Below are 144,179 nucleotides of genomic sequence, written 5' to 3'. Positions count from 1 at the left end.
TATCCAGTAAGTATTAGATCTTAGGTCCAAAGCAGGCTCCAAAACTGTCACTGCTGCTGACAATGTCCTGAATGACAGGTGCGGCTCAGCCTGGGCTGCACTCTGGAGTCGGTAAATAGAAGGATTGCCACCTGAAGCCAGCGTTGCTCAGAACCCTTATGAAGCAGCTTTCTGTTTATTGGGATCAGGGTTTCAACTCTTATCCATACCCTGTAGCTAACTGCCTCCAGCAATGAGCGTCTAGTTTCTCATCAACACAAACAAGCGTGTGACAGATCAAAGTCCCCACACTAGTTCCCAGGCTGTTCTGGCCTATATCCCACCTCCCACTACTCTAACTCCCAAGTTGTTCTAGCTCACATGCCTCCCTTAAAACTGACAAGGCTTTTCTAGTTTTTGCTGTCCTCTCTGCCCCTGGGAGACAGCAATGGCAGTTTGATCCCCCCCACACGCACAATAAACCTTTTTTCCACTCATAGAGTGGCCTAGTTCTGTGATTTCACTGCACCCTTGCTTACACTAGGGACTCAGAACTTCAAGCCTTTGCCACATGGGTGCAGAGAGCAAGATTACAATAAACATGTAATATAAATGTTCCAAGTTGGAGAATGGTCTACAAGGATTGGTGCAGACAAGTGAATTCCCAAGCTCCTGTCATGCATGAACACACTCTACAGGAAAGTTCCCAAATTGATACTAGGGCCCCAAGTGCACAGAGCTCCCATGGAGGAGGCAGCTGGGAAAGGGAAATCAGAAAATTCTGGAAGAGCTGATCCATGATAATAAAGAAAAATAAAATTTTTGCTGTAAGCCCTTGAGATGATGGAACAGTCTAGAAGGGATGACAATATACCCAAAGACACGAAAACTAGAAGGCAACTACAATGCATGGTAAACTAAAGGATATCACTTTAAAAAGTATCTAGCAAGTTTGAAAAACAAAATAAAGCTTTCACAAATGAAGACTTAAAGATAAGTGGGAAATGTAAAGTGTGTCAATAGATAGTTTAAACAGTAACTTAGGCACAGCTAAAAGGAGAATTGGTGAGACAAAATTTAGTTTTGGAAACATTACTCGGAAAAGGAGGCAATGAAATTTCAAGGCATAAGAAGAAGCTATGAACAGGGTCACTGACTAACAAGGTCCAATGGCAAGTAAGAGTCTCAAAGGAGGTCATAAAGGAAAGGGGCAATGGTTAATCACCTTCATAACTGACTGGATTCAAGAAGCACAGGAAAATCAGGCCTGGTGGTATAGGTCTTAATCCCATCTACCTGGACAGTTGAAGCAGGTGGTCACAAGTTCAATACCTGCCAGGGCTATGGAATAAGTTCAAGGCCGGATTGAACAACTCAATAGGACTTGGTCTCAGAATCTGCAGCAAAGCAAAGATGGCTTGGGTTATAGATAAGCAGCTGCATTTGTGAATATGTTTAAGGCCCTAAGTTCAGTCACCAGTACCACAAAAAGACAAAAGAGGAGGAGACATTGGCAGAGGAAAAGAGAGGAGGAGAAAAAGGAAGAGGATGAGGAGGAGAGATGATAATGGGTTGGAGGTGGCACTGACATAAGGCCAGACATGATAAATAAAGGTTACTCCATTTCAGACTTACACAAAAATAAATTCAAATAAATGACAATGAAACTGTAGTGTACACACACATATAAACACATGAACAACAGTGAAGAACTACTTTATCTAGAGAAAAAGACAGATTTAGGTGCAACAGATAACTATTACCCAAAAGAGACTTGAGCATTCTTGGGAATGGCTGGCTACACCAGGAAGTCTCTATCTGCTCAAGGGAAACAACTGTCCATCTAGAATTCTATTCAGAGCTAAACCCATGAAAGAGTTACCGATAGGGCATCTTTGCAGACAGCAAATCCAGCTTACATCAGAAACCTTCAGTGGAAGACACCTTTAATAAGTATCGAGCTGAGCCCAGCAGCAAGGGGGTCTGTAGGTAGGATATGGATGGGGACTTGATTGTACTAGATGAGCCAGACTAAGTCTGGGCTGACTAAAGGAGAACAGAGTTCTGTACAGTCCCACTGCATTGCTTTTACTTTACAGGTGTGGGGTATGTGTGTGCGTGCATACGTGTGTGAATGTGTGTATACACCACATGCATTAAGGTGCCTTTGAAAGTCAGAAGAAGGCATCAGATCCCCTAGCACTAGAGTCTTTTGTGGTTGTGAGCTTCCTGACAGGGATCCGGAGAACTGCTCCTGGGTCTTCTGCCAGAACAGCAAGTACACTTAAGGACTGACTGTAGCATCTCTCCAGCTCCCCCGCCCCCCAGTGATGTTTGATGAATGCATTATTTACTCTTGTTGCTGTGATAAAACCCTGACAAAGGTGACTTAGGAGAAGGGTGGCTATTTTGGCTCACAGTTTGAAGGTTCAGTTTGTCACATCAGAGAAGGTGTGATGCTAGGGACAGTCCCAGGATGTGAGGGTGTGCAGCTGATGCAACTCACATCTCAGGAAGCATCGAGGGGTAAATCCTGGTACTCAGCAGGCTTTCTCTTTTTCTCCCTTCTATTCAGCCACAGTCCCCCAGCATATTGGATGGTACCATCCATTTCAATTAGTCTTTTCTCCCCAGTTAAACTTGTCTGGAAACACCCTCACTCCTAGGCGGTTTCCCTAGAATGGTGGTTCTCAGCCTTCCTAATGCTACAACCCTTTAATACAGTTCCTCATGCTGTGGTGACCCCCAACCATAAAGATATGCAGGCTATCTGATATGAGACCCCTGGTGGCAACTCTGATCCCAAGTCCTGTATTAACAAAGATGATCAATCGCAACAAGCAATATATGTTTCAAAAGAGCCTGACTGAACTATCCAACAACAGTGATCATGAAAACTCAGAAGTGCAGTGTGAAACATCAACCCATGCTTAGCCTGTGTGGCTGAGAGAAGGCAAAGGTTCTTTACAGATTCTGTCAGTGAAGTGCAAATGTGAAAAACCAAACAGTATTAGTCAAAGTGTGTAAACAGAATGGAACTTAGAACCTCTAAACTCACAGATCTAGAAATTGCAAATAGTCCTTTAGCCATACAGTGGGAGATGAGAAAGAAGAAAAGAGAAGACATATAAAAGGGCAAAAGCTAAAGCTATTCTCACTAAAGTAGAAAGGAGAGAGAGAGAGAGAGAGAGAGAGAGAGAGAGAGAGAGAGACAGACAGAGAGACAGACAGAGTGTGTGTGTGTGTGTGTGTGTGTGTGTGTGTGTGTACATGTGTGCTGCCTGCTTATTCTTAGCCTATAGTGGTGGTGCTGAGGAGCAGCATAACATGAAAATTTGTGATAATTCTCACAGGGTTTCCACTGAATAAATATGAATTCTACTAGTGTTAATAAACAGTATGCAAGATCGCTGAGTTCAAAATCAGTACCCTAACAATAAGTTAAAAGAAACATCAATTAGAACTGAAAAGCAATGTAAAGTAAGACTAGCCAGAGCTGGCACCTGTAGAAGCTGAGTAATAGACACAGGGTATTACTAGAAGTCTACACCTATGTAGTTATTTTTTCCATACTAAAGATCTAGAGGCTAGAGAGATGGCTCAGCATATTAAGAGTGGTTGCTGCTCTTCCAGAAGATGCAGTTTGGTTTCCAACACCTGCATCAGGCAGATTACTAATCTCGGATCCAATGGCCTCTTCTGCCCTCTGTGGGTACCCTGTACTCAGGTGGCAAACACTTTCACAGACACATAAATAAAAAAACTAAAAATACAAAAATACAAAAAAAAAACAATCTCTAAAACAACCCAAACAAAAGTTAAAGATCTAAAATCATAACAACTAAAAGTACTCAGAGCATCTAGACAGAGCTCCTGCAGAGCTGTAAAAGTACTCCGGAGAGAAAGCCATCGAAAACATCCTGAATGTTGTTACACAGAACGAGTAACTAGAAATGTCTATATCAATGACAGCAGCCTTGAGATCATGAGGATGTTCATTGTCTGCCAAATTAGCTGAGGTCTCTGCATGGGACATTATGTAAACCCTCCAGGAAGATTCTAATACTCATACAAAACACTGGAACTTCATAAACAATCAAGACACTTGGAAAGGAAGAGTGGGAGAGATTGTCTTTTAAGAACTCAGTAAGGGCAGGATCCTTTACATTGTCTCATGGCATCCTCTGGACATGTGCAGAGGTAGACACTATAGAGCAGACGACCAAGGAAGAAAGAGATTATAAAATTTGTCTGAATGGGAGAAGAAACAGAATAAATGCAAGAGACAGAGAATGGGGAGGAGGCTTTGAAATTGCTGTCCTCTGGACCTGACACAGCTATTGTACTCATGGACCCACAGCAGCCGCAGTTACCTGCACAAGAACAAGTCAGGAAAGTTCCAGAGCAGATGGAGTAGAAGATCTCCAGGCCCCACCTCTGACTGAGCAGCTGCTGGCAGTTGATAGCTGTTGGAAGACTGAGGGTCAGTCTTTTTCAAGGATGTGGCCACTGGTAGGATTCCCATGCTCCAGTAAATGGTCCCACACCCATGCACAACGGGGCAGTACCAACTGGACTTAGTGGATTATCAAGAGAAAAAGGCACATCAAGTTGAAACGGCGATGAGTTGGAAGAGGAGAAAATGGAAGGGGCTATGATTGTATTTTATTGCATACCTGTATGGAACTCTCAAGAATATAGAAAAAATTATTTTTTGAGGTTTGGGGTTCCAGCCATTTCAGTACTCTGAGCCCTGAGAGGTTTCCTGTGATGTGGGATTTTCAGGGTGAGTCGAAGCTAGCTAACTTCAGCATGGGATCTCATGAAGTACTTCTGAACATTTCCTCAAATCCCTCTTTCAGCTTTGTCCCAGCAACAAGACATATTATTGCCAACCTGAGCCCTTAACACCTCCCTGGAGACCGTGGAAGGAAGATCTCAGAACTCCTGTGTTGACCAGAATAGGAAGCAGATTCAATAACTATTACTCTGCTCATGGGTTATTTAGATGTATACAAAAATACATGCCAATCTCATCTAATAAATAGAAAGTACATTTCAGTTATAAGTCAATAGAAAAAGTTAACATTTAGGAGAAATTATCTTTAAAAATCTCCTTTTCAGCTCAGAAAAGAAGGAAACATTCATAAACCAGACTTTTATTTTTTTAATCACTAAGAGGCCCAGAGAGATGGCTCAGCAGGTAAAGGCACTCCCCTGGAAGCCCGACAACCCCAGTTTGCTCCTCTGACCTCACAGTAGAAGGGGAGAACTGACTCCAAAAGTTGCACTTTGACTTCCATTTGTGTGTCCCAGGACACACAACTCTTTAATCTCTCTTTAATTCTCTCTCTCTCTCTCTCTCTCTCTCTCTCTCACACACACACACACACACAGTAATTTTAAAAATCATGTTTAAAAATAGTTGAGTGCTAGAGAAATGGCTCAGAGGATAAGAGTAATGGCTGCTCTTCGAGTGGACCTGGTTACATGCCCAGCACCGAAAGGGTGGCTCACAACCATCTATAGCTCCAGACCCAGGACATCTGATGCTCTCTTCTGATCTTCAGGCACACAAATGTGCATAGACATATATGTAGGCAAGACTCTCTCTCTCTCTCTCTCTCTCTCTCTCTCTCTCTCTCTCTCTCTCTCTCTCACACACACACACACACACACACACACACACATTTAAATTTTGTGGAAAACAACTGGAGATACCCGATATCAACCTCTGACCATCACATATACATGCACATCTATACATAGGAACACATGGGCGCACACACGTGCACACGCGCACACACACACATCCCATAGATGAATGAGTAGTTTTCCCAGCTCCCATCACAGACAGATTACTGTTACTGTCAGCCTCAACCAGTCATAAAAAGAAACTTCTTTTTGCAATGGATAGTGTTCTCAGAACCACCTGTGAAGTTCTTGAGACCAAGTGACTATTGCTGTGGCACAGTGACCCAAGGCTTAGTCATAGACAGACATCTACATCACCCCCTTTGAGGCTCACGGAACACTGGAGAGGGCATCAGAAAAAAAATGTTAGGATTCCTGATAGGTGACCGGGACATGCCCTATATCCAAGAACAGTTAGGTAACACAAATTGGACTTCCTGAGTCGAGGAGGAGTACTCAAAGTTGGGTAGGTAAGGCAGGATCTAGGAGGAATTGGGAGAGGGAGATGAATATGATCAAACATACTATGTGAAATTCTCAAAGAATTAATAACAATACTATTTTTAAAAGAGAAAGAAAGCAAAGGGTGCTAAGTGCTGGAAAAGGGGCAGATTATTGCACAGCCGCATCTTCCCAGTTGAAACATTTGCTCGAGGAGAGCCTGGGCTCCTGAGACTGAAGAAGTGAGGAAAAGGTCACAAGTCTGAGAAAGTAGAAACTTAGAAGATTCTCAGAGGCCCCTCCTTAGCTTTGAAGCCAGAGTAGACAACTGGAAGAGGTTGCCTGTGGCCAAGAGAGCTGAGCCTCGGAAAGGAGACTTAGCTCTGAGAAGAGAGTGGGGATGGTTAACCTGCAGGGCTGTAGTGCTCACTAGTAGGGTGGGTGGGCTTTTCAGGTCTGTGGCTGCTGGGTTGACTCATCCCTGCTCTCATAAGTAGCCACATACTCCTGTTAGTAAACTCAGTAATAACTCATTAGTCACCCCCTCCAAAAAGATGAGGGAAGGGAGGAAACTGCAAAATAGTATCTACAATATGACTCCAACTCTCCTGTTCTGTCATAAAAAACATAAAATGTTGGAACAGTGATTGTTTAGGGAGGAGTACAAAAATTGTACATAATTTTTGCTATATTTTTTTCAGTCCATTTCTTAGATTTTGTGTAATCTTACTTGCTATGTAATATGAATGAAGAAAAATAAACAATATGGAAAACTGAAAAAAAGATAAATAACAATAAACTAGTTGGAGAAAATGTCTAAACACAGCCAGTCTGAGAATACCTTGTAGTCATGAAAATGTCAGTTCAAAGATGAAAATATGTCACATCTAGCTTGTCAAAATGTAAAAGCTAGAAAATAGCAGATATGCCTAATTTTGTGTAATCAAAACTCTCCAAGTAGAATTTTTTTTCCTTTGTGGAGCCAATTTGAAAAGCAATTTAACAAAGTATATTAAATGAACGTACTGTACAACTCAGCAATTCACTCATAATAGGTCCCCTAGAGCTCAGGCTTACACATAAAGAGACAGGATGAGGATCTACCACCTTGATGTAAAATGCTGGGGAAAGCAGGTATTTGTCAACAGAGGCGAGCAGAATTCACAGCCTAGCCATTCAATTAAAAAGAGTGAGCCAAATACAAATGCTAGCATGAATAAAGCTTAAAAACATATTGATGCTCAAAAACACAACAAAACAAAGTCCCGAAGGTTGCAAATGTCATCTTCAGTAAGGAGCCATTAATCTAACATTTAAATACAAAACAACACCGGGGACTAATTGAAGAAATTTATCCTTAAGACCCACCAGCTACTCAGAAAGGAAGAGGGTTGGTTGGGTGGGACATGGATGTGTGGCCACACACATATCTTTAACATTTTAGACCTTTAAGGTTTAGACATTCTGAATCATGTGTGATAAAATCTAGGAAGAATCCAGATGTGTGACTTAGTCTTGGTCCTTTGTTCAACTTTAAATTCTTTCTCAATTATATTCTTCTTACTATACTAGATTATATTGAAATTGACTGAAAATTATTTTAGTTTTAAATGTTTACTTGGTGCTATGGTTTGAATGTGAAACATTCTCATCCCTGTAGGCAGAGATGGAGTTCATGTGTTGGAACACTTAGGGTCCAGCCTTTGATAAGGTTCCTATTTGGCAGACACAGGGTTGGAGGGACAGGCCTCAAAGCTCAAAGGTCAACCTGGCTCTTTCACGAAGATCTGATTTTTCATATATATATATATATATATATATATATATATATATATATATATTAGATGTATATATATGATTATATAAATAATATTTTATATTTGTCTTTCATACTTTTGAGACAGGGTTTCTCTACATAGCCTGGTTGTCCTGAAAATTGTTATGTACACCAAGATAGGCTTGAACTCCAAGATTTGCTTGACTATGCCTCCCAAGTATTGAGATTAAAGGTATGCATTACCACCACCTGTCTTAAGATCTGATATTCTTTTGGTAAGATTATCATTTTTACTATGTTAATCCTACCTATCTGAGAGTACGGGAGATCTTTCCATTTTCTGATACCTTCTTCAATTTCTTCCTTCAAAGACTTAAAGTTCTTGTCAAACAGATATTTCACTTTGTTAGAGTTACTCCAAGATATTTTATATTATTTGTGGCTATTGTAAAGAGTGATATTTCTCTTATTTCTTTTTCAGTCCATTTATCATTTGTATATAGGAGAGCTATTGATTTTTTTTTTTAGTTAATCCTGTATCTTGCCACATTCCTAAGGTGTTTATCAGATGATGGAGTTCCTTGATAGAATTTTTGGGATCACTTATGTATCCTATCCTATCATCTGCAAATAGCAAAAGTTTGACTCCTTCCTTTCCACTTTGGATCTGGTTTTCTATACCCAACGTCCTTCTATCATGCCTTTCTGCATGATGTTCCCTTTGAGTTATGAACTGAAAACCCCTCCCCCTTCAAGTTGCTTCTGTCAAGCATTTTGTCACGATGTCAAGAAAAGTAACTAGCATACTTGGTATATCTCATTTCAGGGAGTATACCTGCTCCATTAACCAGAGAACAGCCCTTTAAACCACAGACTGGCTGGAGAGATGGCTCAGTGGTTAAAAGCAGAGGACCAGAGTTTGGTTCCCAGCACCCACATTGGGCAGCTAACATTGCCTGTTACTACAGCTCCACGGGATCTGATTCCCTCTTCTGGCCTCTAAAGGCATTGGCATTCATATGTATGTGCCCTGCATGCTCCCACACAGACACACAGATTCAGTACTAAGACATTTATTTATAAAAGAACATATTATGAACAATTAAAAATTCTAATGCAAGCTCCAATAATATTACCTGGATATTAAGGATTCAAAACAAACCACACACACACACACACACACACACACACACACACACACACACACACACACACACACAGCATTAATCTCCTGACTTGAATGCCAAGCAACATAAGAAAGTTTGGGGTTCGAATACTGAATGGTGCTTTGCAAACTCTACTCTGGGAGGCGTTCACAGGGACACTAGCATATGTAGGGGCCATCTAAAAGGCTATGGAGACAAAAGCATCAGTAAGAAGCAGGCAGAAGGTCAAGGCACTGAAGGAGGCTGCCCAATTTTTAAAACAGTTGCCAGGAAGCTGGGCTCTTAATGTATAGCCCTGGGATGACATAAAAGCTTAAAGGATACAAAAAATATCAATATGAGGCTGAATTATTCAGCTTCTCCTCCTCATCTGTCAATTGAAGACAAGGTATATTGGGCATTAAATAAAGTCCAAGGAAACAGGATGAAAAATGACTTGCAGGAAGTAGGAAGGTTGAAGCAGCAGTCTGTCCAAAAGCATGAGACTGAAGCACACATTTGAATTGGAAAGCAGCGTATCTGACCTGCATTACCAAGTCTGTTGAAAATCAGATGGATTTCCAATCTCACTGCCATGAGCATTGTATTATGCCAAAGATAGAGTGCACAGATTACAGAATGTTTATCATGGCTAGGTTATGGTCTATTTTTCCTCATGAGATAGCATGGAGATGGCCTTGCATCTGTCGCCCCTAGGCACTGTCTGAAGCCCCGGTGTCCTCTGCTGTGGAAAGAGGGCAGGAACAGGACAAGCTGCAGGATTCTCTCCCCAGTGCTGCATGAGGTCTTGGCATGGTGCCTAGCTCCAGTGCCCTCAGTGTTTTTTGGTATCTTTATGCTGATATAAAAACTCTAGGTTTGGTCAAATACTAACTGTACATATAGAATCAAACAGCTACACAGAATACAAAACCTTCTATCAAGATTGTGTCTACCTCACCTCTCAGTCCTGATATCCACAGATGTTTAACTCTGCTGTGTGGGGGTACAGGCTAAGGGTTGTGAAGCCATGTGGGGTGCAGGCTGAGGGTTGTGGGTCTGTGTGGGGTATAGGCTGAGGGTTGTGAGGATACGTGACATGCAGACTGAGGGTTGTGGGGTACCTATGTGCCTCCAAACACATATTCAGAAACACTTGTCAAATCTATCTTTGGAAATCAAGGACATAGGGGGGAACAACAGGGCTTTATAAAGGCTCCTAGAATACACTCTGATTAAAAAAAAATTTTTTGCAACTGTCACAAGCTCATTACAGCACCATCTAGGGCAGGCAGAAATCTACTTAGCTTCTTTAAATGATGGCGCTTCGTCCTTGAAAATATTTTTGTGCGCAATTTCCACAGCTGCAACATTTGTCTAATTAGGTATATGTTGACTTTGAGTTTTCATAGATTTTTGAAAAGAAAGTTTTAAAACATTTTAAAATGGATTTAGTGTTTGTTTCCACAAGGAAGGAAGAGAAGGAGCCGAATGACGGTGGGGGGAAGAGAATGTCGACTGTGGTAATAAAGGCATGGCTGGCTTCTGGCTGGGCATGGCAGAGTCACAGGTGCTTCCCCACACTCCCTCTTGAAACTACAATGAAACAATGGTTATCCTAATGACAACAATAACCAGAAGAAATGAAGAATAACAAGAGTAAGAGAAGGCAGTGACACTCTGGGAGATGTGCAGCTCTGGGCAGAGCTTGGGGATAAGGGTGTGCTGTGTGGGTCCTGTCCTGTGGTGGTTTGAATGAAAACTATCCCTGTAGTCTGGGGAATTTGGCACCCAGTTGGTGGAGCTATTCTATAGGCTTAGGAAGTGTGGCCTTGCTGGTGGGTGTATGTTGCTGGGGGTGAGATTTAAGAGTTCAAGGACTCCCAGCATTTCTAATTTGCTGTCTCTGCTTTATTTTTGCAGTTCGAGACGTGAGCCATACCTCATGCCTTTGCTCCACCATCACAGACTCTAACCCTCTGGGACTATAAGTCCCAATAAATTATTTTTCTATAAATTGCTTTGGCCATGGTGTTTTATCGTAGCAATCAGAAAGTAAGCAATGCACATCACTAGTGCCACTCTAGAAGGAAAGCAAGAGGGTGCAGAGAGAAAGGGAGAGGGAGAGGGCATAGCACAACCTCCCTGGAGAATATGAAAGCCATTATGGGCAAAAAGGACATGTAAAGCCCTGGAAGGGGCCCTGTGTGCCTCTCAGGGCAAGCATGGACCTGAAAAATGAGAATTCAAAGCTCCAAGTCTCTTGAGAAGGCAGCATGGTTGCTGCCTGTCTCCCCAATGCCAGGGCACAAGAATGCATCTAGAAGACACAGCAACACAGAACTTCTGAGCCCAAGAGCACTCTCAGCCTCACCTAGAGGATGAAATCCTAGAGAGGAAAGGTTGCAAAGTACTGAATTAAAAACAGAAACAAAAAGTAGAAACAAAAGTGACATGACAGCATGGCATCCTCTTTAATCCTGTCCTGCTGCTTTCCAAGGCCTTGTAGCCAGACTAAAACCTCCAGCAGAAGATAGGGGGAGGTTATTTTTTTATTGAAAATCAAAAATACCAAAAATAAAACTGGTCAGCCCAAAAGAAAATAACACTTGTACCAGAACCAATGCTATGGGATGTCTCCCAATAAAATGTAGCCTCCTTCCCCTTCAACAAATTCATCCGAGGAAGCACATAGCTCAAAAGCCCATTATTAAATGGCAACAGTGAACCAAAACTCAAATGTTTGAAGAAAGTCAGAGATTCTTCCAAAGGGGAAGAGAAGAATCTCAAAATTCACAGTGGCCCTGAAGTTAACAAAGAGTGTCTACCAACCAATAACACATTGAAAGCTAACAGAAACCTCGTATGCATGACAAGAAGATGTAGCCATTATCATAAAGTAAAGGTAATTTATGTAACAGGAAGAACTCCTGGAGATCAGATGGCAGTAAACATCTTTTAATTGAACGGGGTGTGTGTCAGGGGGCAGAAAATACAGTTAAAGAACTACCTGCCCCCAAATAGAATATAGAGACAGAAAATGATAAGGAAGAAAACGAAACAGCTGAAGAAATAATGAAGGAAAGCAAAATAGAACTCCCTAACAAGAAATCTCAATCTGACAGTCATGCTGAGTTCCCAGCATGACTATTGAAAAGAACACCACTAAAGCACAGTGCCAAAATGTAAAAATTACAGTTAGAAAGTAAAGATAGTAAAAGAAAATATATTTGAAAGACAAGCAATGAACATGCTGTTAATTTCTCATGTTCTCAAGCAGTAGTGGGCGTAGAGACAAAAAAGAAATTCCTTGTTGAATACCAAGGGCGTATGACTATGTATGTATATGTGTGGCAGAGAGAGAGAGAGAGAGAGAGAGAGAGAGAGAGAGAGAGAGAGAGAGAGAGGAGAGAGAGCACATCTCTATGGGGAAGAAATGTGCTCAGCTTCTTTATTTAGCCTCATTTCTTTTTAAAAAATAAAATTTGTTTCCACAAGGAAGGAATAGGAGCCAAATATCAGTGGAAGGAAGAAAATGTTTGTATGTCAAGTGTGGCAATAATTTTATACACGTAAACACACATTCTCGTGTGTGTGTGTGTGTGTGTGTGTGTGTGTGTGTGTGTGTGTGTGTGTGTGTGTTTATGAATGGTACAGCAGACCCAAGCTTTCTTTCTAGTAGAACTAGGGCTTTTTAGAAGTGCCTATGTGCACAGCCACACATATCATCTCTTCCAGGGTCCCCTGCAACGGACAATGTCCTGGGTCATAAACTGCTGATGAAAACTGTGGATCTGCTAAAAGGCTTATACAAATATTACTTTCCTGAAAGAAAGAGAGGGAATTGTAGGTCTTCACCTTTTGCCTCTTTTGCTCTATTGCTGGCTAGAATGTGGGGAGGAGAACAAGACGTACAGCAGCTAGCAAGAGACTGAAAGGCAGTAAGTGTAAGCACAGAAGTCAGCATCTAAGAAGAGCAGATCCAAGGAACATGCAGTGCCTCTGATTGTAGCGCTGGCCTGTGACACCTGTAAAATCACTCCTATACTGTTCACTTCACAGTGGCCTTCCATGTAAGAAAAAGGAACAAAAAACTGCTGCAATCAGGTTTATGCTATTTGCAACTAAAAGCAGCCCTCATACATCCACAAGCTACCAAAGAACTATCTTGAGCTGGAGAGATGGATCAACAGTTAAGAGCACTGGCTATTATCCCAGTGGTATCAGGTTCAATTCCCAGCTCCTACACAGCAGACAGCAGCTCACAAACATCTGTAGAATCCAGTTCCAAGGGAGCTGGTGCCCTCTACTAGCCTCTACAGACACGACATGAAGCAAGCACATAGTGTAGACATACATGAAAGCAAAATATCCATACACACCAAATATTTTACAAAATGTGTACCACCCAAACACTCTTCCTGGAATGTGTACCTCACACTTTGTTTTTTAAAGGAAGGAAGGAAAAGTTACGTGTTCAGAGAAGAAGTGAGGCAATATGGGAAGGATGTGAGAGAACTTCGCAGGCTCTTGGCTAATGATAGCCCTGGAGCAATTGCTGGGTCATGTTCCTAAAGAACAACCAGTTCATGGGGCTGGGGAGATAGCTCAATTGGAAAATTGCTTGCTGTGCAATCATGAGGACCTGAGTTTAATTCCCAAAATTCACACAAAAGTCCGGTTTGATGGTGCATGCTTGTAATCCCCTGGCTAAGAAGCAGTGAGGGATAGATCCTAGGGCTTACTGGTCAACCAGCCACATTACTTGATGCATTCTAGCCAGTGAGAGACAGTGTTCAATAAAATGGTGGTGGTACCTGAGGACTGACACTGGAGACTGGGTTCTGTCCTCTACACATACTCACACACATAAACTCTCATACACATACATGAACATGAAAGTAATAGGAGGGTTTGAATGTTAAAATGCAAACACATGAAACACTTACTTATGTTGGCAGGAGAGAGGAATCATTACTTGTTGAGGGCTGAGCATATCCTCATTCATTCCCCTGAGTTCCAAAACAGCTCAGCCCAAACATGTCCAAAACAGAGTCCAAGGAAAGGAAACTCACATAGTCTGATTCAGGATGGACCACTGTAACAAGTCTTTCTCTGTTGCACCAGCCAGCTCCCAAATATTGACACAAAGACTTCTTTTAATTATTAAAGCTTGGCCTATAGCTTAGGCTTGTTCTTAAGTAGCTCTTATAACTTAAATTATCCCATTTGTTTTAATCCATGTTCTATCGTGTGGCATTACCTCTCTTCCATCATATACCTCCTGTTTCCTCTCTGTGTCTCCCGGCATCTCTCTCCTTGCTTCTATTCCTCCTCTCCTTTTCTCTTTGCCCGGACGTCCCGCCTAACCTCTTCCTGCCTAGCTATTGACCATTCAGGTCTTTATTAAACTAATCAGAGGCACCTTGGCAAAGATACATAATCACAGTTTACAAAAATATTATTCCACAACAGACTTACTAACATTGGCAACAGTGTTGGGGAGCACACCCCATGTGAGGACAAGAGGAACAGAAAGCCTACAACTCAAGAGCTGCTATATTGCAAATAAGCATTCTACAGAGGATGACAACAGCCTAGATGGAAAGGTATATTAAAACGGAAGGCGCTGGGGAGATAGAAATACACCCTCGTTGGTGGCTTAATGCTGTGAAAGGGAGACTCGGGCGTGACATGTCAGCATGAGGCATCAGGAGAATGCAGCAGATATCATTATTGCAGTGAGGAAGATTTCTGGTAGTGGAGGGCTTGGGGTCTGGGACTCTGTTTTGGACATGTTTAGGCTGAGCTGTGCTGGAACTCAGGGTAATGAACGAGGCTACAGCCAAACTCAGGACATGCTCAGTCCTCCCTTCTGCCAGCATGAACAAATGCTTCATGGGTTTGCATCTTAAACATCTTCGTGACATAATTTGGGGCATGGACTGAGATTTGATCCTGAGACTCCAAGTATAAACACACCATGAACTTGGAATATTAAAACATAATACTTAAGCCACTAAAAGTCTGTTGGCCTTACTGCTTTGCCGAAGTTCTCTCTATCCCAAGGCAGGGAGGGCTCTGTCTACCAAAGCTGCAGCCATGAAGTAATAAATGCCCCCCCAATAATTTCCCCACTATTAGCTTTATTTAATAAACATTTGCCTCTAAAAAATATCAGCTGTGCTCAGACTTCTGTTTATGTGTGTGAAGTATGTGCCAAGTTCAGGACCACCTCAGGCTTACTTTGAAACTTAGTTTACATGTTTCTAAAGCACATTTGCTGTAAAACCTTCAAAGGAATGAGTTTGTCCAAAACTCTTTCAAAAACACCTCTTAGGTTTTCGTCTGCAGGTCCCAGAGTTCTGTAAATAGTCTTCAGTGTTGTTGCCTAGCTCACTGATACTACCTTGATGTGTGCAATCTTTTTAATTTAATCACCAGTTTGCCAGGTTGGTCTATATTGCTGTGTAGATATTTATGGGAGCTTGGATTTAGTCACATTATGGCAGAGATGCTGGGGTGGAGGATAACAGTGACAACTGAGAAATAAAACGTTTCGTGTTGGAAACAGTGCTGAAAACTAAATGCCTGTTACACAGAATCACAGAAATCTAAGAGTCTGAGGCCAAGGGGAATTATTCATTAGTGAACAGCGCCCCTAACGGCAGAAGGAGCCAGCAGCCATGGGGACGAGGGAAGCTCCCGAATTTTAAGAAGGCACCTGCTGTGAGTTCTCATTATGCAAACAGGATCCACAGGTGCCCAGGCTTCAAGGAGATTCAACTCAGGAAAATACAGTTTTGTAAAAAGAAAAACGTCTTTAATGTATGCACTTTCGTTTAAGTCCGAAGTGGGTTCTCCGTCTACATGAGGTCTTGATGTAAGCAATTATTTATCACTAAGGATGAGTAAGAGGAGAGAAGTTGTTAAAGTTTGATCGCTACTGACAATTAGGGAGTGAAGATCGGTAAGGGGCTGCTGACATAGGCAAGGAAGTCAATTAAAACAAAACAAAACAAAGAGCGCTGCAGGTACACCTGTGTGAGTTCTGTGCGTGTGTGTGTGTGTGTGTGTGTGTGTGTGTCGGGGGGGGGGGTCATCTGAGCGGCCACCGTGCGTCCCCCAGCCGTGTCAAGGTGGTGGTGGAAAGGAAACCTCTGGGTGGGTGGGGGGGTTGACTCTGAAGCTGGGTGGAGTCGCTAACCCACCGGATCAGTAAAATGACCCCACGCACACCCTCTCAGGCGACACGTGTAACTGTCAAGACACTGAGAGAGCCTTAGGAGTAAATGTCACTCCAAGAGGGGAGGCTGTGTGTGCCTTTTCATCTAGACACTAGCTGCTTCAAGGCCCTGAGCCAAGTGTCTTCTACACACACACACACACACACACACACACACACACACACACACACACACACACACACACACACACACACACACACACACACACACACACACACACACACATCACCAAGCCCCCGAGTGGGCACCTGGCAGGGGACGGCTGTCAAGGAGTTGCGAGCGCGAGCCCGGGGGTTCCGCAGATGCGCCCCGGTGCGTCTCCTCTCTCTGTGGCTGTGGCACGCGGAGACCCCAGATTGGCTCGAGGAGGCGGGGAGGGGACGCGCGGGCAGCCGCCGGCACGGGTGACTTACCTCGGGCCGCATGGGGCGCCAGCAGGGCCCCGGCCAGGGCCAGCAGGAGGGCGCGGGCGGGGGGCGCGCGCCGCGGCGGGCGCTCTGCCATTGTCGCTGGCCTGGCTTGCAACTGCTTCGGGGCCCAGCAGCCAGCGCCGCAGCATCCCACGCGGGCGCAGAGCCGGGGGACGTCCTACTGCCCTGAGTCTGCCTCGACCCCCTCGCGCAACGCCCCGGCCGCGGAGCAGAGAGTCTAGCCTTTCATTTTTCAAAAAAAAACTTTCTCCCCTCCCCGTGTGTGTGCGTGCGCGCGCGCGCTACTCTGGCACGAGCCGCCCTTGACCGTTGCAATAAATGAGCAGCCTGTCCGAGTTGGCGCCGGGGACCAGCGATCTGAGGGCGGGCCTGTGCAATGGATCCGCGGCCAGCAGTCGCCGTTCTCATTACTACGGAACAAATTAGCGTCTCCCCCGCACCCCGCCCGCCTGCGGCGTCCCGCGGGTCCTAGAGACCGCTCAGGGGTCCCCGCCCGCCCCGGTCCCGCCCACTCCCGGGGGCCGCTGTCTGCAGGATGCACCCGGACACCGAGTGCGGGTCGCTCGCGTAGACCGGGCTCCGTGGTAGCGACGGGGCTCGGGAGACTACACTTCCCAGCCTCAGGATGATGTGGCCTCGGGGCCCGGGCGCCGGCGGCAGCCAAGAGCACACGCGGCGGCGGGGTCCAGCTTTCCAGACTGAGGCTGGAAAGGATGACTGGGCTGCTAGCTGCTGGCTAGCCGGGAACCGGCGGGATGCGAGGAACGGGTCTGGGATTATGGTGCACAGCCAGGCAGGCTCTGGCTGTCGGGTCTCAGGACCCCAAACCTGCACCTCACACCTGAGGAATAAGATTGAATTTACAGCACCAGGCACTTAGGCACAGCGCTTTCGGTGTAATGCTGTTTTTGACGCTGATAGATTGGCTAAAGTTTCCTTTCCGTCGTCCAGACCCAGGAAAAGGTCCAGATACTTTCCAACTTCACTGATCCTAAGGGGTGCCTGGTTTGGCTGGTTAGAGTTGCAGACTCCAAGCGCGCTTAGTGATTCGTGCCCTTAATCGTAAAATCTGGGAGCCTGAGGCAGGAGGGGTACTGCAAGTTTGATGCTAATGGGGAACTACACCGGGAGTTCTGGGTCAGCCTGGGCTACAAAGTGAGATAGTGCCCTCCCTGCCCCCAAAGATGTTGAGCAAGACTGGCCAGGTGAGAAAAAAAATGCCAATTGTCAGTCATCCCCTGTCTTCAGAATGAGCTGCTTGCTCCTCCAGAGCAGACAAGCGGTTGAGGGGCTCACCTCATGTCACTCAGAGCTGTAGCGGTGTCCCCTTCTTCTGCCTGACAATTTTCCTAACTGGGCTGGTCCTCCTAAGAACCATGGGGCCAAGAAGACATCTGGGGTGTGATGGCCACTGTGGTTGCTAACATGGTAACTTTCTAGAACTGTAAGGGTTCAAGGGGATGCCATCCCAATCCAGGCTAGCGACCTCAGAACCTGACAGTTTTCAAAGTTCCAGCAAGATTATATGGCAGCTGAGATTCAGACCAACCATAGAGATTGTGTTCTGATCCTACAGTCTCCCCGGTTGTGGGACAGGCCCCAGTAAGAGAGGAATGGGGTAGGAGAAGCCTGGGTTCCTTATTGCTTCCCTGGAAAAATCACTTTACTCACCAGCTGCCTCCTACCAGCCATGGTACGCAGCATTCTCTCACTTTCCATACAACACAGGACCTTAGAAAGCAAGAGCGAGAGGCTTCATACTCACATTGGAAACAAGGCCTGGAAATGCACCATTTGAAGTCAGTCTTGCTACTAGCCAGCCTTGTATGCATGCCCTTGTGTTCATTCCCTCCTTTAATCAGAATTAACAATGTTACATCAGGGACTGGGAACATAAACTGTAGAGAAATGCCTCTTGTCTTAAAAGGCTTTTCTATCTTTTTGTTCTGTTGAGGCAGTGTCTATATGGCCACATATATGGCTGTCCTGGAACTCACTATATAGAGCACACTGGCCTTGAACTCACCAAGATCTGCTACCTCTGCCTTCCAGGTGCCGGGGCTAACAGTGTGCACCACCACACCTGGCAGGATTTTCAATCTTGGAGTATATTCCAGTAAACTACCATGACTGGGCAGTGTGTACACAATAACCTGAACAATAACTAGGTTAGATTACTACATCATTATGTATGACAGAACATTAATGAACAGAACACTGAAGCACCAAGTGGCTTTCCAGCAGCCACACAGTGGCTCAGACATGTCTTAGGTGCAGCCCAGGTCTTTGACCCTGAGTTCCAACCTTCCCTCTCGGTGTAGGCTGTCACACCTCTTAGGAGGTATTGAGCACTGACGACTAATACAAAGACTTGCCACCCTCCTGCTCCCCAGGGTGCTCCATAAAGACATCTGTCCCTTGGCCTTTTATATTGGGGTTCTGCCGATAAGACCCAGAAGGACAGGTTTATGTAATTCAAGACTGCTGTTCTGTAGAAGATCAGAAACACTAAACAAAAGGCTTGGAAATTACTTCTTTTGAGGTCACCAGGACATGATGGCTTTAGGATGGACGCAGCTGTTAGCCCAAACCATTGATCACAGGAATAGTTTCTTCATGTGTGCTGGGGGCTTTATACATTTAATATCCATTTCTTTTAGCTGTTTAGTACTCTGCTGTTGCTCTTTACTGTAAGAAATAATAATAAACTTATTTTTTTTTAAGCGTAGAAGTTGCAAAGCTGTCTCCAGAAGGCCAAATGTGCCCCAAGACTATCTTTGGTGTTTGACTGAATGAAACCAAACAGCCATTGTAGAAAGAGAAATAGAAAATTCTAGCCACAAGTCCTGCCTTCCCAGCCTTCTGATTCACTGTGGCTGTGAAGCATGGGCCTGGCTGACACTCCATCCATAAAAACTACACGTACATCAACCACAGCCAGCTAGGCAGAGAGCAAAGCTGGCGTCCAGCAGATGGTCTGCCTTCGGATGGGAATTCTGCCTCCTCATTCACAGGAAATGGAAGCCGACATGGCATTCAATACTGGATTGTTAGGTAATGGTGTGGGGTCAGAGGCCAGGATCTGCTCATTAAAATTTCAGATAGATGGCGTGTTGTCCCTTCCTTTCTAGAAGAATTGACCTTTGCAATACTGTTTCCTGTGTGCTATTTTTGTCTAACAGCCTGGGCATTCACAATGAACAGGGGGCACTTATTTCTTACCCAAGCTTACATTTAGCTCAATTCCCATTGAGTACAAGGAGAGGAAACACGGAGGCAAATTTTTGTCAGCTCTGATTTTACAGGCAGCCTCTCCAGTGTGGGCAGCTTGACCTATTGATGGAACTTGAGACAGCTCACAAAACAGCTTTTCTCTCTCCCAGCACAGTTCCCAAGGTTTGCTGCAAGAGTAAACAAACACAATGGCCCCACAATTGAGATTCTTGGAAACCTTGTTAATTCCATCTCTTAGACTAAAATTCCTGTGCTTCTTGTCTTGGATTTTTCTCCTTCCTAGAACCCAGGTTTTCACCTCCATAGAGTCCTGCCCCAAGGGAGTCTCTTCCAGGCAGATGCAACCCCCAACCCCTGCAACTCCCAGAGTCCAATACCACACTAATTCGATACTTAAGTAGGACGAGAGTGGAGGGGCACTAATGGATGCTCTGAGTCAAAGAAGACAGAAGGAAAGGGGACCCCACCTGCACTTATGTGTCACCTGCCAGTTGGACTTTCTCACATAGAGTCAACTGGTGGAAGGGATATCAATTTCTGAGAAAGCTGTGAGACTCCCCCACCCTGAGTAGAAAGGCAAACGGGATATCCACAAAAGGAGGCTGAGTCACAAGAATAATCCAAATGTTTAATGATACTCATTCCTTAATTCAGGGTGAGCAGAGCAGCCCCTTTGGCCTTGGTGGCATGCTCCATTGAAGTGGGTGAGTCCTGAGTCTTTCTTGACTCAAGACACTCAGCCTAAGGGAATTCAGATCCTTCTTGAGAATGCTCAAGAAGCACCATGGAGGAAGGCTGTGGTTAGGAACCAGGATCTGGGTGTGGTATGAATAAGCCATTCCCTAAGTGGTTCTTCCAGTCTCTATCAAGCTTTCAGGGTATAGTTACTTGGGATAGTATTTGACTGCAACCTTAGGAAAGACCCAAAGTAGAGCCTCAGCTAAGCTACCTTCAAACTCCTAACACACAGAATGACCACGAGATAATGAGCTTAGTTTTGAATCATCAAATTCTTTAGGGGTTAGGTAAGCAACCTGTTATAGCACAACAAAAAGCACACATTTCCATGTATCCATGCCTGTATTTGTTTCTAGTTTCTAGGACTTCTGACTGTGACTCCTCTAAAGGCATCTCCCTTGTTCTTGGGCACTGAATATGTGTTCATATGTTGCTCAAAAGACGTGGCGGACTCCCAAAGGCCAGCAGACCTGGAGTTTGATGGGGAATGTTCTTCTGTGTATATGTTTGTCTTATTGGTTGATGAAAAAAGCACTGATTGGCCAGGCAGGATGATAGGTATGAGGATATGAGGAGAATTCTGGGAAGTGTAGGCAGAAAGGAATTGTCATGTGATCCAAGGAAGTGATGTAGCTGGGCAGAAACTGACATTAGCTAACCATAGATGTCTGGAGGTCTGTACAGACAGGTAGGAAATGACATAGCTGGGCAGAGTCAGAATATAAGCAGGGACAAACGGGAAATCACTCTCTTCTCTCTTCACTGCTGAGATGCTGAACAGCCTTGATATAGGATGCCAGTGGAGTAAGAGGTCCCTTGACCTTTTTCTGGTAAGATAAGACCACATGGAAATACAGATTAGTAGTTATGGGTTAATAATTAAGAAGCCATAGCCAGCGGCAACAGCTTTATAAGTAATATAAGTCATTGTGTGCTTATTTGGAGGCTGAAGGGGTGGCAGGACCCAGGTGGCTGGTGGGAAAGAGCACACAAGACAGGAGTTTATTGGGACTAAAGAAAAATTGAACATATTTTGGATTAAGTCAGGTTCTCCATGTCTGGTCTCCAACAGGTTTCCTCCCAGGGAAGAGGCAGGATCCCCTTTACAGTAACTGCAGGGAAGGCCAAGTCTCACAGGTGTGATGAAATTCCTTCCTTACCTGATCTATTTGGTGGCAAACTAGATGATTGCTTCCTGAAATGATGGTTTCCTGCTCTCAAAACTAGACAATAACTGGACACAGGCCTCTTATTTCATGTCTGAATTTAGTTCCTACCTCACCCTTACTGTTTTAGGCAAATCAGCCCCAATTTCTTTAACATGACTCTCCAGTCCCATTCTCATCCTGCAGTCAGGTTTGTTGCTGTCCTCTGGGTCTGCTCCAGAGTCCTGATTTCTGTCAACAAGAAGGCCAAATGCAGTCCCAGAGCTGTAAGAAGGGTCTATGCAAGGCCAGTGGAGACCCAGGGCTGCCTTGTTATGTGCTGGGATCTCCGCAGCAAAAACAGCTAACTCCTCTGTGAAGTTCTGGCCTAGTTTCCACTTTGGAAGGGGGAAGCAACTGCAAGCAGTTCTGGGGACACTGTTTCTCCAGATGGCCCTCAGACTATCCCCTGCCTGGCCTTGCTTGTGGCTCGTACACACATACAGTCTGGACTTTATGAAAGGTATTTCAGCCCATTTCCTGGATTCCACGTTTAATTTCTCTCTACTCTGCATCCCACTGGACATATGTACCTGAGGCCCCTCCTCCCATTAGCCCTTCCATAAACTCAGGCAGAAAAGACACCAGATACCCAGTGTGTGCATGTGTGTGTGGGGAATGTTACCCATAATTCTAGCATTCAGGAGGCTGAGATGGGAGACTGCTATGGGTTTGAGGCCAGTCTGGGCTACAGAGGAAGACCTTGCTCCAGACAAACAATACAGCCAGAGATTCTAGTTCTCTGGGCCAGCTGTTCTCCCTCTAACACTCCCTTCTAGGATCTTGAAATGATCATCTCCACCAACTCCAGATGCAACAGGATCCTTTACCACAGATTTCCAGTGCCAATGAAGAGCTGACAGGTTTTCCAGGTCCTCACTGACTTCAGAATTAGCTCCAAAATCCTTCATGCAGTAACAGGTTCTCTGGTATCAGCACACAGCTAGGCTGCTTTCTTCCCCACCCAGCAAAGCCTTTAATCTCACATCTTCAAAAAGTTTCCCATGTGTCCTTCCAAGGCCACCCTTACAGGTTCTTCTGTAATGTCTTTCTACACTCTGGGCAAATGAAGACTTCCTTTTCCTGTCTCCTATTCTATGTAGCACTGCTCGTCTGAGGTTGACCACTAACCATGGTCATCATGACTGTGCATGCCTGTCTGCCATACAAAACAAGGATATGTGTGTTAGCGTCTGTCTAGATCACTATCTACCAGGACCATGCCTTGCTCAGAGCTGACACAGAAGGACAGCAGTTTTGGGTTGAGTGTAAATGTGAGCCATTGCGCTGCCATGTTGCCTTGTGTCTCTTTACAGATGTTCTTATCTATAGTTTTCTGATCCAAATTCAACAGGGGTGGTTCTCTGGAAGTGTGTCTATTGCTGAGGTCCAAGAAGATAAGTGGACAATATTTCACCTCCCCCAAGTCACTGTCCCAATAGCCTTCCTAATCATTCTAGTTAAGGTCCATTACCATCGAAAATCAAGTCGGACCTGATTTCCACAGTGCGGCAATCTGTGCATGTTTTATATTCTAAACCTCCTGATTTTTTAACTAACTCTATTACTTCTGATACTTTTTTTTTAAACAAAATGAAACTCTCCTAAGGCTCCAAACAACCTCAAACCGTGTTTTGTTCTAGTAATCAGACAATGGATAAGCTTGTGGTTACTTGAGGATATTGCCAACAATGGAAAAATTAGATGAGAGCCTGAGTCAGAATAATTTGAAACCAGAAATGTGTGTTGGTAATAACTCGGAAAGTCACATGGCAGAGCCTCAGAGACAAAATCAAATTTGATGGCGTTTTTTTTGTTTTGTTTTGATTTTTTTTGTCATAGCCTCATATAAAGAGAGGCTATTCTACCTGGTAGGATGCCAAGAAACCTTACAAAACCTAGTGTTGAGAAATGAGAACCCTTCAGCATCATGAAAATCCTGTGTCTGTTAGGGATGTGATGTAGACAGTCTTGTGTGCCTTGTGGAAAAATGATCTGCAATGGGCAGGAAACTGTGGTGTCATTAAAGAAGTGTCTATTAAAGTAAGGTAACCGCCATCCCTGTATCCATCCTTGCATCTGAAGCCATCTGGGCGCTTTTCCATCACCTGGAATGAGGCTGTGGTATCACTCTAGGTGGGGGCCGGGGTGAGAGTTGGAGTCCATGTCCAGTTCCACTGCACTGATATACCAATAGCATGATCCAATAGTCTGGTTTTGCTATCTGAAACCACTCACTTACTCACCTGTCTGGGCCAGGAAAGGGGATGCTTACTCATTCCCAACAGAGATGAGTGCAAGCCTTTCTCTTTGTCATCAGCCTTATGTCAGCCACTTGGTCCTCCTACCTGGTAGATCTCCATTCCTGGGAAAGAAAGTGAATGTGACTGTAATTGGTACAATGAGCACCTGGTGTCACCTGCCCCACCAGCTGGCCCTTTGACCCCTCTCAGGACAGGCCTCTGGAGTCTAAGCAGGACGCATATGTAGCTGAACTCTGCTTCCATCTTCTCCACTTTATGGGAGTTGACCTATTTTTATGGCCTTTTTCCTGACCTACTTTTAAGTACTGTTTTTGAGAGAGACATAAAACTCTCCTGTATCTTAATAAAGGAAGGAAGGAAGGAAGGAAGGAAGGAAGGAAGGAAGGAAGGAAGGAAGGAAGGGAAAAAGAAGGGGGGGATGGAATAAGAGGAGGAGGAAACTTCCATACAATATCCCTGCATAAACATACCAGAAAAAAAAAAGCTGCACTAATATTACATGAAAAGGCATTTGTTTTTTGTCACAGAAAATATAACCAAAAACTTGTCAGGAAATACTTGAAAAATACTAATGGTCCTTTCAAAATTGTACACACATACATGTGAGCACACACACACATACAAGCACACGCGTGTTTGAGTGCACAGAGTGGGGTGTGGAAAGAGAGAGAGAGGGAGAGAGATTTATTAACTGTTTATTTTCTAAAATGTTCCTGCAGGATAATGTCAATGCCTATTGGTGGAGAGCCTCCTTTACAAACAGATGCCAGGCAACTCCTGTGTGTTTCCTAGATTCGGTTGCAAACGGCTCTCTGCTTAGGGACACTTTAGCCAGAGGCTGCCTGTCTGAACTGTTACCCATACTCAGCTGGTGGACTGAAAATTACATATCTGTTTTACAAGAGAGATTTATGTTCTGGATAGCAAATAGCCAGACATCCAGTTCCAGAGTGCTAGTTAAAGGCCTACCCAACAATAATACCATGATAATGGAAATTACCATTTAATGAGTATTTATCACAGCCCAAAACACTTCACATATGTTATTTATAAACATCTCTTTTGCCCTGTGAGTCAGGGATGTGGTTGCGATGTTACAGATGAAAAACTAAGTCTTGGTAGTACCAAGGTATTCCAGACCACAACCAGTAAATAAAAGCTGAAAGTGGGTCTCAAACCCAGATATGCCTCACTCTCTCTCCCTCTCTGTACATGTATATGAAGACCTGAGTATGTGTATATGTGTGTACATGTGTGGAGACCTGTGTGTGTGTGTGTGTGTGTGTGTGTGTGTGTGTATGTGTGAGCGTACACGTGTGTACATGTCTGTGGAGACCTGAGGACAATTTTAAGTGTTGTTCTTCCCCAGGCACCATCTACCTTGCTTGGTTTGTTGAAATAGGGTCGCCCATTGGTTCCTGGGGCTCTGTGAGCCCTAAAGATACTCCTGTCTCTGCAAGCCTCTCCCCTCCCCCCCGGGCTGAGATTACAGGCACATGCCACCATGTGCTGAGTAATTATGTAACAATGATTTGGGTGCTAGTAATTGTGTGGCAAGAACTTTACTTTCCTCCCCAGCCAGACCACCTCCAACAGAAGAATGGTCTGCTGAGAATTACACTTGATCCCTGGCTCACCCTATGAGAGTTCACTACCTGTTTTCTTTTTCTTCCTCTTACCTCTTAGAAAACAGATGTGCTTTTTAACACTAATCAACTTAGAATAGAAAAACACAGGAGGCAATGTCATATTCCTGATTAGATCCCAGAAGAGGACATTGGAGGAAAATATGAAACAGAAATAAATCTGAACTCCAGTTAATAATAATATATTAATGTTGATGTCTTGCTTTTTTTTTTAACAATGATGCCATGTTGTTTCAGGTGTAGACAACAGGAAAACCTTGGTGAAGGAACTTCCTGTGCATCTTTGTGGCTTTGCTTGCTTTGTTCTGTTTTTGAGATAGGCTATATGTCTGTGAACACACAACAATCCTCCTGTCTCAGTTTCCTAAATGCCAGGATTACAGGCATGAGCCACCTTATCCTCTCATGACTTTTCTTAATTCTAAAGTTATCCTAAGGGGTGGATGGGAGAAGAAAAGGAAAAACATTAATTCTCCTGAGTCCTGAGTGTCTAGAAAACTGATATCAAGACTCACATCCTGTATTACTTATTGTAGACTGGACAGGCAGTGAAACAACGTTTCTCAGTTACTCACAAATACTTCAGGGCAAACATATTACTTCAAAGTGCTAGGGACTGAGGACTTGGCTCAGTTTATAAAGTGCTGGTCTTGTAGGAATGAAGACCTGAATTTCATCCCCAGAACCCACAAGTTCTGCTGAAACTTGTACTGGAGTTCTGGATCATCCTGTGAGATCTGTGGATAATCCCAACACAAGGGATGCAGAGACCAAAGGGTCCCTGAGGTTCACTCACCAGCCAGCCTAAACTACTTGGCAGATTTCAGGCTCGTGAAAGACTCTGTCTCAAAATAACAAAAAAACATCAAAATGACAGATAGTTTCTGAGAAATGACACCTGAGGTTGTCCTCTGTCTTCCACACACAGGTGCACATACAAACACACATACCCATACCCACACACACACACACACACACACACACACACACACACACACACACACACACACAGTGTGTACTACTAAATGTATGGTTGAGTTTCCTTCCTTTGTATTTTCTTAGTCAAGAAAAGCCAAGATAGGAATTGCAATCCAGAAAAACAAAGCAAACAAAACAAAACAAAAAAAAAAACAAAAAATAAAAAACAAAAAAACCTTACTATTAAAAGCCTCAAAAGCTTTTAATCTCAAAAGCCAGGAAGAGAGAAGCATGTGGTATATGGTATGTGCTACTGTTTATCCAATAAATCATGTTTTGAGTACATGGGCATGAGCATAGAATTGCACTATTATATGTAGATGCACAGATTAGGATACACAGGACTTGGTTAAATATAGGTTAAATTTATTTGGGGAGAAGTCACTTACATAAGAAAGGGATGACCCGCAAGTCCCTGCTCAGAGGATCCACACCCAGGCTGCTCTCTGTGACCTGAACGGGAACCAAGAACTAGCAAGTGCGTCTCGGACCCCAGAACAAATACCACACGCTCACATACCCACATGTGACCATGTCCAAATGGGTATGGTCAATGCCAAAGGTGTGGCTGGATGGATCTCTCACTACAATCATAGTGTCGCTTTTCAAATGAAGGATTAGCTAGGCTTATTCCTCTGCCTCCCAAGTGCTGGGATTAAAGGCGTGCGCCACCACCACCCAGCATCCAAAGCTATTCTTTCAAGACTTACTTATTTTTATTATATGTGTATGAGTGTGTGTGTATGTGCATGTATGTGAGTCATGTGTGTGGAATGCCACGGAAACCAGAAGGGGGCATTGGAGCCCTGGAGTTGGAGTTACAGACAGTTGCCAGCCACCATGTGGGTGCTGGGAATCAAACTTGGGTCCTCAGAAAAGAAGAGTCAGGGTCCTAAACTGCTGAGCCATCACTTTTGCCTCAATACAAAATATTTTTATATAATTGCAAAGTAAATATAAACATTTAAAAATCAGTTCCCAGAAGTCAAAAGCAAAATGAAATAAACTTAGCTATTGATTGATTTGCTGTATAAGTTTAAAGAGAGAATAACTGGACCCTAAGACTTTGAAACACGAGTTTGATTGTGCCTCTTTAGGAAGGTCTCCAAACAACAACAACAACAAAAAAAAAAAAGAATTATGAAAGAAAAAATATGTGAGTGCATTTTAACTGACATGTTTCTAACATGTTGATAAAATCTAGAAAACACCCATTTCAGCTGTGAGCGTTCATATAGAGACTCAACACATCTTAGTGTAGAAAAATTAAACAAGTTTTCAGCTTTACGCCTTGAAGGTTCTAGAGGCACCAGATAACCCCTCAATAGTAAATGCTTCTAGAACCTGCATTGTGATCTCTTTACACCATTTCCCTACATGCAATCACAACTCTTGGAAGAGCCTGCTCATTCCAGAGCTGGCCCAAGAAGCATATAGAGAGAAATGGCTGATCTTGGTTATCAAATTGGCTATGTCTGAAATCATCTAAAGCCCAAGACATCGAGGTCACTCCTGTGGGAGTTTTCCTGATTAGATTACTTGAAGCAGGAAGCTCCACTCTAAACATGAGTGCATCTTGAGGTGACAACCCAGATAAGATGGCACAGAGAAGGGAAGCATTGCTTCTTGCCTGCTTGCTCTTCGCTCCTTCAGGCAAGTTCATCTTTCCTGTTGCGGTGGCACTCCCTCGATCACAACAGATTCGACTTCTTCTAGATTTCAGCATATACTGAAGACCAACAACTATCCAAAAAAAAAAATCATCCAGGACAATAGTGCCAGATTGGGACTGCAGAAATTTTCAGCCTTGTGACTGAAAGATTATAGGAGTCTAGGCTTCTCCAATGTGAAACAGCTATTGTTGGACTGCTCAAACTACAACCTGCAAGTCAGTCTTAACAAATCCCGTGTGTGTGTGTGTGTGTGTGTGTGTGTGTGTGTGTGTGTGTGTGTGTGTGTGTGTGTACATTCTATCATTTCTGTTTCTTTAGCAACTACCAGCTGACACAGAAACCCTATACTATTCTGGCGTGCCAGAAGGAAAAGGGGGCCACCAAAGGTCATGAAAGTAGAGTCAGAAAGATCCAGGAGTTGACATGACCAAGCTTCCATTAGGCAAGAGTGAAACAATTAGAGCAATGGATACTTTGGTTTGGAAACACACTGAGTGAATAATACACATTCATGAATCCATTAGAACCTGAACAAGCATCCCTTTGGATGGTCAGGACACCAGGGAACCAAGTCATTATTTTGAAATGGGGTTAAGAGACAGAGGAAACATGGGGTTAAAAAATGGGGTTAAAGCAACAAAGGAAACATTTATCCTGGCCCTCCTGCATACCTCAGGGTATGCAAATAGTTGCTGCTAAAATAGACTCTTTTTCCTAGAAGTAGGCCAGACAACAGAGGACAGCAGAAGGAAGAGATTGCACATTTGCAAGCTCATATGAAACCACACATCCAAGAAAAGCCAACCCAGGTTCAAACCTGGCTTAAACAGTGTGACCTAGAAGATGTCATTAACTCTCTGCTTTAGTTTCCCTACATATGGTACAGTGAGGATGATGTAGCCTCACACCTGACCAGAGGCCATGTCTCCTGATGACAGCCAGGAGAACACAAACCCAACATAGAACCATGTTCAAAGACACTTTAAGGGACATTCTGGTTAAGTGTGGTCTGTGAGGAAATAAGGGCAGTATTTCCCACAGTGGGGCTGCAAGCCAGTATCATTTGGGACCTTGTTAGAAATACAAGTTCTTGGTCATCCTAGTCCACTGATTCGGAGTCTGGGGCCAGGCCCCAGGGTGCTATTTAAGGAATCATGCCAGGAGTTTTTAAAGGGCCTGAGGTAATATATGAGCTCAAGGACATTCCAGTCCTTTTCCTTTCCCACCTCCAATACTGAGTATTATCTCTGGGTCTCTGGCATGCTAGACAATGGCTCTACCTCAAAGCTACAGCCCCAGCCCAATTTAATACTCTTGCACATAAAACTAAGTACAGTACCAACTGGCATAGTCAGAAACCTTTTATGTCTTAACGGATGACTTACAAGGGATCCTTATATTTTAAAACATAAAAACCTATTAGTATTTCATTTTTTCCAAAGATGTTCTTTTTTCACTTTTCATTATAGCATTATTCCCAAGCAAGCCAAAAAGTGGAGTGAAAATTGGGTACTTTCTTTCATCAATCCAGTGTGATAGTTGTTAAATTTTTTATCTTACTTGCTATATTATTTTTCTGAATTATTTTACCATCTTGTTATGAGATTCTTGAAACATCCAAAGAGAGAGAGAGAGAGAGATGTGATGTGCACAAGACCTAAAGAGGCAGAAAGAATTTCCTAAACTAACAATTTGCAGAGTGCAAACCTTGCTGGGTCCCTGGCATGTGTGACTTGTAAAATTCTTTCATGAGGGAAGTGGAGAAGGCTGAATGCTGACGTACTATTTGATATTAAGAAATTGTTAATTTTTAAAGGCATGTTCTTGGACCCCTGTTAGGTTTTAAGAGGCCTTTTAGCAGCATAAACACTTGTGTGTGAAAATGGTATCAAAGTCAAGACTTGTTTCTAAGCAATCCAGGGCATAGGGGTGGGCTACAACTGAAATAAGAGTGGGTGTGACTTTGTAATTATAGAGGCAGGTGGTAGGTGTAAGGGGAGTTTGTTACACCTCTCTCTTTTCTTAACATTTCAGTGTTTTCATAACATGGTGAAAAAAACCCTAATTGAGGATAATATAGCAAACAGTTAACAAGTGCTAGATTGGATTGATTGGTGCAGATATCATGTTTCCTTTACTTTTCTGTATGCTTGAAAATTATGCTATAATTACAAATGACAAAAAAATAACTTCCATAAAAAGTGAAATGGATCCTCTCATGTTTAGATTGTGTTACTGTGGAAAGCATAGAGTGTTTGCTTTGGCTGTTGCTAAATTTTTCTATGAGGAGAGTAAACAAGATGACTTCAGTTGTTATTAATGCCATTATAACCAATGTGAAGATGCAGGGATGGGGTCTAGGGAGGCAGGTCCCAGGGTCATAGTGCCGAGAGGGTCACTGCCACTTTAGTCTCTGTCTAGTTCTGTGTTTTCCCTACCCTAGCCTTGCTAGGGATTCAAGGATAAACTATAGAGGCTGGAGAAATGGCTCAGTGAGTAAGAGCATACAGTGCTCTTTCAGAAGACTCAAGTTGGCCTCACAGAACTCAAATGGAGAGGCTAACAACTAGTTATAACTCCAGATCCAGAGGATCTGGTGCCCTCTTCTGGCTTCTGAGGGCATCTGCTCCCATGTGTGTGTGCACACACCCATGCACATACACACAAGTGAAAATAAATCTTTTTGAAACAAGAATAAAATGTTTTAAAAAGTAGGCTATGGGCATTAACCAGTGGCAGAAAACTAACTTAGATATGAGGCCTTAATTCCAGCCCCTGCACCAGAATAAAGAAAACACCCTTTAAACGCCCTTTAATCTAGCATATTGTTTGTAATTTCCACAAGCTTGAATCTCTTTCGAGTGTTTTAAAGAACGAATAATAATACTCTGTTAAGTCATTGGTTGGCTTTTTTACTTTAAAACATTTTTAGTGATCTATAATATCCAAACAGTAGGTGCATTCATGTTAACTATATTGTTCCACAGGGATTACATGTGATCCAAGTACAACCACCTAGATAATTACCAAGATCACAAGATAAAAAAAAAAAACAAAAAACAAAAAAAAAAACCTCCCAGCGGCCCCATCCCTCAATCTAACTGCAAACCTTCTGCAGTGGTTTATATGAGAAATATCCTTCATAGTTTCAGGCTTTTGAACATTTGGTTCCTCGTCAGTGCTGGAGTTTTGGGAGGCTTAGCTGGTACAGTCTTGATGGAGAAATTGCAATGCTAGGACTGGGTTTTGAGATTAAAACCCAAGTGCCACTTCTAGCTTTCACTTTCTGCCTCATGTTTCAAGTGGAGGATATGAGCTCTCAGTTTCCTGCCCCTGTCACCATACCTTCCACTTGCTGCCATGTTTTCCTGCCATGATGGACTCTTAGCCTACTGGAACCATAAGCCAGAATAAACCCTTCCTTCCATAAAGTATCCTTGGTCATGGCATTTATCATGACAACAGAAAAGTAATACACCTCCAAATCAGTAGCCACTATGCTAACTTCTGTCACATAGATCCAAATGGCATCATACCAGGTGGCCTCTTATGACTCTGTGTGAGAGTGGGCATGCTATTGTATACAACATGAGCTTATGCTTTTTTATTGATATACAATGTTCCATCACATGAATCTACCCTCAATGTATTGGTCAATCCAATGATGTATGGACACTTGGGCTGCTTCTATTCTTGACCCAAATAAAGATATCTGCAATAAACAATCCACTGTCTCTTAAGCACCTGTGTCCACACTCAGCTTGAGCACAAACCTGGGAGTAGGCCTACTGGTTGTGAGGATTGGTTTTTGTTTGTCTTTATCGTTCCTCCACCAAAGCATCTCCAGTTTGGTTGTACTAGCTGTCACTCCACCCCAGGAGCTTCCTATTCACAGGGGCAACTATGATTGGCATTGCTTTAGCTCTCCTGATATTCCTGCCATGGAGACTTGAAGATGCCCGAGTTCTACTGAATTCATGTTCCCTCCCCTAGCTCCCCCGGCCTTTAATCTCTAGCCCATCTACAGTTCTTATCACCCCTGGCAGAAGTATTTTTTCCTGTTTGTTCTCTTACAGTCTAAATCTCTCCAGGACAGGGGCAGTTTCATTTGTCCTTCAATCCCTGTGTTTGCAACAGGGCCTGGCTCAAGTAGTGTTTGATAAGATACATGAATGAATGAATGAATGAATGAATGAATGATCATTTGATAATCAATGTTTTTAAGAGCTAAAACCCAACTTACCTGGTAGGACTTGTCCCCATTTTATTAGTGACAAAATTCTTGGGTTCACTTAAACCCATTTCCATAGCTGTAACACATAGGAGAAATACCTCAAACTCTGAGACTCTCCCAGCGGCTAGGAGACATATGAAGAAGCAAGCTTGCTGCTGGGAGGAGCACTGTGCATGGCACCTAAGCTCAGACAGAGCCAATGTTGGTCTGTTCTGAAGCATCCATCTCTTCCCCTCTGCCCACCATTTTGCCATGTTCACAGCAAATAGTTCTTAGTTTGCTTTTCAACATTTGCCAAGACCAACAGCATCCCCCAGGGAAGGCTTGATGGATGCCCATGCTGCGCCTGCCCAGCTTTGCCTCTGCCTTAGGATCTCCCAGCAGCGACCTCTTGGTCCAAGTGCACATGCCAAGAAGAGGATCATCCCAGAGAAGCTATTTTGGATCCTCTAATAGACATGTGTACAGAAAGATTGGCCTCTGTGTAATGGGGGATTGAGAATCCTCTGCTAGTTAACATAACCAGGGTATCTATATAGATAATTGTAACCGCAAGCAATTAAGCTGAAAAGCCCATCTTTCAGGCAAATATTTGGCTTTCATTGAACTTCTATAAAATGATTAAGCTGGTGGACAGACATCTGCAGCCTGATTTGTGGGCAATTTATAAGTGTTTCTTGATGTAGAGGCTTCTACAGAAGGCAAAAATAAATAAATAAATAAATAAATAAATAAATATAAAAAAGACAGCTAGTGCTGAAAGAGTGGTCCTGGAGGAACATATCTAGGGAAGTAAGAACAATGTAATTTCAATATTACCAGGCTCTTTTAAAAATCCCCCCCCTCTCTCTCTCTCTGTGTGTGTGTGTGTGTGTGTGTGTGTGTGTGTGAATGGGTGCACATGGATCATGGTAAATGTGTGGATGTTAGAGGATGAACTTGACTGTCAGTCCTCACTTTTTGCTTTATCTGAAACAATCTTTTCACTACTGCAACCATCAGGCTGGCTTACCTATCAGCTTCCAGGCATTACTATCTCTGCCTCCCATCTTCACATGGGGATACTAGGGTTACAGACACAAATTACTACATCTAGCTTTATGTGGGTGTTGGGGATCTGAACTTGGGTCCTCCTGCTTGTGTGGTAATTTTTTTTTAATCTACTGAGCCATCTTCCCATTCCCTCATTGGGGCATCTCCTAGTCATATCAGCCTGGGAGGGTACAGTTAGATTTTTGGTGCATTTTACTGCACTGGTCTAGCTCTTTGTTGCATTTTTGAAACTGGCTTCTAGGTCCTTTACCTTTAAGTTGTCCCTAATTTAATCATATGCATGTTACTGAACAGACATCCCTGGCTCCTGTCCCTTACCCCCAACAGCATTGCTCTCAGCTCCATCTCCTCCAAGCTGTCTGTCTCTCTCTCTCTCTCTCTCTCTCTCTCTCTCTCTCTCTCTCTCTCTTCTGTGGTGTGTGTGTGGTGGTGTGTGTGTGTGTGTGTGTGTGTATGTGTGTGTATGTGTGTGTGGCCGATTGGTCAGGGCTCTGATCATGAGCTTGAACTGACTCATGACCCCAGGCAGCCTGTCGTGTTACCAGATGGCTCTCAGGAATTTCAGTGAAGATAGTCCTTACGGGGTTGGGGCTGGAATGGCTGATTACTGTGGGAATCTGAAAGCTCATGTTCACTACCCCGACACAGCCAATGAAAGAAACTTCTGTGTGGACTGGCCTTTGTATCTTCCAGCTGCTGGAGAGTGTTCATGGCATCTGGGCAGATTCCTGGGCATTTTCTGCAGAGGAGACACAGGCTGGGAAGAGGAGTAGGCTGGCCAGCAAAAGAGCCAGGAGGTTTTACCCATAACTCCCAGGGAGTCCTTGACATCAGGCAGTGTCTACATAAAACAGAGTGGAGAGACAGCTGGGATGGAGGTGAGTGGAGTACAGGTGTCTGACTTGGGGCTAAAGGACAGTTGGGGCCAGGGAGATTGAAAATGGAGGGCTTGGAAGAGCTGGGTATAAATTCCCAAGTGCTGTAGTTTGGAAAACTAAGAGGGAGCATCAGACTTTCTATTGATTTATTTGTCCCTTCAGAGGCTCAAACCCTCCAAGCAGATCTTCAACCTAGGAGAAGATCAATGCAGGACTCTGCCTCATGCCTGTCTGGGCACACCCACAACCTACCATGAGCACAGTGTGAAGTAAGCAGTTTGGATACACCAGAAGGAAACACAGGCCTAGGCTGGGCTCCAATCAGGAACAATGTTGCTGAACAGTTCTTCCTGTCTGCTCAGCCACTTCCTGTCCTGAAGCAAAGGAAAGCTTGCATTCGCAGGAAGCCTGGGCTAGCAAAGGCAGCTTCCTGTTTCCAAGGCCAAACTGGACCACCCAAAGCTGAAGCCCATGTCAATTACTCAGCAAAGTTCGGGCAACATTAGATCGCCAATAAAAGCTCACTTGTTTGTTTTAAATCCTTGTAAACCAATGGACAGGGCCTGAATTCTTAAGTACAGACATGGAAGAAGAAGTTTGTACAGGTGACATTATTTAATAAAGTAACTATCAGGGAAATGTTTGAAAGAGGTAGCCAAGTCAAGGAAAGCCACACTCTCCTGAAATAGTGGCATGAAGCCATGCTAATCAGAGAAGGAAAGGAAGCAAGATTTAAATAAAATAGGACAAAAGTTTGTGTGAATTGCCATTCTCTCTCTCTCTCTCTCTCTCTCTCTCTCTCTCTCTCTCTCTCTCTCTCTCTCTCATTTGCTCCCTTCTTCCTTTTCTCCCTCCAGCTGTATAAATAACTAACTATAAAAATCATAGAAAATATAGCAAAACATTCACACTGGTTATTTTGGGTTGACAGAATTTTGAGCAACTTTGATTCATATTAAAATTTTCTACAGTGACAAAGTTTTCTTAAAATATATTTGGTTAGCTTTTGCTGTGTACTAAGCAACTCAGAAATTGAATGACTAAAATGAGAGACATCAGCCAAGCGTGATGTGTGGCACATGCCTTTAATCCCAGCACTTGGGAGGCAGAAGAAGTATGATCTCTATGAGTTCGAGGTCAGCCTGGTTTACAAAGCAAATTCTAGGACAGCCAGGGTTGTAATACAGAGAAACGCTGTCTCTAAAAACAAAACAAAATAAAAACCAAACAAACAAATGAAAACAAAACTACAAAAAATAACCAAACAAAACAAGGGACATTATTTTTAGGATTGAGTGGGTCTTTAGGGCTGCACTTTGGGTCTGTGGTGGCTTGGTGGCCAGGCTAGGTCAGGAGTGAGTCTACACTACCTTTCTGGTAAGTGGCAGGTCAACTGGTCTAAGGACTTGGTCTGGGATGAGTATGAGTATCTATATTTCTCATATTCTTTCTGGAGGCCTTTGGAATCCAAATAAGCAGGAAAAGAGAGTAAGCCCTGAGGTGACTGATCACATTTTCTCATGCCTACCACCCAGAGATAATTCCATGGCAAACCAGGATGGGTGGGTAGAGAGGGAGACACTGGCTCTTTATGGGAATTGCCACCACTTACCCACAGAGCACTGGCAAAAGTGGGAAGCTGTAGTTATGTAGAATAGCATGCATGGCATTTGAAATCAGAAAAAGGAAGTTCATTTTGAAGAACAAAATTAGAATTTTTTTTTTTTTTTTTTTGCCACAAGATTTGGAATTGTGGTAAAGAGCTGCAAAAAGCCAGAGTTTCTAACAAAATGAGATGTGACTAGCCAAGATTGGTTGAATAATTAACACTTAGAGACTAAAAGGTATCAGAGACTTTTTGCCCTTACTAAAACTGGTTTGCTTTTCAATGGCATTTTAAAATGTATTAAGACTTGAGGGCTTGCTACAGGAGGGAGTTGGGTCTGTGATAGAAACTCATTTTGTTGTGGCAACAATGTACATGACAAAATCGCCTTAAGGAAGGGAGGTGTCTTAGTAAGGGTTTCTATTGCTGGGAAGAGACATCATGATCACAGCAACTCTTATAACTCATTGGGGGTGGGGGTTGACTTGCTTACAGTTTCATCCATTATCATCATGGCAGAGATCATGGCAGTGTGCAGGCAGGCATGGTACCAAAGTAGCAGCTGAGTGTCCCATATCTTGCCAGCATCAGGAAGTCAACTGAGGCACTGGGTGTTACCCTGAGCATTGGAAACCTCAAAGCCGCCCTCACAGTGACACACTTCCTTTAACAAGGCCATACCCACTCCAAAAAAACCACACCTCCTGATAGTGCTACTCTCTTTGGGATTGTGGGGGCCATTCACATTCAAAATACCACAGGATGGCTTACTTTTTTACAGTTCGAGGGTGCAGTCAATAACATGAGGAAAGGCTTGGCAGCACACATGTGATACAGCTGGGCACATTGCATCTACAGTCAGGAAGCACACACACACACACACACACACACACACACACACACACAGAGAGAGAGAGAGAGAGAGAGAGAGAGAGAGAGAGAGACAGACAGACAGACAGAGACAGACAGAGACAGAGAGAGAGAGAGAGAGAGAGAGAGAGAGAGAGAGAGAGAGAGAGAGAGAGATGCTGGTGGTTAGCTTTTTTCTTTTTATTTTGTCTGAGACCCCAATACACTAGATGGGTCTTCCTTACTCATCTGACCTAATCCAGAAACTCCCCATGGATATGCCATAGACAAGCCCAGAGGTTTGCATCCATGGTGATCCCAAGTCCCATCAAATTGACAGATAAGACTAAACTTGAAATAGAAAAAGAAGGCAGAGGAGTCAGGCACATTTGGGAAACTGAGGCAGGGTAGAGTGTCAGTGTCAGAAGGACCGGGTGCCACATTGTTGACCTTCCATAGAGAGAAGGGAACCATGGGACAATGGCTGAAAATGACTAATGGAAGGTAAAAATGTCCTTCAATTGACACCGGCAAGGAGATAGAGACCAAGGGGACCACAGCCTAAATGTGGCCAGTATAGGTCCACTCCTATGCTGAAGAAGGAAATGCAGCCCTGCTTCTCCTGACACCAGAAATTCTCAGCCAGCGGGGCCAGGCCAAGCTTCTGAGCCACAGCACTACACCGTTTTCAGTCTGTGTGGTTTGAGGACACTGTGACAATCTGTAAGCTGCAACAATAGATAAGGAGACCAAGGTTTAGAATAAAACTTTTAAGAATGTTCTGAAGACATAAAGAAAACCCCACCTATATATATACCTGTTATCACATTGTAGTTCATGTTTGAAAAACAAACTCTATTTAGATACCTTAGAGGACCTGGGGTTTGAAAATTATTTGTTTACTGTTTTTATTGTTATTGTTGTTGTTGTTTAGAGACAAGGGTTGTCTCACGCTGTGAACCAGGCTGGCCTTGAACTTGAGGTAACCTTCCTCTGCTTCCCAAGAGCTGGGATCACAGGCATGAGCCACCATGCCTAGCCTTGGATTTTATTATTTTTTTAATCACTGATTTCTTCTTCCTTTTATAGAACAGACCTGGACAGCTTCCCAGGCCAATATATTTTTTTTTCCTGTCCCTGAAAGGAGAGATTTTTAATCAGGTGGTAGAAATACTTACATGAAAGTCACATGGGGTCTGTGAACTTAGTAGCAAGGGCCAGGAAGCAGTGCTAGAAGAGATGAGTGGGTGTTTAGCCTGGTGGATGCTCTCCTGGCTGTTCTTACAGGAGGAGGCGTGAGCTAAGGAACACTTGTAGCACTTCTACCTTCAGTGGCTGTTCCCCAACCAGAGCAGGAGGCCAGACAGACTCATCCTTCCAGAAGGAATGGGACAGTAGCTTTCAAAAAGTTGTCCTCTTATCTGGTTCTGACAGTTTCTTTCGGTGGATTCCATCTTGACAAATGACTGATAACTAAGGAAAATGTGGCCAATCATCACACCAGGTTAAGAGTGAGCAGCTTCCAGCACCAGAAAAACACAGGGTAAGGACAATGGTTCCTGCAGTTAGTACCTTGTTGTCTCCAAGGGGATATGGAGACCACTCTAACCTTCTACAACCACCTGCTGCATACGGACATTGGCTGACACAGAAAATGCACATTTCATTATCACCAACTCATACGCAAGCCTTCCCAGACAGGCCAAAGAAGTCTACATGCCAACTGCACACAATGGACTCCAAGCCACAGGGGGCTTTGTGCTCTGAGTTTTCTTTAAAAACTTAAGTTCTCAGCAGCTGCTTCAATGGGAAGCAGACAGTTGGACTGGGATTTTGTTTCCCTCCCCTGGGACCCAGCTAACACATATGCTCCTCTGCCAGCTCTCTGGGCAGTCGCACTGAGCCCGTCTCCTCCAGGATGACCACAGTTTGTCCCTGGAGTCTATTCTTTTTAGTTGTTTCCCACACAGCCAATAGGGACAGCATGAGCTCTCTCTGCTCACATTTATTCCAGGACTGCCATCTAGAAATAATTAGATAGTTCCTACGTTTGACTCCAGACTGGGGGATGAGCCATGTTGAACAACTGGGAGGCCGACTGTGTGCCTGACTTTCTCTGGGGCCTCAGTGTCTCCAGACCCTAGCCGGAAACTGGAGAGTTCTTTCTCTCAGCCTCTAGCCCGATCTGCACCTTCTAATCCGACCCTAATTCCACCTGGGCACTCTGTCTGCTGCCCTTTAAGACATCAAAGCACAGCTGCTCTTTCCAACATAATGGTTGTCTTTGTTATTCCCGCACGACTGGAATCTCTAAAATGTCACTTCCTGGCAGATCTCATTTGGTACAAGTGAAACGGATTTGAAAGTTAATAAGTGCTTTTGGAGGTTCATTCCTGGGGAGCTTGTCTCTTTGCCTTCTGTGGTCTCACCTCTGCAGGCTGACATCATGACTGGATATACAGGGATGGCTTACAAATCCTGGCATGGTTTGCCTTTTCTAAGTCTTTCCCATCTGAATTTAGGGAGGGAGACATCCCTGAGGCCTTTCTACTGCTATGATTCTGCACTTGGCATTGAGAATAACCCTATTTTTAATGCTTTTCTCTTCACACAGCAGCTATGGTTAGATGAACCTTTTACCCCCTAAGATTAAAAGAAAACAACTTCATAGCTTGGACTGCCCTCCTCCACCACCCCAGAACTATGTGACTGGGTTGATTCTGTACCTTATGCCCATAGGTTCCCAGGGATGAAATCTGACTGGTGTATCACCCTTTTGAGGTCATACATTGCTGTAATTGGAAACACTCTTGTATTTACAACTTATGAACCTTCCCAACACCCACCTGTGCCCCCATGCTCTTGACTCGGGGTGACCATTGTTCCCCACACCTCTACCCCAAAGGGGACTGATCTTGTATGCCATTAAGACAACCTTGAAAAGAAGCTTGAAGGCAAACATTGAAGATGACATGGTCTTCAAGCCGATGGACAGTGAAGCCATGAGTGTTCCATGGCTGAAAATGAACCTGATTTTTTCTCCTTTTTAAATTTTAAATTAGAAACAAGCTTGTTTTACATGTTAATCCCAGTTCCTTCTCCCTTCCCTCCTCTCCTGCCCCACCGACCCCCTATCTCATCCCCTTTCTGCTCCCCAGGGAGAGTGAGGCCTTCCATGGGGGATCTTCAAAGCCTGTCATATCATTTGGAGCAGGGCCTAGGCCCTCTCCCATGTGCCTAGGCTGAGAAAGTATACCTCTATGTGGAATTGGCTCCCAAAGTCCATTGGTATACTAGGGATAAATACTGATCCTCTACCAGAGGCTCCAGAGATTGCCCAGGCCTCCTAACTGACACCAACATTCAGGGGGTCTGGGTCAGTCCTATGCTGATTTCCCAGCTATCAGTCTGGGGTCCATGAGCTCCCCCTTAATGAACCTGAGTTTTAAGGACAGTGACCACTCATGCTGAAAAGTGACCTTCCTGGATGGTTCTCATTATCAGAGTACTGGTGACTCCAGCCCTTTGTCACCTGGCCCCCACTGTGACTTTTGTGCTCCAGGTATAATGACCCACAAGCCTCTCCTGGAGCTCTTAACCCCAGGCTTTGCTCAGGTGGCAGATTGGTTTGTCTCAGTACAAATGGGTCTTTGTGACAGCTTCCAGGAATATGAATCTAGGGTTCCTTCAGGACTGCACAGGGGCTTGTTAGGAGGGAAAGTGAGTCACTGGCCACAGTGGCTAGGAAAGAAGCCATGTCTCTACTCAGCTCTTAGCTTCCTTCCCGAGGCCACCTTCCTCTGTGCTCACTGTCCCTGTTAGTGGGGCTTCGGGTCTACATTGCTCAGAGTCCAAGTGTTTGGGTGGCCCCAGAACTTACCAACAGGAGAGGTGAACCTCAGGGGAAAAAAAAAGGTGGTCCTATACTCAGATTCTAACTCAAGGGCTACACTAAAACATGTTAGGATGGCTCCCTCCATATCCTCAGCCCACCCCTGACCTGACTCTGGGGAGCTCTTCAGGTGTTCGAGCAGATGTGGTTTCTCTAACGGGGGGATGACATTGCCCTAACCTTTTAACTATTCCTTAAGACATTTATTTGGCTTACTCACACTTCTCTGTCTAAAACAAGCCTGCAGGCACATTGGCACATAATGCCCTTTCAAAAGTTTAGAATAGTTTCTCAGACTACAGGTCTGGAAACATGGTTATGAGCATAAAACAGGTGTAAAAATTTTAATGTTACATATGTACTCTTAAATTGTTTTCGAAAGGGTTGTATCATCTCATCATCTAACCAGTAATTTCAATGTTGCTATAAAATGTTGAGAGATTTAGTAGTGGGGTTTACTCCTTCAACTAACATAAATCATTATTTGTATCTAATTATGAAGGTAGACAGTTTGCAAATACAAAGGTGGGGAGAAAATAAAAATATCTTTTGAAGGTCTTGAAGGCTGGGGGATGTAATTTCTGCAAATTACACCCAAATAGTTAAGAAATATAATGTATATAATTTATACAATACATAGGACATTGCATAAATATCATATTGTTCATATGATAATGTGGGGGCTGGAGAGACGGCTCATTTGTTGAGATCATGTACTACTCTTCCAGAAGTTCCATTCATAGCACCCATGTCTGGTAGCTCACAAGTATCTGTAATTCCAGCTCCAGGAGATTTGAGGGCCTCTTCTGGCCTTCCTGGGCACTTCCATTCACATTCACAAAGTCCCATGCAAACACATAATTAAAAATAATAAATGTTAGAAGATTCAAATATATGTAAATATGCATTATATTACATTGAATGAAATATGGTATGACTATTTCATGCATACATGTAATCATAATTGTTTTATATAGTCATGTAAGATGAACTATGTGTATGTAGGCAATGAATGATAAAATACATGTAGCAAAATATTAACAATTGGTGAAATTATTCTATTCTTTCCTTTCCTTTTCTTGAAAGTATTGAAAGTAGATTCTTTTCTCATATCCTGATTATAGGCTCCTCTCTCTCTACTCCTCCCAGTTCCTTCCTGCCTCCCCTCCCACCTGGATCCACTCTCTTTCTGTCTCATTAGGAAAGAACAGGCTTCTAAGAAATAACAACAAAACATGACAAAATGAAATATAATAAGGTAAGGCAAAATTATTATATTAAAATGGACATGGCAACCAAACAGGAAGAAAAGAGTCCCAAGAGCAGGCACAAGAGTCAGAGACCCACTTGTTCTCATAGTCAGGATTCCTGTAAAAATATTAAGCTACCAGCTAAAATAGCAAGGTGCAGACATGTGAAGGCCCTGTGCTTGCTGTTTAGTCTCTGTGAGTTAATATGCACCTTGCTTAGTTGACTAAGAGGGCTTTGTTCCCCTAGTGTACTCTATGCCCAGCTGTCCTACTAAAGCAGGCCCTAAAAATTCCAACATATATGAAGCACAAGAAAAAAACCTCAAAACCAACTAAATGAAGAGGATTGAGGTCTTAAAGGGAGAAATGAATAAAGACCTTAAAGAAATCCAGGAAAACACAAACAGAGAAAATGAATAAGTCTCTTAAAGATATCTAAGAAAACACAAACAGTAGAAGGAAAAGAATAAAACTGAAAATGGAAATAGACCTGAAAGACCCCTGCCCCTTAGCTCTCTCCCCCTCGCTCTCGCACACTCGGTGACACGCACGCGCTCGCGCACCCACACGCCTGGCCACCGGCGCCCTCCCAAGCTGGTCAACCCCAGCGGGCGCCCCCGGCCCACCCGCCTGAAACTGCGCCCCGGGGCTGGGCGAGCGAGAAGCCTCGAGGTGGCGAGAGGGCGAATGCCAGGCAGGTGGCCCGGGGTCCCCGCGCCCCCCCCCCCGCACCCTGCCCGATGGGGAACGCTCTGTCCCAAGGTCAGCCATCTGGACGCGGAGGGAGGAACTGCCGGGAGGATATCTATGGTCAGCCATCTGGACGCGGAGGGAGGAACTGCCGGGTCTATTGTAGCCACTGTGTACCCAAGATAAGATAGAGCCAAGGCCGCTTCGCCTGATTACCAGACCTTGAGAACATGCTGACTTGAAATAACTCTGTACCTCATTTAAATTGTCCAATAGAATCCCTGTAACTATGCTTTTCGCTTCTGTACTGTGCTTTTTGCTATATAAGGACCCCTCTCCCTTGGCTCGGCGCGCTTGGCCTCACAGAAGCTAAGTCGCCCCGGGTACCCGTGTATCCAATAAAGCCTCTTGCTGTTTGCATCCAGGTTTGTGGTCTCGCTGATTCCTGGGTACGGGTCTCCTTCTATGAAAGTACCTCTTCTGGGGTCTTTCAGACCCAACATAGAAAACACAAACTGATGGAATTCTAGATATGAAAAATTTGGGAATTTGAACAGGAACCACAGAGGCAAGCTTCACCAACAGAATACACGACATAGACGAGAAAATCTCAGGCATTGAAGATCCGATAAAAGAAATAGATACATTGGTCAAAAAAAAGTGTTAAATCTTAAAAAAAACTCCTGACACAAAACATCCAGGAAATCTGGGGCATTGTAAAAAGACCAAACCAAAGAATAATAGGAATTGTGATTATTATTATTATTGGAAGAAGAAGAATCCCAGCTCAACGGTCCAGAAAATATTTTCAACAAAATCATAGAAGAAAATTTTCCTAAACTAAAAAAGGACATGCCTATAAAGGTACAAGAAGCATACAGAACAGAAAAACAGATTATACCAGAAAAGAAAGTCCCCTCAGTACATAATAATAAAAAAATTAAAAACATACAGAACAAAGAAAGAATATTAAAAGATGCAAGAGAAAAATGCCAAATAACCATAACAGCAGACCTATTAGAATTATATCTGGCTTTGCAATGGAGACTCTAAAAGTCAGAAGGGCCTGGACAGATGTCCTGAAGACTTGAGACAGATTACTACTATTGCAAGGAAAATGTTCAATCACTATAGATGGAGAAAATAACATATTCCATGATAAAGCCAAATTTAAACAATATCAATCTACATACAGAAGGTACTAGAAGGAAAACTCCAACCAAAAGCAGTTAACTACACCCATGAACACACAGAGTAAATAATCCCAGACCAGCAAAATCAAAAGAAAGGAAACACATACACGCACACACACACACACCACCACCACCAACAACAACAAAATAACAGGAATCAACAATCATTGGTTATTGGTATCTATCAATACCTATGGTATGGTCTCAATTCCCTAATAAGACATAGACTAACAGAATGGATAGGAAAACAGAATCCATCCTTCTGCTGCATCCAAGAAATACACCTCAACATCAAGGACAGATATCACCTTAGGGTAAAGAGTTGGAAAAAGATATTCCAAGAAAATGGACCTAAAAAGCAAGCTGGTATAGCCATTTTAATATCTAACAAAATAGACTTCAAAAGAGATAAGGAAGGCTAGTACATGCTCACCAAAGGAAAAATCCACCAAGATGACATTTCAATTCTTAACATATATGCCCCAAACACAAGGGCACCTAAGTTTGTGAAAGAAATACTACTACAGTTTAAATCACATTGACGCCCATGCACTGATTGTGGGAAATTTCAATACCCCAATTTTACCAACGAACAGGTTATCCAGACAAAAACTAAACAGAGAAATACTGTACCTAACAGATATTATCAACTGAAGTTATTCTTGTAAGCCCACAAATGGGGTATTTGATTAAAATAAAAAATAATACATCCAATTTTTTAAAGGTTTTTAAAATTCTATGTGTATGAGTATTTTGTCTGCACAACATATGTGCCTGATGCACACAGAAACCAGAAGAGGGCATCAGATCCTCTAGAACTAGAGTTAAAGATGGTTGTTATTTCTGGGAATCAAACATGGGTCCTCTGGAAGAGTAATCCATGCCCTTAACCACTGAGCCATCTCTACAGCCCTTAATTCTATGGTTTTGCATTCCATTTCCTACCAACCCAGGGTCTATTTAGCATTCTCAGCAGATGGTTTTGCAACATCAGCCTAATATAAATACATTGCTGTGACCTTTGTCCACAGTCCCATGAATATAAACAATTTCCTTCCTGAGGAACTTTTAAGTTGTTTTTAATTTTTCACAGATAAAAATAACATTTCCTTGCATGTCTCTTAACACACATCTTCAGTTTTGATGGATTCCCTTCCTGGGAGTTGTGAGTTGCCATTCAGCCCAGTGCGAAAGGCCCAAAACACAGACAGCAGAACACCCTGCTTGGCTTCCATCCCTCTGCCTTCCCATGGTGCTCTTCACTGTTGCCAGAAACAGAGCCTGGCTCATAGCAGCTCTGGTGAGGCTGTAGGTCCAGTGTGGGCTTTTGGGACCTCAGGGCCTGCAGCTACAGGACCCACAGCTGATCTGGAGGGCCTCCGGACCTCAGAGTCTGCAGCTACAGGACCCACAGCTGATCTGGAGGGCCTCCGGACCTCAGAGTCTGCAGCTACAGGACCCACAGCTGATCTGGAGGGCCTCCGGACCTCAGAGTCTGCAGCTACAGGACCCACAGCTGATCTGGAGGGCCTCCGGACCTCAGGGCCTGCAGCTACAGGACACACAGCTGATCTGGAGGGCCTCCGGACCTCAGAGTCTGCAGCTACAGGACCCACAGCTGATCTGGAGGGCCTCCGGACCTCAGGGCCTGCAGCTACAGGACCCACAGCTGATCTGGAGGGCCTCCGGACCTCAGGGCCTGCAGCTACAGGACACACAGCTGATCTGGAGGGCCTCCGGACCTCAGGGCCTGCAGCTACAGGACACACAGCTGATCTGGAGGGCCTCCGGACCTCAGGGCCTGCAGCTACAGGACACACAGCTGATCTGGAGGGCCTCCGGACCTCAGGGCCTGCAGCTACAGGACACACAGCTGATCTGGAGGGCCTCCGGACCTCAGGGCCTGCAGCTACAGGACCCACAGCTGATCTGGAGGGCCTCCGGACCTCAGGGCCTGCAGCTACAGGACCCACAGCTGATCTGGAGGGCCTCCGGACCTCAGGGCCTGCAGCTACAGGACCCACAGCTGATCTGGAGGGCCTCCGGACCTCAGGGCCTGCAGCTACAGGACCCACAGCTGATCTGGAGGGCCTCCGGACCTCAGGGCCTGCAGCTACAGGACCCACAGCTGATCTGGAGGGCCTCCGGACCTCAGGGCCTGCAGCTACAGGACACACAGCTGATCTGGAGGGCCTCCGGACCTCAGGGCCTGCAGCTACAGGACCCACAGCTGATCTGGAGGGCCTCCGGACCTCAGGGCCTGCAGCTACAGGACACACAGCTGATCTGGAGGGCCTCCGGACCTCAGGGCCTGCAGCTACAGGACACACAGCTGATCTGGAGGGCCTCCGGACCTCAGAGTCTGCAGCTACAGGACCCACAGCTGATCTGGAGGGCCTCCGGACCTCAGGGCCTGCAGCTACAGGACCCACAGCTGATCTGGAGGGCCTCCGGACCTCAGAGTCTGCAGCTACAGGACCCACAGCTGATCTGGAGGGCCTCCGGACCTCAGAGTCTGCAGCTACAGGACCCACAGCTGATCTGGAGGGCCTCCGGACCTCAGGGCCTGCAGCTACAGGACCCACAGCTGATCTGGAGGGCCTCCGGACCTCAGGGCCTGCAGCTACAGGACACACAGCTGATCTGGAGGGCCTCCGGACCTCAGAGTCTGCAGCTACAGGACCACAACTGATCTTGAGGGCCTCCGGACCTCAGAGTCTGCAGCTGCAGGACCCACAGCTGATCTGGAGGGCCTCCCGACTGCCATCTGCATGTCTCCCCTGGATCTGTATGTAACCATTCCTCTACTTCCCTTCACCATCAGCTTCTTTGTCCTGATGTGAGTTCTGATTCTTTATTCAGCTTCAGGCAGCCTGGGATTAACTGTAGTGTACCCTCTGTCTAATACTCCAGGCCCGTTTCCCCCCAGGGTGAGTGTGGGCCAGAGAAGTGAGGGAGAGACAGCCAGAAGACAGATATTGTGAAACAGCATGCCTTGCAGAGTGAGGACTGGCATTTGAGCCCCAGAGCACCTAGGAGAAAGCTAGGCATGGTGGTGTTTGAGTCACCCTGTGTATAATACCAGCCCTGAAGAGGCAGAGGACAGGTCCCTGGGGCTCAATGGACAGCCAGTCTAGCTGAATCAACACACTCCAAGATGATCAAAGACTGGCTCAAACATGAGGTGGATGGCACCTGAGGAATGACATCAGAGTTTGACCTCTGACCTCCACAGGTATATACACACACACACACACACACACACACACCACAACACAAAGTAGAGAGGTCATGTCTTGGTAGGTTTATAATTTTCCTTATTTTAATTTCCAAAATAGGTGATATCTAGTATTTTTGTGTGTTTGTCATCATTTTTGCTTCTTCTGTGAGATCCTTTGGTCATTTTTCTTTCGGGATTTTTTTTTTTTTTTAACTAGAGCTATATCAAGTCTGTAAAAAAGAGAGTTAACCCTATATTATGGTTATCCTTGGTTGTCAACTTCACTACACCTGGAATTAACTAAAACCCAAGCAACTGGGTGCCCCTGTAAGGGTTTTTGTTTTTGTTTTTGTTTTTCTTAGTTAAATCTAAATCTTTTGAAGTGGGAAGATCTAGATCACACAGTGATAGGGGAAGTCCTTCTGTGTATGTTTGTCTTATGGGGTGATAAATAAAGCACTGTTGGCCAATAGGAAAGCAAGATAGGTGGGGCTAGGAGTCGGGGAGGATTCTGGGAAATGTAGTAAAGACAGCAGTCACCATGTGATCACCGTGAAGAGAGGATGCATGCCGCCAGTGTCTCAATAAGTCTTTATAAAATATATAGATTAATGGTTTTGGTTGATAATTAAGACTGAGCTAGCAAATAAATCCTAGTCATTTGGCCAGCAGCATTGTAACTAATATAAATCTCTGTGTGTTATTTGGGGGGCCCTAAGGTGGCGGTGGAAGCAGGCAGCTGGCAGAAAGAGTTATTGTTACAACACTGTCTGCGGTAGCCTATATAAAGGACATAGAAGAAGAAAGTTTCTGCTTTTTGCCTGTTTGATCTCACTGGCAAGCCTATTGCTTCATGAGTATTAGAGCCTGCTTCTTCTGGATTCCAATGTATACTGAAGACCAAGTGAGACATCAGCCTCATGCACTGAAAACCTACTGAATTCTTAGACTTACTGTTGGTATAATCATTGTTAGATTAGCTGGACCACAGCCTGTAATGACTCTAGTAAGACATGTATATATGTATGTGTGTATATACATAATGTGTGTGCATATTCATCCTTCAGTTCTGTTCCTTTAGAGAATTCTGACCACTAAATATATCCTATGTCATATATAGTTTCAAATATTTGTTCCATTTTTCCACTTACCTTTTTAATTGTTTAAATCCCCATCAAAATCCCAGCACAATTCTTCACAGACCTTGAAAAAACAATACTCAACTTTATATGGAAAAACAAAAAACCCAGGATAGTCAAAACAACCTTGTACAATAAAGGAACTTCTGGAAGCATCACCATCCCTGAAACAATGCTTTTATAAGAATGGTTTTTGCCTTCCATATTCTTCATTCTTGTTGAATATCTTTTGTTTAGCTTTTGACAATTTTGTACTTCTCCCCTTCTCCCCAAAACTACAAAATATTTTCTTCCCGTGTTCAAGTCCTACCTCTTCCCCCTTTTTTGAAGCCACTGAGTCCAATTAATACTGCCTGCTGGAATTCTGATCAACCTCATTGACTTGATCTTGTACAGGTAACCATAGATCCAATGAGTTCATGAATACATGGCTATGCTATGTCCAGAAGACACAGTTCTCCCCCTCCCTGTCTTCTGGATCTCCCATTCTTTCCACCATCTGTTTTTGGATGTTTCCTGAACCTGGGGTGGAGGTGAGGACAGTTCCTTCTATATTCTTATGGGTTAGGTGTTGTCTATGAATCACATCCTAGTTTACCCTGTGTTCCCTGCTCAGATGTGCCTAAGTGCACCTAGCACAGGGCATTGAGCATTCAACCCACAGGGCTTGCTACTGACTCTTAAGAAGGGTAATGGAAGTGCTTTGTGGTCTCAATGACTTGAAAATCATTTGCAAAGATGACAATGAGAATTCCAGAAACAATATCTTGAATAGTACTTTAGTGCCTCTTGGGGGAGCTGGCTAATTGAATTCAACTGTATGTGGGAGCTGTCCCTGCTGGAACAGTGTGTCTCCTCCCCACCCCCATCTGTGAGTAGAGATGTGTTTTCTCCAGAGCCTGGGAGTCTTATGACAAGACCACATCAAGACTGCATCAGCATCTTCCTGGAACAAATTCTGAGATTTAAACTATATTGCACCCTTCGAATGTTGACAGCTTCTGAAATCCCTGACACTGATAATACAATGCTTGTGTGCAAAGAGTTGCTCTAGCAGGAAACTGTTATCAAAGAGATAATCTTATGTGCTCTGGCATAAACTTTGGTCACAAGCACATTCTTTATGATGGGCCTCACTGCAGCCCCCAGGCTTGAGGTCATGGTGAAGAGAAAGACAAAGCAGCTCATGTATTCTTCAAAACATGTACCACACCTCTGTGCTTTCTCAACTTTCAGGAACAACCTTTGATTAGAACCTGACTTTCTGATCAGAATCATCATCCACTCTTGACTGTGTGGTTGTAAAATTTTGTGACTGCTACTGATCAACATCTGTAGAAGTATCTCTTCCCATGGACAACAAGGAAAAGGCAGCATGGGATTTTCAATAAGAGCCTGGAGAAAACCAATGTGTGCATTGCATAGATTATGGCATGAATAATTCATTTTAGGTGAAGTGAATATTTGATGGTCTGTTAATAATATATGGATTTAGGGAAAGCATGTATTTTGTGGAAGAAAGAAAAAGCTATGTTCACTGAGTCTTCACATTATAGTGTGCCCTCATGTTCTACAGTTGATAAAACCTTCTGTTGAAAACTCACTGACGTAGCCTGGATGGCCCAGAGTTTAGAAATTTTCTTCTTTTCTCTGGACTCAGTAATTGCTCATGGTTCCTCTCCTCGTTTTCCACTGTCCATTCCATTCATGACTTTTCATATAGCCAATGCCAAGACAGCTTCTCTGAGGGCTAACCTGGGACATCTGAATGGCATTGATTGATACATACATCTAGGAAGCCTCCCTTACCTCCAAATGGGATTCAAACTAGGCAATTTCTGTTCAGAATTTGAAAAGTATGTTGTTTGTTCTCCTACTTTTATTTTGGGTAGAGAACTTGAGCAATGTTGGCCTTTTCAGATAGAATTGAAGGGACCAGCTCCCCATTTCGGCAGCCATGACAGTAACACATACTTGCCATGACCTTGCCTTGGTCACTAAGAGGTCAGATGCCTGACTCGTGGCAAGGAACCAATCAGAAGTTAGCTGGTGGTGCTATGCTTTACGGCTCTGGGTGTGCTTTACGGACAAGTGCACAGCAATGACATAGCAACCACCCTGGGAGGGCCTATGGGCCATAACAACCAGTTGACCAATCAACACAGGGCAAGCCCTCCAAGCCTGGAGCCACACCATTCCTGAGCCTGTGGGTACCCCTAGACACTCCCCTTATGCTGCCCTACAAAGTCTCTATGCAGACGATTCGAACTGTCTTTCCTAGCCATCCACCATGGCGGTTGGATGAAAGGCCCGAGCTAACATGGGGTTAGCTCGTTAAACAACAATAAAGCCTCGTGCAGTTTGCATCAAGCTTTTGAATCCGCCTAGTGATTGGGGTGACCGAAGTCCTGGGCTGAGATCCCAGAGGCATGAGCTTTCCGGGGGTCTTACAGAATGAGACACAAGGAAGAAATTCTGATGGCTGGTGACATCAAAGTGGGATGCTTTGGCACCTCTAAGTACTAGTGTCTGGAGAGAAGCATGGTGTAACCCTTCGCACCTGGCTTCTTTAGTCTGGTTGAACCATTGTATTATTGCATAATTTCCATGTCATGATGAGTCTACTTCTTCGTTCTTCCATATCCTGAGGTGCCTTACACATCACTGAAAGAATGGAAGTTATGATGGCAGATGTTTTCAGAGTCCATTTACTTGAGGATATGTAGTATATTACTCCATAATTTAAGTCTTTGAGGGATTATCAGTGAAATTAAGATTTCAGGGAAATCCCCAAATACGCCTGTCCTGAGCTGTGTTTTTTTGGGGCTGCAGTTGGGACCAGCTGAGCACCCTGGGTCCACTCCTGAATGGGGGAGTGTGGATGAGGGAAAGGCTAGCTAAAAGTTAAGAATCAGAGATGCAGGATATCTATCAGGAGGGCAGATTCAGTCCATACTGAATGTGCCTTTGCTTTATTCATGAATCATCTTATGTATTCAACCAACATTGAGGACAAAAGGCAGAAGACTTCTATTATCATGTATAAGGGGCAAAGAGTCATTACTTCCCTTAATCCTTCAGGTACTCCATAGTTGCACATACTACCCACCAGCCTTCAGGTAAACTTTCGTGGGCCCACGTCTATTGTTATTTAGATAGCAGACATTTACCACCAGGAAGGATATCCTGCAGCCACTAAGCTAATATCTTAAGGGCAATAGAAGTGATTTGAGCTTTCTGAACTCATGGCAAGATGGAATGGGCTCCCATTTATGGGTCCTGTCATACACTAGTATCTTCTGTTTCTATGCGTACCTACTATCTGTCAGAGTAAAGATGGTACTGCAGAGAGCTCACAGTTCTGGAAGGAGAGTCATGGATTCAATCTCTGTCCCAGCTTTCCAACATGAGACCACCTGGGACAGTCATTCTTGTCCTCTGTATGGCTCTATCTCCTCAGGTATGATGGTGAGAACTCAGTGAATACTACACACACACACTGCATGATCCAGAGATGAGTTCATGGGAGAAAGATGAAGAAGCATCTTCCAGGCATCTGGTGACATCCATGGTTCCAGTCAGCTTCTGTCCTGGAGGAGGTCTAGATGGGAGAAGGTACCCTATTTATCTCTTGGTGTTCAAAGCAGTACCAACATGCTATAAGGTGCTAATATATGTATTTTCTCAGTGCTGGTGGTCAAATCCAGGAGCCTCATGCCTGCTAGGCAAGAGTTCTTGCAATAGGTCCTCCTGCCTCAGTCTCCCTAGAAGCTGAAATTACAGGACAATGCCACCAGACCCAGCTGGGATTCTGGTATTTTAGAGGGAAAGGTTTTGTGCATCATGCCTTTTAAACATCCCAACTACTTCATCTGATGCCCAGTCTCAGAGTTGGTGAAACTTCTGCTGAGTATGCCAGCCAGTCCTGAAGGATGGCAATCTGATTGCAAGATGGTGCCAGAGACTGCATAAGAGTGATTAGCATTCTATGCTTATCTGACTTTAGAAACCATCACCATTACCACCATCTCCTAGAGCCCCCTTTTTAACAGGCAGCAACTTCATAGACTGCCTCCCCTTGCCTCCTGGGACTCTTCTGAGGTAACAAGAAATGGGCAGGTCTTTAAATGTTCAGGGACTATGGGTTCACTATCCACAAAGACATGTTTTGCCCCCAAAAGCAAAGGACTAGGAAAATCCCAGAAGACAAAAATGGTGTCACTGAACAGTTGAGGCCTGAGATCACTCCCCTAACAGCTTTGCAATAACTGTTTGGAAAGCCAAACAAGAAAATCTCTTGAATCTATGGCTCTTCAAGAGCCATACAGGATAGTTTTATGGCAATTTGACCCAGAGTAGTCATCAGAGAGGAGGGAGCCTCAATTGAGAAAATGCCTCCATGAGATACAGCTGTATGAAAGCCCATAAGGTAGGTGTTCTTAATTAGTGATTTATGGGGGATGGCGCAGCCCATTGTGGGTGGTGCCATCCTTGTGCTGATGGTCCTGGGTTCTATAAAAAAGCAGCTAGGGCAAGGATGAGGGTCAAGCCAGTAAGAAGCATCCTTCCATGGCCTCTGCATCAGCTCCTGTCTCCAGGTTTCTGCCCTGCTTGAGTTCCTGTCCTGATTCCCTATGATGTTGAACTATGATGTGGAAATGTAAGCCAAATAAACCCTTTCCTCCCCATGTTGTTTTGGTCATGGTATTTAATCATAGCAATAGAAACCATTACTAAGAGAAGAACTGTGTTTAAAGATCTGGGCTATGGGACTTTATGCCAAGAAGAGATGGAATCCAGGATGTTAGCTAAGGTAAAATCTCTCTCTCATGGATTATACAGGAGGGTGCTTTGATTGGATACTCTAGCAGGTATCAGTGTGAACAAAGAGCTTTCTGTAGCCCGGGGCTATAGTACAGACCCCCAAAGCTCAGGATGTCTATGGGAGACAGTCCATACCTCAAAGGGACATGCACAGGGTCCCTGCAAATGTCAATGCAGGGCATCACCAACAAGAAGAACCATCAGCCTTCAGCTCTGGGGCTTTGCCTGCTGTAGATCAGGTAGCATATGCCATCAGAGTGGATGGCATGCACTGTGACTGCAGAGGACAAGTGAGGGTCCTCAACTATTTTGTTCAGGTTGCCATAATAAAATTTCATCTACTGGGCACCTAACAACAAAACTGTCTCACAGTTCTGAAAGCCAAATCCAAAACCAAGGTGCCAAGCAGTCATGTTCTAATCTGAGATCTTCTCCCCTGGCTTGCAGAATGCCATCATTTGTGTGTGCTAATGTGGCCTCTGTGCACTCTCAAAAAGAGCATGCATGCTCTCATGTCTCTTTTTATAGGTCACCAATCTTGTTGGACAAGGGCCACCCTTAGGATTTCCTCTAATCTTGCGTATTTCCTAGCAAACCCATCATCACACAGGGGACTGGGCTTCACAGTACAAACATGAACGTGAACTTTCAGTTCACAGTAGGTACACAGCTATCTAGGGACCCTGTAAGCAGACCCAGAATTCTGACTTAGTCATCTCTCACCAGTGGACCCATCCTGTAAGTAGGTACCATCTTGGCAAGGAAAGGGGGCAGAATTAGAACATAAAAACAAAACAAAACAAATGTAAGCCTTGGCAGGCTGCTCACCTCAAACAGATGGAGTCTTTGAATGAACCAGAGCTCCTTGATGCCAAAGGAATGAGATGCTGAACTCACTTGTAAGTCTCTTCACTTTGAGGTTGTATGGAAGCTTCTAAAATAGTCAAGAAAATAGCTATCATTTATTTGCATGTATTAATGGTAGCTGTGACCAAACAGGACCATGGAAAGCATGGGGCTGGAGAGTGGTGTGTGGTTAGCCTTCAACAAAACGCTTTCTCAAGCTGTTCCTGGGTAGGGGGAGGGAGGCAGGCACGTGGCAGGTGCCCTGGGGATAGTGGATTTCTGTTTAGGTTCCCTGTTTGGTTTAGTAAGTCTCACTGTCAACCAGTGGGAAGCCACTTCATACATAGCAGTGGTGGCAGGAGAGGAAATTCCTCTCAAGGGCTAATTGAAAGGCAGGTTTGGAGTGCTCAGATCCTAAGCAAATGCATCACCCAAATCTTGTCACCCCCACTATATCCACTACACCATCTTAGACATACTGACAGCTACACACCCCAGTTTAATCCACATAAAAATGTTTATTCATCACAGCCAGGTTCAGCCTTGCTAATGAATGTCACAGCCTTTAATCCCCTCCCCACAAAAACAGTCCCTTCAAAAACATTCTAAGTTACTTTGTCATTTTAACAAACATGTTAGCTGAGAGCAAGGCTGGTATTACAGCTGTAATTATGTCAGCATACAATAATTAAATCGGGGCCAAGTAGCCTTCAGGCAGATTCTGAAACAGAAACAAAACTCTCATGTATACCGAGAGGTTTGTAATGTGAAGCACAGGCTAGACCACGTGGACCCTGTCATCATTAATCCCTTTGGGGTCTGTGTAATCATGTCATGTCCAGAGAAGTTGCCATGGCTATGACACAAAAGTGGAGGTTGATTTCTGAGTGAATCCACAGGAATGGAAGTGTTCACCCTGTACCCTGTACTGGGCAGGTAAGCCCACAGCCAGCTCTGTGTGTGTGTGTACATATGTCTTTGTATGTTTCTGTGTGCATGTGTGTAATATGTGTGAATCCAGGGGTTAACAATGAATTATTCCCCACCTTAGTTTTTGAGGCAGGGTCTCTCACCAAGCCTAGAGCTCATTGTTTTTAGCTAGACTGGCTAGCCACTGAGCCCAGACATCCTCGGTCTCTTCCTCTCCAGCACTGAGATTGCAGGTTATGCTGCTGGACTGGGCTTTTTTAAATTATTTTTTTATTGTTTTTTATGTGGGTTCTAGGGTTAGCACTCAGGTCCCCACACTTGCAAGTCAAGCAGTTTTCTGAGTCACCTTCTTACCCTCTCTTTTAAGAATTTTAAAAGGGCTTTGTTTGCTTGTTTTAATAATGCTGCATTCTTTTGAGATGCTCTGAGTATCTTAGATACTTAGATACTACCAGGTCCTTAGATCTGGGAGGAAGGCTACTACTTGAAGTCACCTTTCTGGCAGCACCATGGTCAGGCAGGTGTCATTCAGGATGTGTCCGGAAATCTTTTCAGCAAAAGAACAGAACAAAAGAGGAGAATTTCCACGTTTCCTCCTTCCTCTGTGCACACTCATGAGGAACTCAGATTAAATCTTCAGTTGAGACAATGGATGCAACTTGAAGAAAAGCCCTGGATTTTTCAAGAGACACTTGCAAAGTTGTCATTGTTACAGTCCATGTGACTAAGACTCTACCTTGATGCCCTCTAAGACAAGCCACGGGGGAGGGTACTCCACAGAATCTTAAGGAGCTGTCTGCTATAGCAGCACAAGCTAGTAATGCCCCAACAGCATGGGACAAGACAAGAGAGAAAGAACATCCAAAGTGATCCAGTCCCGGAATAAGCTGCCTCTGCCCATGATGGCAGATTTCAAAGGTTTTTACAGAGCTACACATTCGTGGGCAATTTTGATGAAAGTACAAATTCAAGGAACCCTATCACGTGGAACGATCTGCTGATGGACATATTTTAATCACTTAGCAGATCACTTCCTTTGTGTTGAGAGTGTACATGAATACATTCCCATCAACCCGGAGCAGTCATTTTTTCTACCACATTCTTAAGTTGCTTGACCCAGAACTCTCATATACCGATGATTAGATCACCCTCCCTGAGCAGACACATCCTGCCTCCTCCCCTTTCTTGTCACCCTGCATCTACTGTGCCTCATACTCAGACTGTGGGTCATCGGATACACTCTGAGGCCAGCTCCGTTGCCTGAATTTTTTTTTTTTTTTTTTTTTTTTTTTTTTTTTTTTTTTTTTTTGCCACTAAGTGTTGAAAATCGGGGACTTTGTGAGACAGAAAAATCTCCACCATTCTGTCATGATTGGCTGCCTCACAAGCACTTCTTTCAAAGAGTCTCCCTCCTGAGCAAGCTTTTGCTGACTCATCCCGGGAGCTCACAACTTCCAGGAAGTTGGGTTGGCAACAGGCGCTGGCTGAAGAGCCAAGACAATTGTTTTCCCATTATTTCATTACCAGCTGGCAGACAGGCTGCATAACCCCAATAGAAATTGCTCCTTCCACAGGAAGTAATGGGGACCACCAGGAGACAGCCCAGTTCTCTTACCACCTGGACATCTCCAGGGATTTCAAATGCTACCGGGTCCAGGCTCAGGAATCTTTTCTTAGAAACTGGTTCAGCCCTCTGCCTGCTGCATCTCTGAAAAGTTGCCTCCGTGCTCTGGACCCAAACCATCCTCAGATGCAAATGAACCACTGTCAGAGAAGAATTTGTTCATTGAAGTTGCTATGGCAAAGTCTACTTAGAATTTCCAAATCCTCCAGAGTCTTTCTTAAGGTCTGAATCCAATAAAAATGACTCAGCAAATGGTGGTCAGTTCCTGTGGGAATGGAAGGGTGGCTGCTTTAATTCTGTAGGCCTTGATTTCCATATTGATTGTAACCTTATATATTTCTGTTACTTTGTGACAGAAGAGAAACTCAGACTTCATCAAATTCATAGTCAGCATTAAAAGAATTTCTGCAATAAGAAAATAAGCACAACAGGAAACCAAATTTTGATGTTTTACCTTGTGCTGAGCCAACTGGTCCAGAGAAAATAGTCTGGTCCCCACACCAGACCCCATATTCCTACCTGGTTTCCCTCCCTGGGAACTTAGTGAAGAACTGTCTTTCCAAACACTCTTCGGTGCCATTTAATCCATGGATGACTTTTCCTACTTTGCATTTGAAGTCTCCACAGCATGTCTGCCAGGAAGGTGAGTGTTTTATGATCTCTTGCAAAATTTGGTTTCGTCTAGCATTCTTTCTTTAAAATGTTAGCTGACACAAACCCACCTCCTTAAGTATCACCAAACAGTCTGGGAACAGCTGGGCCCTGAATTGGAATGCATGGGAAGAGCTTTGGAAATTCTTGAGATACTAAAGAAAAGTAAGGACAGATGTCTCTTCATCCAAGAAAGACTGTCCTTAACTATCATAGGTTTGACTTAAAATGTATATATTTCAAAAAGCAATTAAGCTGCACATAGAATAATTCACTGGAGCACCCGAAGAGGCCCTAATAGCCAAAAAAAAAAAAAAAAAAAAGGCAAGCACCACCTTGCTGAGCTGCTTTGAAGTGGTTCCCAAGGTGACAGGAACATGGAAGGTATGTGTAAGGTTACAGGAAAACAGAAGCTTGGGAAGGGATGAAGAAAATCAGGAGTTCAAAGCCAGCCTCTGCTACACAGATTGTTCAGAATTAGCCTGGGCTACATGAAACTATCTCAAAAAAAAAAAAAAAATCTAAAAACCAACTAGCCAAACTTTACTGTTTCAAAAACATTTTGCATTTCTTTACTTATTAATTCACTGTTTTTTGTTTTTTTTTTGTGTGTGTGTGTGGGCACACATGCCATGGTGCACACGAGGAGGTCCAGAGGACAAGCTATGAGAGTTAGCTCTCCCTCCTACTCTGTGGGTCCCATTGATTGAAATCAGGGTCTCACTCAGGTCTAGGAAAACCTCTACCCAGTGAGTCACCTCCTCAACCCCCAACCAAACTTTATGATGAAATTTCCTGCTTACAGGACTCAACAGATGCAGAAAAGCCACGAATTCAATGGCCTTTTGGAGCATCTCACTGCCAAGCCCTCTTGACCAACTCACGGCCCATGTGAGCCTCCTCCCACCTCTGTGCATGCCAGGAAACACTCATGGTGTATTTGCTTTGGGCCAGGCATCCTTCCTCACACTCCACTCACATCCACTTTATTTCCATGGCAACAGCATGAAGAAGGCACTATGCTTACTTGCATCTGGCAATTAAGGAAACTGAGGCAATGCTAAACAACCAACTGTGCCAGGTCTTCATTGTATTCTCCCTTTTCACCTACAAAGCAACCCTTTTGTTGTCTGCTCAGTTAAAATGGATTCCAGCCCTTTTGTATAGTCTCCCTTAGGCAGCTGGAAAATGCTAAACATGTCAGTAGGGGGCGCTGGAGAGATATAGCTCAGCAGGTTCCTGGGCCAGGGACTGCAAAGCATGCTTACCACCGCCTCCCACTGCTGCTGTAGCAGAGACTCACCTTGTACATCCCCAGGGCAGGATTCTGGCAAGCCTCGTAGGGTAGATTTTCAGTTCTACAGGTGTAGCAGTACAAACATTTTTCTCTTGTCTATGCAGCCACACCTGAACCCTTCCAGAGCAGCTCCTTTATTTCTGTGGCTACTTGGGCTCTTCAGAGCTGCATCCACTTCTTACTAGACAATGCTCTATACAGTGAATAATTCAGTCCACTAAACATTCCACATAACTGTGGGTTTTCTTTTTCCTAGTTGGATGCTGACTGGCAGGCATGTCTGCCCAAGGCCACAGACCAGAACAGCAGTGGCACCTCAGAGCCTCTGATCCTCATGGCTCTGTCCCATGCTTCTCCTGAGCATGGCAGACATGACAACCGACGCACAAGTGAAGACTCTATTCAATGGAGATGGCTTCCCGTGGCATGGGAAAGCACACCAAATTGAGTTGGCTCCCCAGAGCCTATGGCTTTTGTTGTTGGTTGGTTGGTTGGGTGGGTGGTTAGTTGGTTTTTTTTAAAGACAGGGTTTCTCTGTGTAGCCCTGCCTGTCCTGGAACTCTCACTGTAGACCAAGCTGGCCTCGAACCAAGAGATCTACCCACCTCTGCCTCCCCAGTGCTGATTTAAAAAGAGTGTAGCACCACTGCCTGGCTTATTTTTTTTTTTTAAATGTCATTCTGTAATCCAGTGCTGGAGAGGCTCTGATAGGTAGATCCTTGGGGCTCAGGGGACAGTCAGCTCAGCATATCTGGCAAACTCCAGGCCAATGAGTTTTTGTTTTGTTTTGTTTCTTTTTAAATGGATAGTGCCTGAACTCTGATACCTAAGATTGTCCTTTGGCCTCCTCAAGTAAAGACACATGTACCCACACATCCCTACACCTGAACATGTGAGCACACATATTTGTATATACATACAGAGACAGATACACACAAAGAAATAAGGAAGGAAGGAAGGAAGGAAGGAAGGAAGGAAGGAAGGAAGGAAGGAAAGAAGGAAGGAAGGAAGGGATCAGAAAGAAAAAGTGAAGGTTCTGACTCTGCTGAAGGGCATAACAGAGTCAGGGCAGTGCAGGGAAGGAGCCCTCAGGTAGAATTTGTAAGTTTGCCAACAAATACAACAAACAAACAAAAGCAGTGCTCCAGAAAGGCTCCAGAAAGAGGGGACATGTGCTTCAGTGAGAGAGGGAGGAAAAGAGCAATTTTACAATAGGGACAGAGGTGTCACCAGGGCTCCTGCCTCATGTTCCAAACCCTTGTTGGCAGGCTCCTATATGCTGCCTGGGCAGTCATCCCTGTGTCTCTTGTACCAGCTGTGAGAGGCAACATTCCCTGCCATGCATTCAGAAGCACAAGGACTTTTCTGGTGGCCAGAGGTAGAGTAGGAGAAGACACAGTGTCACCCTAGGGTTGTAGCAGGTATTATCACACTAAGCAGAATACATTACAGAGAGATGCTTGAATTTCAAATAACTGTATTTATTTCCATTTTCGTTACAAAAACTAATTTGTTCTTAACTCCACAAATACATATTTATGAAGAATACTTGAAAAAAATAAGAGTGGAGATCTGGAGGCCATTTGATCAAGATAACTTCTGGTGTGTGTGTGTGTGTGTGTGTGTGTGTGTGTGTGTGTGTGTGTGTGTGTGCTATAAAAACATTGATGTCCTCACCCAGCCATCTCAGGCTCCCACGGAAACAAGTGCTTTGGCTGGCACAGGAGGGCACTGTGGGGTGGGGTGGAAGAGAGGCAGAGGGCTCTCTGGCTTGCCTGCACTCGGCCTCTTCATCTGTCCATTTTAAAGTCAGCATCTGATACTCCAGATGAGTGTGCTAAACAGACTTTGAGCCATACTCTGGATTTCAGAACTGGCAGCCATTGGGATTGGGAATTAAAATATGATAGATTTTGCTTCTCAAAATTTTTACAAAAATTTTTGCGCCCCTCAAAAAAAAACATTTAAGCATACTTGAATATATAAAGCTTTCCTTCTTGGGTGGAAATGGTATACTGAAAACTTCAGAAGCAATGAGTAAAATTCACAAGCCAAAACGGAACCAAAACAAAAATAATAAAAGGGGCTAAGTCTAGTAGGTTCGGAGGGATAGCAGTCCCAGCAATGGGACCTATTGACTCCAGGACTGTTGCTTTTGTTTGTTTGGATCATTCAGAAAGTGAAAAAAAAAAAGTCTAAAGTAAAGTAAAGTATTTTTCACGTGTGAAGATAGTGTTAAGTTTAATGGTTCATCCATCGTCGGAAGTCTTCCAGATCCAGGCTGTGGCTAGCAGGGCCACCTGGGATCACATTGCATTCCTCTGAAGGAGCTGGTCCAGTAATTGCTGGAGGAGCGAGGGAAACAAAGATGTCAAGTTCCCCTTCTCCTCTGTGCACCACCCATGTCACCTCTGTGCCTGCCAGGCAGCTACCTTTTTGAAGACTTCTGCTCGGAGTCTGTTACTCTGTAAGATCACTCTTTTCTTTTGCTCTTCTTTTTTCTTTTTAACTTCCGGCAAGTTATTATAGATTCTAAAACAGACAGAGGGCATGATGAGGAACCAGACAGCAGGTTCTGGGGTTCGGGGTTGGGGGCAGCCTGGCTTGTCAGTTGGAAGGAGCTCATAGGTAGAGTCTTTATATGGTAAGGTACCATCTAAAGAACTTCTCCCTCCCCTCAGAGCACAGAGACCCCACAGAAAAGGAGATCAAAAGTGTGTGAGAGCCAGAGGGGAAGGAGGCTACCAGAACAAGGTGCTCTAAATCAACCAAGCAAAGCTCATAAGAACTCACAGAGACTGAAGCACCAAGGGTCTGCACCAGGTCCTCTGGATACATATTATACCTTTCAGTTCAGTATTTTTTTGGATCCCTGACTGTGTGAACAAATGAGTCTCTGATTCTAGTGCCTTCTCTTGGGGCACTTTTACTTCTGTTAATTTTGATGTGATGGCTTTTTAAAAAAATTATATTTTATTTTGTTCAGAAAGAATAAAAGATTAGAAACAAAAAGATAAAAGCATATTTATAAACCTTGTTAAACCCATGGTGGCCCTGAAAAAAAAAAAAAGAACTCTGAGGTCCCAGGACATAGACACTCTAGGGACAGTGTCTCAGTGATGTGTCCTGGGAAGAGCAGCAGGCAAGTTGGGGAGGCCAGGTATTTATGTGGAAGTCACTTCTTATCCTGTATTTGCACTGATAATGATTCAGTTGTAAAAGCAGACATGTTCAACCTATCGATTTTGCCATTCTGAGGGCCAACATTCCCTACATATCCCCCCCTTTTTGGTCATCCAATTTTTGACTTCCTGTGATGCGGAAGAACAGATGGATGGCAGTAGCAAGAATCATGTATTGGAAATAAACATTAAAAACCTGCTTATTTCCTCTTAGCCTATGGCATGTCTGATTAAGCTGATTCTAAACACATTACAGATTCAAATATTTGGTCCTTGTCCCCACATAAATAATGAACTTCTGAGTTACCAGCAGGGCCTAAGGGACCCTCTCTGGAAGTTTGCTTCCTCCCCAACACAAAGTGTTCAGGTTCTGATACTACCTGATTTTGCTCCAACACAATGGACTCTCTGCATCCTGAGCCTATAGGTTGCTACGCTGTACGAGGCCCTCAGTTCAAACATCTCTTCCTCAATTTCTCTTATGTATGAGAGTCAGATGAAATACAGTTAAGATGTTCTGCACTTAGAGGCATGAGTTCAAAGTATGAAAGGACGATGACAGTATCAGCAGGTGACATCTGATTATTGACAACAGGCTAGTCATCTGACGTGAATAAACACATTCAATCCTCACCATAGCTGGAAGAGGTGCATAGGGTCCCGCTGTCATACAAGAATATGAGTCCCACCAAGATCAAGAGGTTTGGGTACAGCCCCATGCTGGCCAACAGTGGGCTGGCATTGGGACCTTAAGCTGAATGCCTCTTACTCACTGTGAAGCACTGTGGCCCAACTACATAGCACACAGTTACTCACAAATTCCCATAGGGGCCTGTGCTTTGGCAGTGACTGGCCAGTCATAGGTATTAGTGAGGGTTGGGTAAATGTTTGAATAAAGGAATATACCTTTACTGCACTCAGGAGGGATTGGAACAAGGACCAGGAGAGAAGATCACAGAGGAGCTGGTCCCAAAGCCCTTGAGAGGGCAATTCCTCTCAGATCAGAGATTGCCTCTCCTTGAGCTGTTTATCCAATTCAACTGGGAAATGAAAACAAAAGCTTGTGTGTCCCACCTCTGGCTCCTCCCTATTTACCCAGGTGAGATCCCAATGTAATAGTATATGCAGTCAAAACCAAGGACAGAAATCTACATTTGGGAAAGCTCACAGGTAACACCAGAAAATGGTAAGCTATAGAAGGAAAGGCAAGGACAGTACAATGCCACATATAGTTAAAGACCACAGTGTCTCCTTAAAGGTATGAATGGAAGGTTTTGAAGGGAAAGAAAGGAGACAGACTGTGGGCATCCTAGCAGATAGGTCTGGGACTGAGCAAAGGACAGCTGGGTAATTGATCTTGAGGGAACTTCAGCTTTACTCTACCACTTAACTTAAATGAAAATATAACCAACATAATCCATGACATGGAACATGAAGAAAAAAGTAGTTTCAGGTGACTGTGGGAGCCAGGGTCAGAGCCCAGCCAGGCACATTCCACTGAGCAAAGAGGTCCAATTGCTTGATTCATCTGAGGAGACCAGGTAAGGGCCACCAAAGGGTGTAAATACAACATCACCTAGCTTACTGGTCCTCCTTGAACATCAGTGTCTTCTTCAGAGACATGTCAAACAGAACTCTGTCTACCAATGCTGCCTTAAAGTCCATTATTTCAATTGCTTTGTGGGCAAGGCCTTATAATAAGCAGTTTTAGGTTTGGGGACCAATAAAGAAAGGTTTTTCTTTCTTTATTTTCTTTTTCACTAAATTGAAGAGAATGCTTTTGTTGCAAGGTATATACAACTTTTCATTTATGAAACAGCAAGTCTTCAAATGGAGGGACCCTTTATAAACCACAGTTAAAATGCTGGGAGCCATATCATTAATGGTATGCCCCCAATTCTTATTTTCTTACTTTCAAAGAGGTTCCCTGTAGGTAACCAAAGTTACTTAATTATCATGGAAACAACATAATCACGATAAAAGCAGAGATTTAGGGTCTGGAGTGGGGGCAAAATTATTCTTCCTATTTCAGTGGTGTCTCTGAGTGCACTATCAATTTGATTTAATTACTATAATCTCTCCCAGGGCTAGGCACTCTATTACAGCTTAATGACATTTTATGTGTGTGAATATGGCCAGCCCTGTTGAGCTTTTGTGTTCTGGTTAAGAGGCCAGGTCCCAGAAAGAATGGTAGCCTTTGGAGTTAGTGGGAGTCTTGGACAGTGACTAGCCAGGCAGAGCAGGGAGAACGATTGTGGTCCCTGCCAAGACTGTCAGAGACAGACATGCCAGAAAACCTAGTTTGTGGCCCCTTCGGGGCCCCCCTGGCTCCCATGCTCTGCTGGCTTCCAGTTTGGAAGCTTTTCCTCAGGACCGCCTCAGTGAAGGCACTCCAGAGAAACGGGTTCTCTCCTCCTCATAAAATTACTTTCAAAGGTGCAGCCGCACAATGGCTGCTGCCCAGAGCCACGAGGCAAATGCATCTAAAGAGTTCCAGTTCAGAATCCGCTGATCACTCAGGGACTAATTACGGGCCCACTCCCGAATCCGAGACCCACCACTTTCCTAAGGTTGGTCCAAGAGCAGAACAAACATTCCGATGCAGTTCGGCAACTTTGCTCACCTCAGCCAGGTTTTCAGATCGGCCGCCAAGAAGACCTCAGCCCTTGAATGTGGGCCTGGAAGCCATGGCCCAAGGGACAGCATCCGGGCCCTTCACGCCTCCCTCCCCCACGCTTTCCATACCTCCCACAAGAGCCAAGTACCTTTTAGATCTCATATGCATCTCCTTCTCTGAAATGCACCTCTCTTTGGGTTTGAACAAGTTATCTGGAAGAAACAGAAAGGGGATTGATTTCAGGAGATACAGAATAATTGCACAATAATCTATGGAGCAGCCCTGAGATAGATCCAGAATGGTCTCCTGATTGCTCCCTCTTCCAAATTATGGCCTGTAACAAATACTGTAGGTTTCCAACTGACCAGACAACAGCTGGTCTCAGTGAGAGTTAAACAGGGCAGAAACAAAACATCAGTGTGTTTTAGTTGTCAACTTGACACAACCTAGAATCACTGGGGAATTAAGTCTTCCTGAGGAAATATCTAGGTCAGGCTGGCACGTGGACATGTCTGTGTGTGTGTGTGGGGGGGGGGGCGCTGTCTTGATTGTTAACTGAAGTAGGAAGGCCCACACTGAAGGTGACTGGTACCATTTCATTACTGGGTCCTGAGTTTGTTATTCCAATTTCAAGGGATCTGATACTTTCTTCTAGTCTCCACTTATTTATTAAAAATTTGTTTTTTACTTTTGTTGTTGTTGTTGTTTGTTTGTATTTTTGTTTTTGTTTGTTTGTTTGTTTTTATAAATTGGAGTGTGCTGGATGTCTCTACAATTTTGTTCAAAGGACTGCAGAACCTGGAAAAGCTGTTGCTGCTATTGATGCATAACATATTGCCATTATTGATATATATATATATACATATATATTGATATATATATATGCTCAGGCATAAGCGTTTTCCCTCCATGGCCTCTGCATCAGCTCCTGCCTCCAGTATCCTACCCTGTTTGAGTTCCTGTCCTGACTTCCTTCAATGATAAACTGCAATGTGGAAGTGTAAGCCAAATAAACCCTTTCCTCCTCCTCAAAAAAAAAGAGTATACAAAGCTGAGTGGGCAGGGGTGGATCTGGGAGGGGTTAGAAGAGGAGATAAATATGATCAAATACATTGTATGGGATTGCCAAAGAATTAATAAAAATATTTTTAAAATTAAAAATAGAAAAATTAAAATAGAAAAAGCTAGCTAACTACAATATACACAAGCAGGCAAGGATCCCTGAACTGTCTGCTCTTGACTTTAACTTTCCCACAATAATAGACTGAACTTGGAATTGTAAGACTAATAAGTCCTTTCCTATCTTATTTTGCTTTTTAACAGGAATATATATATATATATATATATATATATATATATATATATATGCACCTGAAATGTTGCACAGACAGTCACCCCACTGAACACTTCTTTTAACAATAAAGATGCCATGTCTTGGTAGGGGAAGCGACACGTGCCAGGCCATATGCTCAAAGGTGCTCAAAGGGAATACCTACACTAGGTTCTTGGGGCTCCAGGGACAGGGAAATCTCCCAGCTATCTTGAGCCTCCACCCCAGAAAGGACTCCTGGAATTTCCCAGAATTAATGGAGTACCCATTAAGTTTATCTGGATCTTGGGCAAGCAAATGTCCCAGACCCAATTTTGGATTAGCATTCTTTAGGAGCTACTAGAGGCCAGGGTGGAGTCAGTGTAGACAGATGCACTGTGTCCTCGAGGGATATGCTTGTAAGTCTTTTCATAATCTCCAATAGACTGTATGTGGTCTATTCTTGAAATCAGATGTTCCTCTTCTCCTTGGTCTGCTTCTCCAGGGCACCTGATACCTCAAGCTTTGGTTCTATTTTCAGAAGGAAACTGGAGCCACCTGACATTTCCATAGCTCTGTTTTCTGAGTTTTCAGCCTGCTGGGTGAGAGTAGGAGGTGGAATCCTGGACCCAGGAGTCCTTGATGGGTACAAAGCAAGCAGACCTGTATCCAAGAAGGCTCAAGGCTGGCAGGCTCACGCCCACCCAGTGGGGGATGGTTGCTATGGGTTTTGAGTTTGCATAGTATCACCAAGCTCTTCTGATAAGTGATGGGGGCTTCCTGGCCAGGAGTCAAGGGAGAGGCAGAAGGCAAAGGGTACACCTCCCTAGAAGGACTGAAATGTGTTCTGAGTGACTCCGACTTCACTAGAGTAGAAGACTCCACTGACCTGCAACAGTATTTAATTTCACTTCTGTGGCTGTCATAAAATATCCTGACCAAACAAAACAAAACAAAATAAAACAAAACAAAATAAACAAAAAACCTTACAGGAGAAGGTGTTTATTTGGCTTTCAATTCTAGGTTATAGCCCATCATTTCACAGAAGTTAAGGCAAGAAGCAGAGGCAGGTAGTCAATTCAATAGTCAAAAGCAGACGAAGAAGGCAAGGTCACTTAGTGTTCAGCTAGATTTCTCTACTCTTATATACTCCAGTGCCCTAAACCCAGGGATGGTATCACCCACTTCCAGGGTGGGTTTGTTCACACCCATTGAGACAATCCTACACACACACACACACACACACACACACACACACACACCATCCCCTCACTGAGACTCTCATTTCTGGTGATTCTTGGTTTCAGTGAGTTGACAAAGTATCTCAAGTGGCCTTTGGCGGTTTGTGAGGGGAAGTAAACACAATGATTCTGCTTGCAATTGCAAAATCTTCCTTCCATGATCTCACTCTTCCTTTCAACCCTGTGACAAGTTTGTGGTGGCCTGCATTTAGGGCTGGTGTCCATTAGTTTCCAAAGGGTAAGTTTTACCGGCCAGGTCCACTGTAAATGAGTGAGGCAAAACTGGGTTTCAGCCCCTATTAGTCTAATGCCATACACATGCACTCTTGACCGAAATACATGGCCACCCACTTATAGCTACAGAATCTATTTTCTGAGAATTCAAACAAAGGTTCTTCCATTTCTCATGAGATCAATCCCAAATTCATTTTCCCACACACACTCTTCCTTTTATAGCTCTGCAAGGGATACAGACAGTATGACTCATGGGGGATTCATTTCAAGGGATTTATTATGGTACATGTACCCCATGGCCTTATGAGTTTGAGTACTTGGTGTAGCTTTTGGAGGTGGGGCCTTGATAGAGGAAATGGGATGCTAGGGGCTGGCTTTGAGGTTTCTGTAACCTGCCTTCACTTCCTGTTGTTTCTCTACTTCCTGATCCACCCAGATAAAAGCAAACCACCTCACACTCTTGCCATCACAGTGAGTGGCTTCTGATGTGCCTTCCCCAACCATGACGGCCTGCATCCTCCAACTGAGAGCCGGGATAAAGCCTTCCTCCCTCATGGTGACTTGTTAACTGTTCAGTCCCAGGGATTAGAAGCCCATCCTATATGTGTGTGCTTTGCTCACAGGTAAGGTGAAATTCCATTTGCTCAAAAGAAATTCTGCTTTTATAAAACTAAGGCACTGGTGAGAATCATTTTCAACCTCATTCTGGATCTTTTATGGATTTTTCTTAGAATTGCATATATTCTGACTGCTTTGGATGAAGGAGACCACAATTATATTTACTCTACTATTACTCAAATAGAAGGGACTTTTCTTCAATAAAATTACTAAGGTAAGCTACATTCTGGAAAAAATATACATCACACACACACACACACACACACACACACACACACACACACACACACACCACCAGGCCCTCTTTCTGACTTCACTTGATAAAGCCAGGCTTCCCTAAGCCCGTGTTTCAAAGGCAACAGGCAACAAGGTACCAAACCTCCTTCTGAGGAGTTTTTGTAAAAGCCAAGTCCCCAAATCCCATTAATTGTATAAACATGATCAGGTATTTATTACAATCTCTAAACCAATTATGTATGAGAGCACATACAGAGGCAGTTGGCCTCAGCATGCAGTCTCCTGACAGTGTCATATCACCAAGAAGCAGCCAGGACCACCCAGATGCCAGCACAGCTGGTTGCTTGGGGGCTGGGACTCTTGCCCTCCTGCAAAACTTTACATCTCCCACAGGATGGTAAATCTTCGCCTTCTCTCTCCAGTCATTTATGTGATAATCAACCCAACAAGGATGAACTCCCAGGAGCCCTTCCTCAGTTACTCTGGACTCTTGAAAGAATGTTTTAGACATTTACTTCTCCTGAGAAACATTCAAACCAAGTCCTACCTGTTAGAACAGAGCAAAGCCAGTAAGCTGCCCTGGGGAGTAGATGCTGCTATGCACCTCCTGAAGTCTTCTGTAAAAGCATTAAAGACTGGTCTTCCTGGGAGAGTGGATATTCGGTGTGTTCTAGAGCCTCTCTATTTGCATATATTCTAAGACTACAGGGTTTCTCATTGAGTGATCTCCCATAAGCAGCTGCCTGGAGCATCACACCATGGTTTCTGAATTTCAGTTCAGTTCTAGCACATCCATCGTGTCTGTCTACCTCACCACTATGGAACTGCTAATTCATCTGAAGTAGGCAATAGTGGGGTGATCTATTTTGGTCTAAAGAGAACTTCAGAGATAAACCACACCTCTCTAAAGTCCCGTCCCATTGCCCAGTTCAGTACCCCTTCTCCTCTCTATCCACACTCCTTCCTTCCAACCAGAAGACATGAGATGCCCCACACAGATACTTAGTGCCTGGCCCAGCAAGGATCAAAGGATTAAACTATCAAACAATCTTCATTAATTCCCTATTAAAGCCAGAGGGACTGCCAAAGAGGGCTAACATATAGGCTAGCCTGTAACACTTCCTAAAGATTGCAAAGGATGCACAGGCTCATAAATCATATCTACAAAAATTCCATTCATTAGTGTTGGCAGCAACAGCAGCACCAAACTAAACTAGATGCCTATTTCCCTTGAGACCAGAAGTCCCAAAGTGAACCCCAAGGGGCCCCTGGCCCCTTCCAAAGAAAGGCATATGTCTGCTGCATCCCAGGAGCTTCCACACTGTCTAGGAAACAGAAGGAACACCACCTGGAAGATGGGCAGCTTCATTGGACCTTGACATTTAATGACCCCTAATCCATTGTAATCTAACTCAACAAGACAGAAAATCCTACACAAAGATAATACAAGCTTCCATAAATTAAATATTATGCTTTTATGATGGACACAGGGTGATTCTTTGTCTTGCCTGAATCATAGCTAAGTCTAACTGTGTCACAAAAAAATGAAGACACCTATGTTTGAGGATGTTACTGTGACAAAAGGTAGTGTGAAGGGTAAGAAGAAAGCCAAGCCCCTGTGGGCTTCACAGCCTTGAGACAGAAATGCCAGACACAGGATGCCCACTCAAATTTGTACTTACAATAACAAATCCCTCAAATTACATATAACATCTTAGATGTTTCACAGAACCTAGTTATGTAAGAAGTTAACTGTGGTTGATCTGAAACGATGCTCTGACTTGGTGTGAGAGTTAAAATTGACCCTGGCTACAGATGCAATGTGACCAGCTACCTTCAGCTCTACCACCATGCATTCCCTACCACAATGGCTGCACCCTTAAACTGAGGAACCTGACCTTCCTGGAACTTCTTTTCTCAGGTATTTGAACACCAAAATGAGAAAACTGATACACCAGCCATTAGGCATTTTCCTTTGCTGGAAAAAGAAGCTGTGCTCTGCATATTCACGGAACCTCTCCATGCCATGACTACACAGCATCAGGCCCCATTCCCAGGGCCCTGTGTAAATGGGAAAGCAGCTGTATCAGGTCTCTACCATCCATTCCATCTTCTGGTCATTTTGTCAGCTCAAGTTCTGCTCTGCCTGGCAGGCGTCTGTCTTTTCTGTGCTTATTTTATATCCCAGTGTCTTTGAAGCACTTTCCAAAGGTCTGTGACAGGCTCTTATTTTTCCAGAACACTTCATGCTGGGCACCATCATAGATAGCATGGGAGCCAGCATGGCCACAGTTCTGGGAAGGGGCCATAGCTAGGCAACCTTCCAGTGAGGCAAAACCAATCACAGATAGAAATAGGCCCTGTACTGTCTGCTGCCCCAACAGTCCCCAGGCGTCCAGCCATCACTTCTAGGCATTGATAGATCAAAGCATCACAGGCAGACAGTGAGACCACTTCCTCACAGTTCTAAATTCCCAATGAAAAATGGGGAAATCACAGCTCTAGTTGGGACTTCTTTAGTAAGTGTAATGGGTATAAACACACAAACAAAATCCCAACACAATATTTCCAGAGTAGACTTTTGACACAATCCAAGGTTAACAAGATGAAATGGATTTAAACACTTATCTTCAGTGCAGAATGTGTAAGTACCTTTAAAAGCCCTGGGCATTACGAACTGAAAACAACATAAAAAGCACAAACATTTTTCAAAATAATTATAAAAGGCATAGGTCCTTCTCTGAAACTGTAGGTAGCATTCGACTAGAGGACACTGAGAAAAAAAAAAAAGAAAATCCAGCTACAGGACTCTATTAAATTTAACTAATTTATATTTTTCAAAATTATCAGTGCATATTGGATGGGATTTCATCTTCACAGATATTAGGCATGGTGACATACACCTATAATCTCGACATTGAAGAAGCTGGGGCAGGAGGATTGCTGTGAGTTCAAGGTCAGCCTAAGCTACATACTGAGTACCAAGTCAACCAGAAAAACCCAGCTTTGCTGCTGCTGATAGTAATAATAACTATTATTGTTAATTGTTATAAATTAATAATTGTTATTTTATACAATTTGACATAGTTCACATTTTCTGGAAAATATACAGGTTCTGGTCCTTGGTCCCTCCAAAGGAGCTTGAATTTCAGATCCTGAATCCATGGCAACTGCACAGCATCATGAATAATATTGTTGCTATCACTACTGAAAGACAGACCAAGTGCCAAGAGAGGCTCCTTGCCTATGGCTTCCTCAGTAGGAGAAATATAGACCAGGGGGACCCCAACAGCCTTTATGCCATTATGGACACCAGTAATCTCATGTATGGGCAACCTCAAGTAATAGCTACACAGTTACTTCACTGTGCTTTCACTGGAACCAAAAGTGGCACAGCCACCCACTTAGTTCTGCTACACCTATCCACAGAGATGGCTACACCTAACCTTAAAGAGCCGGGTTGTGAAGCTTGGAAGAAGTTACTGCTCCAATACATGTGCAGACACCAAAGAGACAGAGATTTATGAATTCCCTGAAAAGGGATTCAAAATAATTGAAGGAAGCTCACCTTACAATAAGAGAACACAAAGAAACAGTTCAATGAAATTAAGAAAACAACAAATGAACAAAATAAAAAGTTTGCCAGATTGAAATAAGTTCTTTTAAAAGAGGGAGAATTCCATAATCCTGAAGCTGAAGACTACAATAAATGAAATGAAAAAAATGTAATAGATTGTCAATAGTAAGACTGATCAAGCAGAAGAAAGAATCTGAACTCAAAAATGGGTTATTTGAAAATATCTAGTCATAGAAAAAAATAAGAGAATAGAGAGTCTTCATGCTTTAGGAGACACCATTAAGAAACCCAAGATATTTATATTACAAGATTCCCAGAGGAGAAAGAGAAAGGGGCAGTTTAAAGGAACAAAGCTAAAAGTCTGGGGAAAGATATAAACATCTAAGTGCAGGTATTTCAAATGCTTGCCATCAGAATCCTCTCAGAGGAGACTATGCCAATACACAAGAAAACTACCAAAATTCAAACACACAGAGTCCTGAAAGTAGACAGAGAAAGAAGGGTAAAATCCATCCCTACAAAACCATCAATACAGAAGAAGACATCAAGGGAGGAAAAGCATCAAGAAGCAATAAAAACAAAAAAGAAAATTAAAACATAGCCAAAGGAAGTTTTCACTTTTCAACAATTATCTGGAGTTTAAGTGAATTAAATTCTCTACCAAATGTTAGAGTTGGGGCTGGAGAGATGGCTAGTGGTTAAGAGGACCAGGGTTCAATTTCTAGCAGCCACATGGCAGCTCATAATGGTCTATAACTCTAGTCACAGGGGACTTGACTTCCTCTTCTGGCCTTTGCAGGCACTGCATGTTTGTGATAACATGCATATATACAGGAAAAACACACATATATGTAAAATAAGGGGTAAGAAGGCATAGAATGAATGCATAGATTAAAACCAGGCAGGTGTAGTGCACAGGTCTGTGATCCTAGCACTTGGGTAGTGGAAAGTGGAATACTTCCAGTTCAATGTCAGCCTGTACTATATCAAGACCTTCTCTCAGGAAAATAAAAATAAAAATAGATGTAAATTAAATAAATAAACAAAACAGACTTGTATACTGCTTATGAGAACTAGCTTTAATGGCACATAGACTAGAATGATATCAATAATAAGTATGTTCCATGTAAAGGAGAACCCAAAGGGACCAGGAGAGGCTAAGCTTAGATCAGGGCAAATAGACCAAGCCAAACACGGGGTGAGAAAAAGATGCCTTATGAAATGATGTAGGTTAATGATGTGATATAGGGAACTACTATGAAAGATCAGGAGGCAATTCATGATGAGTATAAAACACACATACATGCACATACACACAAGCATGCATGTGTATACTCAACATAGGAAGACCTAAATGTACCAAGTAACAGGCCTGAAGAGAATTACGAAATACTGGGGGACTATATAAGATCTCACTTTTTTTTCTTTAGAAACAATCATTTTACATATCAATCCCCCATTCCCTCTCCCTCCCATCCTCCCATGCCCCCTACCAACCCACCCTCCATCCCCTACTCAAGGACAGTGAGGCCTTCTATGGGGGATAATCAAAGTCTGTCACATAATTTGGGGAAGGACCTAGGCCCTCCTCCATGTATCTGGGCTGAAATAGTATCCCTCCATAGGGAATGGGCTCCTGAAGTCCATTTGTGCACTAGGGATAAATACTGGTTCCACTGTCAGAGGCCCCATTGACTGTCCTGGCCTCCTAAATGGCACCCACATTCAGAGGATTTGGTTCAGTCCAATGCTGGTTCCCCAGCTTTATGACTGGGGTCCGTGTGCTCTCACTAGGTCAGGTCAGCTGGTTCTGTAGGTTTCTCCAGCACGGTCTTGATTGCTTTGCTCGTCCCTCCTGCCTCTCTACAAATGGATTCCAGGAGTATGGCTCAATGCTTAGCTGTGGGTACCTGCCTCTGCTTCCATCAGCTACTGGATGAAGGCTCTAGGATGGCAATTAATCATCAATCTCATTATAGGGGAAGGGCTTCAAAGACAACCTCTCTGCTATTGCCTAGATTCTTAGTTGGGGTCATTCTTGTGGATCTCTGACCACTTCCCTAGTGCCAGATTTCTCTTTAAACCTATACTGGCTCCCTCTATTAAGGTATCTCTTTTCTTGCTCTCCTCTATTTCTCCCCTGTCTCAGTCTTCCTGATCCCTCTTGTTCTCCTCCCTGCTCCTCTTCTCCCCTTCTCTTTTTCCTAACTCCTTCTCCCCTGCCCCCCATGCTCCCAATTTGCTCAGGAGTTCTTGTCCCTTTCCCTTTCTTTGGGGGACCATGTATATTTTTCTTTTAGGGTCCTCCTTGTTTCCTAGTTTCTCTGGTGGTGTGGATTGTAGAATGGTAATCCTTTGCTCTATGTCTAATATCCATATATGGTTATCTTTCTGTGACTGGGTTACTTCACTCAGGATAGTTTCTTCCAGATCCATCCATTTACCTGGGAATTTCAAGATTTCATTGTTTTTTTTTTCTGCTGAATAGTACTCCATTGTATAAATGTACTACATTTTCTCCATTCATTCTTCAGTTGAGGGGCATCTAGGTTGCTTCCAGGTTCTGGCTATTACAAACAATGCTGCTATGAACATAGTTGAACATATGTCCTTGTTGTATGAATGTGCATCCTTTGGGTATATGCCCAAGAGTGGAATTGCTGGATCATGAGGCAACTGATTCCCATTTTTCCTGAGAAACTGCCATACTGATTTCCAAAGTGGCCTCACAAGTTCACACTCCCACTAGCAATGGCGGAGTGTTCTCTTTCTCCACATCCTCTCCAGCACAGAATGTCATTGGTGTTTATGATTTTAGCCATTCTGGCTGGTATAAGATGGTATCTCAGAGTTGTTTTGATTTGCATTTCCCTGATGGCTAAGGATATTGAACACTTTCCCAAGTTTCTTTCAGCCATTTTAGATTCCTCTATTTAGTTATGAACCCCACTTCTTAATTGGATTGTATGGTGTTTTGGTGACTAGCTTATTGAGTTCTTTGTATATTTTGGAGATCAGCCCTCTGTCAGATGTGAGATTGGTGAAGATCTTTTCCCATTTTGTGGGCTGTCATTTTGTCTTATTGTCTATGTCCTTTGGCTTACAGAAGCTTCTCAGTTTCAGGAGGTCCCATTTTTTAATTATTGATCTCAGTGTCTGTGCTACTGTTGTAATGTTCAGGAAGCAGTCTCCTGTACCAGTTCACTCAAGGGTACCTCCCACTTTCTCTTCTAAGAGGTTCAGTGTGGCTGGATTTATTTTGAGGTCTTTGATCCATTGGGACTTAAGTTTTGTGCATGGTGATAGATATGGATCTATCTGCAGTCTTCTACACATCAGCCTTCAGTTATGCCAGCACCACTTGTTGAAGATGCTATCTTTTTTCCATTGCATAGTTTTAACTTCTTTGTCAAAAATCAGGTGTTCATAGGTGTGTGGGTTAATACCAGGGCCTTCTATTTGATCCCATTGATCAACCTGTCTGTTTTTGTGCCAATACCAAGCTGTTTTCATTACTATAGCTCTATAGTAGAGCTTGAAGTCCAAGTCACTTTCAATAATGAATACTGTTAAAGGACAGAAAATCAATGTAGAAACATCCAACCAGTCAAGTTTAGCTACCCTTTAAATCAAATGGACCTAACAAACATACATAGAACATTCTACCCCCAAACATCAAAATACACATTCTTCTCTAAGAACATGTAATACATGCTTCTGGACAGGTCATATGTTCAGACACAGGCATGCTCAGCATTATACAGCCACAGTCATATAGAGTGGAAATCAGCTGTAGTTCACAAATACATGGAGATTAAATAAGTTACATTAGCACAACCAATGGGCCAAAGGAGAAAGCAATGGAGAAATAAATATCACAACACAAAAGTGGAACAGCAAACCGCTACACACAGGGTTTGGCAAAAGCAACCTTGAGAGGGAAGTTCATATGACTACATTCATGAAGATTTCAAATATGTAATATTAAATTCAAGGAATGAGATAAAGAAGAACAGACTAAGGTCAAAGTTAGAAGGAGGTGGGGGACTGACAACAATCAAAGCAGAAACCAGTGAAATAAAAATTGGAAAAACACAAAGGATTAAAGTAGTGAAGGGTTGGGTTTAAAGGCTGATGAGATCTCTCAGCAGGTAAAGGTGCCTGCTAGAAAGCCTGATGACCTGATTTCCATTGTTAGAACCCATGTAAAGGTAGGAAAGAGAATGGATTCTCAAAAGTTGTCATCTTACCCCTACATGCATGCAAAGGCTAGTGTACACACACACAGAGACACACACAGAATATTAATTTTAAAAAATATGAGTTGGGTTTGAAAAGATAAAGAAAATTGACAAAACTTTAGACTAGGAAAGAAAACAATGGAATGAAATGAGAAATTAGGGGATGTTACGATAAATCTTTCCGCCAAAAGCCGCCTGAGCCCCACCGCCACGTGTGAGCTTTACGCCAGTCGCCCGCCTGAGTTAGGCCCAAATGAATACACAGAAACTTGTATTAGGTTCAGTGCTGCTTGGCCAATGACTAGGATTCTCATCTGTTAGCTCAGTCTTAACTATCATAAATCTATATATTATCAGACGCCTTATTGGCATCCCTCCTTATCAGTGGATCACATTGTGCCACTGGAGCAGGAGCGGAGGGGAAAAGAGGACCCTTCCTGTTTCTCCTTCGCTTAAATATGAGTCTCCTTGTTACGTCACTTCCTGCCTGGATCAGCACTTCTCTACTACATTTCCCAGAATCCTCTTTGACTCCTAATCCCATCTACTTGCTGTCTCATTGGCCAAACAGTATTTTATTTAACAATCAATAAGATAAACATACACAGTACATTCCCCATCAAGGGGAGACATTGTAACTTATACCACAGAAATACAAAGGACCATGAGAGACAGCTGTGTACAATTATATCTACATATTGAATATCCTTGAAGAAGGGTATAAATCCCTGAGAAGATAAAATACACCAAGAATAAGTCTAAAAGAAAGAGACAGTCATGATAGGCTACTAGCAAGTGAAGACATTAAAGAAGAAACTTAAAAAGAAAAAAAAAATCACCAAGAAGCCTGAAGGCTTCATTGTTGACTTCTATCAAAGAGCTCAGTGAGATCCGATAGAGGCCTTCCTGGGCACTTGCAGACAACTGAAGAGAGAATACTTTCAAATTAATTTTAAGAGGCTGTGTTACCTTAGTACCCAATCTAGACAAATTTAGTATAGGTCAACATACTATGATAGACTTAGTTGTGAAAACCTTTGATTAATGATGAGTAAGCTGAACGCAGTATCACCCAGTGATTTAAAGGCTCTTTCACCTGAAAGTATGATTTTTCTCTGGAGGGAGAGTTGTACACTATTAATAAAACCAAAGACAAAGACAATTATTTGACAAATCTCAACATTCTGTAATAATAAAATCAAACAAAACAAAACAACATATTAAGGTATTAAGTAAAGAGGGAATATACTTCAGCACAATGAGGAGCAGAGATGACAAACGAAGTTAACACCACACTGCAAACTTGGTAGTTTTCCCACTAAGATCAAGAAAAGGACAAGGATGCCTACCCTCACCACTTCTATTTGTCTGTAGAATTAGACAACCGGCATCCAGAAGTGAGATTATCTTTGTATGAAGAAGACATGATCTTATCATGGAAGAATTCCCAAAGATAGCAGCTAAAACTTCTGGAGTAAGAACTGGATTCAGCACATACATAATCATTATTGTTTCCATATGCCTTCAATGAAGTAGATGGAAAAGCAATCAAGGAGCTTCCCATACTAATAGCTTCACCAAAAATGAAAACAGGAATAAATTTAAGTAGGCTAGGAAAGGTTTATACTATAAAATGCTGAAGAAAGAATTGAAAAGGACATTTTAACAAGGGGAAATATACCCCCTGTTAAGAATTTTAAGAATATTGTTGATAGTACTCAAAATGACCTACACATCCAAAGCAATGCCTATACAATTCCCAAAATGATGTTTTTCACAATAACAGGAAAAATACTAAAATTCACAAAAAGTCCAATACAGCATGTTGACTTCACTAGACAAAGGCATCTCAAGTAAAGGAACACACTAGAGGCACCATGCTAACTGACTTTAATATCTACCATAAAGCAATAGTGATTAAAAAAAGCTTGATTCTGGCATAGAAAAGACATACAGACTGCAGAACAGAGTTGAGAATCCAGAAATGATGCCACATATTATGTTCAACTGATCTTTGAAAAAAACCATTGAAAATACACAGTGGGCAAAGGACAATCTCTTCAAACAATGGTGCAGGGATATGCAGAAGAATAAAATGGGACCCTTCTCTCCCACCATCAATTCAAAATGAACTAAAGACTAAAGGTAGGACCTTGAAGAATAAAACCACTTTAAGAAAACATTTGGAAAAGGATCCACAACACTGTTTAAAATCAGCATTTTTAAATTATGACTCTCAAAGCACAAGAAGCAGAAGTTTACTTAGAGAATTCTAATTAGAACACTCTGTGCATCCAAGAGAAAAATCAACCATGGGCAGAGATAACCTATAAGACAGGACAGGAGAAGATATTTGTAAACCATACATCTGATAAAAAGTTAATTTCTAAAATATATGAGGAAAATACTCTAATAACATCAAGAAAACAACTTGACTATTAAAATGCAGAAAAGACCTCTATAGACATTTCTCAAGTGGTCATTAGATGTATGAAAAAATGCTCAAAATATACAACTACATGGAAATACAAACTGAGCCCACAATAAGATACCACTGAATCTCTGTTAGGATAGTTGGCAATGGAAAACAGCAAAACAACAACAACAAAAACAGGAACTATTTGGAGAGGGGTGAAGAAGAGGGACTCTTACACAGTATTGGTAGGGACTGACTCCTTAGAAATTAAAAAGAACTGTCTAAAGATGTGGTACTCACACTGCAGGGTGTCTATTTCCTTGCATTCCAAAGGAAACAAAACCAGTATGTTGAAGAGACATCTGCGCTCCTGTGTCCATTTATGCATTTGTTACTAACAACAATATATAATGATATATATGTATATATATGTATAATATGTATATATGTATATACATATGATATATGTATAATATATCATTATATATATTATATATACATATATATATATATTATATATATATATTTGTTTATAACAACAACATATAATGGGAAGAGGACTCCAATGAAATAGAGCCTCGGGCAGGAGGGGATATGACTTGGGTTTTATTATATATATTTTTTGGGGGGATTTAATGTCTCAGTTTTATTTTTATTTTATTACTTTTTGGTTTTTTAAAAGAGAAATAGTCATTACAAAGTGGATGATCCTTGTAGTAAATGAAATAAATAGGCTGGAGAAAGATAAACATTGCAGGATTTCTGGCACTCACAGCAGTGCAGACTAGAATGGAGGAACAGGGCTGGGGAAGGTAGTCTGTGAGAGGCTATTTAAAAGAAAGAATGGCCAGGCAGTGGTGGTGCATTTCTTCAATCCTAGCATGTGGCGGGTAGAGGCAGGAAGATCTCTGGGAGTTTGAGGGCAGCTTGGTCTACAGAGTGAGTTCTAGCACAGCCAGAGCTACACAGAGAAACCCTATCTTGAAAAACCAAAATAATAATAATAATAATTAATAATAAAGTAAAAGGAAGCGTGTTCTGAAAGCCTGCTTTAAGCCGGGATAACCAAAGATTATCAGAAAGTATTTGACCTCAAGATCGTTGAGACAACTGGATGGTTCTCACCACAGAAAAGCAAGTTGGTTGGTGCTGGCTGTCCATTATAGACATCTGATTATTTCACAGTACACTCTCTTATGAAGGGGCAGTGCACTGCACAAGTTTGTGTATTTTTTGTCAGCAAAGCTGGAGTAAAGCTAAAACAAAATGCGTGTGTTCTTACGTGACACGTCTAAACACCAGTCACACACCTTGCTGTCAAGCCACTGCGTTCATTGCTAGTCAAAGAGTAACTTTATCAAAGTGTGTGCTCAAATTCTAGAGCTCTTCAGCTTTTTTTTTTTTTTTGAGGATCATAAATGGAGATTTATGGAATATTGAGAAACTTCATAAACTATTTCCTTAGAGTTTCCACTCAGTTTATTACTTAACTGTCTTGTGGAGCACAAAGGAAGTCAGTCATTTGGAAAACAAAACCCAGGCCATTGGGCAAACCGCTTACAGAGCCATCTTTCTCACTATGTGCCGACCAGAGCTCCTACTTTTTATTAATGTGATTGGAAAAACCCTCATCTTGCAAATCTAAATCCAATCAATAGATTAAATTGGTCTTGCCCTCCTACCCTTCTTAAAAACCACAAACTTCTTAGCTGGGTGGTGGTGGTGCACGCCTTTAATCCAGCTCTTGGGAGGCAGAGGCAGGTGGTTCTACCTGAGTTTCCAGGCCAGCCTGGTCTACAGAGTCAGTACCAGGACAGGCTCCAAAGCTACACAGAGAAACCCTGTCTCAAAAAAACGAAAACCAAAACCAAAAAACAAACAAAAAAATGAAACAAAGCAAAACAAAAACCACAAACTTCTTAAAGATACAAAGCAACGCAGTAGGACACCCTCACAAAGTCTGAAGTCTGCCTAGGAAGGGTTCTGAATCAGGAGCCTTCAAGTAGCTCACACTTCCTGTTTTTTTTTTTTTTTTTTTTTTTTTTCTGTGAACTGATAAAGGAAAATTTACTTTTCTCTGATAAGCACATTTTAAAATTCCCCTGAGGTTAATATTGGGAGAGCTGACCACAAATATTTCTTTCAGTGTTTTATGGGAAAGCACCCACGGGATCAGATGGGGGCAGAATGAGGATGCTGTGGCCCTGCTAGGCTGGCTGCAGAAGCCCTGGTGATCACATCTGCTGCTATGGCTTATCTACTGAGTCACATCTCTGAGAATGCCAAACAGCCAAGAGCTGTCAGCAATCTTCTGGGAAAGGAAATTTGCAAGTGCCTTCTAGAGAATTCCGTCCCTCTGCTGGCCCGTGATTTGAAAGGCTTGGCTCACCTTGGGGAGTGTGGATAATGAAAATCAGATTAAGTCCATCTGACTCATGATATACAACAGGGAGTTTGGTGTGCCATGTGGCCACCCATGCTTCTTTTTGGTGGTGGTGGGGACATTCGCCCAGGACACCCACTGAGGATAATCCAAAGGGAAGAAGGCATGGAGGTAGGAGATTTGTAAGTGTACAAAAACCAAACAGCAATGGGGGCATAGAGGAAAGAGAGGTTTAAGGAAGCAGATGCTCCTGGTGGATTTCCTGCATTCCTAAAGGTCATAACCAAATTAGGAAGAGCCATGACAACAGGATGGGAAAGGAGCTGAAGTAGTAGCCAAGGCCATGCAAGCCGGCTATGGGGGGCCCTGCCAGGTTGAGTCTGTAGCACTGAGGTAACAATAATAGCTCTTCTTTTAACAAGAGCTCAGTTGAGAAGCAAAAGCCTCCACACACCAGGTTATGTGTCAAGGGGGAGACTTTAGGGGTAGGAGTTTAAAGAGGCTGGATACGAGCACAGGTAGGGTGTCATGCTATAGAGAGAAGGGACAGACATGCTTCCATCAAGTGTTTGTCATTTTTCAGGAGTTAAGGGATGAGAGAAAAGGAGATAAGCTAGGGAGAAGGTGGCAGAGATAGAGTGGGTGGGATCTTGACATGATGAGGACATGACCCAGGTAAGATCTGAGACTCCAGCAGAAGATGATCAAAGCCAAGTATGGGGAGCTATAGTGAGAACAGTGAGAACAGGATGAAGTGTCAACAGAGAATGGCAAGGACTGCCACCCACCTGCCCAGTTACAAACCCCACCAAATGCAGTTGCTTCCCATATACAACCAGGCTACTCTGCTTTGGGTTCTGTTTGAAAGGAAGGAGTATTAGCTAATTCTGAAACACTCAACTCTCAGGTTATGGTTAGCTTTTAAACAAGGCTCCATCTACCTATGATCCTGCAGAGTTGATGGAGAAGCCTTGCTTATAGTTCCAGGTGACTCTGGTGACTTGACAGAGCGCTGGCCTGGGAGGAAGACAGAAGCCCACAGGCTGGAGTAGTTATCATCTCAGCTTTTCTTGCACAGCTCGGTAATTGCCACCTGGTACTTACTATTCCACCTAAAAATCTTTTCTACCTGTCTCACACCCCAGGACCTTCCCTAGCCTCTGCCTTTACAGCAAGCTACCTGCACAAGACCAAACTTAGTAGCTATACCTTTTTCCTCCCTGCAGTCACATTTCCTTGAGCTGATTCTTGGCCCTCCTGTGTCCCTTGATCCTGTCTCCATAGTTACACGGAGAATCTCCAGCCACTTCTCACTCCTGTGCTTTCCTCTCCACCCACCCTGCACCAGAACCCACCTGTTTCATTTCCATTTACCTCCATGCAATGGGAAGCTCTCCATCAGGAGCTGGGAACTGTAGCCAGGAATTTATAAAGCTACTTCATGAGTCCTCCATCACCCCCGACTGCTCATAAAACATTCCCTGCTATTCAAACAGAGACCCTTAGCCCTAATTAGCACTTACACCCACATATGCATGCACGTGTGCACGCAACACACATGCCTCAATCTGTCCCTGAGCCTCAAGGCTGCTTAGAACTTATCAGGCAACAAGAAACAGCTGGGCCCTGGTCCCTTTTGTCATTGCTCCTGCAAATCCAGGCACTTGCCTCTCTCAGTCTTGTCAGGTGCCAGAGCTCCCACCTGAATCACTCAGGTCTTTCCTGAGCCAAGATTGCTTCTGATCAGAGGCAGCTACCCCAGCAAGGAAAAGCAAACCTGAGTCTTCCTTCCATCAGACGTCTCAGTGTTGCAGCCGGGGCTCGTTCGCACACATGATTTATGAACTAATTTAGCATGTAAGGAAACATCTGCATTTTGCTTTTATCATCTTGCCAGCAGACAGGCTGAAGACAAGATGCGTACTGTAGACTTGTTTAATGGGGCCTTAAACGTTCCCTCTCACTAGCCTGAGCTTACACAAGGCTCTGGTTTCAGGACTTGTCTGATCTAACTGACATAACACAAACAAACACAGAAATAAAGCGCTCCTAAACACGTCCGTACCACAGGGACAATTGGAATGGCCATAAAATCCTTACTGCTCAAGTCCCCCCAAGAGCATTCTAGTGGCCAGGACTGTCTTGGAATTTGGGGAATAAAAAGGTGACTTGGTTATTTAATACTATGCATCCAGACTGGCCCCTTTTATTATATACAGTTTTGAAATGTTCATTTAGAGGCACATGAACTTATAAGAATATTTATTTTGGGAAAAACATCAAAGTTGGCTGATGTTCCAAGCAGAATTGTAACCCCCACCCCCCACACACATATACACAAAAAGATGACAGTCAAGTCCAAATTCCTAAAACTGTGACTGTGACCTTCTTTCGACCTTGTCATTGGAGATCTGGTCCTTGCAGATATAATCAAGTTAATATGTGGTCACACTGGATGGGTGGACTTCAGCTCAGTATGAGAAGAGGAAATTGGATTCAAAAGGACACAGACATAGGAAGAAGGTCATGTGAAGACAAAGGCAGAGACTGCAGGGGTGCATTTATGAGCCAAGGAGCACCAGGGATGGCCAGAAGGCAGCAAAGCTGGGAGAGGGGATGTGGCATGTTTTGCTCTGAGCCTCCAGACAGGCCTGGCCCTGCAGGGGCCTTGATTTTGACCCCTGGTCTCCAGAACTCTGAATGAATGTATGCTCATGATTTTAAGCCAGCATGTTTGTGACAATTTCTTATAGCATGGCAAGAAAGTAATGCAGGTATGCCATGATCCCTGTGATACTGTGGCCATTGGCGTGGCATAGGCATAAGGGGAGGAGCCCAACATGGTACCTGCTACTGTCTGAATCTGTAGTACCTTCCTCCTGTGTGTGAAAGGCTCAGTCCCCCAGCTTGGAGACTTTAAGAGATGGGGTAAAGTGGGCGTTTTCATGTCACTGGAGGTATGCTCTTGAAGGAGACTGTGGGATGCTGGTCCCTTCTCTCCTTTGCTGCCTGGCTACTGTGAGACGAGCATCTTTGCCCCACTTTGCACATCTCACCTTGCCATAAGCCAAAAAGCAAACCCCACCTTCAATGATGCTAACTGAGCATACTGAAACTTCAAAAACTGAACCCAAGTCAAGCCCCTTCTCCTTGTAAGTTGATTTGTCTCAGGTGTTTGCTAGAGTGATGCAAAGTGAACAAATACATCACCATACTGAATACGCTCCCTACAGTCACAGGTCTCTGCTGCTTCCTGCACAAACTAAAGGCTGAAAATGGAGATCCTCCAATGCCACCCTGTATGTGTGTGCTCACCGTGCTTATCTATTGACATCGGGATTGGCAGCCTACACTCGGACCAAGAAAAATCTTTAGTATCTTGCATGAGTGAAGGTGCCGAGGAGATATTCCCACTGTGGCTGCCATTTGGTCTTCACAGCACCTTGAGACAGCTGTGCCTGAAACAGAGACTCTTTGTTGAGCTAGAGACCTGACAGTCCCATAGAGAACACACCTAGACCAAACCTGTGACTGTACCCAGCTTGAAACACTAGCTAGGCACACAGTGTGCAATGGGCCAGCCCTTTGCACATCTCTCTGGTTGTCTTTGTTTATCATCCTGGAATGTGCCATGGGATGGAATCAACAGGTTATTTGCCAGATCCCTCTCATAACAACATTGCATTCAAATGTGCCCTTGCTGGGGTCTCTAGAAAGCTTTCCTGAAGTGCTCTGTCTGGCAGGAAGGAGTCAGTCAATCCACAGAACAGGACCTGATAGGAACTTATTACAGAGGCCCTCTTCTCTGTCTCCTACAGCCACCTCCTCCTGAGATCTTGGTAAGCTTGCTAAGCTGTGCTTTATTGAATATGGTTATTTTCCCCCAGAGGACTTTTACTCATAATCATACTCCTGATTTCACCACCTGGGGGCCAAAACATTTTCCTAGGAAGAGAGACCTCATTCCTGTATTCACAGCAATAAACCAGAGGCTTCTCCAAGTCTCCTGATTTTAAGATTTGGGTTGGCAGGTCCTACATAAGTGCTATGATATTCCAGTCCTTGCCTTCATTTCTTGTTATTCTTGCTAGTTCAAGGGCCTGTTTATGAGGTAAAGAAGACTGAGATCAGTGTTGCTCACAGTGATGTTCCCAGCCCCCCACATAGTGCTGGGACCAGAAAAGGTTTCTGCTAACTCCTTTTCCTATGAGTGTGCCCTGCCTCTCAGGGTTGACTTGACCCTGGCCTCGCAGTTCTGGGCAAGCTGGCCATCCTTCCTCTGAGCTCATAGCAGGAAGAGGTCTCAAGATGACAAATGTTGATGCAGACAAGCTGGAGTCAACTTCTCGCCCCGAGGTCTGTTTTGCAATCTATAAAGGGCAAAGGAGATTGCTTGCAAGCATCCGTTAGGAGCCAAGAATTTGAACTTGCTATCCTGGCTCCTACAGTGCTGTGGCTCCTTTCCCAGCTAGAATGGTGAATTTGTGTCCCGAGTTATTTCTGCTGAGTTGCATGCCCATATGTAACCTCTCAAAATGAGCTGGCTCCCAGAGAAGGCTTCAGGATACTGAGGTCTGCGCATGCCAGTGGCATCATCTGAGATCATCATTTGAGCCTTTGGCGAAGGCTCCAGGCCTGAGGATACCTGTCCCCACTCTATCCAGGACTCCTGAGCCACCTGCAGCTTACCACTAAGAGGATGGGGAATAGTGAACTGCTTCTTGTGGGCACGGACAGGAAGTGGGCTCTGCTTCTGCCCCAGGTTTTCCGTTTGCTGGGCTTTCCTTTGCTGTACCCTGTGCTTAAGCTTTTGCAGGCGTTCTTGTGAGCGAGAAATGAACTGGGGTCTACGGACTTCCAGTGCTTCCTAATTGGGAGAAAGAAGAGATTTTACTTTTTAAGAGAAGGGAGACCAAGAAAAATCACATCTACACATCCATCTGATTTACTCAATGGGAGCCAATCAAGAGCACAACAAACCTCAGCAGGCAAAAGCCACAGTGTAAATCCATGTCATCATCTCCCCCCTGTAATTATGTGTAAAGATGGAATGGGGACACTGATGAAAAGCTGATGGAGGTCAGTTCCAGCCAGCAGCACAGAACCCACTGCAGCAGGACCAAACAATAACTAGTGTTGAAGCCACTGAGGACCAATGGCCAACATCTTTCCATTTGTGGATTAATGCTGCCAAGCCATTCACTACCAAGGAACCCAAATCTGAGGGTCCTGTAATACGACATTCTAAGAGACATGGGTGGGGCTAGAAGGCAGCTGCTAGAATTCTACATACTCCTTTCTGCTGGGGTTGGAGTCTTAGGAAGCACAGGCACTGTTCTGACATGGAAAATGGTGCCTTTCAGAAGTTCTGTCTGTGGTTTACAGGAACTGCTTCTCCTGGGTAGAAAGAGACAGAAGTCTTTGCTATGCAGAGTGGTTCTGTGAACTTCACAGGACAGATCAGCATCCTCTGCATCTCCACTGCCATATCAGACACTGGGGAAGTCACTTGTACCCATTCTCTTCATGAATGCCTGCATAGGTTCTGCAAGTCAGTTGTCTTTATTCTCATTAGACAGATGTAAGCAATGAGGCTCAAGGTATTTTAGTAGACAATGTGCTGATGCTCAGCAGTATAAATTTCTCATGTATCCCCTGCTGTCATTTGTTGTCCCAACTTCCTGGTTCTTGAATGTCTCTGCTCAAATTGTTCAATTAGAAAATATGCCTGCAGCATCCACACACACTTCTCCCAATAGGTCCTACTGGGTTTTCTAGGTCAACCAGAGCATCATGGTACCTCACAGATTGCCTTGTGCAAGAATGAGTCCCACATGGCTATCTCTATGTGAAGTTATGCAGGCAGACACATGCCACGTCTCAGTAACTTCGTATCTCTCACAGGCACTGTCCTGGGTCTGCCTACAGCAGGAGCTCAGCACAGGTTTGCTGGGTATGCTGCCAGGCTAGATGTGCTCCTTAGTCCTATTCACCTCCCTGCTCATTGGGGGCTCAGAGAGGAACACACTGTGAGCTCCATCCCTGTCATGCATGTTCTCCTGGTAAATGCACTGCAGGCCATCAGCTACTGAGTAACTGACTCACCAGTCACTGAATGTACAGAAGCTGCAGGGAATGGTCAAGGCTGGAGACAAAGCCCTTAGAAGGCCCTGCTGGCCCAAGTGTGATTGCTGCTTTACTGTTCATGCATTTGAGCACATCTTAGAGGTTCTGGATTTGGGGGACACCCTGGATGTTTTTTGCAGGCTCATCAAGGTCCAGGTCTACAGCAGTGAGCCAATGGAGCTTTCTTCACATTCAGGGAGAGGTGCACCCCATAACAAGTGCCTTCCCCCAAAAGTGCATTTGACTATGTAGAAAGCTAGTGGCAGCAATTTTCTCCTGAGGTAATCCACCCTGTTAAATATTATAACTTTAATTGATATATGTATGTTACTTCTATAATCGGAGAAGAAGCTAAAAGAAAAAAAAAAACTTTCACGTCCTTCAATCCATGACTGCATGATTTCGGAAGTCCCTTGAGTCTTTCTTTCAAAGACTATGCACCCTCATTGGTCTATGGGGTGTATAGAGACTCTCATCTGAGAGGGATCTTTTGAAAATCAAATGCAAAGTGACCCTTGTGACCTCTGGACACCCTTTCATTACTATGGTCATGGTTGAGAATACCAACAGTTCTCATTCTTACCAGGCAGAGTTATATGTCATTCTCTCCAGGAGGCAAACAGCAGTGGTTAAAAAAGGTTAGGGTGGGAGGGGCCAGTGACAAAGACAAGGGACTTGCAGTCTCAGGCAGAAGTGAGGTCAGGTGCATGCCACACTCCCCGGGAGAAACCTCCCCTGGGATAGAGTCAAGCGGGATGGGGAGGAGTTAAAGGCTTTACCTGCAAGGTCATGGAGCTTCCTAGCAGATGCTTAGGCTCAGAACTACCTTCCAATGGGTCAGAGCTCTGTGGTCCCTCTGCGGTTGTTGGAGAGGGCGTCGCTGGTGAGGGCTCAGGTGTGAAAATGAGGTCCTCGTGCTTTTCACATTCCTTTAGGTTTACAACCAAGTCGCAGCATGTATAATCTAGGAAAGCAGATTTACAATCCATTTAGAGGGCACCCAGCGGCTCCCCTGCCCAGCTCCCAAACATAGGAAGACACACAAGGCAATTTAGAGAATAGAAATATCAGTGAGTTGTTAACGGGCCTTGTTAAGCTCATGAGATCAGCCTCATCACAGAGCTTCACAGCTGCCCTAGTCACTGCGGCAGGCGTCAGCCCGAGTCCATGACTGGATAGTTAGGTGCTCCTTACACTGCAGTGTTTAGAATGCCTTTGCTCAAAATGAAAGGAGACTTTTCTAGTCTGGATTTCATATTAAGTGTGTCCCGTGTAATTATTACAGTTCGCTTGCTTCAAGACATCATATTAATCTGTCTTGTGTTTGCCACACTAATGATATAATGACCAGGGATGGTGTTCAATTATGTATCCCTCCCCTTAATTTTCTAGAGTCGACCACTGGCTTCACATAAGTAATCAGAGGGTTTTCCTCTCAAAGCTGGTGGGGCCCTTTCTTGGGGCTGTTTTAGCTTCCTTTTATGGAAAGGGTCAGACTATGAGTGACCCCTTAGCATCCCAGGTAAGGCCATCTCTGGGCTACCTCCTGATTAAGCCTTGGTCTCAAATGCAAGGATAGGTCCTTCCATCACCTTAGCCCACCCTTCCCCTCTGACCTCCTTACTCTCTTCTGTGCTTTCACAGTCCCAGCCTCACTTAACTCCCCCTTTGTCCTAACCCAGCATCTTCTTGCACCAAATGGCCTCTGACCTCCACTAAGTGCCTTTGGTTCTGCTTCCTGGCAAATCCCCACCTCCAGGCTGAGTCCTGACTATCAGGGCCTCTCCTTCATCCCTGCTGCCTCCATTCTGCAGCATCATCAGAAGGCAGGTTTGAGGATCATGTCTTAACCTCCCTTCCAAGCCTCAGCCACAGAGTCAATTGTGTCCCTTAACTGCAACTGGCACTGTCATTGGCACTGGGTGAGGTAGATCTGGGGTCCTGGTGACCTGCATAAAGCTACCTTCTATCTGCTTATGAGGTGTGACTTACCCACCATGTTTACTTGTTAGTCCTGCTCTTTCTACCCTGCCACTAGATATCTCCATAAGGCCCGCATGTGTGACTCATCCCAGAAAGGCACTGAGATATTTATGTGCATCAAGAAAGAACCCGGTGGCCACCGCCCTCACTCCTTACCTTTTGGGGACTCCTTTTCTATCTCAACAGCACCATCTTCCTGCAGAGAGGCACATGTAGTTTGTAAAGGGCAAAAAAACCCAGACAAGGGGATTCTGGGTGTCAGGAAGTACGGGTGCTGTTTCTCTTGGGGCTCAGGAAAGATGCTAGCCTGACCAGCATTGCTTGGTGGACTGTTCCCGTCAGGAGGGAGGTGTTTAATGGGCTTCTGTCCCACTGGGGAAGCCTGATGGGCCACTTGTGCTTTTCCTTGCTGCTCCTTGCTGTTTCCAGAAAGTACTTTTGTTTCTATTAAAAATAAAATGAGAGTTGACTCTAAACATCTGATGAGGCTGCCTCTCAGGTGCCTGATGATTGTCCCATTGCTCTTCTGGTTAGTGGGCTACAGCAGGGCTTCGGGGAACAGTGGGTAGTTGGAATACCTCCATGCTAGCAAACTTAACATGTGGTCAGTGTCCTTGACTCTGAACTGGAGGTTAGGAGCTCTGTTTGTATACACTGTTACCATGAATTTGCCTTCATTCGTATGTATCCAGTTGCAAAGGGACTGTGCCCCAGTGGTGTCCTTGGGAAGTCCCATTATTTTTCCTGTCATGCTCGGCAGAGTAGGGGATGGAGCATCTTGAACTTGGGCTTGACCCACAGTACCTAAGTTCAAATTCCAGCTCTATCACTTAAACTTACAGCTTCATCTATAAAATCTAGGTAGGTGACAATAGAATCAGTGAATAATAGATTTATTCATTTGCTCTATCATTGGGTCTTACATAACAAATATAGAACTAGAATATATACTATAGAATGTATTCAATTATATTTAGTATACCCAAGAATATTATTTATGTAAACATCGAATATTAAGATAGGTAACGAGAAAATAATAATGCCTAGAGCATCTGATACACACTAAGCATTGGTTTAATCCTATTATTACAGATACTAATCTCAAGATGTGTTATAGCAGGTGCAGAGGCGGCAAGCAAAGCCTCATGCCTCTCCAAATGCTGAGGAAAAGATGGATCTATAGATGTGTGGCACATGCTGCTTCTACAGCATGACATCCAGTTCTCCAGACACCTATGTTCACCAATCAGGGACCAGTGAAGGAAGCTATATGCATCTGTACCTTGCAGCAGCTTAAAGAGACAGGTGTTGTTGAGTAAATGTATACTCACATTGCAACTGTATTGTTCAGCCAACAAAGCAAAATGAGGCACATTCATAGCAAATGCTTCTTTGCATAGGATATCTCTGGAGAGATATGATGATGAGGGGAAGGGTAATGCAGGCCAGGAGTGGGAATGGAAGAGACACTGTCTTTCTGATGTCTGTTTAATAGGTTGGTATATAAAAAAAAAAGCTAAACTTTCACAATTTCCTGTAAGTTTTAAAAAGATGCCTGTTTTAGACAAAGTCATGACTCTTCTTGAGTTACCATCACCCCATGCTGATGTCCCTAAAGGAAACAGCTCCACCGTAGGAATACCCACTGTAAATGAAACAGGCCCTTAAATGTTTATGTGTTAAGGCAGGGAAAAATAGTGGGTACCACTAGAGTAATGAAAGCTAGGAAAGTCACAACTCTGCCTTCTCAAGAGTGTCCTACACAAGAAAGAATGGACCCATGACACTGGTGCTCTGAGGATGTCACAGGTGACCTGTCAACAATGTCCCACTTTCTATAGCTTGCTTTTCCCCTATGTATCTGAGAATACCTGATTGTAGGTAAAACTAGGTCATGCAGCCTAGTGTGAAAAGCACCAATATCAGGGTGTAGGATTCCCCCAAATCACCTTTATGAATTTGGGGTCCAGCCCAGAGCAGTCTAGTTGGTGCTTTTGATTCCTGTTCACAATGAGGGCAAATCTGTGTTCCATATGCTTCTTAAGAAGAACTCAGAAACATTCCTACTGGTCCCAGGCCAAAGTGCTGAATGTGTGGCAGCTGCTAGACCTTGTTTTAGGAGTGCAGACATCCCCACATACAATAAAGCTGTATTTTGCTAAATTGTATGGAAACATGTTTATAAACCTTTACTCCAAAAATCACCAATTATGTTTAATTATAAAATACTGTAGGCAGAAAATGGCCTATAACAGTCAACCTTCCTACATGGCTTCCTTTCATTAGAAACTCAGAAAAATGTACAAAATCCAATTAATTATCAGGGATACAGTCTCTGTCTGCCTGCTAACAAAGGCCATCCATGTTTGAATCAATGTATTTACTTATAGGTTTATGAAGAATAAGTCAATATTTCTACCCATCTAGTATCTGTCTTTTCCTAGCCCCTCTGTCTAGATGTTCTAACATAATCAGTGTGAGTTAAATGCTTCATTTGTGACTTGAAGGGGTTACAGTTCCAGAGAATAGAATACAACTTCTATATTGGGTAACTTATTGACCATATATCTCCTGTGGATTCTATAGATACCCTGCTGATAGTGTCACTTTTGTGAGTTCTGAAACATGGCCTTGAACACCAAGCCAGTGAGAAGGGCCCCTAAATATTTATTTAGGGGAAAAATGAATGGGTACCACTGGAATAATGAAAGTCAGGTGATTCACACTCTGTTTTCTCAAGTGTCTGCTATGCAAGAAAGAATAAACCCATGACATGGGCCTGCACAGGCAAACAGTATGCATGGCCTTTTTGTTGCAGATCCTGGGGAGGATGGACTTCAAGTCCTTTAGTCATTCCCTGTACTCATTTTTTTTTTTTTTAAATAGTTGCGACTAAATACCTAAATACCTAACAGAAACAATGTTTGGAAACAAGGATTTATTTTGTTTCACAGTTTGAGGAGCTAGATCCCCTCAAAGTGGGGAGGCATCATGCTGGGGCTGGTTTGGTGTTAGACCATAGGACCTTGTGAAGCAACTTCCTCATATTTCCCCTGACCAGGAGGAGAGAGAACTCCAGTCAAAAGCAAAGCAACCTTTAACTTTCATGTCCAAGCTCCATGACCCTATATATCCCAGTGAGGCCTTATATCCTAACACTTCTACCATCTTCCCAAATAGCGCCCCCACCTGGGGACCAACTATTCTAACATACAAGCCTGTCTGGGACATTTACACCCACACCATGAGTTGGTACCTTACTACTACAGGCTCTGCTGTTGTATGAAAAATCTGAAAAAGCAGCATTTATGCCCTATCTTGTGATTTTTGCTTTTTGAGTTTATAAGTGGGAAGGCTTTGGCACTACACATTTCTTTCAAACAGAAACACCATCAGATTCCTTTCATGGCCTTGCTTGATTCACCACAGCATCGAACTGAGAACCAGGTGCTCAGCCTGATAGATACCCACTAGAAATGCAGATGCAGGTCCTGCAGAGAGGACTCAAGCTTGCTCAGTGGGACTTTGCAGTCCCCTCTCTAGGCACCTGCTTATGAGAGAAGGCTGCTGTAGAGGAGAAAGAGGGGCAGGCTTTTTCACAAGGCATGCTAACACCTCCAAGGAGGAAGGAAAATGCAGAAAGGATGGTGGCTTACTAAGTGCCCAACTTCCCCAGCAGCTATGTTTGCTTTATTCTTTTCCTTTATGTCTTCAATTGCAATGCAAGGAGATTGAAGTAAAGCAAAGCATAGCTAGCCTGTGGCCACTGAGAAACAAGAGGGTCATAAAACACAGAATGAGCTCTTTCCATGGGCTCCCTCTCTCCTTTGTTCTGCCCCAGGCTTCATCCTTTGGCTGGAAATGGGTCTCCCTGTGGGTAGTGCTGCACACCCACCCAGAGCAGACCTCTGCTTAAAATAGGGCAATAATTGCTTTAGCATATTTCTGCTCAGTCTCTACAGAGCTTGTATGACATCCCAATGAAGATGCAGGGAAGAAAGGGGCAGGGAAGCAATGAAGAAATGGAATAAACATCTCCCCCCTGCCTGAGAGGCAGGGGAGTCCTAAGCTATGTCACCTACAAGACCTTCAAGGTGATCCAAGCAGCAGAAAGAAGCAGAGTTGCTACCATTGGGGAGAGAATCAACACAAAAGAAATGGGAAGAGAGCTGGAGTGATTCAGTGGATAAAGTATTTGCCATGCAAGTGTGAGGACAAGAGTTAGGATCTCGAGAACCCATGTAAATGCTGGCTGGGTGTTACAGTCAGCCTGAAATTCTAACGTTTGGGAGGCAAAGATGGTGGAATCTCTGCAGCAAGCTGGAGAGTTGGTGGACTTAACTGAGACTATCTGGGTTCAATTAGAGACCCTCTTCAGTAAGCAAAGTGGAGAGGGGCTGAAGAAGGCGTCCACATCAACTGCTAGCCCCTGCATACATACAAGTGTACTGTATGTGTAAGCATGCATACACAGGTGAATACATACATCACAAACACGAAAGGGGGTGCTGCAAAGGTTGGGTAGTATGCAGAGGTGAAGCACACTGAAGAACCCTTCCCCTGCAGGAACTAGGCTTCCTGGGGATGCCAGCTCTGCTCTAGACAGAGAGAAACTTTCTTCTACCCACACAGATATAAGCAGCTTTTCTTTCTGAAGGAGTAGATGAAGGGAGGAGGGACCAATGACCAGAAAGGACAGACTTGTAAACGGTATTTGTGGTCACCAGCGACTGCAGAAAGAGCCTGCTCCCTGTGGAAGCCAGGCTGGGTAGCAGGGCGGTGAAGATTTCACTGTGGTGTTTGGACACAAACGGAAAGTCCAGGAGTAAGACGTACTGTACAGTGAAAAGAAAGAGATGGAAAACCCATTGGTATTATTCAAAGGTTAAGTTTCATGCCATGTGGAGAACTGTGTATGCAATTCGCACTTACTGTAAGACTTGTATACATAATGGAGGCAAACCAATAACGTATATTTCCCTCAGAGGGTGACCAGAAAGTATGCTGCTTCTCCTAGAGGTTTGTGAGATTAATGAAAAAAAAAAAAGTCTAAGCAAATAAAATGTATACAGAAGGCAGAAGTTGCAATGCACACTCACACATTTGTATGTACACCCACTCTCGACAATGGGAGCATCTTTACTACATTGCAAGCACCATCAAGACACATGGTTTTGTCAGCTATTAAATCAGGCTCTGGATCCCCTCAGTTACTATCTCTAGAGCTCCAGTCTTTCCACAGTCCTTATCCCAAAGCACAACACTTCTGATCCAGAAGCATGTAGGAAACATTTTTAGCACTGGTCACATCTGACGAGGTATTTTAGTTTCTCACTAAAATCTCTTTCCATTAAACTATCTTTTCCTAAACTAAACTAAACTAAACTAATAATAATGATAATAATATTCCACAAATGCTGACTTTCAAAAATCTGAAATTTAGAAAAGCATTTAAAAATTAAAACACTGGGCTCAGAGTGTGGCTCAGAAGTAGAGCTCTTGCTTAGAGTATCCAAAACACTGGATTCTACCTCTAGAAGTATTTTTTTCCTTAGGGCCAGAGTGGTGGCTCAGAGGTTAAGAGCACTGACTGCTCTTCTGGAGATCCTGAGTTTAATTCCCGGCAACCACATGGTGGCTCACAAACATCTGTAATGAGATCTGGTGCCCTCTTCTGGCATGCAAGCAGGACGCTGTATACATAATAAATGATTTTTTTAAGCTATAAAAGCTGACATTCTGAGCCTCTCTGACAAAATGCCTACAGTGGCTGCATAGGGCAGGTAGGGCCTATTTCCTGGGCACCATATGTGACCTTTCCCTTCATTTCTTTCACTGTCATGCTGGATATACTGTAGAATTAAAGCCATGCTTAGGCTTAAGGTCTTGGTGGTCCACACACAGCAAAATCTGGGTGTTGCTACAATCAGTCTCCTTGTGTTTAGAACAATACTCACAGCAATATCTGCATGTTGCTTCTGAAAGTAAACCTGTCATGGACAAATACAAGCCCCTGTCACACAATGTGCCTCCTGCATTAGCAAAACCAAGGCTCTTGTGTAGAAGCTGGATTTGGCAATAATTTGAACACATCCTCCATTTCTACTTTTATGGAAACAAGAAGCAAATGGGCAAATGAATGCACATGGCATGGACTTAATAGTGAGCATGAAAAGAGAACTCCGAGAAAGAGAACCTTCACTTCAGTCTTACCTCAAGATCATGGTGCTTAGCCAGAAACTGCCCAGCTTTGTGCCGAGTGATAACGAGAATAAAAAGGACTAAAAGCATGATTTGGAATGCTAAATATAGATAACCAAGATGGGGCCTAACCTGTGAGATATAAAACAAAGGATTTTTATAATGCTTTGATGGATCTGATGACAGACCCTACCACCTAGGACAGTTTTCCATTAAGAACTTGTTATTTGTGGCAGCCTGGAGGTCTGGGGCCGGGAAAGAGACAAGAAACATCTGCTTATCATGCAAACCCTCTGTCCACTCCCACTCCATCTCCCCACTAGTCCTTCTAACCAGCAGGACCCCATGTCCCCCATTTAGGGTAAAAATACTTCTGAGGACCCCATGTCAGAAGGGGAAGCAGATTCTGAGATTGGAGGATTCCCATGCCAAAGACTTTGCCTGGGCTTCTTAGTCCTGTTTGGAGCAAATAGAATGCCTCCAGAGCAGCCAGAGAGCTTCCTGACCAGGGTTCCCCCAGTTTCTAGCTCTATCACATGCTTCAGTCATGTCACCCCAGACAGCTGGAAGCATGTTCCCTGCCCACAGCCTCTTCTAAGAGTGTCCTGCCTTCTGAAGTCGACTTTGGACAATATGAATTGGAGAAGTTCCCAGTGGCCTCCATGGAAAAGCACATGGCATGTGAAAATAGTCACTAGGAAAAGTCAAGCCCCAGAAGGAAGCTGAGTCAGCAAAGCTGGCTGGATCCCTTGGCCTTCCTCCCCTGCGACTTGGACACTTAACATCCTGACATTTCCATCTCTTCCCCAAAGGACCATCGTGTCCAATGACATGAACAGGTGGTGTCTCACCAAAGCTCTATTTCCTGATCCCTCCCATATTGTGGAGAATGCCCGGGTTGTTATTTATTCCTCTCCACTAAGAAGGTTCTGCAGGAAACGGAACAGTCTGTGGACTTCACTCAGGAGACCACTTAGGCTGGGAAAACTAGAAATGTGTTTAACTGGTTCTTAACAGCTACTGTCTTGTGAGAGTATTTCCTGTATGCCCTAGAAAGGGAGGGATTTCTTCGTGAAAGTTATACACATACATATAATCATGGGGAAAATCATTGAAAAGTGCCCCCACCACCGCCCCAGCCAATGCTTAATATACAAACAGGGCAAAAGGTCACCAAATCACCAGGTCCTAGATGCTGGCTAACGATGGGTGAGAGATGAGGTTGCCAGCTGCTGGCAGTTTTAAATGCTCTGCTCCTACACACTGCTCCTGCTGTCTCAGATCAACTTGCTCTACCAGCAGTGAGCCACACTCCGTCTGGAGAGCAGGTTCCCCGCACCCCTTGTAACATGCTGCTGTGCTCCACAGGACTTCGGCTGTGCTCCTCTACCTGGCCTTGTTACACTTGTACATGAGGGCAAGATCAGGTCTTTGAGGAAGGAAGACGGGTTTCCCTTGGGCCTTTAAAGCCCAGGACATCATTTAGCCCAGAGCTTCACTGAGGATACCATATCCTGTGTTCTACACCTGATTCTACCCTGCTGCTGCAGGACTGAGTGTCATCCTTATCACTCCACCTGACACACTCCAAGGCTATCTGAGGTCTCAGTGTGGGATGAGCACAGGCCCACTTAAAAAGTGAAGTTTTAGGCAGTGGGTCCTCAGGGCACACAGGTGCTTGTTGATTTATGAAAAACATGTTTAAATGGTCATTATTAATATATATGTGAATATTGGGTCATGGAATTGGGACATAAAGGATGTCTTTGGACTTTCTTGTACCATTTCTGCTAGCTAAAACAGTGGCTTGTTTCATTTTTGTTTTTTGGGTTTTCGTTTTGTTTTGTTTTTTAAAATACTCCATTGATGAAAGATTCAGAAAAGTCTGGAACAGAGCAGTTTGTTATATAGTCTCTCCCCAGAAACTACAAAATGACTACCTCTGTGCTTGTGATAGGCATAAACAGATAAGGCATAAACATCCAAGTAAAGTAGTAGTTACTAAAATACCCAGGAAGTCCCATGGAGTCCAGTATTTCATTAAGCCTGCTCACACACCTACCTGCACAGCCTCAATATTGTGACACCAAATCCCTCTGGATGGCTGAGTTTGCAACATACTTCATTTCAGAAATATGGAAAGTGATAGAAAGAACTTAGAATATGGCACAAGAGAGTTAGTAGCCCTTCTCATCCTGGCTCTGTCACCCATCAACTATGTATCTATGAACAAACCACTCACCCATCCAGTCTCAAGTTCTTCAATCATGTTGTAACAATTCTATAACCTATGAACACACACACACACAAACACACACACACCCACATTACTACGTGAAGTGTCATTTTTTTAATCTGAAAGATATGATTAGTTAAGACTAATATTAATAATTAAGACTGGAATATAAGAAGCTTTAGTTGCCAATGGCCAGCTGTTTAAGGAAATCATTAGTGAACACGTTTCATTGTTCAGTGAATTCTGACAATGCAGAATGACACTAATATGTCTGTCTTTGTTTCTAGAATAGCACCTGAATGGCAGTAGGGCAAACCCAACCATCTTCCAGAGCCTGCAAGCAGCTGTATAGACCCCTTGGCTTCTGTCTTGTCCTCTGGACATGGCAACTGCACCACTGCATCCATATCACCAGAAACAGGTGAGGGGGCATGAAGCTACCTAGAGGAGCCAAAGAGACCCGAGACCCTTAAGTGTACTTGAAATGCAAAGTCAGATCTAAAGTGAGGACAAGAGCCTCTGGCTCTTCCCTTCTGTGGAGACAGCTTCCTTTTGGTGAACATGCTTTAATCCCCCTTACCTCTAAAATGCCCTGAATGCTTTAGTCAGATAATCACACTGGGCTGGGAAAAGCAGCTATAGGGTGTATAGTGAGATTGGGGCCCAACTTTCCCTCTACATTCCGCCAGGAGTGATAGAGCAATTCAGCAATTCAAAGTCTAGTTGCTTAAGACATTTGGACCTTTGGATGGCAAGGCTGCAAACACTGAGGGAAGTGCAGTACCTGTACGTGTGATTGGCCCTCCTGATTTGTCACCTACAGATCTGGGCTCAGACACATTATCAGGACTGAATTACCAATTGCACTAATTTCTCAGCAAAGTCCAGTCACTTGGTTAAGTGTAGGATCCCACAGTTTAGTCTAGAATTGGGAAAGAACATACTTAGAGGCAAAGTTCCAAAAGGCACAAGACTCCTGACAGTCGCTATTGAGCCTTCCTATCTAGATGTAGGGGCCAAAAGCTGGGTCAGAGAAAGGACCTCTGAAATCCGAAGCTTTGATCCAATCCACCTCATGTGGAAGGCTGACTTGAACAGGGCTACCCACTCAAGAACACGGCATGTGATGCTCACCATGTCAAGGCTGCCCTCTGGCCACAGCCTGCTGCTATTTATACACTTGGGGATTAGCCTTTTTGTCCATGAAGATGCCTTTCTCCCATTAGTGCTAATGGCAGTCAGATGGCTGAACTGAAGCCATTTCATCTCCCAGATATTCTAAAAATACACTGCAGAGAAGGAAAACATATGCACTGTTTTTATTTGGGATTGTAAAATCACAAACAGAAAGGAACTTGGGAGATCTGGTCCCTTCCTGGTAGTGACGCCAGAGTGGTTACAGGTGTGTGCAGGTTTACAGGTGGGACAATGTGTAAGGTATGCTCAGGTGCCAGTGTATTACAGGTTGCTTTTCCCATTGCTATGTCTGAATTCCTGATCAGATGTAACTTAAAGGAGGAAGGACTTGGCTCACAGTTTGAGGGTAGAGTCCAACATGGTGGGAGGGCGGAGCAGTGGGCATGACTGCTTGCTCATTTGAGCACATCAGAAAGCAGGGACAATAGAGGGAAGCAGAACTGTGGACCTCAAGACCCATCCCCAGGAGGACCCACTTCCTTCAGCTAGCTCTCACCTCCTAACCATTACATCCTCAAACAGTACTACCATCTGGGGACCAAGTGTTCTCACCCACTCAAACCTAAACCACCTGACAAACACGCCCCATTTTTCTTGGATGACTGGGGTGCTGGCATGCTCTGCCTGGTATGTTGACAAGGAATGATTCCTTCATGTTGGCTCAGATGATGATCTGTGTTCCAGAAAAGTACATGGCAGAGAAAATTTCTAAAAAAGGGAATTGTATTTTCTTAACAACTCTGTTACTCACTTGTAACAGCAAGAACAAAAGGGAAATGTTAGTCAGACATGAGAAAAATCACACTCAAAATACAAAGATGCTTCTCTAGATATACATTGAAGGAAAAGGCTGTAAGAAAAATGCTAACCAAAGGCTAATTAAGTGCTAATCAAATACTAATGTCACCATTCACCACACCCCAAATGTCACTGAAAAGTAAGGCTTAAAATGAACTTCTGCACTCAGCCCTAAATAGAATGTCTTCTTCAGAGCTCAGGGAACCCTTTTTAACAGAAGGGGGAAAGATGGTAAAAACTAGAAGAGATGGAGAACACCAAGAAAGCAAAACCCTCTAAAGCAATCTGCACAAAGCTCATATGAACCCACAGAGACTGAAGCAGTATGCACAGGGCCTACTGGTCTGTACCTGGTCCTCTACTCTTATATTATGGCTTCTAGTTTAGTGTTTTTGTGGGATTCCTGGTGTGTGAATCACTGGCTCTCTGATTCTTGTGCCTTTTCTTGGACTCTTTTCCTTCTGTTGGGTTTGTCCTGTCCAACTCTGATGTGATAGTTTTTGTTTCCTCTTATATTTTATTATATATTTCTTAAAGTAAATGAATGGATGAATGAATGAAAACCAAGCCACTAGGGTAATGATGGAACTGGCATTTATACATGCTAGGAGAGGGAAATCAGTTTTCTCCAATGGAATGACAATAGGACTATCAACTACTCCAGGACAGATCTTACATTCAGGAGTAGTTGATCATTATTTATTAATAATGAACTTCAGTTTTGGTGCTTGTTTGTGTTTGTGTGTGTGTGTGTGTGTGTGTGTGTGCTTTTATTTCATTACTTTGTTTTTTTCTGCTTGGGTGTTATTTGTTCTGTTTGGGTGTCTTGTTTTCTTGGCTTGGGGAGGTTTTGTCATATTGGATTTTTGTTAGTTTTTTTGAGAAAGAATTTAAAGTTGGGTGGGTAGGGAAGGGGAGAAGATGTGGAAGGACTTGGGGGAGGGGAAGAATATGATAAAATAGATTTCAATTTAAAAACTTTTAAATAATACAAATGTAATAAAAGAAGAAAATATGCATAACGGGTTAAAAACCATTATATCAAGAATATTCAAAGAAATTATAACCTTCTAAGTATATTCGAATAAATTATATTTTTCCTAGATTCATTCCAAAATGACACTTCCATTTTCCCGCTTAGAAAATAGAATGTTCTACTTAAAGGAGTATGTGAACTTGCTAACCCCCAATTTACTCTTTTGTGATAACCTTTTGTACTGAAATAAAATTGCATGTGTAAAAATATTTGGCCCCAAAATCTATATTACCCTATAATTTTAATGCCAACTAGTTAGACTAATCATCCCAAATATTAATGGTTCATTAAAAATAACATGAAATAAATTAAAATAAACTTCTGGTCAGCCCTGTTTTCTACAGTGTGATAAGCTTTGTATGTGGCAAGTTTGTCTGTGTTATATTGTTTCTACCTCTCTAATCTTCCATGTCACTCTTTAGGGTCCTTTTCCTATTGTTGAATTTGTAAGCAATTTGAATTTCCCAAGCACAATTTGATTCAGTGCTTGGGAAACCTCAGGCATACCTTATCTCTGCCTGCCTATAGAAGCTGTCCTCAGGGACTAGGGAACATAGAGTGGTCTGTTCAGCATCTCATCTGCTTGAAAATGGTGAAGGCATCAGAAAGATCATCCACCATCATCAAGCCAGGCTTCATCCCAGAGATACAGGAATGGTTTCTACATACATAAATCCATAAATGTAATCCACAATAGAAACAAACTGAAAGACAAAAACCACATGATCATCTCATTAGATGCTGAAAAGGCCTTTGACAAAACCCAACACCCCTTCAAGATAAAAGTCCTGGAGAAACTAGGGATACAAGGGATACACCTCAGCATATTAAAGGCAGTTTATAGCAATCCCATAGCCAACATCAACCTAAATGGAGAAAAACTAAAGCGATTCCATAGCAAGGTTTTCTACTCTCTCCTTATATCTATCTCAAGATCCAGTTCTATCACTCCTGGGTATATACCCAAAGGATGCTTCATCCTGCCACAAAGACATTGCTCAACCATGCTTATTGCTGTTTTATCATAATAGCCAGAAACTGGAAATACCTGAGATGTCCCTTAACATATAAATGGATAAAGAAAATGTGGTACATTTACACAATGGACTATTACCCAGCCATTAAAAAAATTGCATCATGAAATTTGCAGGTAAATGGATAGAACTAGAAAAAAAGTAATCCCGAGTGAGGTAGCCAAGACCCAGAAAGACAAATATAGTATGTAATCACTTATATGTAGATATTAGCTGTTAAGTCAATGATAAGTTGTAGAACCACAGAGGTTAGGTATAAAGTAAGGGACTGGGGGTACATATAGATCTTGTTAGGAAAGAGGAGTAAATATATAGCAATGGATGGAAGGAGTAGGGCATGGAGGATCAAGTTGGGAAGGGGATCAGAGAGGAAATATGGGGGAGAGACAGCTAAAAATTAAGGGCTATTTGAGGGGTAGTATGGAAACCCAATATAGTAGAAGCTTTCTAAAATATATACAGATACAAAGGCGATCTAAATGAAATCACCAAATAATGGGGGAGACAGAGCCCCAACAAGACATCTCTTGTCACTAAATGGAGCTTCCAGTTCCAGGATTGGCTTACATCTGATTGAGTTGTTAGCTAAAGGGGTCCCGTAGAAATCCCCAAACAACCCAAGCTGTTGCCAAGGCTACAGGTTGCTCTCTATAAGCTGATGGCAAGGCCTCAATGCTGAAGACAACATTTATAGAACTTATTGAACATATAGACGGTGAGCAAGTGCCTACACAGAACCTTAAAGCCTATGTTTTCATGTCTGGTACAAGAAGGTACTCAATACCCTACTGAAAGAGAAGGAAAGGTAAGCACTACATCAGTCACAAAGGCTTTGATCTACAGTGGTGTCCTGCCTGCAAGATATGCCAGAGCAATGGTGACATAAAACTGTGAGAGTAACCAAGCAATATCTGATTTGACTTAAGGCCCACTCTGAAGGGACCGGCTACCCATTTCGGCAGACATAACAGCTTGTCTGACCTTGTCTTAGTCACTAAGGTCAGATGCCTACTCCTGTCGGCAGCCATAACAGCTGAACACATGCTTGTTTGACCTTGTCCTAGTCACTAGAAAGTCAGATCCCTGCCTCGTGGCAAGGAACCAATCAGAAATTAGCTGGTGGTGCTATGCTTTAGGGCGCTGGGTGTGCTTTACGGACAAGTGCACAGCAATGACGCACAGAGCATAGCAACCACCCAGGGAGGGCCTATGGGCCATAACAACCAGTTGACCAATCAACACAGGGTAAGCCCTCCAAGCCTGGAGGCACACCAATCATGAGCCTGTATGTACCCCTAGACACTCCCCTTACACTGCCCTATGAGATCTCTCGGCAGCCAGTTCAACCTGTCTTTTGTGAGCCGTCCGCCATGGCAGGTGGGTGAAAGACCCGAGCTAACGTGGGGTTAGCTCATTAAAAAAACAATAAAGCCTCATGCAGTTTGCAGCAAGCTCTCGTATCTGCCTGGTGATTGGGGTGACTGCGGTCGTGGCCTGGGACCCTGGATACCTGAGTTATCCGGGGATCTATCACACTCTATGAAATAAAACTCATATCCAACACTGCTTAGGTGACCAAGAACCAGAGGCTAGATAGTCCCAGGACCTATAGTAAAACCAAATACCATTTTTCTAAAAAGAAAAAGAAAAAAAGTGACTCCTAGACTCCTAATGACATTCTGCTATACTCATAGATCAGTACCCCTCTCAGCTGTCAAGAGAAGCTTCTTATTGTAGCAGATGGGAACCAATACAGAGACCCACAACCAGACAAAGAGTGAGACATGCAGGCTCTTGGAACACTCAGCCCTAAATGGAATGCCTATCAAATTCCTCCCCTCAGTAACTCCACAAAAGAAGCAGCAGAAACAGTGTAAGAGCCAAAGTAGATGGTGGGCACCAGGAGAACAAAGACCTCTAAGTCAATATAAGCAAAGCTCATAATAGCTCACAGCATGTACAAGGCCTGCATGGGTCTGCACCAGGTCCTCTGTGCATATATTTTAGCTTCCAGTTTAGTGTTTTGTATGAGTGTGCCAACAAGTGGGTGTCTGATTCTCGTGTCTTCTCTTAGGTTCTTTTCCTTCTGTCTGTCTCATCCAACTCTGATGTGATAGTTTGTGTTTTATCTTATAATTTATTCTGTTGTATTTTTATTATTAACCCTTAGAAGTGTATTTGTTTTCTAAAGAGAGACAGAAAGGGAATGGATCTGGATGGCAGGGGAGACAGGGAGGGAGTGCGAGTAGGAGAGGGAGGGGAAGCTGTAATCAGGATGTAATTTGTGAGGAAAAATTCTATTTTCAATAAAAAGGAAAAAAGGGTTGGGAACTTCAGCAGACGGGGGAGGGGTTAATTTTAAGTCCCCTGAACCCTGTGACATCAAGTACTCTTTCTGAACTGTATGTAACAGCATGTGGCATTTTAGAAATTCACACATTTCTAAAGGGAGACTTTCTAGAAAACTTTGCTGGCAGATGTCATGCAACCCAAGAGAGTAACTGGATCAGAATGGGAATAATATCTGAACGAAGCTATGATAACTAAATAGATACACTTCATTCATTATTTGTGTAGCATGCGTCTGCACAGGAGTGCGCATTCATGTAGAGGCCAGAGGTCAACCAGAGATCATCTTATTTCTTTTAATGTGCACATGTGTGTTTGGGTGCTTGCATACATCCAAAAAGGGTATCCTGTTCCTGGAGAGCTGGAGTTCCAGGCAGTTTTGAACTACCCTATGTGGTTGCTGGGAGCTGAACTCTAGACTTCTGCATGAGCAGCAAGTACTCTTAACTTCTGAGTCATTTCATCATCTCTCCAGCTCCCATCTTGCTTTTCTTTTGTCTTTTTCAACACAATGCCCCTTGCTGGGACCCAGGACTGTGGCTTGCAGATGCAGCCAGGCTGACTAGCCAGCAAGCTGGGAGATCTGCCTACCTCTGCCTCCCTAGCCGTGGGATGAGAAGCACACACCACCGTGCTTGGTTTATTTTTCACATGGGCACGAGAGAGCAAATGCAGTTTCTCCTGACCATGAGGCAGACATGTCACTGGCTGAGCTATCTCCTCAAGCTAAATAAGCCTTTTAAAAAGCCACACAGTTAGGCGCATGTTTAGCAGTTTCTGAACCAGGCACACAGCTGGGATCCATGCAGCAGCAAACTGAAAGCATCTCCTGCTCAGCAGGTGAGGCTTGGGGAACTATACTGCTTGCACTTGGCATTCTAGGCCTTGTGAGTTTTCTGACTTGCACGCTAATTTCTTTGGTTGAAGAACTAATTCAAGTCAGCTGCAGAGACTCCAGGTTGTGAGCTTTGCCGTTTCATAATGTAATTAACGATTCACATTCAATTACATCATGTTAAAATCCTTTCTCAATCCTTTCTCTGTTAATCCAGGACCCAGGACCTCCTGTGCAGACTGGATCAATGCTCAGGAGGGAAGTGGAAAGCTTGTTTGCAAGCACCAGTTGGAAAACACATGCATGATTTTGGATTTGACATCATGGGATATATTTTTTGTAAGGGAAAACTAAAACTGGAGGAATACAAGGGGATTGAACATTAACATTCACCCTGTAAACACAAGCTTCAAGCCAGGGGGATGCAGGTACCTTAATCTCTCCTTGGCCCTGCAGGGGAATCAGAGTGAGACCTGAAATGATTACTTGGTTGGTGTAATGCATCCCCTTCTACCTCCTGTCCAGGTTCAATCCTAAACTACTTGTCCTTGTTTCAAAGCGATCAAGTCCCATGGGACCCAAGGACTTGTTCTGTTTGCTGCATTTTCATCAACTATGTGTGGAACTTCCACCCCCTAAGGTGACTGTTTGTGATTCTTGTTGCAACTGGTTGCTGGTAGTTAGCGGTGGGTGTTCTTCCTCTCCCTGTGTGCAGGGCAGAACCAAGAAAGTCACCCATTTACAACTGCATCACCAAGTGTGGTAACTCATTTGTAGTCTGTATTCAAGAGAACTGTAAAATGTGTTATTTTTGTGTGCCAGGTTTCCTCTCGCTTGTGTCAATTTCCTCTGAATACATCATTATTTTGAAAGATCAAAACCACCTCAATTCTTCAAGTCAAAGAAACTAGACCAAATTAAGGGAAGTGTAAAATACAAGTTCAAGGTTGTTCAGGGGTCACTGTAGAAGGGCTTAATTGGTATAGGCTAACCACCGGGGTCTCTGGGGTCATCAAAGAATTGACACACTAAAGACTCATTTTCTAGGGGAGAAAACTATATCAGTCAGGTGGCTGAAAGGGATGTGGGACACGAGGCAATTTCCAAAGTAGGAAATATACACAGCCAACAGTCAGAAAATTTAACCCTATTTATGATTTGAAATTATATAAAAGATGCCATTTTTGTCAATCAAATTAGCAAAAATAAAAGTATGCATGTACATACATTCAATAATATATGAATATATATAATATGTATATTCAATTCCAAAGAAATTATAAGGAGACAAATCCAAGGTCAGTATGTAGCTGCAGTGTCTTACCAAGTGTTGGGAAGTTCAAACTTGCCTTCTGACTGTTTGTAACTGAACCAGATTAACCTTGAGGTTGCTCCTTGATTAAATTTGTCCAGGCACCACACTTTGAAGTACATTTCTAAGCCTCAACAAAAGCAACTAATAAAATCAAAAGTCTTAGCAATGCTCAAGCAATTTACCCCCAAATTCTCCAACCAGGAATGCCTACTTAAGAACATGAGTGGAAATGTGGCCAAAGTTTCACAGGTGGATATAATTTGAATATTATTTTAAATGCTGAGAAAACAGTAATCAAGCTGAATTCCCAACATCACAGATATAGTTATGGAGTATATATGGGCATATCAGGTGAAAATTAGATAGCTATGGAAATTTGAATGAGAAATGCCCCCCATAGGCTCCTGTGTTTGAACCCTTGGTCCCTACTAGGTGGTGCTCTTTGGGAGGTGGTGAAACCCTTGGGAAATGGAGCCTCACTGGAGAAAGTATGTGATTGGGGTTAGGCTTTGAGGATTTATAGTCTCATTCTACTTCCTGTTCATCTGGGCTGCATGCTTGCAGTTGAGGATTTTCAGCTCTTAGCTATCCATTTCGATGCCATACTTCCCCCGCCATGATGGGCTCTATTCCTCTGAGACTGTAAACCAAAATTAACCGTTTCTGCAAAAAGTTTCTTTGGTCATGGTATTTTATCATAGCAACAGAAAAGTAGCTAATACACTAGCTATTTCACATGGTTACAGAGAACTTTGAATAGCAATGGAAGCACATTACCCTGATTTCTGGTTTCATAAAAAATGGAACATTAGAAAAGCCCTAACAACCTTACCAAAATAGCCCTGAGACAGGGGACAGCCCTGGGTATAGACAGAGGACAGCACTGGGTATAGACAGAAGACAGCCCTGGGTGTAGATAAAGGAAAGCCATGGGTAGTGGTCTGTTCTCCCAAAGCCACACGTTGAAACCCTAATCCCAGTCTGGTGATATTAAAAGGTAGAATTTGCCCAAATGTGAGCTGAACAAAGCATGGCAAACTGGATAGGGAAAAGCCCACAAGACCTCAACCATATACAAAGAACTGTAGGTAACTGAGGAAAACTGGGAGTGGAGAGGTGGTCCTCCCTAGGGAAGAGCACATGGTAGTTGTTCTGTGTCAAAAACAGTCAGCCCCCAAAATATACATACAAGTAACATTATATAGACAGAATGAGTTATATTTAGGAATATATGTATGTACAAATACATATATGCATACAATAACAACTGGTGAAAAAGGAGGCTATGAATTTGAAGGTTTGAAGGGGTATATGGGAAGGTTTGGAGGGAGGAAATGGAAGGGGGAAATGTTAAAGGATAATCTCAAAAATTAAAATTAAAAAATAAATTACATCATGAGGGTAGAAGCTCCATGAATGGTATTAGCAACCTTAAAAGAGGTCCCAGTGATGTGAGGCTACAATAAGAAATGAAAGTCTATAACCAGAAAGGGGCTCTCATCAGAACCCAACCTGATAGCCCCCTTGATCTTGCAGGGTCAGCTTCCTGAACTGTAGATAGTAAGTGCCTGTTGTCTTTCCTACTCAATTGCAACAGCATGAACAGATTAAAATATACCATTCAAGTCAATGTATATAAATGAAGTCATGTTAATTTGTGTGGGGAGGTATGTGGATTTAGTGCTTGTCTGGGGGTATGCATATGTGTGGGTGCATTCACTCGCATAGGTGCCTGTGGAGGTCAGAGGTTAACTCAAGATGTCTTCCTTGACTGCTTCTCTGCCTATTTTTTTTTTCATGTGTGTGTGTTGGTGTGGGGGGGTCTGGGCCTGTCACCAATCTTGGAGCCCATCATTTTGGCTAGACTGGCTGGACAGTGAGCCTCCAGGTCCACCTGCGTCAGTCTCCCAGCACTGGGTTTCAGGAGCATACCATCACGTCCAGATTTTTTGTGGGTGCTGGGGATCTGAACTCAAGTCTTCATGTTTATAAAATAAGCACTTTACCACTGAGCCATCTCTCCAGCTCCAGATTTAACTTTTTTGTTATAACTTTTAAAGAAACAGATGGCCAGTGTTACAGATTTCTAGTGAAAAAAGTACATGAGTATAATATTATTTCTTGCAATGTGGTAGAATGGGTAACCCAAGACTCAAATGCTATGAAGAAACTAGGACCTTGGAAATATGCATGAATACATATCTTAAATACAGTACTTAGCTTTTAATAAAACTCTGCACAGCTTTAAAAAAATCCTAGCAAATAAACCTAGGTACTGTGAAGGCTACTTCTGACTTTATCTATAACCTGGAACTTAAGGCCAAACAGTAGATGGAGAAAAAAAACCCAGGACTTGGAAACTTGAGCAAGCTCTGCATAAAATGCCATTGCCATCCATAAGCACAAGCTTGTTCCTGTCAGGCAAGGGCCAGCCCCCCCCCCACAATGTGCTTAGTATGAAAAAGCATTCATAGACGATAAAGTGAACATGAGGGTCTACTCTGGAGGAAATTACCCTCACCCCAGGAATTTCCAATGAACATGAACTTATAATCACAGCGTGTGTGTGTGTGTGTGTGTGTGTGTGTGTGTGTGTGTGTGTGTGTGTGTGTACACTTGTATGTATAATAAGAACTTCTGACTTGGATTCACATTCATATTCACATATATATCTGATATTAATAATAACATACCGGATAAAAATTAATATGCTTAAAGGCATATAAAAGAGTTCATTAAAGTTACAAGTAAGGAACAAGAGTCTATGAAAACAACCAAGCTGATTTCAAAAGAGCTGAAAGTTCTAGGAATGAAAAGTACCTTAAGTAGAATTTAAAAAATCATACAATTTTTGAAACTGCTAAGAGTAAAATAGTCGAGTAAATATAAAACTGTAATTTTACTGAACACAGAGTGTCAGAAGTAGACAATGTAAAAGACAGGTTAGAAGAAAACAGCATAGGAGTCCACAGAAAACACATCTAATTAGAACCTGAAAAGAGGCAATAGAGGAAATGAAGGAGGAAATAAGCATCTGAGAAATTTTCACAACAAATACAACAGCCATCAGGTCCATGAAACAAATCAGGAGCATCAACAAAGATGGGGAGGAAAGACTGTAAGAGTCAGAGCAGATAGAGGACACCAGGAGAACATGGCCCATTGAATCAACTAGGCAGGACCCACATGGGCTCACAGCCTGCATGGGTCTGAAACCAGGTCCTCTGGGTATGTGTTATGGCTGTTAACTTGGTGTTTCTGTGGGACTCCTAACAATGAGAGTGGATGTGTTTCTGACTCCTTTGTCAGCTCTTGAGACTCTTTTCCTCCTATTGGGTTGCGTTGTCCAGACTCAATATGAAGGCTTTTGCCTTATCTTAATTGTGTCTTATTTTGTACTGATTGGCTGGCATATCTTAGAGACCTGCTTTTTTTTTTTTTTTTTTCTGAAGAGGAAATGGAGGGGGAGAAGGGAGGTGAGGGGAGAGCTGGGAGGAATGGGGAAGGGGAAACTGTGGTTGAGTTGTATTGTATGAGAGAAGTTATTTTCAATTAAAAAATTAAATAAAAAAGAAGACACCTATATTTAAATCCACCATGAAGTATAATATAGTGCAGAGACTTCTTCAGTGTAGCCCAGAGGAAAAGCATAAAGGTTATGATAGCTACATTACAGCTACCTTTTCCATGGCAATGGGTGAAGCCAAACACACAAAGAATAAAATCTCCAAGCACTAAGCATAAATCACCATCTGTACAGGGTGGTAGCCCTCATCAAGTCTTTCAATATTATGGATTATACACATCTTCTCTCAGCCTCATGCCAGTCTCAAACAGTTTAACATCAAAGTTCTCCCATGCATGCTTTAGGAAGGTAAAAATGGATCTGACATGCACAGTGGAAAGGAAGCAAAGATGATGGTAAACAGGGCAGACATTGCATAAAAGTCATGGTCAGTCTGTTAGCATCAGAAACAGAAGCAGATGGACCTGTTGGGCAAGAGCTGTGCTGTATCCTCTGGATGGAAGTAGACTATCCCAGGATGCCAAATTGTTGGGAAGATGAGTGAAAATACCCATTAATCTTTGACTTCCTTATATTCATGTGATACAATTTCCACGTGGTCACTGAAATAGTAGAAAATAAAAAGAACAGTCTCTTCAACAAGCAGAGATGAAAAGCAGAATGAGAAAAAAAAATGACCTAATATATGACCATGAAAGAGATAAAAAGACAGAGGTGAGAAACCTAGAAAACTTAAATCATGTGACAGATACATGGTCACAAGTCAATAACTCAGTGTTCTCATCTTTCTGTTTAAATATTTTGGAATGGCTTATAACGCTTTGAGAAAAAAGTACCGGACACAGTCTTGCTCTCTCTGTGTCTTATCATAAAGACACAACTAAAATAAAGTGATACTCAAGAAAGCCTATGCAGAAATACTTTGAACATCAAGCATCAAAGAGATATATCATTTTGAGAAGTTGGGATTCTGAAATATTTGCAAATGCATATTTAGACATTTGGGGAGGTAAGACCCAAGTCTAAACAGGAGATTCACTTGTTTCACATATAGGTCATATACGTAGCTCAAAGGTAATTTTAAACAGCATTTTAAATATTTTTTCATACAAAGTTTCTACAGTGAAGAATTTTCCTCTTGTGTTGTATAAATGTTCAAGTATATTTAAGCTGTGACACATTTTAGATTTTGGATTAGAGACGCTCAACCAAGTAGAAAACTGGCAAATAGAAAATATCAATAGACTAAAAACATGGATCTTGGGGGAAATAAAAATAGTAGAGTGGAAAATGTCTCGGTAGACTGATAGAAAGGAAAGATAAACCAATATTATGTGAGATGAACCAAGGACATCACCAGAGACCAATACTTTATGTGATTTGCACAAATGACTTGGATGAAATAGCAGGTTCTCTCAAGACACAAATTCCCAAAACAGGCTTACAAAGTAGAACCCCTGGCTAATGAAGAAAAGATCTCAATTGAGGAAATGCCCCCACCTGATTTGCAAGGCAAGACTGTAGTGTGTTTTCTTGATTGATGATTGACACAGCAGGGCCCAGCTCACTGTGGTGGTTCCATCACTGGGCTGATGGTCTTGGATGCTATAAGACAGGCTCAGCAAGCCATGAGAACCAAACCAATAAACAGTGTTCCTTCATGGATTCTGCTCCAGTTCCTGCCTTGAATGTCTGCCCTGACTTCCTTTCATGATGGACTTAAGCTGTAAGATGAAATAAATCTTTCATCTCCAAGTTGCTTTGGGTCATGATGTTTTATCACAGCAATAGAAACCTAAGACACAATGCAAGTGAAGAAAAAACTGAATTTGTAATGAAAACCTTCCCTCATACTGAAGTTTAGGCCAAGGGAGCTTCTCTGGTGAGTCCAATCTAACATTCAGAGGCAGAGAAGGAGAGAATAGCTTCCAATTCTGATGTTTCCATGATACCTAAGCCAGAAATACCTCATAAACAAACACACTAGTGTCACACAAAATACATCCTCAAATATTATCAAATGGAATTTAGCAATATTATTTTTTATGGTGTAATATATCATGACCAAATAGCAATCCCAAGTTAGCATGAAAATCAATGTAGTTCCTCAGGGTTATAAAATAAAGAAGAAAAGTCCTGTTCTTATGCAAATAAGGGCATAAAAAACTTGTGAATACTCAAATGTCCAGGCAAAACAAGAATTCTCATCAAATTAGCAATAGGAATGAAAAACACAGACTGAATAAAAACTGGACAAGGGATTTGAATAGGCATTTCTCCAAAGATCTACAAATGGTCAACAGGCACACACACACAAAATATGCAATCACTAGAGAACCATTAGGGAACTGTAAATCAAAACCACAATGAGATAGCACTTCATACTAATTAGAATGGATATTTAGAGTAAACACAGAACAAGTATGGTGAGGGCGTACAGAAATGAGGACCTTTGTGCTTTGCCAGCAGTAATGGCAAGTAGTGCAGTTGCCATGGAAACAGTATGACAGTTCTTCAAAACTTACAAATAGAATTGACATATAACTCAGCAATTTCCCTTATTGGCACATACCTCCAAACAGTGAAAGCAAGGCATCCAAGTAGTATTTGTATGCTCATGTTCATGGAAGCATTAATCAAAACACACTAAAGACTAAAGGTAAACATAATCCAAGTATCCATCATAATATGGGCAGACACAATAGGGCGTATTTATGTAAGGGGATGTTATTCTGTTTCAACAAAGGAGACTGACAGATGTTACATTATGGATAAAACTGAAAGATATTGTTCGAAGGTAAAATGAACCATTTGCAAAAGGACAGACGCTATATGATTCCACTCATCTGAGGCCCCAGAGCAGTTAATTCAGAGACAGAAAGTAGATTCTGGTTACCAGGGGATGGGGTGTCAGTTTTAATGGAGACAGAGTTTTTATTTATAAGATGAACAAAATTCTTGAGATTGGTCAGTTGCCAAACATCATTAATTTGCTCAATGCCATGAAACTGATCCACTTAAAAACTAGTAAAAATTCTCACAATAAAGAGGGAAATATAAATGGTCTTTTATAAAGATGGAATCTTCATTTTAAAAGTCATTACACTTAACAAGGAATAAGAGAAAGATGCTGTCTCTTAGTGCCTCTCTTTACATGCTGCTGGCAATGGTGCCTAGTGCAATAAGGCAAGAAAAACAAAGTCATGTATAGAAGATGGCATTCTATAGCCTTTCCCCATCTCTTGTCTCCTATATTCTTTTCACTCCCCATTTTGCAACATTGCCTGAGCTTTAGACGAGGAGAACAAATAAATGTCTTGTTTGGATCTAGGCCCTCACGTATGAAATTGTCAAAGAACAAGTATATTTAATAGAAGAATGTGTGAAATTCTTATGTGGTAAGAGCTTTTTAAGAGAAACTTAGCATTAAAGCTCATTCTATAGTAATCAATTGTGTACTATTGAGAAATGGTTTAAAATTAATATAATTAACTAGTAGTAACACTCAGAATATGAAGGAAGGAAAGATCTATTTTATCTACACTGAAAACTTCTAAAAACACTGGTGAGAGACATTAAGGAAAAATGCAAGGAAACCAGACCCTATATAATGGAAGACCAAAGATTTGCTTCCATTAATATGGATATGAATATTTACCCATAGGTCTGAGAGTGGTAAAACACTATCAAAGATTATATGTCTTTGATAGGTGACAAATATTTAGTATCTCTGTGTCACTGCTTTTAACTGTATACAAAAGTTCTGTGACTTTTAAAAATGTTCCATGTTTTTCATTTCTAGAAGGATATTTTAGTTTCTGAAATTAGTCTGGATAATTTGTATACTCTTGTTCCTCATTCATAATTTTATATGCCTTTAAACACACTGTTTATCTCATAATCTTTTATCTTTTATCAGTCTACCTACATATATATATATATATATATATATATATATATATCTGTAAGTAAACAATGTCTCTAAACAGTATATGAGAGTACAGAATTAGATTGGGAGGTTTCCTTAAATGTTTGACCAGGTCTGATGGAACTTTGGCTGACTCCTACAGTGACTAGATCTGTCCACACCACTGGGGCACACTAAGAATAGCCAAAAGGATTCCTCCATCTTTCCCATACATGAACCGGAGTATTTGTGACTCACACACTATTTGTCCTGCATGAAATTCCTACAAGGAAACACCTGTGTAAGCTAGGGAAATCCTTGCATAAACAAGAATTCCATGCAGGCGTGGTACTGCCAACCAGTTCTGAAACAACAGATTTCTCATCAATGGTCCCCACAGATAAGTGGCATACAGCCTCTAGGAAAAATAGATTCCTGTCTTATACCACACAGGAAATTCATGTGGAAGGAGTAGAGATTCAAATAAAGAGATGGATGTGGGCCAGGGAAACCTTTTTGAGCCTGTTTGGGAAAAGATAAAAGGTAGGTGGTTAAAGCAACAAAGAATCTGAATGTGGAAAATTACCAGAAGCAGACATGATGACTAAAGGCAAGATGGCATCCTGGGAGAAATCCTGGAACAGAAAAGGAATGTTAGTGAGGATTCCAGGAACCCAAGCATCGCTTGCCACTTAGCTAACACTATCGACAGGACCAGCCTTGAGGTCTCAAGTTTAGATCTGTGATTTTTTTCCACAGGGGGCAGTTTCATTCCCTGGGCATACATGACGAATGCCCCAGTATCTAGGTTGAGACGCCGCTAGCCAGGTATACTGTGGGTGAGTGAAGAAGATGAGCCCAAAGGAGTTAGAAGCTTGTCAAGGCTTCTTGAAAACCTCTCTTGCTATCTTGTGACTCTTTGCTCATCTGAAATTATTTAAAAATTGGGAGTTTTAACAGCTACAAACTTTCATCACGAATCATCATGAATGTGTGTAGAGTGCTGTGAAGGCAATGTGTGATGCTTGAGGATGCTTAGTGAAGTTGGAGTTCAGGTGGAGACAGCACGGCGCTGTACTATCAGAATCTGTGCTCAGGAACCTTATAGTTAGTTATGCCTATCTTCTCACCAAAGTCCTAGAAATCTTGCTAAGAAAACCACATGAAATGTCCATATTTCTTTCTAAGGACATGTATCTGAAACGGTTCTAAAATTAATCTAAAACTGTTCTAAAAGTTTTAAATAAAAATAATCTAACAATAAGATTTTTGGTTTTCAAGGTTAAGTAAATTCATACAGTAGAAGGCTTTGTAATAATTAGGTATTTAACAGGGAATCATGTACAGCATAAGTAGATGATACATGTGTATGATCTCATTTTTGTTTAAAAAAAGAAATAAAAAAAGAAAAGGAAAGAAAGTATTATGTCGAGGGAAAACAAAAGTTTGGTGTTAACAAGAGAATTCATGGAAATTGTGGAGAGACTTACTGAGTAGCATGGTGAAAGTTAACTTTCATGTTTCTATTTTTACTTCAATTTTAATTTTTACTATGCATGCTTTACTTTTTTCAATAAGAAATAAAAAGGTAAAAGGAAAAAAAAAGAGAGAGGATCTATTTCATCTAAACTACTCTCTAAGCATCAGTTTCACAGAATGTTAAGCCTGGAAGAAACCAGAGCCATAACCAAAGCAAGTTTTAAAGATGCTCAAACTGGGCTTGGACTCAGTAAATCAGGTCAGAATAATGCCTTCCTCATACCCAGTGACCTCCAAAGGTACTGAATTGTGACATTCCATGCATTTGGAGGGCCACCTCTCTGAATCCCATGGCTGGTATCTACTGCTCTATCATTTACAGTTCCCAGGGCTATAATTTCTGCACTGAAGTGTCCCACTTGGTCTTATATGCACAAGAGCATTCATGTTGACCTATGAGTGTCAGGGAAAATCACGTGCTTGCCATTTTTATGGGCCATTCGAACAAAAACATCTAAGCATGGTCTGTACAGGCAAAATACATAAGCCTCTGTCTGTCCTCAACTCCAAAACAACCCAGAGTCAATGAAAACACCATTCTACTTTATTTAACTGCCAGTTTGATCCTTGGAGTAAGGAGTGGACATATTTTAAGTAAAACTACATAATTTCTATCTCATTCAACCCATGTGTTGATACACCCAAAAGGTAGGGCAGCGCCAGGAGGAACACATTTTGTGCAAAAAGCCACCATCATGAGTTTCTACTTATTTGCAAGAGCTCGATTGCAAAGCCTCTGGATTTTCAGCAACTTTAGAAATTTTGGAAACTTTAGCTGTGACACTGTCTATGACTCTGTCTGAGAAAACCCAAGTTGTTCAGAAGATTCACAGCTCTGATATGGAGAGAGTACTAAGGACCTCCTTTTCTTTGTGGGGCCCACATGAATAGTATCATATAATAAATGATGGTCACACACTTAATGAAGTCTTCTGGGCACACACAGAGCACAGGGAAGCTGGGTTTGGTGGCACACATCTGTGATCCTAGCAGAGACAGAAAGGTCACAGTTAAGTACATTCTAGGATAGCCAGGGCTGCATAATGAGATTCTCTCTCAAGAAAATCAAAACCAGCAAGCCAGTCAACTAACCAACTAAATGATGAACCCAAGTCAACAGGAGATCCAAAGATGCAGTTCATATATGCAAATATTACAACTCATAGAGAAAGTGGTTAATTTTGATAGCTTTTGTGTTCAATTTCTGATTTCATGCACAACCTCCTAGAAGATAATATAAAAGCTTCACCACTGGTTATGACTGGGGACATTACCACAGATCATGTTTTACAACAATCAGAGTGGGCAAGAGCAGGTAGACACTTCAGGGGGCAAAGTCTAGTCCCAATTGCGGTGTCAAGGGCTGTGTCCATTTCAAAAAGAATGCCACTACTACACATGCCTGCCCTTTAGGACACCTCAACCTTGAAGAGTATGTGATAGCCCTAAGAATCAAGCCACATAGAAGAGATAAACACATCTCCCCAAATGGCTCAAATAGGACAACATTCTTCATAGGATCAGCATTGAGTGGCATTATCCTACATGTGTTTCTGGGGTCTAATGCATAATAAATGGAGTATTGGTAACAATATGAAAAGTGTTTCCACACCTAACAGCAAACTCTTTCGAAAGCAGAGCGTAAAAAGAATGAGTCTGTTCTATCATCTTCACTTGTCTCCTGCTCACCAAAGTTGGCAATCAACACCAGAGAAGATCACATCTCATCCAAAGGTCTCAGGTTACTGGGAAAGAAGAACAACTTCACCAAGAGACTAAAATATATCATCTAGTTCTCACATTTCTGATTTTTCATTTTCCATGTTATCTTTTTCTTACATAACTCAAAAATGTATCATTTTGTCCTCCCAGGACAGTGTTTAAATTAGTTTCTAGCAAACATCTCAGACCACACTGAAGACTAATGATAACTATAAAACAGTATTGAGTCCCTCTATGAATTCACTCATGTGAGTAGCTTGATACATGTGAATTGCCTACAGGAGGTGCCAAAGCCCATGGTACCTCTGCTGGTGTCCCTCACCCTCACTGTGACTCATTCTTGTCTAGACAGCTGCTCTGATGTTTCCTAATTTAAGAATTCAGGCCATTATCTGGTCAGTCTTCAGTCTTTGGATCCATTTCTCTTTACGAATCCCTGGCAAACCTGACCAAATTGAGCATTAGTAATGACTTTCTCCTGACATTGTAGAGACATAGCCCATTCATATAATGGAGGGTGTTACTCATAAGACAAAGAAAGTGGGGGTGAAATGGTTCTTATCTTCTAGAGTGGGGTGATGAAAATGGACAAATTTGGGTCCTTGTAGATGATGGAATAAACTGAGAAGTGTATTTGTCATCCTGGAAGATATGAGCCCACTTCATTTAGATTTACCATTAATGAAACAAATTTTAAAACCTTCCACATCGTTGTACAGCACTGCTCAACATTTCCTCTTCCTCAACATTCATTTAACCATCTGAAAGATGACAAAATGTTCCACAATAACATTTGACTATTCTGACTTCTCAGGGGAAACACAGTTTGGAGATCCTCACTTCCCAATTTTCAAACCAACTGGGGAATCTGTAGTTTTTACAACCTACCTCTTGGTGGTGTATCTTACATGGCTCCCTCCCTTCCCTAGCTGTTAGGTTCAAGTGTGAGGAGAGGTGGTACAAGGAAGGAGACATGGGGACTTCAAGTGGCCCTGATGTCACATGAGTTGCTTTGTTGACTCATCAGAGTATCTTGACCTCTACTTAGCACCCAGACCCTGAGTATCTACTCTGAGCCCCATGGTGGTCTGCAGGGTGCAAACAATGACTCAGTTTCTGCCTTTTCAGTGTGCAGCTTAGAAGGAAAAGGACCCCCAGTGATAAAGAGGTCACATTAAAAGACTGTAACCTACACATCTGAGTTTTGTTTCAGCACCATGGAATCAGGGAGCAGCCCAGTGCCTAGAACCAGCATTGACTTGGTAAGTCAGGGGTAGAACTCTGGGTATGGAGGAACCAGAAAGTGCTACAGCTGAACAGATGCCCCAAACATTAGTGACAATGGTGACTGGAACACAGTGACAGACTTTGTTACTGTCAATAAAATGGGCATCTGGGCTAGCTGCCATGATGAATAGTTTAGGAAACAGGAAAGAGCAAGAGAGAATTAGATAGGCTTTGGCCAAAAGATATGAGGTAGCCCTAGAACTCTTGGTAGGAGGAGGTGGGAGACAAAAGCACATGTCCCTTTGCTTGGGCATCACTGCCACAGATTCTGATAATTACCCTGAAAATATAGCTTTTCTGACAGCTACCATGACAGAAAACCCCAGCATTATTCCCATATTAATGGACTAGGAAAGAAGAATTCAAGCGACCATCTGGTTGACCTCTCCCACTAAAGTGACAAGGACCTTGAAGTCAAATGATCTAAGTTTCTAAAAAGATCATCCTTGAGCAGGGGTGGCCTTTATCAAAATCCCCAGGTGACAGATATTTTGGCTTTGTGGGCTGAATATTTCTTTTCCCACTCTCAGCTCTGTCACTATGTATAGAAGTAGCTGAGGAACATTGTATAGGTGAACATCAATAGTTGTGGGCTTGGACTGAGCTATTGTTGACACCTTCTCTCTTCAAACTGTTGAGTGAGAGGAGGTTCCAGTTTCTTCATGCATTCACACGCACACTAAAACAGCCCCTGCCTCATGCTGTAGTTGATAAAACAAACAAAAATATACTTCCAGCAATTCTAGCTTCAGAAAACTTAAGAAAATTCCAACCTAAGACTGTTTACCTGGTCATGACCATTCAGGTGGACCAGTTGTGGTTATATTGTTAGTTGCAATCTCACTGGGAGTGCTGCAGACAAGAACAGCCTCAGGAAATCCAGAGGGATATACATGATGCTGGATATCCCAGTCCCTAAAGCTAATCCATCTGCTCTATTGGTGAGCCCTGGATCACCTTCAAAACATGCCTCTGCTGAGCCCCATTTTGTTGTTTGTATATATAGGGTTTCAGGGCTGACCATATTATGCTGGATAACCAAAAGGAATATCCTCTGCATCCTTTGCAGAGGCTAGCTTTCCTTTTTTCAGTAATCAGAAATTGCCTATAATTCCTTGTCCAGGTGTGTGACCTTATGAAACTTGAGACTTTCCACCTTTCTAGTTAGCATGTCTATTGATATTGCAGTGTGTGTGTGTGTGTGTGTGTGTGTGTGTGTGTGTGTGTGTGTAAAACAATACTATTCAGGGAAGAGGATGGCTTGGAAATAGCTGGAGGAAGGGAACTTTGGGGGAGCTAGAGGAAAAGGAAGGGGAGAAGTGAAGTATTTATATTTTAAGTTAAAAATGTATACAAAAAACCCCAAACAGGGCTCTGGGTCAATTGTCACAGTTGTCAAGTATGCATTTGTGAGTGAAGAGCAGAGGTTAGCTGAGAGAGGCTGTCTCACTGCTCTCTTCCTATGGTGAAAAGATGACAGACTGTAGTCTACCTGCAGTCCTATCCTAGATGGAACCTAAGAAGACTCCTGACTTGTTTTAGAGAATGGTGGAGACATAGTGGAAAACGGCAGAGTGGCCAGCTCTGATGTGCACTGCATGGCACACTCTGGGAAGACATCCCTCATCAGTCCACCTTAGAGAACTAGCCAGCAAGAGAAAGCTCCTTATTTGAGGTCACATCTACTCCCTGGGATAAAAAGGCCCAGCCTTCATGCTCAGAGCAACAATGAAGGGTCATTCCCACCCTTGAGGTTGCTATGGCCTTTGCTTTGTCAGTCCACCAAATGCCTTTCCTATCTACTCATGCCTTCTCTCTCTTCCTGCAATTCAGGGCATTCTCACAAGCATTCCCTAGGATATAGACAGTTCATTGATCACCCCTCAGAGTCTGAGTCCCAGGAACACAGGATGCAATACTGGCAAGTATTGCTAATCCAGCATACCATTTGCCTTTGTAAATAAAGCTTTATTAGCAACAGTCAAATCAGTCTACACATTGCAGTATTTTCCCACCAGAAAAGCAGGGATGAATAAATGTCATACAAATTGGAGGGTCTGTGAAGATGAACACACTTTCCTTTATGAGGAGGAGAGGGGTGAGAGGGATAGTGAGAAGGGGAGGAGAAGAGAGGGGAGAGGAGGAGACAAGAGAGGGGAAGAGAGAAATAAAAAGAGGAAGAGGGGAGTGAAGAGAAAAGAAGAGGAGAGGGGAAAAGGAAAGAAAGAACTAAAGGCTGCTTCAGTAATTCTAGATCATCAGAGGAAGGAAACACATTTGCAAAATAAGTTTCTTCCCAAGCCTTCTGAGCCCTCTAGAAATAAGTCCTCTAGGATAAGAGAGCTGAGTCCAGGAGGCCAGCCTCCTCTCAGGTAAGCCTGATGTGTAAATGAAATGAAGCTAGCTCACTACACATGCCTCACACCTCAGAACACAAACAGGTTTGGTATCCATGTGTGGCCTGGCGGAGGTTTCTTCCTTCCAGCTATGCAGGCTGATGCCTTGAGGGCAGTGGCTCTCACCCTTCCTAACACTGTGATCCTTGAATCAGTTCTTCATGTTGTGGTGACCCCCAACCATAAAATTATTCCATTGCTTCTTCATAGCTGTAGTTTTGCTGCTGTTATGAATTGTAATATAAATGTCAGATATGTGACCCTGGAGGGTCACCATCCACAGTTTGAGACTCACTGCTTTAGAGCATGTGCACTTGCTGAGGGCCTACCAGTCCAGAAGGTCCACCACAAAGCAGGAACCCAGGCAAGCAGGTGTAGGCAGAGCATCCTTAGTCTTTTCTCCAACATCATCTAACATTATATCTTGCTCTCTATCTACTTGGATGTCTCAGGAAGCTTCAGAGCTGGACCACAGTTCAAAACTAGGCAATTCTTAGTGTATCATAATTGATAGTGGATCAATCACACACACACAGTGATGTCAGAACCATTCAGATCAATGTGAAAATTCCCACAGAGTGCCACAGGGACCCAGATTTCAGATAGGGAAAGATCTCTGAGCTGATGAGCTTTAGCCAAATCAATAACACAACTTAATATATCTCATCAGAAACTCATTTGTAGCCCATTGGCCACCACCCCAGGATAGGCTCCTAAGCAGTCTTCAAACACCTCCCTCTATGGTGACAATGGGGACCTGTCCACTCCTGGGCACCATCAATGCCCTGATGACTCTGCCAAGGACTGTTTCTGGCAAGAATGCAACAGGAGTCATGGACACAGTTCTGGCACTTAATGGACACATGGACTTGGGTAAGTAATTTAATCTTCCAGCCTTATTTGTCTTATCTACAAAATAGACTTAACTGATACTTTCTCTACAAAATTGTTCAGATGGTTTGAAATAGTGGATACAAACCAAGCTCTGGCACTGGGGATTTTTACAACACATACCACGGTTATTCATGATACAGATAATGATAACAAGGTGGGTAAGAGTGATGAAAGTTCACCTCACTACACAGGCAGAGATTTGTATGACATTGACCTCTACAGTGCCAGCAGGATGATCACTGACAGTGAAGACAAAGCATCAAGGACCAAGGAGGTATGCAAAAAGAGAACCCATTAACTTCAGTCCCAAGGAAACGCAGGTGACCATGTGTCTACTGGGACTGTCTGTTTTTCATGAAGTGGTTACATGTACACTCATCTCCCTTCATTTTAGGAGTCTTCCTGAGTGCATGCATCTCTTCCAGGCTTACTCAAGAATACCATCTGTAGAACTTTCTATCCAATGACCTAATGACTACAGCCCAAACTGTCTTGACTCTATGGACTCTCCCACACATCTGCAAAGGTGGCTGGGATGCCAGCAAAATGAACTCAGAGGGGATCCTGCTTGAAAGAGGTTTAGATGAAAGGAGTTGGCATTGAACACTAAGAAGAATGATGCCCATTAATAGTGTGTGTAGCCACAGGAAGCCATCAAGAATGCCTCAGATACAGTTCCAGTTACAGACAGGAAGAAGCACGGGTTCTGTGAGTCTTAATGAGCATCACCACGGTCTGAGAGCTGTTGCATTAAGGCTAAAAGGCTCTGTGAGGGTATCAGCTGAGCTTGCAAGTACACCCTGGGATGATGGCATACCCTGTACCAGGATAGACTTGGATCATTAGAACTAGTGGATTGTAAGTAGTGCTTGTAAACTTCAGTCAGGGGTTCTGTGGCATGCTTTCTCATTAATCAACAAAAAAATGCAGACCACTGAACATCATATATATATATATATATATATATATATATATATATATATATATATATATATATGAGTGAGAGTATATGCAAACCAGGTAGGTGTGTGTGTGTGTGTGTGTGTGTGTGTGTGTGTGTATGTGTGTATGTGTGAGTGTATGTACACATATCCATGCATTCATGCATACCAGAGGCACATGTCCCAAACTAGCACTTATTTTAATGGAGCACAGCATTCTAAAAGACACAATGGTCTCTGCTTTCCTTTGGGCCTGAGGGTTAAGAATTATTTCTTTGTGCATCTCCTCAATCCTTGATGCTTTCTGTGGTGTTGGTTATTGAGGTAGAAACTGCTGAGACTCACATGGTACTCCTTGCCTTCAAAAATTCCATCTGGAGCTGATAGAAATGGGAAATAAAGTTAAGCTTGAAGACGTTCAAGAATACTAATTACTGAGTGAATGATATAAGCTCAGAGCCGTGGTGTCACTGTCCATATTCACTGAGCTAGAAAATAAGAGAATGTGCTTAGGGTTCCCTGAGCCTCTGTGGCTTTCTTCAAATGACAGGATGAGGCCCTGGGATTTCGAGTCAGGCTCTAAATGTGAGTCTCTAAGATGCATTGCTATTCTGATGATGTCAGCCCCACAGGAGGCAGAGCTAACCTTCCCTAGCCCACTTAAGAAAATCCTTTACAGGAACAGCCAGACTCCTTACAAAGCCATAGGGAAGCCGCTCTGCTCCAAGCTGGGTGTTTGTGATCTGGCTCTGGTTATTTGTAAGGAGCCTTTGGTGAAATTTTCTAAAAATCCAAGTGATTATTCTATACTGCCAGTCAAGTTGTGCTCACCACAGAGAGTGCAGTTTCTCTGTTTCTGGAATCATCATCAATAAGGAAGATGAGCTGCTCAGCTTGAGCAGTTGCCTTAAATACTAAAGTGGAGTTTATCTTTGTAACACAGAATGGCTGCTTGCTTTTTCCTGCATGCAGTGAGTGTTGATTCAGGCATTTCAATCGCTTAATCAATCCAAAAGCTATATCGAACTTACTTTAGAGATCTCTCGTCAGCCAATATATCTACACTTGTTAAAATTAATTACACCGTTTAACATTTCCACATGCATTATAGTTTTAAGTGTTTCACGGTCATTTTTATTAATTAATAAACCCTTAATGGGCAAAAATTCATACTATAAAATTATTATGCATATGCTTCACTTTCAGTTTTACTATTATTTCTTTGAAATATTTTTCCCAAGTGGAAAGTCCATGACTCATAAAGCAGTCACTCACAGAAAGTACAACTGACAATAGAAGTTTATTAAGAGACAGAGAAATCTGTGCTGCTTCCCTCCCTCCAAGACAGACCCACTTCCTCTCCTGAAAGCCAAAGGGTCTTGGGGAAGCCCACCTGGGAGAGTCTGTCTGGCCCTGAAAGAGCAGAAATAGTAACAAATTCCAGCCAGGATTCTCCAGACACAACCCAGGACACATGATTCCTTTTGCTGCTGTTAGAGAAGGAACATTCCAACTTTCCCATTAGAAGACATGCTGTAAATAGCAAGCGCTCGCGCACGCACGCACACACACACACACACACACACACACACACACACACACACACACACACACACGTGCACACACTCTTCATTCCATTATAGAACTCAGGTGTAGTTTTCAAATCTTGATGCTAACCCATTCATCAATAATGTGATTGAAAAGTGAAAAACCTCAGAATCCTAGTCAATCCCTCAATATTCAAATGTTGGACCCTTTAGTTTTTTTGTTTTTGTTTTTTTTTTTTTTTTTTTTTTTTAATCTGGGTGTGGGTGACATTTTATTCTACTCACCCTGCTCTGGAATGTGATGTGAGCACGCTCTACTCCAGCTGCTATGGGCGACACAGTTTGCTATGGGTTGCACGTGTGGCCTGCCACTATATTGTTGGTATAGTTAATTTGAGTGACAGTCTCTTATTATCTAAACATGTCTTATCTGAGAACATCTTCTTAATCAAACATCAAAACCAACTTATGAGTTGTTGACTTGAAGCAGAGATGACCAAATGCTCAATGTGAAAGAATTCCTGGGATAAGTTGTACAGAAGAAATTCAACCCCCCCCCCCCCTTAGCAGAACACTGATATTGGGCACCCTCCAGCAAGTGGACATCTACTCACCTGCCCTGTAACTCCAGCCAGGAATATGGATAGAGAGTTGGTTGGCATGGCTGCTAGTGGGACATGTTGCACGGTTTTCTTTCTCCTTTCTTACAGGGACTTGGTTCCTTCCCACATCTGCAAATTTGACATTTTCCAGGGGTGGGGAGCCAGTCCGAGGGCATGTGCCATTCCCCAAATGTACTGGCACCTTCAATGCTGGGTTCTCCTTCCAGTAACCTTCCTGTGGCTGGCCCCATTGTGGACTTAGGAGGTCCTGCTTTCCCTCCAAGAGCTCCTGTGGCAGGGCTCTGCTGATTGGCTCGCCATTAGCTGTGCTGTCTACGCCATCTGCTGTTAACCTGTGGGAACTACAGCGGAGGCTGAGCGACAGGACAGACCTGTGCATTTTGGGGCTAGCAATTTGAGGTTGCTCAAGAGGGACAGAAAGAGACTTGTCCAAATAGTAAATGGCATTGGGACACTGCTGAGACACTCGGAGGTGGACACAGGAACCGAACACCAATGGGACTTTTTTTGATGGTGAACTGTCTGAAGAACAACTGTCCTCTTTGTCATCCATGTGGGTGACCCAGTACTCCTGCCTTGTACACAGCCTTGTATGAGCCTGGGGAACCTTCAGCCCCTCTATGGAGCCATTGCTAGGGAACTCTGTACAGGTGAAGGATCCATTGTGCTGACATAGATGGGCACCCCTGGCCAGAGCTGGGGGGCCTTGGAGAAGGGCATCCTTGGCCCTGCAGTTGGGACACTGTGGTTCCCTAACAGTGTCCCATACCAAGGAGTTATCTGGAGGGCCCACTCGTCGGGCAGTAATGGTGATAGAGGAGAAACCTCTCTGGGGGCCTCTGCCTAAGTTGTCCCCTGTGGACAGTGGTTCTCTTTCCAGTCCTTGTTCCTCTGATGGAGTCAGAATTCCCAATCTGTCTGGAGCCAATGGCCTGTGCATGTTCACTCCACTGTGCCTGGCCGAAGTTGGCTTCGTGTGACACAGCTGAGGCTGAGTGATTGCTTGCGGCACAGGCGACACGGCTCCATTTTCCATTGATTTCTTCTTATCAATCAGCCGGGAAATGACGATGGGTGATATCATTTTTGTGTTTTGTGATGCCAACGTCTCCTAGAAAAGAAGGAGAAAAATCACAATTACTCCAGGAGTTCATAGGAATACAGTCAGTGAATTCTCAAGGGTCAGTGAACTCCCATGGGTCATGGGAATATCGGGGAAGGAGAACTTAGATTTCTCAGGAAAGCCTTCAAGGCACTCTTGATAACCAAATCTGAGCATTCTGAAGATACAGAAACCTAGGCATGTTTGTGTGGAAGTACTGTTGTGATACATTAGCCTAATTAGGGGAAGGACAAACTAACCCAGTGAGGTGTCAGTCTACTAGCCTTGTGCTCCCTCAGTGGAGCCCCACCCCACTGTGATAGACCCTGCCAGACCCAAGGATCTCAAAACAAAATCTCACAGTCTCAATAAGGAAGGGAGGCAGAAGGGTGACTGAGAATTGGAGTTGGGAGAAGTGATAGGCCAGTACTCTGGTGATGGTGTCAGAGAATGTGTTAATAAGGAGCCACCTCCTTAGTTCCTTCTCTCACAGCCTTCCATCTTTGCTGGTTAAGGCTAATTCGGTTAACTTTCTGTGTGCTTGGCCTCACAGAAGTCCAAGTGCAGAGAGCAAGTCAAGGGAAATCAGACGCCCATGTTCAGTTTCCCAGACTAGCCAATCAGTTGACTTCTCTTACCAGGATGGGATGTATCATGATGAAATGTATATCAGTATACAGAATATAGCCGTAGTTCAATGCCACTCTGTGAGGCGCTTTTGTCCACATTTTAAATGTTTAAGGAATTCCATGCTTCCTAATAAGCAGTTCCTGAGATCTTACATAAATCACTGCTGTGCGCAGAATAAGACACTGCACTTTTTTTTTTTTTTTTTTTTGCACCGTGTCTAACCAGCTTAAGGGCAAGAAAGGGAATCCCTCTGTTCTTGTGTTTTCAGGTAAGTGTGTTGAATGCCACAGAAGGCTGACCACAGCCCAGCATTCAGTGTATACAGAGCCATGCCCCATTTTTTCTTTATCTTCTTTTTTTCATTTTTTAATTTGAATTAGAAACAAGATTGGTTTACTTGACAATCCCAGTTCCCTTCTCACTCCCCTACCAACCCCCCCAACTAAAACCCTACCTATCACATAGCCTGTCTTCTATTCTTCACCTGACTCAACCTTTCTGCTCCCTCATGACCTCTGCATCCTTCCTCCTCTTCCCTTCTCATTCTCGTAGCTCCCTCTCCCCTTTTCCCATGCTCTCAATTTGCTCAGGGGATCGTGACCCTTCCCCCTTCTCCAGGGGACAATGTTTGTCTCTTTTAGGGTCCTCCTTGTTTACTAGTTTCTCTGGCAGTGTGGATTGTACCCATGCCTCATTTTTTATGCTTCTAAAATGAACTTGTGTACAGAATTGCATAGACTATAGCTGTGGAAGCCAAAAGGCATCACTAGGGTACTCCGAATTCAAGGCGGCAGATTTGAAATCCCAGCATATCTGAGAAACACCTAGAATATTGTGAGCACAGGTTCCCCAGGCTTGAGATTCTAATGGTGGATTACAGGGGATTTAACCCACACACCCAGTGATCCTGATGTAGGTGACATAGGGAACATGAACAGAGTCACAGCTGGCCTGCTGTCATCTCAAGGATATGCATTCAAAAGGGGTGGGCTAGATACCAAGAAAGCCTGGGCTTTGCCTTTCCCAAGACGAAAGAGAACAAGGGTAGGATTTGTGTTTTCTTTATTTCAAGTTTAATATCCACTTATTTAAATAACTGGTCATTCTCCTCTATCTAGACATGGGACACTGCATATAACACAGTGAAGACACAAGCTAGAGTCATTTGGGAAAGGGGACTTTCAATTGAAAAAATGACTCTATAAGATGGGCCACCTTGCCCACCCTTGATGCAAAAGGAGGAGCTTGGTCCTGCCTCAACTTGATATGCCATGCTTTGTGCAAGCCCAAGGGAGGCCTGTCCCTTTCTGAATAGAGACAGAGGAGGAGTAGATGGGGAGGGGGATAGGTGGGGAGGAGGGATGGGAGAGGAGGAGAGGAGAAAGGGAAAACTACAGTTGGTATGTAAAAGACACTTTAAAAAGTTACTTAAATTTTAAAAAATGGGTCTATAGGAAAGACTGTAGTACTTATTTCCTTGATTGATGATTGATATGGGAGAATCTAGTCCACCATGGGAGGTGAAACCCCTAGGCTGGTGTCCCTGGCTGCAATAAGAAAACAGGCTGAGTAAGCCATGGGGAACAAGCCAGTAAGCAGCACTGTGTGTAGACTAGGCTGGCCTTGAACTCAGAGCTCTGCCTGCCTCTGCCATCCACATACTGGGATTCAAGGCATGTATACCTGGCCCCCTCGGTTTCTATGCCCTTTTTTACTTTTTAAAGATATGTGAGAAGGTGCAAATTTCAAAGATAACCAGAGATAGGAGAAAGGAATGGTGAGTCCATTTTAAACCACTGATGTTTAAAAACAAAGTCTTTTTGCTTCCTGGACAAGGATAGCACTTCAAGCTTCCCTTTCAGTCTTACTGCCACCTTCCAATTCAAGGTCATTCCACAGTACAAGGTCAACCCAGTGGAGATGCCTCCCTAGCACCTCTGACAATACCATACAAAACAATTACCTGTAGCTTGCAAAGCCCAAAAGCCCATGCCTAACCTTAGACAAATCAGTAGACTCTAGGAGGCTAGAGCTGGACTGGAGGGCAGGTGTCAGTGCTTTTCGTATCTCCAGCAGGGTTCCTGTGTTTCTGTGGTACTTCCCCTACTCTACCCTTCTCCCTGCGGCTGTGATTTGCATACAAGAAAAATGACAGTGCACCTGGAGCCCATTTGACGGCACACAGTACCGCCCATCCTAGTTAAATTTAGTCCTGATAATAATTGTTCCTGTGCACCCCACGATGGGTGTAATCATACTCAGTGGGTATTACTTTGACATTGATCTTTGGAGGAAAAAAACAAAACCCAGCTTGGAACCTGCAGTGCTCTTACTCTGCAAGGCAGGGCTTCCTCAAGTTTGGACCAGTGACAACCTGCCCTCAAAAATCTCATGGGGTGGGAGTAGAGATCCCTGAAAACCTTCATCTCCAGGCATAAGTTGAATCAAAATCTGTGAGGGTGAGGCCCAGAATCTATATTTGTAATCTGGGTGGCCCTTGGGGGTACATAGATAGGGAAGAAAGAGGCTGAGCTGACTTAGGTGACCTGGGACCCATCCTGAGTCATGGCTCTCAAAGGGCCCAGACCTCAGAGTAGCCTTGATTTGCATAGCTGTATTGCAAGAAGAAGATTGAAATAGAGTCTGTTAAGATGTACCCTTTTTTTTTTTTTTGTACTGGAATCACCAATGTCAAAGGGCCCCCATCTTGGATACAGGCTCCAGTGAGTCTGGGCCTTAGAATTAGCATGGCTGCATTGCTAGGAACAAAGAGTTGCCAATTCAGCTTGGAGCCTCACAGAAAAGACCCTGATACTGGCAATGTCAGTCTGGTTCCTCCAGGCAAAGCTCAAGGACATACTTGCTGAAGGCTTCCTTGGGGCCATAGGCCTTGGCACCATTCCAAAAGGATGTAGCATCCCAGGAGAGCCTGGATAAAGAACCAACTGCCATTTCACTATCAGAGGCCAGGAAATTATGACTGCGACTTTTGCCTCCATCAAAAGAGAGAGGAAAGAGCAATAATGAGAAGTGTGAATCTGAACTTTTTTTTCTCAAGTTCTTGTGTTATTCAGGGTGACACTCTTCCTGGGTAAATACACTCTGGCCAGCACCATGGCCAGGAAAAATTGCCTGCCTTCTCTTCTTCCCAGGGAAGGTGTGAAGAACAAAAGGAGATGGCAGTGTCACAGTGTCTCTCAAATCATAAGCCTTGCTTTGGTTTCTTTTCTGTTGCTGTAATAAAATACCAGGGCAAAAGAAATGGAAGGAAGGTAAGGAGGCAGGGAGGAAGAATGCAGGGAAGGAGGGAGGGGGGAAGATGTGTATATTTACAGTGTATATTACAGTGCAGCGGCAGCAGCAGCATCTACAAGCAGCTTGTCACACGCTGTCTGGAGTAAAAAAGTCCAGGATCCAACCCCCTGAAATGGTGCCACCCACAATTAAGATGAGTCTACCCACATCAACTGACTTAAGAGAATCTCCCCAAAGGGTTGCTTAGAGTCTTGGGTGACTCCTGGGTGATGCCAGGTTTTGTCAAGTTGACAATTAACACTAATTATTACAAACATCTGTATAAATTACTTTTCCCATGACTCAGCAGAGATTAGTAGATAACTGATGTGATCAAAGCAACAGAGACATTTCATCCAACTTATACTTGCCCATAACTGCCTTTCACTGTTGCTTGTAACATTACAGTTATAGGCAAACCATATGCTTAATGATTCAGATGACAAATATTTATTGAACACCTATTGATACTACATGCCAGGTGCATATTGAATAACAAAAACCTTTGTGGTCCCCTGGAATTAACAGCCTGGAGGCAATATCCTAATGATTAGGATAATCAGTAGACTGAGTATTAATCAAAGATCTCCAAAAAAAAAATTAGAGACATTAAAAAGGAAACGAGGGACTTTTCAAACTTTAATATATACAATACTTCTGTAAGGCAAGTTTTGTATATCAAATCTCATTTCCTCACTGAGACCAATAGATAACCGAATAGAATATGCAACCTAGCACTGGGGAGATGGTTTGGTTGATGAAGTGCTTCCGCATAGGCATGGGAACTTGAGTTTGGATCTCTAGCACCCATATAAAAAGTAGGACATGATGGCATGTGCCTATAACCACAGCACCATGGAAGCAGAGCCAAGAGGATCCCTGGGGCTTGTTGACCATCTAGTTCAGGCAGAACGATGGAGACTCTATCTAGAAAACTTAGGTAGAAACCAGTCTGGGAAGATACTGATCTCAACCTCTGGCCTCTACACACACAGGTGAGTGCAGCTACACACACACACACACACACACACACACACACACACCAAGAATAAGTGACATTATAAAAGCATAGCTTGTCTCAAATCAAATCAAGCTATTTGGGGTGACACTCCCTCTGCCTTTTAACTAGGTTAACTAAAGGTGACTTTGAAGAGAGATATCTTTCATGTAAAACAAAGTTAAAAGATGTAAGACTAGATATGAAAGGATGGAGAAAACCATGTGATTTTGAAAGGGATGTGTGTTCAAGGTGAGTGACAGCCAGGCTGGGTTTGAATCTGGCTTTGGCAACAAACTGTCTCCTGATCAGCATCTTGCGATATAATTTTTGCAATTTCTTGCTCATAGATGCTGATATTGATTTCTTTTAAATGTTTTAAGATATCGATTTATTTTAAATGTTTCCAGCATGATTTTGTAGAGTTGGTAATTGTTTTCATGCTTCTTTATAGACTATGTTTGCTTTTTATTTATGCTTTAAGGCATATGACTAAGAAGGACATCATTTCCTAAATTGAAATAAGAGGGAGATAAGTGGCAGGTACTCAGAGCAATCCTATCCGGAGCCACTGAGGTGAAAATGACTTTCTTCTTGCAGCAATTTTTAATCTCCAAAGGAGAAGCATGCAGTCTTGTCTGGACCTTTAAAATATGTATTTTCTTCTCTGGGTGACACAGTTCTTTCCTTTGCCAGTTTAGCTCTGCAACCTATGACTATATTTTCCAGATGCAAATCTCTCTCCTCACAGATACCCGCTGCCACTGCTGCCTTCACCCACTGCATATCTGCTTACCCAGAAGCATCATTGCTAAGTAATCTATCAGCCCAGTGCTACTGCATCCTGCATACAAGGACAATTCAGACTTGCATTTACTCTGCTGAGAAGCAATGGGGACTCAGGGCTTCAAAACAAATGGGAAATGGGAGCTTTGCTCGCTCCTCATCATGAAGCCATTGTCTTTCTGTGTAGCCAGAAAAGACCAGAGGATTCAGGTGGGTAACAGAGCAGTAAAAAGCTGGCTAGAATCAACCTTTTTGCCATGTTTTAATGATGGTTAATAGATACAAGAGTCACCATCTTAAGCATTCAAAGTGTGTGTTTCCCTGCTGCTGAATGCATTCCATAATGCCATGCAGCCCTCACCACCCATCTTCAGAAGTCATCTCATAAAACTAAGATTCTGTTCCCATTAAATAAAAAGTCCCCACTCCTTCCTTCTCATAGCCACTGGAAACCAACAAGAATCAATGTTTTAAATGGGGAGAAGGCATTTAGTAAACAATAGTATGTGCAATTGCTTCATATAGTCTGAAGAAATTAAAAATAAAAATTATAAATCCCTTAAGTGACACAGGAATGTCGGAATAGTGCATGACAGAAGGAAGTCATGAAAGTTGATGTGCATTCTTAATGCAGATTTTTTTAAACACAGGAAAAATAAGCAAAGGATATATAATCAATATTTTCTTTTGTATACATTTCTGTACTTTAAGTTTCTTTCTCATGTTTGTGCATTTACATGTGTGCAGATGTACCAGTGTGTGTGTGTGTGTGTGTCTGTGTGTGTGTGTGTGTGTGTGTGTGTGTAGAAATTGTAACAGGTTGTCTTTCTCTGTGCTCTCTGGGATAGGATATCCTAATGATCCTGGAGGTCAGCAGTCTGGCTAAACTGTCTGGACAGTAAATTCTAGCCACTCCTGCTCCACCTCTGTGCTGGGGTTACAGGTGCACACCACCATGCCTGGCTTTTGTGTAGATGTTGGGGATCCAAAGTCAAGTCACCATGTTTGTCAGGAATATACTTTAATGACAGTCACCTCCCAGTTCCTCCTTTTCTAACTTTCTAGGTGATATATATTGTCTTTAATTTTAGTATAAGGGAAACTTGAACTCATATATATATGAAGTGATTGTATTCCATGTTTTACTCTTAAACACTTGGCAGCAGAGGCATTGCTTCCCATCATTGCTCCAGCCTTGATGTGTTTTGGAAGTGAAGTGATCAGTCTTGTACAGGCTCCCAAGAGAGGCTGAAAGTTAGGGCACTAACCCAAGTGGGGAATCTGCTAGAGTATTTCATCACTTGGCTGTGGCCTTATGACACACACAGGACAAGCTTTCAAAGCTCTTGGTTAGGAGAAAAATGTTAGATGTTAGATGATCCAGGCAATTCTAAAGCAGATGTTGAGAAGGTGTGATTTACAGGAGGTGATTCAGCCAGAGAGCAACTGTGCACTCTCTCTCCTCCCTCTCCCTCTTGTGTGTGAGAGAGAGAGAATGAATGAATGAATGAATGAATGAATGCATTCATGCAGGGATTTGGCCATATGGCCCCAAAGATCTCTGTCATAATTAACTATCACTGACTAGTGTTAGTGTTGATATCAATAAGACAGGACTAGAATTTTCCAGCTCAGTGTGGAGAATAGAAGGGAATAAAACATGAATGTTTTATTCCTTTCTATGGTGCTGAGAATGGAACCGAGGGCCATGTATGTGCTATACAAAAGTTCTAGAATTGTGCTGTATCTCTGGCTCTAAATTCTTTCTTTTAAAAGTAGTAATTTATCTAAGCAGTGTCCCCATTCTTCCCAGACTCAACTCTTCCTTCTCCAGCCTCTCCTCCAGCCTCTATTTCCAGTGACCACAGCTCTTCCTGCTTACCTGCCCACCCCACTCCACCCCTGCTCCCTTCTAGCCTGGTGGGTGCTTACTCTTCTCCCAGGGAACAAGTCAAGCAGATCAAGACATGTTAGAGTCTTGTCACAGTGAATATGGTGGGCCCTCCTAGAATAGGCTTTGAATGCCAATAACTACATCTCACATCTTGGTGGCCAGGATAGTATCTATGCTGGTTAGTTTTTGTTAATGGCACAAGCTAGAGTCGTGTGAAAAGTGGAAATTCCAATTGAGAAAATGCCCCCATCATATTGGTCTATGGGTATATCTGTGAGGCATTTTCTTGATCAATGTTTGATGTGGGAGGGCCCAGGCCCAGCCCACTGTGAGCAGTGCATCCCAGGGCAGTTGGGCCTGGGCTACATAAGAAAGCTAGCTGACCAAACTAGAGGAGCAAGCCAGTAAGCAGCATTCCTCTGTCTCTGATTCAGTTCCTGCCTCCAGGTTCCTGCCTTAAGCTCCTGCTCTGGGTTCTCTTGATGATGGATTGTAACATGTAAGCCAAATAAACTCTTTCCTTCCCAAGCAGCTTTCGTCACAGCAACCAAACTACAATAGCATCCTTTATCTTGGAAGATTGGGACCAGTGATTCCTGGATGAGCTGTAGATATATACTAAGTGCAGAGTTAAATAAAAGACACAGTTTTTGAGTGAGAACCCCAAATAGACATGTTTCCTACTTAAATCTGTTATAGAGAAATATTTATAAGACACAGCAGGCAAGCTTGACTCTGGGGCAGACCTCCAGAGCAGAGGAGGAATGGAGAGCTTTGAAGTGGTTTAGGTGCTTCAAGATTTGCATGTGTGTGATGCTTGCCTCTATATCGAAGCTTTGTTTTGGCTTCTGCACAAAGGGTTCAACATCAGGATCCCCACTCCAGGCCAATATAAGCATCAAATGAGTCAACTAGTTACACAGACGCTGGCATATAAATTGGCGATATTAATCACATATGCAGAGATGACCTTCTGGTCTGAATAGCTTCATTATATACACATGACTTCTAATTTTGTCTCTATTTCACACCGCTGACACTTTTTCAGTTAAAACAATCTGTACTAGCTTGTTATATTTCAAAATACTTCCTCCTGACCTTCAGAATGCTACATGGCTTGATATTCTGGCTCCCCTCTCCTACTTTAAAATAAAGGTAGACTCATCATACTCAGATCCTCTGACACTGCAAACTTACAAGTTGTTGGTGAAGATTATAGAAGAGTCACTTTAAATGTACATATATATTTTATACTTTCCTGTAAAGTTCTTAATCACTTATAGTTAGATTTTTACTGATTCATTAATTCAACATTCAATTAAAGAAAACAAATCACAACCCTATCTCAAGCAGGCCGGCAATTGTATTTTATAGTCCAGTGCCTTTTGCTGATCAGTCTAGAAGTCACAAACATATGTTACCTTGGTGAAGTCCGACTTCCTCTCTGTAACATCAGACTGGAGATATTTAAGGGTGAATTGATCATTTGTACTATAGCATGTGCCCAGTAATCCTAGACAAAAGGAGATGACACGGCTACTTTTAGTACATCAAAGGATAAAATAGAATGTACAACTTCAACTTTCCTATAAAATTTAATGTTCCCACTCACATAATATACCAGCCAATAGCAGCTCCACTATATTACAAGTCATGACAAAACCTGTGCCCTTCCTTCACTGTTCTAGCTACTTCTGCTCCCAGAGCTCATTATTATTGATTTGGCTACAAGAGTCCTTCCCCATATAGTTGTTTCTATTCTTTAGACTCAGTAAGTGGTTGACCAGATGTGGCTCTAATCATGGTTCCATTGTCTCAAGTTTACACTCAAAGAGAAGGAGAGAGAAAACCACATTTCTACATTTCCCAGCACCTCTAGCACCAAGGCATAAATACAAAACTTGACTTTGGCTAGTTTCTCAATGCAACCATAATAACTAGAGGGACAGTGAGTGGGTGACCAGGCACTGGCTGCCAAGCTGCTTTAGAGAGAGTGAAGATATTTAGGGGGTAACGTAAGGGACTTTTGCTATAAAGACAACTAAGGTTGTTGTCAGGCCTGAATATAGATAAGGATAAATGGACAAGACTTCTCTTGGCTTAAGCTTCCTGGTAGATGGAACCTTTCCTGCCTGACTCCTAGAACTCCAAGCAGAGGTGTTTTTGGAAAAAGCATCTTTGGATGAAAGCAAGGAACATCTTAAAGCTAACCTGGGTCCTTAGGCAGAACTGAGACCAGCTTAGCTGCTGGTCCACAGTGATAGCAACCCTGAGATCTCTCACAGTAACATTTGCCAGGATGTTCTTACAGAAATGTGAGTCAGGCACAGGAAGACCTGGCTGGAGGAGTCTGTGCAAGCATAGCCAGAGATCCACTCTCTCCAGACCAGGGGCAAAACTTTGTCTCCCTGAGGTCCATAGAATGGGGCTTTCGAAAACACTACAAGGGATGATGCTGGTCCTAGAGATTAAAAAACAGGCTCTCTAAATTTAACATGCTATGTCAGAATTCTAGCTTATGGTAGAGTCAGAGTGGGGGTGGGGACTCCATCTCCAGTACCATAAGAAGATAGCCTACTTATTTAGAGGTGAAAGATCTTTTTGGAGAAAATCATACACCACAGTACTGTCAAGTTTGAAAGATTTGGGAAGGGATCAGGATTTGACTCTTGGGGTTTTCAAGGGTCACCTCTAACCCATCCAAACCCTACCTTCATTATATCCTGTCTTTGAGTGACAGTGAACTTCCATCATGACTGCCACTGAATGACAGAGGGTCATTCAAGATGACATGCACTGATTACTTTCTGTGTAGCACTAATATCAGACCTGAAAGGCTTGGTGGGTTTCTGTGCAATGCTGATGCTTCATGATTATCTGACAGTGAGGCTGATGAAGACACAAGTCACCTGGCCTGCTTGTGTAGCACGGCATGGGAATGAGGACTTCAGAATTGGCACAGTCTTGGGAACCAAATGGGTTATTGTATGCTCTAGTTTGGCCCTAGCTGACCCTCAGTGAATCAGCTGGGGACTCTGACTTCATAAATGCAGACAATGGTTACCTCCTATAGAAATACAGGCCCTGCCTTCACTGCCCTGGAGAGTCCTTATTAAAGCATTTGGATGAGACTGAGGTATCAAGTAAATCTGCCATAAAGAGCAGAGGGTGCATGCTACTGTTACAGCACAGGTCAAAGCAGTTCTTGCCAAAGTCCAGCATCACTAATATGGTAGCACCAGTGGTCAGGCAGCCATTAAAACTGGACTACATAGTCCTGGGCCTTGAGTCCCAGCTCTGTGTACATGGATAGCTTTGAGCACATCACTTGGCATACCCTGGTTTCTCCCTGTGTGATGGAGAATATGGAGGGAGCTACTTCACAGGATTACTGGAAAATTTTAAGTGAACTTAAAATTTCATTGAGAATGTAACATCACATCATAATAAGCACTCACTATTGGGAATAGCCTCGTTTCTAGTGGGGAAAGGAGAAGACTGCTGGGATTGGGAAGCATGAGTGATTTAAGTATGAGCATCCTATGCCTGCTATAACAAATGGCCACAAGACAAATGCATCCTCTACAGTTGTGGAGGTCAAATTCAACACTGGGCTAAAATCAAATGAGCAGCCCTGCATTGCTATCTGAGGGTGCCGGGGGGAATTATGCTAGACACTGTCCATATTCCTTAACCTATGCCTGCCTCACGCCAGCCTCTGCTCTTGCTACTGTCCCTCTCCTTGACTCTTCCCTACTGTTTCCCTTGAACAAGGGTTCCTGGACTACAGTAATCCCACCTGAACAATCCAAGGTAATGTCTCCATCTCAAGGATGGATCAGAACATGGATATATTTGGGGGTATCATATTTCTTGTACCACAGTAATTGGGGAGATTCAGGTAGAGAGACTGAAAAACCTTAAACTATGCATATCAAGTCTATATGCAACACAGAAAACATGGTGACACACTATGGAAAGGGACCAAAAGTCTATAGAACATGTGACTATGACATTAATATAGTGTATGAGGCAATCTATAAAAATCATGGTGATTCATGGAGAAATGGCCTTGGGTGAAAAGAACTGGCCTAGGTTTGGGGGGCCTGACCAGTTGAAGGATTCATGCCAAGTTAGGCTTTGAGATTGAAAACTCCAAGCTGAGGTATCAGTTGTAGTCATGTGGTTGTGCACAACTTTTTTTTTTTCCTCAATGCTTCAGTTTACTCCATCTGCACAGTCAGAATATGGGGCTGATGCTGCTGAGCCCTCATAATTCCCTTTGCTGGATTGCCACTCCATCACTTTGCTGTTAGGAACTTGCTGTCAATAATACAGAGCCCCTTTCTTCCCTGAGCATAATTCTTCACATTGGACCATAACTATGTGAGTAGCAAATGATCCTATTGGGTAGTTTAGACAACCATCCATGCTATGGCAAGTTTCTCAGAACACTTGAAGTAGCTCAAGTCCAGCTTGGTCTTAAGACTAGTAATATCCCTTATAGGGAAGTCTGATGACTGGGAAGGGAACCATGAAGTTTTGACTCGAAAACTACCCTGTGACTTGCAAGGATCTGTGCCCCACCTCCAAGCAAGGTGATCAAAGAAGGCTTCAATTAATATAAACCTATTGCAATGTCAGCTGGCTGATATTTATGATGCAGCTAGTTAAATCATCCAATGATCCACAGTCATCTTGCTGTTGTATGTAGAAGGTCAAGATGACTATGAAGATTTTCATAGGAGAATTTAAACCAAAAAAAAAATGGAAAGGGGTAGGAAGAAAATAAGACAACCAAGCAGGCGACAAAAGCAAGAGGAGAAAGTGGAGCGAGGTAAAGAATAAAGGTAAGAGCTAGTCAGACTTTGATGACTTGTAGGACATGCATACAGAGTATTAAATTCTCAAGCATTGTCCAACATGACTTGAGTTGTCCCTACTAACAGCCGACAAGAGCCATTGTGTATAGCCTGATGAATCAATCCATCAATGCCACAAGCAAACAGGGGAGTGTATGGGTCCTTGGTATGTGCCTGAGTGCACTTGCTTTCACATCTAAGCTACTGTGTCAGAGGCAACGTGCACTCTGACCTTCCTTCCTGTACTGGTGGGTATTGTAGAAAAGCATTTCTAATCTGACAGGAGTCGAGGCTTACTCTTGATTGCCTTAACAACTCCTTTCACTATTTAGAACACACTGCATAGAGAAAAATCACTTTTAAGATTTAGATTTCACTGTCCGTGGGATTTAAACTCAGTTAAGCCTCTAGAGATTTCTTTCCATTTGGGACTTCTAGAACAACGTGGTCATTTGTTAGTTTTTTTTTGGTTCTCTCCTTGATGCCTTCTTTTAACTCTTGCTTCATCTTAACATGCCCATATAGAACAATATAGCTAGGGGTCCAGGTCCCATTGATGATCACCTTTAAGCTCAGCTGCTCCAAGTCACCCCTGACTCAGCCTTTCCCAAAGGGGAATCAATGAACTTCCATAGAGTTCACCACTCCATCCCTCATCCTTGGTGATCCACCTCTATAGTACAAACAGAAGTATTGCCCTTTACATCCCTGCCTTCTCTGACCTCCAGGATCTTCCCAGAAGGCAACACTGGTCTTGTGGAAGGGCTCCTCTCCATTGCATCAGTATACTTTTCCTGTGCTCCCTGTTCTTGACAAGCTCACTCCTGGGCCAGTGGCCACCGACTACTGGCAAGTTTGGCTAAATCCCCTTAACACCACCAGCAGTGACCTCAAACAGAGGCTCCATGGCTTAGAAAACATAACATTTGAGCACACATGTATGGACACCCAGAGGCTCAAGAGAAACAGGACAGGAACCCTTGAAACAAGACTACTTTGCATCCTAGAAATGGGTGTATCAAACTTCTTCACAGCTTGAACTGTCTCACAGCTTGATTATACAAACTGCCTCCCAGCATTTCCTTAAGCTAATTCCTAGCCCCTCACCCCTGACACAGTTCAAAGTTACCTCTTCTCAGAAGGACTCTCTGAGACGCTCCTATCTGCATATCCAAGGTTGTGTTAGAGTCTATACAGGTTGCCCATAGATGGCACAATGGATTGCCATAAACCTCAAGACTCATAGCAACAATAATTTATTCTTTTATAGCCCTGAGGGCTAGAAACTGAAGTGTCTGGAGGGGAAAGCTGTGTTTCCTTCCTGTGACTGCCAGACTCTGGATGTTGCTGGAATCCCTTCATTTCCTTGACTTACAGCCTCCTGGCTCAGACCTCTGCCTCCATCTTCCCACAGCCATCTTTCTCATGGGCTTATGCCTCTAAATCCTTTTGTCCTTGTAAAGGTACTAGGTCTAGGGGCTACCCTAATCTAGTGTGAGCTCCCTTTAACACAGCCATATCTTCAAAGACCCTGCTTTCCAATGAGGTAACACTCAAACCATCAAGGGTTAGGCCTGGAACATCTTTTAAGGAGAAGCAAGTCAATTCGCAGCCTTGTCGCAGACAAGTGTTAGGACATGTGCTCCTGTGGTTGCTAATCTGATTCTTACTAACATCTCATCTCTTTTCCTGGAACTTGGTAAGTTGGTACTGATGATGTCTGGTCAGTTGAAGATACCAAGAATATACCAGGCAAGCATAACATTTATACTCTGATATTTGTGAGGGGAAAGCCAGCACATACCTTCCCTAGACAGTTTGATCATATCCCACTGATGTTTCAAAGCCATCTTACTTCATTTCCAAGACCATCTAACAACCAAGACATGCTTTGCCAAATCAAAGAACATGGCTACAGTTCCTAACTGTTGCTACTCTCAGAATGAGTCAGGCTTCCAACCTTCCACCCTGGCCTGGCTGATGCAATCATTGGAATGTTTACCTAGCAACCAGGCAGTGTGTAGCCATCTCAAGGCTGCTTCTTGTCACCACTAATTTGGGGTTAACATTTGATACTCATTTGATAAGTACAGTGAGTTTCATGAGAATTGTTTAAAAGCTTCCTGCAAGGGAACACTTAGACCCAAGGGGAGGGGGGACCTTTAAGTAGCTGTGACAATGTTGGTTACTTAGTAAGCAGTGAGTGAGTCTATATAAAAGTTCCTCAGTAGGGCTATAGAGATGTCTCAGAGATTAAGAGCCTAGACCAATCTTATAGATGACCTGAGTTGGGTTCTTAGCACCCATACCAGGGGGATCACAACCACTGGTAACTCTAGCTCTGGGGCATCTAATGCCCCCTTCTGGACTTAATGGAGACCTGAACTCACATGTTCACATACTTACACAGATATGCATAATTTTAAAAAATAAATAAATCATTTTTAAAGTTCCTTAGGAATAAATATACTCAGGTAACATTGCAATGCTAAACAATTTAATCTACTTATTGCTAGTTTTTATAAGCTAGTCTAGTTCAAGTTCAACAATCCGACATCCCATCTGTTGTAATAGCTATTATGGTTGGCGTTTATACAATCAAATAAACTATCTTTGACCCTAAGATATGAAGAACATTATCTCATGATTTATATGTGACTCAGTTTGAAGTGGCTTCTACAGTTATTCCCCCTTATCTAGCAAGGCAAGTAGTCCACGACACAACCAGAGTCTTAGAATTACAGATGCTATCAACTATCTGCATGCTACGCCTTTCCTGTACTTGGAGACCTAGGACTAAGTACAATTTAAAAATCAGACACAATACTAGATTGGCAACAGTAACCAACGATAAACCCTGAATAATCACAATAATATGGTATAGTAAAACTCTTCCCCCCCCCCCGTGTGTGTGTTGGGGGGTGTGCATGCAGGTGGTGGTCAGAAGATAGTCTCCATTATCAATGCTTGGGTCCTATTTATACTGGTTTTTTTGTTTGTTGTTGTTGTTGTTTTTGAGACAGGCATCTTTTGTTGGTCTAGAACTCACCAAGTAGGCTAGGCTGACCAGCCAACAATTCCCCATGGATCTATTTCTGCTTTCTCAGTGTTGGGTACAAGTATGCATCATCAGGCGTGTGTGTGTGTGTGTGTGTGTGTGTGTGTGTGTGTGTGTGTGTGTGTGTATATGTCCATGTGTGTATTGGTACACATGCCAATGTGTTGTTGCCAGAGACCAAAGGAGGGTTCTCTATCACTCTCTACTTTATTCTTTTTCTTCCTTTTCTTTTCTTTCCTTTCCTTTTCTTTTTGTTTTTTAAGACAGGGTTTCTCTGTGCAACAGTCCTGGCTGTCCTGGAATTCACTCTGTAAACCAGGCTGACCTCAAGCCCACAGAGAGGCAGCCCACCTGCCTCTGCCTCCCAAGTGCTGGGATTAAAGGTGTGCCACCACCACCTGCCTACTTTATCCTTTAGAGGTAGGGTCTCTAGCTGAACCTGGATCTTTTCATTTGCCAGCTGGACTGGCAGCCAGCAAACCTCAGCAATCCTCTTACCTCTAACCCACTCAGTGCTGGGATTACAGGCATGCACAGGACAATGTCCCTCCTACCTCTAACCTCCCCCCTCCCATTGTGGGGGCTATAGGCATGCATGGGATGATGCCCGGCTTGTGACATGGGTGTTAGGATCTGAACTGCAGTTCTCACCCTGCTCGGTAAGAGCTCTATCCACTGAGTCAGCTCTCCAGCCCTAACTCTGGATTTTTTTTTTCAGTGTAGGTTCTGGGAATCAAACTCAGGTCCTCATGCTTGTGCAGCACCCTCTTCACCCACTGAACCACCTCCTCAGCACATGTAATGCAACTTCTAAAGCATGGCTGTTTATTTTTGTAATTTGCTCTTGATACTCTCAGACTAGGGTTGGTTACAGGAAACAAAACATACTTAGTGGAGCCACAGGTAAAGGGAGACAATTGTGGTTCTCAACATAGTGATACACTGTTTCAGCTGTGATAGAAGTTAGTAATGCACTACAGAAGTTAGTGAACTGAAACCTCTGGACTGAGATGGCCCTGGCACACATGAGTCACTGCTCAAGCATGAGGTGCAATGGCCAAGGCCAAAGGGGAGATCAGGCCAGCTGCAAAATTCAGGACCTTCAGTGAAATGGATCATTTGGGATGGTGACAGCTTTGTGTTCTGGGATGAGGCATCCAAAGCTTGGTAATTATCTTGATGAGCAGTGCCTTTGTAAGCAGTTAGGCAATGTGAATGTCACTGGCTGAACCCGAGGTGTGTCACCACTAGGTCACAACGGCTGAACTGGATGGAGGGCTGACCTCAAGGCAGATGTTGGCTAGGCACTGTCCACATAATTTGTCAATTATCGAGTAAAATAAATGCATTTAAAAAGCCTGTGGATTTTTCAGTCCCAGTGAATATGACTGAGTGAGACCCCCAGAGTGTGTGAGCCACAGTCCCTTGGAAATCTGATGTAGTGGCTCTGTTGCTAAGTGGCAGAGATGTGAGGCTTCTCTGGAGGGACAGCAGAAGGGCACTATCCTCAACTGTGAAGGCCACCTAACATGATAGGTATGAGAAATCCCACATTCATGGTGAGGTTTTCCCACATGCAAGCATCAGTACCCCTCTCCCCGGTCTTGGTGCAGTACAGTACCAGAAGAACATAGACACACAGTACGCAGAAGTCCCTGTTCCTGAAGAGTCCATAGTCTAGTGAGGAGGGGGATGTGACATGGAGATCTTTGCCTCTTAAGGGTAACTTTAAAAAGTTGTTGTAATCATACATAATGTAACATTTCCCATCTCTTTCATTTTCAAGCACAAGATTTGGTGGCACTAAGAGCAGTCATGTGGCTACACAACAGTCACCACCATCCAGCTCCTAGAACTTCTCATCTTGCAGAACTGAAGCCATCCTAACACTGTATCAACTCCTGTTGACACTCCTCTCAGCCCCTGGCACCTAGCTTTCTGCCTTTATGAGTCCTCAGCACTAGGAATGGCATCTGGGTTGAACATACAGGCACCATTTGCGATTCACATAATATCACATGCTGAGGGTTATTCATGTGTTGGAATTCCTTGTCCCTTTGAAAGCTGAATAGCATCCTGTTGTACAGATAGACACCAATCTGCCATCTATTTGTCTAGTAGCTGGCACTTAGGATGCCCCTGCATTTTGGTTTCTCGAGTAATGCTGAATACAGTAGAGGCACAAATATCTGAGCCCTGGCTTCTCATTCTTGCATTCATTCTGTGTCTCTGTCTTGATCTGATGCAATATTGTCTTAGGTAAACTACAGTTCATTCTGACATGGAGACCAGGGAACAATCTTGAGCCCCATTGCTCAGACTTCAGTTTCTGACAGTGTCATTGGCCTGTAACTCACTAGTAAGGTAGGCTGGCTGGCCAGCCAGCCCAAGGGAATCTGCCTTTGCTTCCTCAGCATTGGGATTACGTCACATACAATTGTGCCCAGCTTTTTAATGTTGGTTATTGGGGGTTGAACTCAGGAATTGCAATCTCCCCAGCCTGACAATATCTTCTTGAAAAGTTTGTAGGGGAGAGAGGCAGTTACATAGACCATATTAGCAGCCACATGAAAGCCACCATTTTAAAAAAGTTACCTTTTTTCTCCTAGGTTAGTTCCTTTCATGGAGTGAGAGGGAAATGGGAAATGGGATCATGGTTAAGACCCTGATTGGTGGTGACAGATGTCTGCAACTGAACATAGGCAATCAGTGTGGCCCACACTCCTTCAAAATGGATTTGGAGATAAAAGGGAAGAGGAGACTTCTCTTTTCATGAGTAGTCTACAGAGTTAGTGGGCATCCCCACTCAGGGAAACCGGGGTACTAATCCTGTCATTCCTCGGGAACCTATGTGGAGAACCATGACTAGTGTAGTAAGAAGATTTGATGGGAGAAGATGGTAGAAGAGACTCTTGTCTTTATTCTTCTGGTTCCATGAAGACACAGCATGGTCATCTGGGAAGAACCCAGGCAGGCTGTAAGGACACTAGATTCCAGACCCCACTCAGGTGTAGCCTAAGCAGGTTGACATCTCTCAAGGGCTCAATGCCTCATCTCTGTTTGGGCTGCAGAGCAATGCCCTGGTCTCCCATGGAGTTCTGTCCTACCATGGCTGAGACATGAAGTGTTGAGGACATATGAGCCAAATGGGAGAGAGTGGCAGTCTTCACTTGAACTTTGTCCCTTCATTAATAAGAAACTGGCTTAATTTGAATTGGGCTTCTTATACTATGCTTTCTTCTTTATCAAGCTTGCTGAACACAAATCATTATTATACCATATTGAAGTCATTCAGTTATTTGATTTCATAGGAAACCATTATCCAGGTGGGATTTCCAAAAAACTGGGGACAATGGTGACCAAGTAGAGGCAGCCTCCTTC

General features: G+C 43.2%; 2 protein-coding genes and 1 long non-coding RNA gene across 7 annotated transcripts in view; 1 reads left to right on the top strand and 2 right to left on the bottom strand.

Annotated features, from left to right (window-relative positions):
- Adam12 (ADAM metallopeptidase domain 12) overlaps nucleotides 1-17,277 on the bottom strand; it is a 315,670-nt gene extending 298,393 nt beyond the window's left edge. Inside the window, exon 1 of one of the 3 annotated variants that reach the window (XM_027409112.2) lies at nucleotides 16,697-17,277. In XM_027409112.2, the coding sequence (XP_027264913.1) occupies nucleotides 16,697-16,787 (91 nt within the window). In that variant the 5' untranslated portion in view covers nucleotides 16,788-17,277. The remainder of the gene's footprint in view (nucleotides 1-16,696) is intronic. The other 2 variants (XM_035442147.1, XM_027409111.2) reach the window with 2 other exon arrangements.
- A 39,152-nt stretch (nucleotides 17,278-56,429) lies between these two features.
- LOC113834962 lies at nucleotides 56,430-68,046 on the top strand. Its single transcript, XR_004769073.1, has 3 exons — nucleotides 56,430-57,323; nucleotides 67,648-67,834; nucleotides 67,943-68,046. It is a non-coding gene; the product is annotated as an uncharacterized LOC113834962 (long non-coding RNA).
- LOC100768118 ((E2-independent) E3 ubiquitin-conjugating enzyme FATS) lies at nucleotides 60,112-139,566 on the bottom strand. 3 transcript variants are annotated; one of them, XM_035442144.1, is made up of 9 exons: nucleotides 139,545-139,566; nucleotides 134,300-134,391; nucleotides 124,167-125,286; nucleotides 88,949-89,236; nucleotides 87,589-87,773; nucleotides 85,373-85,550; nucleotides 64,576-64,639; nucleotides 61,061-61,160; nucleotides 60,112-60,973 (listed from the first exon to the last, which is right to left on the bottom strand). In XM_035442144.1, the coding sequence occupies exons 1-9, from the start codon at nucleotides 139,564-139,566 to the stop codon at nucleotides 60,935-60,937; spliced, it is 2,088 nt and encodes a 695-aa protein (XP_035298035.1). In that variant the 3' UTR covers nucleotides 60,112-60,934. The 3 variants fall into 3 exon arrangements, with proteins under 3 accessions (XP_035298035.1, XP_035298036.1, XP_035298037.1); XM_035442145.1 differs by lacking the exons at nucleotides 134,300-134,391; nucleotides 139,545-139,566 and adding exons at nucleotides 88,426-88,428; nucleotides 93,625-93,627 and having other exon boundaries at nucleotides 124,167-125,274; XM_035442146.1 differs by lacking the exons at nucleotides 88,949-89,236; nucleotides 134,300-134,391; nucleotides 139,545-139,566 and adding an exon at nucleotides 115,987-115,989 and having other exon boundaries at nucleotides 124,167-125,274.
- Nucleotides 139,567-144,179: the final 4,613 nt, after the last annotated feature.

Source organism: Cricetulus griseus, chromosome 3 (genome assembly GCF_003668045.3).
Source record: "Cricetulus griseus strain 17A/GY chromosome 3, alternate assembly CriGri-PICRH-1.0, whole genome shotgun sequence".
Taxonomy (NCBI): domain Eukaryota; kingdom Metazoa; phylum Chordata; class Mammalia; order Rodentia; family Cricetidae; genus Cricetulus; species Cricetulus griseus.
The sequence above is the reverse complement of the archived record's forward strand: the minus strand, read 5'-3'. Positions and strand labels throughout refer to the sequence as shown.

Coding starts and splice junctions, on each gene's coding strand:
- LOC100768118 (XM_035442144.1), bottom strand. CDS start 139,566: ATGATCAAACTGTCTAGGGAAG. Junction 87,774..88,948: donor AGAAAAGGAGTCCCCAAAAG/GTAAGGAGTGAG, acceptor CTGCTTTCCTAG/ATTATACATGCTGCGACTTG. Junction 61,161..64,575: donor ATGCATATGAGATCTAAAAG/GTACTTGGCTCT, acceptor TGTCTGTTTTAG/AATCTATAATAACTTGCCGG.